Source organism: Rhinoderma darwinii, chromosome 2 (assembly GCF_050947455.1).
Source record: "Rhinoderma darwinii isolate aRhiDar2 chromosome 2, aRhiDar2.hap1, whole genome shotgun sequence".
NCBI lineage: Eukaryota > Metazoa > Chordata > Amphibia > Anura > Rhinodermatidae > Rhinoderma > Rhinoderma darwinii.
Window position 1 is genome coordinate 117147360 of NC_134688.1, and position 144179 is coordinate 117291538.

General features: G+C 44.0%; 1 protein-coding gene and 1 long non-coding RNA gene across 4 annotated transcripts; one reads left to right on the top strand and one right to left on the bottom strand.

Annotated features, from left to right (window-relative positions):
- Window positions 1-59693: 59693 nt before the first annotated feature.
- DRC2 (dynein regulatory complex subunit 2) lies at window positions 59694-92629 on the bottom strand. 3 transcript variants are annotated; one of them, XM_075852194.1, is made up of 9 exons: window positions 92523-92629; window positions 89075-89226; window positions 83822-83989; window positions 80487-80656; window positions 78133-78271; window positions 77439-77636; window positions 72306-72524; window positions 61714-61866; window positions 59694-60198 (listed from the first exon to the last, which is right to left on the bottom strand). In XM_075852194.1, the coding sequence occupies exons 2-9, from the start codon at window positions 89213-89215 to the stop codon at window positions 59881-59883; spliced, it is 1506 nt and encodes a 501-aa protein (XP_075708309.1). In that variant the 5' UTR covers window positions 89216-89226; window positions 92523-92629; the 3' UTR covers window positions 59694-59880. The 3 variants fall into 3 exon arrangements, with proteins under 3 accessions (XP_075708309.1, XP_075708311.1, XP_075708310.1); XM_075852196.1 differs by lacking the exon at window positions 92523-92629 and adding an exon at window positions 92404-92511; XM_075852195.1 differs by lacking the exon at window positions 92523-92629 and adding an exon at window positions 92352-92511.
- On the top strand, window positions 92598-93686 carry LOC142742450 (uncharacterized). Its single transcript, XR_012881384.1, has 3 exons — window positions 92598-92723; window positions 92814-93067; window positions 93171-93686. It is a non-coding gene; the product is annotated as an uncharacterized LOC142742450 (long non-coding RNA).
- The last annotated feature ends 50493 nt before the right edge of the window (window positions 93687-144179 follow it).

Genomic DNA, 144179 nt, shown 5'->3' on the forward strand with positions numbered 1-144179 from the left:
CCATAGGCTAGTTCCACATCCTGACCAAGATCCTGAATAAAGAAATTTGTTGCAAAGTCGGTGAGTGCCTCGATACTTTCTATCTGTTGATATCAAGTTGTTTATGCTAAACTTGTCGATGAGCACCTCCGGGTCAATTTGACTTCTGTGATCCATTAAAACCACCGAAAAAAGGCCATACTTACAAATGGACACAGCCAGGTCAGAAACGCTGATGAAGGGGAGTGAGCAGGTGCTTTAAATAATAATAGCCACTTCCACTAGTCTTGAGGGGAGTGGCGTGTGGTGCATGGGATGTGCAGTAAAAAATAATAAATGAATAGTGTATGTGCAAGTAATAATAGGGGTGAAATATAGGGGGCAGTAATGAGTAAAGTGCATGAATAAAGATAAATGAATAATGGGGTGCCAGTGTGTGAAACATGGAGGGATAGTGTGTAGGTCATGAGGCGCAGCGTGTATATCCAGGTAGAAGCCTATTTGTGACGCCTTGATAATTCATAGAGCGGGCTACCCTGCTTACTATGCCAAACAACAGCACACCATACTCTCCCAGCGTCAGAGACCCGGCTGTGTCCAAAAGAAGCAAATATAAGTAATAATGAAAAATACCTGGGGTATTGGAAATCATTTTGACCAAAAGGACGCAAGCTCGCAATCCACGACAAGGATCCCCAGTCTTGCAAGTCCCTAACACCCTAAATGGAACTAAATGTTCCTGATACACAAACGAAACAGATAAAAACAAGGGGACATATAACACAAAAACACAGAAAAAAGGCCATACTTACAAATTGACACAGCCAGGTCAGAAACGCTGATGAAGGGGAGTGAGCAGGTGCTTTAAATAATAATAACCACTCCCACTAGTCTTGAGGGGAGTGGCGTGTGGTGCATGGGATGTGTAGTAAAAAATATTAAATGAATAGTGTATGTGCAAGTGATAATAGGGGTGAAATATTAGGGGCAGTAATGAGTAAAGTGCATGAATAAAGATAAATGAATAATGGGGTGCCAGTGTGTGAAACATGGAGGGATAGTGTGTAGGTCATGAGGCGCAGCGTGTATATCCAGGTAGAAGCCTATTTGTGACGCCTTGATAATTCATAGAGCGGGCTACCCTGCTTACTATGCCAAAAACAGCACACCATACTCTCCCAGCATTAAAGACCCGGTTGTGTCCAAAAGAAGCAAATATAAGTAATAATGAAAAATACCTGGGGTATTGGTAATCATTTTGGCCAAAAGGACGCAAGCTCGCAATCCACGACAAGGATCCCCAGTCTTGCGAGTCCCTAACACCCTAAATCAGGGGTCTCAAACTCGGCCGGGTAAGTGGGCCGCATATAGAAAAAATGGGAAGTTGACGGGCCGCATTACTTTCAAATTTGATACAATACAAAATTATTGTTAATCAATTAGTTATTTGAACTACTATAACACTATATTACTATAATAATACTGCTAGGTTTAAAATTTGAGAGATTTCTCCACATGCTTATTTCAACAATCCAGCTTTCCAGTTAAAGTGTCGCTAAATGCAGTCCGGTGGCTCAGTTAGCACACATGTCAAGATTGGGCAGCCCCTTTTTAGATGCCCTCTGTGGATGCTGCCGCAGTGCCCTCTGTGGATGCTGCCGCAGTGCCCTCTGTGGATGCTGCCACTGTGCCCTCTGTGGATTCTGCCACAGTGCCCTCTGTAGATGCTGCCACAGTGCCCTCTGTAGATGCTGCCACAGAGTCCTCTGTAGATGCTGCCACAGTGCCCTCTGTAGATGCTGCCACAGTGCCCTCTTTAGATAATGCAACACACCCCTACATAATGCCACTGTGCCCTCTGTAGATAATGCAACACACCCCTAGATAATGCCACAGTGTCCTTTGTACATACTGCCACAGTGCCCTATGTAGATGCTGCCACAGTGCCCTCTGTAGATGCTGCCACAGTGCCCTCTGTAGATGCTGCCACAGTGCCCTCTGTAGATGCTGCCACAGTGCCCTCTGTAGATGCTGCCACAGTGCCCTCTGTAGATGCTGCCACAGTGCCCTCCGTAGATGTTGCCACAGTGCCCTCCATAGATTCTGCCACAGTGCCCTCCGCAGATGCTACCACAGTGATGTCAGGGGCTTGCCCAGAGCTGGAGTCCCTGAGCAGAGCTGCTTCTAGCACTCTGCCTGGGATTCCAACTGTGCTCCTGACATCACTGTCCATATATGGACAGAGATGTCAGGGGCAACCCCAGAGCTGGAGTCCCGGGCAGAGCGCTAGTAGGCTCTTCCTGGGACTCCAGCTGTGCTCCTGACATCACTGGGACTCCTGCTCTGGGGAAGCCCCTGACATCATTGTCGATGTATGGACAGCGATGTCAGAGGCTTCCCCAGAGTGCCAGAGCAGAGCCTATACTAGCGCTCTGCCCGGGACTCCGCTCTGGTGAAGACCCTGACACACTGTCCATATATGGACAGCATTGTCAGGGAATTCCACAGAGTCCCGGAGCAGAGCCTGTACTAGCGCTCTGCCCGGGACTCCGGCTCTGGGGAAGCCCCAGACATCGTGTGTCCAAACATGGACAGCGATGTCAGAGAATTCGACAGAGTCCCGGAGCAGAGCCTATACTAGCGCTCTGCCCCGGACTCCGCTTTGGGGAAGACCCTGACACACTGTCCATATCACAGAGTCCCGGAGCAGAGCCGATACTAGCACTCTGCCCGGGACTCCGCTCCGGGGAAGACCCTGACACACTGTCCATTTGTTGACAGTGATGTCAGGGAATTCCACAGAATCCCGGAGCAGAGCCTATACTAGCGCTCTGCACGGGACTCCGGCTCTGGGGAAGCCCCAGACATCGCTGTCACTGGCGTAGCTATAGGGGTCGCAGCGGTCGCAATTGCGACCGGGCCCCGAAGCCAGGGGGCCCACGGCCCCCCGCACCATATCAATAAAAAGTTACTATAGTAACTCGGGCCGCGGGCCCATTACTATAGTAACATACTTTACTTACCTTCCTGGTTCCGGATGGCAGCGGAGGTCCTGACGTCAAGCGCTGTGCGCAGCGCATGACGTCACAGCGCTATGCGCCGCGCACAGCATCGAGACGACAGAACTCCCGCCGCGGCCGAAGAGGAAGGTAAGGTTAGCCCTGACTGGCGGGGTCCGACTCCCGGGACCCGCCAATTAGCTGTTTTGAAGGGGCCGCAGCACTCGTACGAGAGCTGCTCCCCTTCATTCCTGTCACTTCATTCCGGTCACACTGTGAATCGGTGTCAGCGATTCACAGTGTGAGCGAGTAGTGAAATGAAGGGGCCGCAGCTCTCGTACGAGTGCTGCGGCCCCTTCAAAACAGCTGATTTGCGGGTCCCGAGAGACACATCAGCTATTGATGGCCTATCCTGAGGATAGGCCATCAATGTTTAGGGACTGTACAACCCCTAAGCCTACGATGTAGCAGGCTTAGGGGGCCCATGAGACAGGATCACAGATTGTGTGATGCTGTCTGCTGGGCCCTGTATCTAAGCCAATCACATGGTAGGCTTAGATACATGGCCCATGCGTGATCCTGTCTGCTGGGCCCTGTATCTAAGCCAATCACATGGTAGGCTTAGATACATGGCCCATGCGTGATCCTGTCTGCTGGGCCCTGTATCTAAGCCAATCACATGGTAGGCTTAGATACATGGCCCATGTGTGATCCGGTCTGATGGGCCCTGTATATAAGCCTACCACACTGTAGGTTTAGATACAGGGCCCCAGCACACAGTAATCTTATACTGTATAAGATTACTGTCTGCTGGACCCTGTATCTAAGCCTACGTTGTGGTAGGCTTAGATACAGGGTCCCACAGACAGTATCACACATGGGCCCTGTATCTAAGCCTAACACACGTGTTACTAATCATTTTTTGTGTGTTTTCTTACAGGTTCGGTCGTTGGACTACGTCGGATTCCAGGACTACTTCGATGACAGCTTTTTTTTTATTATCAATAAAATGGTTAATGAGGGCTGTGTGGGTTTTTTTTTTATTTCAATAAAATATTTTTTCTATGTCTTTGTGGTTTTTTTTAAACTATATTACTACCGCCTTAGTAATGGCCGCCGGCTGATTGACAGCATCCATTGCTAAGGCGGGGCTTAGTGTTAGCCGATGCAGAGGCTAACACTAACGCCCTTTATTACCCCGGTACCCACCGCCACCAGGGGTGCTGGGAAGAGCCGGGTACGATCCAGTACCTGACCATCTGTAGTGATGGTCGGCCATTGGGGTGGCCGCAGGCTGGTATTATCAGGTGGGGAAAGGCCAGATACAGTGGCCTTTCCCATCCTGGTAATACTAGGCTGCTGCTGCTTTATTGTATCTGGCTGGTTATGAAAAATGGGGGGGACCCCACGTCATAAAAAAAATAAAATAAAAAATAATTGGAAAGAACGATGTGGGGTCCCCCCAATTTTCATAACCAGCCAGATACAACACAGCAGCAGCAGGCAGCATTACAAGAGTGGGAAGGGCCACTGTTTTTGGCCTTCCCAAGCCTAATACTACCAGCCTGCGGCCACCCCGGTGCCTGCCCGTCACTACAGATGGTCGGGTACTGGTTCGTACCCGGCTCTTCCCAGTACTCCTGGTGGCGATGGGTACCGGGGTAATAATGGGGGTTAGTGTAGCCTCTGCACCGGCTAACATTAAGCCCCGCCTTAGTAATGGAGGTTGTCAATCAGCCAGCGGCCATTACTAAGGCGGTGATAATAAAGTTTAAAAAGATACAAGCACATAGAAAAAATATTTTATTGAAATAAAGAAACACAACCCTCATTAACCATTTTATTGAGAATAAAAAAAAACGCTGTCATTGAAGTCCTCGAATCCGAAGTCCAACAACCGAACCTGTAAAAAAAACACAACACACAAAAATAATCAGTAACACAAAGAAGCAAAATTATTATTCTTACCTATCCTGGGTCCAGCGCTGGAGACGCAAGGACAGCGAGCTGGGCCCTGTATCTAATCCAATCATGTGTGATATTGTCTGCTGAGCTGTGTATCTAATCCAATCATGTGTGATACTGTCTGCTGGGCCCTGTATCTAATCGTATCTTGTGTGATACTGTCTGCTGGGCCCTATATCTAATCCGATCATGTGTGATACTGTCTGCTGAGCCACTGTATCTAATCCTATCATGTGTGGTACTGTCTACTGAGCCACTGTATCTAATCCTATCATGTGTGGTACTGTCTGCTGAGCCACTGTATCTAATCCTATCATGTGTGATACTGTCTGCTGGGCCACTGTATCTAATCCTATCATGTGTGATACTGCCTTCTGAGCCACTGTATCTAATCCTATCATGTGTGATACTGTCTGCTGAGCCACTGTATCTAATCCTATCCATAGTTTCTAGGGTCGTAGTGCTAATAGATATGCTGTCTCATATACACACTTTTTTTTGGGCGGACACATATGTATTGGGGCTATTTCCCTGACATTTTAAGCCCTGAGGGTAGGTTCACACGGCAGCGTCCATGACCTGCCTAAGTAGAGTCGTGTGTTAACCTTATACCATGCTATCCCACCACCCCCACTTTAGTAAAGACACATGACACCGAGGTTGGATGTGAAATGGCCACAGCAGCCGTTTATTAATTTCACAGTTTTATAAAAACAATTTAAATCCGAAACATTCGGATAACTAGTTAGGAATCCACCAGAGAATTCCTCCTAATAATTCACATGACCCAACATGGGTCAGAATCGTAAATAACAATTTAACGTTAACATTAACCCGAGCAGAGGAAGTCCTTGAAGCCCCTTCAGATAGTCCTTTTTAAAGAACACACCGAATTAGCCATCTGCAAACCACCAATTACCTCCAGCCGTAAACCAGCTCGGAAGCACCGTTCACCTCTGCAGATGGCTCCAACCACTAGAAGTCCACTTCAAGGGGATAACACCCGATGAAGCCCTCAAGTGATATACCGACCACTAGAAGTCCACTTCAAAGGGATAACACCCGATGAAGCCTTCAAGTGATATACCTTCTACCAGAAGACCACTTCAAAGGGATAACACCCGATGAAGTCTTCAACCATGTACCTTTTTTGGGGGACGCATACCCCCGATGCGACCCCCCCACCATTTTGTACTGACTGGCCTCAAGGACTCCCCCCGCACAGCGAAACAGGCCTTGACCACCTTAAGCCTGTGAGTTCCTCCACACCACCACCGCCCTTTCTATGCCTTCTGCTATCGCCAAGCTCCAAAGATCAATGCCAACCTCGGTCAGATGAACCCCGTCACTCCTCCAGAAATTCCCCACTCCTGACTCCAAATCCCTATGCCTCACGCAAATGCCCCCGTTTCTTGCCACAAACGGGACACCGCCCGGTTAACTTTAATGCGAGCCTTATTGACTCTCTCCACAGATCTAGCTAACCGCCAATGCTTCCTTGGGACTATGTCCGACCACACTATCACCAACTTGGGATAAGATACCCACAAACACAACATATCATGTTTGATATCCCGCACCAACTCACGAAAGGGGCGGACTCCTAAGTCATTCCCACCCACGTGCAACACTAAGACCTCCGGAACCCTATCAAGCCGCGCATATGTCTGGAATTCCGCCAACACCCTGCTCCATGACATACCTCTAAAACCCAGCCAATGCACAACCGCGTCCTGTCGCGGAATGCGCAACTGGCGACCATCCGGGCGGACGTCCGCCCTCAAAGCCCCCCAGTGCACGTACGAATGACCCATCAACCACACCAAACACGGAGGCGAATCTGAAACGGAAAACACAGTTAGGCACCACCATATAACATTTGTAAAGCGTAAACAACAAAATTATAACATATGGGGGCGGACATAGGACTTAAACCTTTTAGACTCCCAACGACCAATACGCCTCACCCCCTCATCATCCAACCCCCAGCGCCCCGCTTCCGTTGCTGCGCCAATCCTGAAGGAATGAGATGAATATGAGCCTGCCGCAACACCAACCGCCGTCAAACATTTTTTAAATACAGCTCCAAACTGAAACCTGGACAAAAACGACCCGTCCACATGACGTAACAAAGGCAAATCTGGAGACCCCCTGTTTTTCGTAAAACCCCGCATGCACTCTACTGGGCACATGACCGACCCCGGGAGAGCGAACAAAACTATCAGTTTACCCTTCCCTACTTGGTCAGTTTTAGATCGACGCAACCATACCTCCAGCCGGTCTGCGAATAGGCTCACCTCCCCAGATCTCAGCCCCCCTGCCTGTTTGGTACTTGGCGACACCAACTCACCTATTCTAAATGCTCCAAAGAACGCTAACGAAAAAGCCAACCGAAACAAATCCATTTCGTCTGAAGAACGACAGACCGATGCTAATGAACCGCCCAACGAGCTAAGCAAAGCAAACGACACCGGCCTTCTACTATCCGCCTCCACCCTACCTCGGCGCAACCCCTTCAAAGCCTGCTATACCAGAAATTCCTTCGATACATCCTGAAAGCCCCGCAACTTAAAACCAAACGCCACCGCAGATATGAACCGGTTCACCTTCGCTACTGAAAACCCCGCCTCCCAGGCGTCCCCTAACCAGTACAAAAGTGCCACCAACCTGTCTCTATCCGTATTGACGTCACCCAACTCTCTTACCCACTCCTCCCACTGCCTCCAACAAGCAGCATAAGCACTCCACGTCGTGCGCGCCAAAGACCTTTGTAACAGCTGTTCTATGGGACCGATACCAGATCCCAAAGATGCTCCGGACAAGCCAAACCGAGACGTTCCGCTCCCGGTGCCAATTGCCGAAACCGGTCCCACTGCGAGCGAGAAAGAGCATCAGCGATACAATTCCGTACACCCGGGACATGCACCGCCACCACCCACGCGTTCAACGACAAACACACCAACACTAAATGTCGCAACAATTGAACTACCGGAGGAGAGGACGCCGTGATGTTATTAATGGCAAGCACCACCCCCATGTTGTCGCAGTAAAAATGGACCTTCTTATCCCTGAGCCTGTCCCCCCAAATGGTAGCCGCCACCACGATGGGAAACAGCTCGAGCAGGGCCAGATTCCGCGTGAGTCCACTGGACACCCAGCTAGCCGGCCATTGACCTGCGCACCACGGACCTCCCCCGTAAGCTCCAAAACCACCCGCCCCAGCCGCATCCGTGAATATATTCAAATCACTCGTATCCTGTGCTGGGGCCATCCATAGCGAGCGACCATTGTACTGGCCCAAGAAGTCATCGCAAACCTGAAGATCAGCTCGGTGCTCCTCCTTGAGCCGCACAAAATGATGCGGCGCACGCACTCCCGCCGTTGCCGCCGCCAACCTCCTACCAAACACCCTCCCCATCGGCATAATCCGGCAGGCGAAATTCAACTTCCCCAGCAGCGACTGAAGCTCCCTCAGCGTCATTTTCTTCATTCTACAAGCCCGTCGAACCTCCAGCCTCAAAGCACCCAACTTATCCGCCGGGAGACGACACTCCATTGCCACCGAGTCTATTTCGATTCCCAAAAAACAAATCGTCGCTACCGGGCTCTCCGTTTTTTCCGGCGCCAAAGGAATCCCAAAATCCCTCGCCACCTTCTGTAGAGCATGAAGCAAATTACCGCAAACCGGCGAACCCCCCGGGCCAACGCACAAAAAATCATCTAAGTAATGGATCAACGAGTCGACCCCGGATACTCCCCTCGTTACCCACTCCACGAAGCTACTAAACGCCTCGAAGTATGCACAAGAAAGGGAACACCCCATCGGAAGGCACCGATCCACGTAAAAAGCCCCATTCCAAAAACAACCCAACAGCCGTTGGCTTTCTGGATGGACCGGCAACAACCTGAACGCCGCCTCGATGTCAGTTTTTGCTAGCAGCGCCCCAGGACCCGCAGCCCGCACTAACCCCACCGCCTTATCGAATGAGGTATAAACTACGGAGCACAACTCGTGATCAATCCCGTCATTTACCGACGAACCCTTGGGATACGATAAATGTTGAATCAAACGAAATTTTCCGGGCTCGCGTTTAGGGACAATACCCAACGGGGACACAACTAAATCTTTTACCGGCGACTCAACAAACGGCCCCGACATACGGCCCAACGAAACTTCTTTTAACAACTTTTCCGACACGACTTTTGCATGCAAGTAAGCCGATTTTAAATTCCTCCGCGTAACCGGAACCTCATAAGGAGGCGGAGGAATAACAAAACCAACACGAAACCCTTCATAAAGCAACTTAGCCGCCGCCCTATCCGGATACTCATTTAGATAAGGGGCCATCTTTTCCACCCTCACCGGCGACACCCCCTTGACCAGCCGCGTGCTGGTTACCTGACCTCTTTTTTCGCAGACATTTTGCCGCCCCGTGTGATGCACCATTACACTCGGAACACACGTGCTTGAACTTGCACGTGGCCCCGAACTTGCACTGACCTTCATTAAATTGCCAGCAAAACCCCGCCTTTCCCCCGCCGCTTTGTCCAACCTGACTAGACTGGCCTCCCTGGCCGGCGCTCCCGGGAAAGGACTGCCTAACCGGAGCCGTAACCAGAGAGCAATATCCTTCTGGTCCCACCGAATCGCCGGCCGAACCGCCTTCCGCTGACGGAATTGCTCATCGTATCGCAGCCACGCTTGACCCCCATACGCCCTATGAGCCTCCCCAATGGCATCAAAATAACAAAACAACGCCGAACAATTTTCCGGCGCCTTTTCCCCTATCACACTAGCCAATATGGCGAACGCCTGCGACCAATTAACGAACGTCTGCGGGATAAGCCTATACCGCCGCCGTTCCTCCTCGTCCTTTTTACTCTCATCCCGCTTGCTCTTATCCAAATTAAATTTAGCGAGCGGCAAGAGAGAAAAAATTTCAACATACTCGTCCTTCCAGATCCGCTCGCGCACCTCCTGCTTTAAATGCGCCCCCAACGGACCTTCAAAACAAATGTACACCTCCCCCCGAGCACGATCATCAATACGCACTCGATCGCCATCCTTTTGTGCCTCGGTCTGTACCGACACCGCGACCGCCTCTCTAACCGCCATCACGGGACGCTGTAACGATCCCACGTCCCTGGGGCCTTCCCAAACTACCGCAGGGGACACTTCCGTTACTACCGGCGCCGCGGCCCTATCTAGGCGCCCCACCAGCTCCCGTAAGCAACCCGCCAAACCCGCTCTGTCGCGTCCGCCCGCGCCACTACCGGCCCCCGATGCAATGCTAGCAGCCCCCCCCGCCGACACCCGACATAAAAATCGCTGGATAAGACAATGATGGAGTTATACACTCACCGGGCTGCACAGGCGCTGTGTTCCCGTCAGCCGGACCATCCTGACCTCGACGATACACGTCCAGTTCACCTTCCTCCAGCTCTTCTCTCGCCGACGACTGTCCATCCCAACGACATCTGTGGAACGGGGATGAGGACGCGCTGACCGATGGGCCGGCAACCTGCCGCCCGACCGCCGGGACCCAGACTTCCGACCGGACCTGTTGCCTCGACGTCGCTGCAGATCTAGGCGTCCGTCTAGACGATCCTGACGAAGCCTGCCCCCTGGCCGGAACATCACCAGGCGGGGCGGCCGTACCTTGTCCTCCAAATCTTCCATCTGATGGGGGAGGGGTGACAGGGAGCCCAGCCTGCGACTCCCTGCTTACCGCCGGACCCCGTCGCGGCCTGGGATTCCTGCCAGGACCCAGGGCCTGAGAAGGGGCGGTCCTCCCAGCTGCCTGGCCTGCAGCGTCCGGGATCGGGCTCCCTCTGCGACGCCGTGTCCGCGGAACTGCCTCCGGACTGAGGCGCTCTGGAGGTCGGGACCGCCGAGAGGGACGGGTCAACCCGGCCTGCGTCGCCGTCACCCCCGGCAACGCTCTCTGCCTGCTCTGCGCAGGAGCGGTTGTTGCCGACTCCCCCCCCGCCGCCATAACCATGCTTGTAAGGGGGCCGGGGGAGGGGAGCCTGTCCTGTGCAACAGACCCCGAACGCCGGGCCCGACGTGGCGAAACGGCGTCCGGGATCTTAGTTATTGCAGCCACGGTCTCCTCTAGCCATCCGGGACCGTGGTGCACAGCAGCGGCACGCAGCCGCTCTAACATTAAAGACTCTGCCATCCTGAGAAGCACGGGCAACGGGGAGCTTACTGTTTTTGTGTTACTCCTCCCGCTGCTTCCGGCTCAATGCCGAGAAACAGCGGGAAGCTCAGTAACGGCCCCCCGTCCCCCTTAACTCCTCCCCGTCCCCCCTCCAACTCCCTCCAACTCTCCCTCACCTAATTAACCCTTTCCCTACCAGGACGGTCATGTCGGCTTCCCTTAATCCCTGCAGGCTGCGTCCAGCCTCTTCTTTACGGCTGAAATTACGGTGCTGTTTTCAGGAGAAAACAGCACCGTACTTTCAGCCGTAATGGCATGTGCAGGCGTCTTTCGCTGCGTCCATTACGGACGTAATTGGAGCTGTTTTTCTATGGAGTCCATGGAAAACGGCTCCATTTACGTCTGAAGAAGTGACAGGCACTTCTTTGACGCGGGCGTCTTTTTTACGCGCCGCCTTTTGACAGCGGCGCGTAAAAAAAAATGACCGTCGGCACAGAACATCGTAAGACCCATTCAAATGAATGGGCAGATGTTTGCCAACACTTTTGAGCAGCATTTTCGGACGTAATTCAATGCTAAAACGCCCGAATTACGTCCGTAAATAGGGTGTGTGAACCCAGCCTTAGTGACGCCGCGGCTGCTAGTACTGCATTGTTGGGTCACTTAGGAGACCCAGCGATGCAGCTGAAAGCTGCGGACCGTCGGCCATGAGAAGTTTGCGGGGGGGGGGCAGTAAGAATTTTTGCATCGGGGCCCATGAGCCTTTAGCTACGCCCCTGATCGCTGTTCATATGTGGACAGCGATGTCAGGGAATTCCACAGAGTCCCGGAGCAGAGCCTATACTAGTGCTCTGCCCGGGACTCCGCTCTGGTAAAGACCCTGACACACTGTCCATATATGGACAGCGATGTCAGGGAATTCCACAGAGTCCCGGAGCAGAGCCTGTACTAGCGCTCTGCACGGGACTCCGGCTCTGGGGATGCCCCAGACATCGCTGTTCATATGTGGACAGCGATGTCAGGGAATTCCAGAAAGATGTGAAAGGATGAGCCTCCTATTTTATTTTGTATTAAAAAATTTTTTTATTTTGTTTCAAAATTCTAGTGGCCGTTCCTGCTCTGGTGTGCACCACCTATTGAATTCATAAATGTTGTGGGTATGGGAAGAGAGGGAAATAGAGCAGGACTGGTCAAAGTCGCCTTCAATTATTTTGTTATTGATACCGACTGTTGTAGGGAAAGGATTTAATTGTGCAAAGTCCCCTTTTCCTTGATTGCACAATCACTATTTGAATTAATTTTATTTTGTTTTTTATGGTATTTTTAAATGTTATTATTTTATGTGCTTATTATTGCTTTATGTATAGCAGGTATTATTTACTTTGTTCAAATCCCTTTGACAATTTTGGTCAATGGGAAAAAGAAGGGAGTGCTGGGCTTAATATTATAACTGTGACTTAGTTCATGATTTACACAACATAAGGCCTCATTTACACGAGCGTAATATACGCGCGTGCTTTTCACGCGTGTCGTACGCACCTATATTACTCTATGGGGCAGTGCAGACGATGCGTGAATTTTGCACAGCGCGAGTGCGTTGCGTAAAACTCACGACATGTTCTATAATCGTGCGTTTTTCGCGCATCACGCACCCATTGAAGTCAATGGGTGCGTGAAAACCACGAAGGTCGCACGGAAGCACTTCCGTGCGAACTGCGTGATTCGCACAAGAGCTGTCAAACTGAATGTAAACAGAAAAGCACCACGTGCTTTTCTGTTTACAAACATCCGAACGGAGTGTCTTAGACATGAGCGAACCGAACTTTACTGGGTTCGGCCGAACTCGTTTTGACCGAACCCGGCAGGAGACAGTCACTGTGCAGGGTGCTGAAAGAGTTTAAACTGGTTCAGCACCCTGGACAGTGACTTCCGATTCCAATATACGTGAACGTGTAAAAAATAAAAAAAGTTCTGACTTACCGATAACTCCCGGCTTCTTCCTCCAGTCTGACCTCCCGGGATGACAATTCAGTCCAAGTGACAGCTGCAGCCAATCACAAGCCAAGCACAGGCTGCAGCGGTCACATGGACTGCCGCGTCATCCAGGGAGGTGGGGCCAGATGTCAAGAGAGGCGCGTCACCAAGGACGCGTCACCAAGGCAACGGCCGGGAAGTTCTCGGTAAGTACGAACCTCTTTTTTTTTAAACAGGTTACTCGATATGGTGATCGGAATGCACTGTCGAGGGTGCTGAAAGAGTTACTGCCGATCAGTTAACTCTTTCAGCACCATGGACAGTGACTGACATCAACTAGCCTCATCTCTATGATGGCGGCTGCGCGAAAATCACGCAGCCGCGCATCATACACGGATGACACACGGAGCTGTCAAGTGCCTTTTGCGCACGCAAAACGCTGCGTTTTTTGCGCGCGCAAAACGCACACGCTCGTGTAAATGAGGCCTTATACTGCAACTGCAGCCAGTATTAAGCAGTCAGCTGATACACCTGGAGAGAGTAAGTCTCCTGGTCTATGGCCGTGTAAATCACGATCTTTTGTAGCTGTTAGCACTGCAGACAGTATCAGGCAATCAGCTGATATGCCTGGAGAGAGTAAGTCTCCTGGTCTATGACAGTGTAAATCTCGATCTTTTGTAGCTGTTTGCCTGATACTGTCTGCAGTGCTATCAGCTGATACACCAGGAGAAAGTAAGTCTCCTGGTCTATGGCCGTGTAAATCACGATCCTTAATAGCTTTTAACACTGCAGAAGGAGATTCAATGTCAGTATACCAGGAGAGGTAGTTGTGTGTGTCCGAACTTTGTGTGTTTAAAATCCCAGCATCATCGCTGCAGGACCTGTCAGTTGAGCAGCGAGACCGGGATTGTAGCTGTCACTGTGCTTAGGCAGGAACAGCTACCAGTTCGCAGGCACACACCACCGAACGGAGGGATCGCGAGCACAAGCTGTATTGTGCCCGCAGTATTCCGAACATAAATCTCAAAGTGTCAGCCTCGTGTGCCATGAAGTCATCGGCACTCGACCGCGCGGCTTAAGCAAACAGTATCGCCGCTCACTCTCTCTGTCCAGATTTGAGCCCAGTAGTCTGGTATTTTAACCCCTTCCCCCTGCATGCATTCTGGGCCTTAAAGGGGTTTTCCAATCCTTTTTTTTTTTTTTTAAATCAATGCAATGTTCCTCTATTAATATATTAGTGCACTCTGACTAGCTTTTTCTTGATAATAAATGGTTTTAGTAACATTACTCCCTATTGTTTACCTTGAGAGGTTTGTTTTGCTCAGTAAGTTCATTCCTCTTCTCTTCCTGTGTTTCTCCTCCCTGCATGCACTGCTCTAGTCCCAGCATGCAATGTGCATGCAGCAGTGCACTTGCTCCGCCTACTACACCCAGCTCTACTAACTTCTGCAATCTCAGTCTTCATTTTGGTGCTCTCATTCTATTACTGATAGCACAAGCTGAAATCACTGGATATCTGCGTTTTTAACCTCTTAACGCTGAAGGGCGGATATATCAGTCCTCTGCAGCTGCTAGTTCGCGCAGGAGGAGGGATATATCCGTCCTGTGATGGCGCGGGTACTGCCAGTGTACCCACACGATCAGCGGCAGGAGCACGGCTGTTATACACAGCCTGGCTCCTGCTGCAACTGCCGGAATCGAAGCGCGCTCCGATTCCGGCAGTTTAACCCATTAAATGCCGCTGTCAATAGTGACAGCGGCATCTAATGTGTTTGACAGAGGGAGGGAGCTCCCTCTGTTTTATACTGACAGGCAATAATGCTTTGGTATACGAAGTATACCAAAGCATTATATATGCGATCGGCACATTGCATAGTGAAGTCCCATGGTGGGACTAAAAAAAAAATTTCAATCCGTTAAATAAAGTTGGTGAAAAAACAAAAAAAAAATTACAGTGAAAATCAAATAAAACTACTTTTTTTGCCCAAAAAGTGGTTTTTTTAAAGTAAAAGTGTCAAAACAAATCACACATACACATATATGGTATCCCCGCGATCGTAACCACTTGAACAATAAAATTAACACATTAATTAAACCGCTGGATGAACGGCGTCCAAAAAAACAACGGAAAAATTCGTTCTTTTCTCCCATTCCCACCATAAAAAATTTAATAAAAATTAATCTAAGTCCTATGTACCCCAAAATAGTACTAATGAAAACTACACATTGTCCCGCAAAAATCAAGCCCACGTACGGCCACATAGACGGAAAAATAAAACCGTTACGGCTCTTGGAATGCGGCGATGCAAAAACAAGTAATTTTTTTCTAAAAGGGTTTTTATTGTGCAAACGTAGGAAAACATATAAAACCTTTACATATTTGGTATCCCCGTAACCGTGCCGAGCCATAGAATAAAGTTAACATGTTATTTACGCTGCATAGTAAACGGCGTAAATTTATAACGTGAAAATCAATGCTGGAATAGCTGCTTATTTTCAATTCTCTCCTAAAATAAAGTTAATAAAAGTTAATCAACATATTAAAAGCATCTAAAAATGGTGGAATTACAAAATAAAACTCGTCCCGCAAAAAACAAGCCCTTATACGGCTATGTCGACGGAATAAAAAAAAAGTTACAACTCTTGGAATGTGACCGTGAAAAAAACAAAAATTATCCTTGGTCATTAACGTGCAAAATGGCCCGGTCATTAAGGGGTTAAACGGTTTGAAGAGGTCTTCTGGTACCAAAACAGTGGAAACCCCCAAAAGGTGCCCCCATTTTGGAAACTAGACCCCTTGAGGAATCCATTGTAGTTTTCTTGGGGTGCATGCGGCTTTTTGATCAGTTTTTATTCTATTTTTAAGTGGCGTGGTGACTAAAAAAACAGCAATTCTACTATTGTTTTTTTATTCTATTTTTGTTACAGCGTCACCGTGCGCTATAAATGACATATTCACTTTATTCTGCGGGGCGATACGATTAGGGCTCATTTACACGAGCGTGTCATACATCCGTGCAACGCGCGTCGCAGGGACCTATGTTAGTCTATGGGGCCGTGCAGACAGGTGCGTGATTTTCACGCAGTGTATGTGCGCTCCGTGAAACGCACGACGTCCTATATTTGTGCGCTGTTCGCACATCACGCACCCATTGAAGTCAATGGGTGGGTGAAAACCACGCATGTCGCATGGAAGCAATTCCGTGGGACGCGCGTGATTCGCGCAACAGCACTGTAAAGGATGAATGAAAACAGAAAAGCCCCACGTTCTTTTCTGTTTACAAACATCCAAACGGAGTGTCATAATGATGGCGGCTGCGCGAAAACCAGGCAGCCGCGCATCATAAAGGGCTGACACACGGAGCTGTTAATTGCCTTTTGCGCACGCAAAACGCAGCGCTTTTTGCTTGCACAAAGTGCACACGCTCGTGTAAACTCGGCCTTACGGTGACACCAGATGTTTATAGTTCTTTTGTCTTATGGCGTTTGCACAATAAAATACGTTTTGTAAACAATCATTCACTTTTTGTGTTCCTTATTCTAAGAGCCAGAACTTTATAATTTTTCCATCAATAAAGCCGTGCGAGGACTTATTTTTTGCGTAACGAACTGTAGTTTCGATCAGCACCATTTTTCGGTACATGCGACTTTTTGATCTATTTTTAATACATTTTTTGGGAGGTGAAGTGACCAAACAATTGTGATTTTGGTACGGTTTATTATTATTTTCTTTTACGGCGTTCACCGTGCGGGATAAATAACAAAATAATTTTGTAGTTCAGGCCGTTACGGACGCGGCGATACCAATTATGTATATTTTATTTATTTATATATTTTTATTCATAAAAAAGGACTGATAAGGGAAAAAAAGGGGATTTTTTTAAACTTTTATTTTCTTATTTTTACACATCTTTTTTTTTTACTTTATTACTTTGTCCCACAAGGGGACTTGAGGGCAGGAGGCCCTGATCGCAATTCTAATACTCTGCACTACATGCGTAGTGCAGTGTATTAGAACTGTCAGCTATTCACTGACAGCAAGCATAGTGGGTCCTGACTTTGTCAGGACCCATTAGGCTTCCGTCGATGGCATAGCCGGACGCCATTGTTTGGTGTCCGGTTGCCATAGTAACCATCGCCGGCCGCTATCGTGTAGCAGGCCGGCGATGGTAACTTAACCCCTAAAAAGCCGCGATCTCTATTGAACGCGGCTTTTAAGGGGTTAGACAGCGGGGACACAGCGATCGGTCCCCGCTGTAGGAGCTGCGGCAGCTGCTGTACGAGACAGCAGCTGTCACAGCTCCTGCACCTGTCGGGAAGATGGCCGAAACGGCCGTTATTCCCGCAACTTCGTATTCCGTCGGTAATTTATAAGGGGTTATAATTTCACAGAGCATGCGCGGTGGAGTGTGTTAACCACGCATGCTCTGAGATAAAGAAGCACGTGGTACGGTTACGTCATTTGTGACGTAACCGTACAGTGTGAAAGCCGGAAACCGGAAGCAAGGCAGAAGACTAAATGGACGGGTCTGCACAGGAAGTGCAGATTTTGCTTCACTAAGGGGGCGGTGACGGAGGAGGATATACGACGCTACAGCCATCTGATGAAACGTAAGTACATTGTAAAGTTATATCATTTTCATTGTTTTATTTAAATAAATGTAATTTTTTAGTTCCGGAATACCCCTTTAATGACCAAAGCAAAATTAGCAGTTTCACTAGGTCTTTATTTAATTGGTTATAACGTTGTAGGAATCAAATGTATCCCTACAAATTTGGTATGGTTTTTTTCAGCAGAAACAGGGCTTTCTTTTGGTGGTTTATACTATAGGTTTTCTTCTTTGTTTTTTTTTTTAAATTTTACAAAAATGCAAAAAAATGTAGACAGAAAATATGTTTTCTTCAATTTATTGTGTGAAATTTTTTAAATAAATAATGTTTTTACTTTTGCATGCCTCTAGATTTATTTCTGAGTTTGTTCTGATTGCTTGGATACCAAATATGTTGGTGTTTGTTATCTCACGGGCACTTGGCAAGGCCTCAAACTAAAGGTGTCCAATTTGGCCTAAGGATGACTGTTTCCAAAGCTGATTTTTAGGCACCAGAGAGTCTTTGCAGAGGCCCTGTGGTGTCGGAAAATAAAAATACACTTAAAAATTACCCAATCTGGGAAAGAAGACCCCACAGATATAAAGACCCCCCCACCCAGAATTATCATTGACAGTTTCACTTTCGCATAAGGAATCCCTCCCTATTTTGGCTTTTGGTAATTCAGTAATGTGCTACTGTATGGTAGGTCTCAAAGCATGGGTAATTACACAGTCCTGGTTTTGAAGGGCAAAAGGGGCAATAAAAACGTGAATCTCTTCTTCGGCCATGTTTTCGGCAAACTTTGCATCTCTTCTGCCGATATTTTTGCGTCTCAGTGGCAGGGATAGGATGTAAGAAGTGACACTCCGTGAGTCTCTTGACATCTTCTGATTCATGGTGTCCTACTTCCCCTCCTTCAAATAAAAGATGTTCAATAATTTTTTCTTGGAATTCCAGATATGTCATGGTTCCCTGGGCCTTTTTGAATATTATATAGGAATTGAAAGTAGAAACCTGCATCAGATAAATTGCCACTTTCTTGTACCAGGCTCTAGTTTTCCTTTTGATCAAATAAGGTTGGAGAGCCTGGTCTGAAAGGTCGACGCCACCCATGTACTTGTTGTACTCTGTAATACAGAGCGGTTTCTGTCTGTTCGCAGTAGCGCCTCTCTCTCTGACAGTGACCTTGGTGTCAGTGTGTATAGTGCTCAGCATAAAAACCTCTCTCCGATCATTGCACTTAAGTGCAAGAAGTTCATCACTTGCGAAAGCAATGGATTCCCCCTTTGCCAGGCGCATTGAGAGAAGTTGTGGTGGCAATCCTTTGCGGTTTCTGCGAACCGTCCCACAGGCCCCTGTTTTGTCAGCGTGAAGACTTTTGAAAAGTGGCACACTAGAATAAAAATTGTCCGTGTATACTCTGTAGCCTTTTTGAAGGAACGGCTGCATAAGGTCATAGACGATTTTTCCACTGACACCAAGGTTTTGTGGGCATCCTGGGGGATTTATTTCACGGTCCCTGCCCTCATATATATTGAAGCCACATGTGTAACCGGTCTTACTCTTGCATATTTTATATAGCTTTACGCCATATCTCGCTCTCTTTGATGGTATGTATTGCCTGAAACACAATCTCCCCTTAAAATTTACTAGGGATTCATCCACACTCAAGTTCATGTCAGGAGTGTAGGATTTTAGGAATTAGTCTTTTAGAGCAGTAATAAAGGGCCTCAGCTTGTGAAGGCGATCGTGCCCGGGATCACTTCTTGGGAGGCTTTCTAAATTGTTACTAAAATGCAGGAAACGCATTAATACCTCATACCTGCTCCGGGACATTATTGATGAAAAAACTGGGGTTACATGAATAGGACTTGCTGCCCAGTAAGAACGGGTGGACGGTTTTTTTACAATGCCCATATTCAGAATGAGCCCTAAAAAAATTTTTTATCTCGCGGACATTGGTAGGAACCACATGCAGGCTTTTCCGTCAAAAACTGCCTTGCAAAAAGGTTCGTCTGGTCCACAATTAATTGTAACAGCTCATCCGTAAAAAAAATATGAAAAAAATTGTGTGGGGCAAAATTCGTGGTGTCAAGGTTTATGCCCGTAGTTGACATAAATTGGGGCACCTGAGGGATAAAGTTTGCTGCAGGATCCCAAAAAATTTGCGGTACTATTGGATTACTAGTTCCCGCAGTTCCGCCTGTGGATTCGGCAACAGCGGCATCTTCCATAGGGGGAGTTGTTGCGGAAGCATCCGAAGCAGTACTTGTAGTTTCATCATAGCATATTTCCCCTTCTGATGCGGTTCCTGTGTCACTGCCTGAATCAGGGCACAAAATAGCATAAGCTTGCTCTGCGCTATAAAGTTTGCGCGTCATTCTAATAGGTTTCCTCTCTAATAGTAACAGTTTTTTTGTAACAAAATATATATTTTTTTTCTATAATTATAATATTTATTTTTTTTGCTTTTTATGAGTTTTACTATAAAAATTTAAATAAAAGTAACTAAAAAAACAGGGGGGGGAGTTGTTACAATATAATGTAATGTTTCTTCACTGTAACGATTTGTTCGTTTCGATTTCACAGGTCTCTGTCTCTCCTGTCACAAAACCACAACTGAGAGGAGAGACGGAGAGCAGAGGAGAGAGCCCGCTGTTTACACTAACAGCGGGTGGTGATCGCTGTGATAGGCTGTTCAGAGCGGTCACCTCCTCCTATCAGAGGTTCCCCTAACATTGTCTCCAAGCGTCCGCTGTCAGCTAACAGCTGAGGCTTGGAGATATACGCGCTGATTGCAGCGCGATCTCATTCTAAAGCGCCGACGTAGTTTGACATGCTGTGCACAGGCCACATGGGTAGAAGCCTGGATATTTGTGAGGTTTCTTTTTTATACAATCCTTGGAGAAGTGACTTTTAATAATATGCTGTTCTATGGTGTTGGTCTTTCTGTATCCTGAGGAGATTGTTGTACCTAGATGTTTTCTCAAGTCCTCATCCAATAATAATACCTGCCAATGTTGTTTCATGATATTATTCATTTCCTGCCACTTGCCGTGCAGTGTGGTGATAAACCTTATTGTATCATCACTTTCCACTTTATCTTTCACTACCAATAATGTGTCTCTATCCGTCCGGAGGGCTACGTTATATGCCTGTTTAATTTGATGCCCTGAGTAGTGTCTTTCCTTCAGGCGTTGTTTTAAATCTACAGCTCCCTCTTTGAAACTTTCAAAGGTGGAGCAGTTTCTCCTTAGTCTTAGGAATTCACCTTTTGGAATTCCTCTTATGGTTCTATAAAGATGGGCACTATTTGCATCTAGGAGACTGTTAGTAGCTGTCTCTTTTCTATACAATTTTGTGACAATTTCATGGTTCTGATTAATCCCAATTTTAACATCCAGGAATGTTACTTCCTGTTTGCTATAATTCATGGTAAATTTTAGGTTCAATTCGTTGATATTGAGTTTATCAACGAAGATGTGTAATTCATCTTCAGAGCCTCTCCAGATGAATATGATGTCATCAATATATCTTCTCCATATTGTGATTTTATGACATGCATCTAGAAACGCTCACCGAAACCAAACTCTTCCTCCCACCATCCAAGGAACAGATTGGCGAAAGTTGGTGCACACGCCGTTCCCATTGCTGTTCCTTGGATTAGTAGGAAGAAGCGAGAGTCAAATATGAAGTAATTCCTGTTTAGGATGAACCTCAATATTTTATTAACAAAGACCCTTCTATTGGGATTATAGTTGTGCTCGCGACCCAAAAAGAAATCCACAGCTCTACACCCCAAATCATGTTTGATGTTGGTATAGAGACTCTCGACATCCAGGGTTACTAGAATTTCTCCCTCTTCTAGATTGGCATTATTAAGCTCCTGGAGTATCTGCATCGTATCTCGAGTATAAGAAGGCAGTTGGTATACAAAGTTGCGTAACTCCAGATCTAGCCATTGACTACATCTCTCAGTCAGACATCCCTGGCCAGACACTATAGGTCTGCCTGGTGGTTGCTCCATATTCTTGTGGATTTTGGGCAACATATAGAAGGTTGCCACCTTGGGATGTCCGACTGAGAGATATTTGGCCTCACTCATTGAGATAGCTCTCTCTTCAAGACCTGAGTTGATAAGTCTCTCATATTCCTGTTGGAATTGTAGGGTGGGATCTCCCCATAGGGATTTGTAGCAATCTCTATTGTTAAGTTGTTTTTTCGCTTCCCTAATATAGAGGTCTTTGGGCAAAATTACCACATTCCCACCCTTATCCGATGGTTTAAAAACGACATCAGTCCAGGCCTTGAATTCCTCCAAAGCTTGATATTCCTCCTTTGTAATATCATTATTTTTGAGTGGCATTTCACTCAAATGGTTAAGATCCCGTGTAACCAGGTCTACAAATATCCTAACCTGGGGGCATAGATCCAGGGAGGGCATCTTCTTGGATTTTGGTTTTAGTTTTGGATGGGTGGAGATTGATCCCTCTAATTCGGTGGTCACTGTTTCCAAATCTCTTTCCTCATACAATGTTTCCCCTTCATTAGCTAATTCTTCTAGGATCCTTAATGTTGCACTTTCTTGTGTGTTAAAACTCATGTGCAAGGGATCCATTTCCCTGTTTCTTTGACTAAAGATTTTTTTATAAATCAACTTGCGGCCGAACAGATGTAGGTCTTTGATGACCTCAAATTTGTTCAGCCTAGGTGTTATGCAAAAATTGTAGCCTCTTTTTAGAATCTTGATTTGTGCATTTGTAAGTACATGTTGTGAGAGATTTATCATTTGCATAGCGCTATCTTTATGGGATGATGTTATTGTCGGTATCAATAACAATATAATTGAAGGCGACTTTGACCAGTCCTGCTCTATTTCCCTCTCAGGGAATTCCAGAGTCTCGGAGCAGAGCCGATACTACCGGGTCTGTGTCCCGCGGGCCGCAGATGACAGCCCCAGGGGCAGCATGCGGACCGCGGGCCGCGTGCTTGAGACCCCTGCCCTAAATGGAACTAAATGTTCCTGATACACAAACAAAATAGATAAAAACAAGGGGACATATAACACAAAAACACAGAAAAAAGGCCATACTTACAAATGGACACAGCCAGGTCAGAAACGCTGATGAAGGGGAGTGAGCAGGTGCTTTAAATAATGATAACAACAACCACTCCCACTAGTCTTGAGGGGAGTGGCGTGTAGTGCATGGGATGTGTAGTAAAAAATAATAAATGAATAGTGTATGTGCAAGTGATAATAGGGGTGAAATATAGGGGGCAGTAATGAGTAAAGTGCATGAATAAAGATAAATGAATAATGGGGTGCCAGTGTGTGAAACATGGAGGGATAGTGTGTAGGTCATGAGGCGCAGCGTGTATATCCAGGTAGAGTTAACCCGTTAGTGACCGCCAATACGCCTTTTAACGGCGGCCACTAACGGGCTTTATTCTGATGCATGTGCCTTTTTACGGCACTGCATCAGCATAAAGTAAACAGAGCAGGGAGTGTCAAATCTCCCTGCTCTCGGCTGCTAGAGGCAGCTGAGGGCTGGGGGCGTCCCTGCTCTGCCGGGTGAGATCGATATTAGTATTGATCTCACCCGTTTAACCCTTCAGATGCGGTGCGCAATAGCGTGCACCGCATCTGAGTGGTTTTGGAGAGAGGGAGGGAGCTCCCTCTCTCCCCCACCGACACCCGGCGATACGATCGCCGAGTGTCTGTGTCTCTAATTGGCAGCCGGGGGCCTAATAAAGGCCCCCAGGTCTGCCTAGAGCGACTGCCTGCTAGATCATGCCGGAGGCATGACCTAGCAGATGCCTGGCCGTTTTAAACGGACAGGCAGTAATACACTGCAATACAAAAGTATTGCAGTGTATTACAATAGCGATCGGAGAATCGCATATTATAGTCCCCCAATGGGACTACGGTAGTAAAAAAGTAAAAAAAAGTTTAATAAAGTTAATGAAAAAAAAAATGTGAAAAAAAATGAAAAACCCAGCTTTTCCCCTTACAAAATGCTTTACTATTAAAAAACCAAAATAAAGTAAAAAAGTTACACGTATTTGGTATCGCCGCGTCCGTAACGACCCCGAATATAAATATATAACATTATTTAACCCGCACGGTGAACGCCGTAAAAAATGTAATAAAAAACTATGGAAAAATTGCTGTTTTCTGTGAATCCTGACTTTAAAAAAATGTTATAAAAAGTGATCAAAAAGTCGCATCTACTCAAAAATGATACCAATAAAAACTACAAGTCTTCCCACAAAAAAAAAGCCCTAAGACAACTGCATCGGCGAAAAAATGAAAACGTTACGGCTCTTCAAATATGGAGACACAAAAACAAATCATTTTGAAAAAAAAGCGTTTTTACTGTGTAAAAGTAGTAAAACATACAAAAACTATACAAATTTGGTATCGTTGCAATCGTAACAACCCGCTGAATAAAGTTATGGTGTTATTTATATCACACGGTAAACGCCAGTGATATAAGACGCGAAAAAGAGTGGCGAAATTTCAGGTTTTTTTCTATTCCCCCCCAAAAAAAAGTTAATAAAAGTTAATCAATAAATAATATGTCCCCCAAAATGGTGCTATTAAAAAGTACAACTTGTCCCGCAAAAAACAAGACCTGATACAGCTATGTCGACGCAAAAATAAAAGAGTTATAGCTCTTGGAATGCGACGATGAAAAACGTAAAAAATGGCTTGGTCATTAAGGTCTAAAATAGGCTGGTCATTAAGGGGTTAAATACAAAAATTGCCTGCCGGCAAAGAAAAGCCCTGTTTACCAACTATCATTGAACAAAATAACAAAATCTTTATTAAATTTGCAACAAGAAACAGACTACACAAAGGTTAAAAGTTAAAGTTAAAAAAAGTTAAAGTCCATTGCTGACATGAATCAGCATAGTGCAAGATATGAGGACTCTATCGTGGGAATATTGAGTGCCAACGGCTGCAGAACGCAGCACCCAACCCACAGTTAAATTCTAAAGAGTCAGCAGGACATATATTAAAATTCAGATAGAAGCCCCCCCCCCCCCCCCCCGACATGTAGCGTCTTCAGGGGTATCGGGGCCAATGACAACGCGTGGCGGAATACCCCTAACTATATACACACTGAGAAGTGGCTACACATGTTACCTCAATCAGTCAGCAGCCAATCATAGATGGGATAGAGGACCGTGCCTCCTCCCCGTAGATAGACAGGCAGTGCCGCAAATCATGGACTTCACACAAGCCACCAATGATGACTATGTTGCTATGGCCCACAGATTATTGGATGACACTACAACCTACATGATCCTTGATAAAAATCCCACTGATCTGTTTCTTAATGAACTGTATACGCTACTTGACGAAGCCAAGACGCAGAGTATTCTTAGCAACGAGGAATTCAAACGGATCTACAACCCTACTCCTACACTAGCGACTTTTTACGCTCTGCCTAAAATCCATAAGATATCTCGCCCAATACCAGGCAGGCCCATCGTGTCTGGTAATGACAGCCTTACCCAAGGCATTAGTATGTATAGTGGCGGATTAAGTGTACCATGGGCCCTGGGCTGTTGATACAACTTGGGCCCCCTCACACGCAATCCAACCCCCCCAACCTGCTGACACTGTACCCGTCAGTGCCACTGATCTGACAGATACAGGTTTTTGCACTAGATACAGCTGCTCTGTATTCAGGATATAAAGCAGCTTTATCTCAAAAAGTAAAAATAATTTTTAATAAAAAGTATTTAGAAAGTTGCACCAGACACTCATACACCGTTTTATTAAAGAAAAAGTAATACATAATAACAATAATAATTAAAAAAAATTAACACCTCTTTTTAAAGTGTAACTAAACGTTTACAATTTTTTGGACATGTCATACTGATATGTCAGAATTTTTAATCGGATGGTGTTCCGAGCACTGAGAACCCCACCGATCGCTAAAGTGAAGCGGCAGAAGCGCACGATTGAATGCTGCACCACTGATCGGCATTCCTAGGAGTGGTGTACGTCCATACACCGCTTGCTCGGCTTTCCGAGAAAAGCAGATCAGAAAGGAAGCGGCTCAGCAGTCATCTGAGCGCTTCTGCGACTTTGTTTTAGCGAACCATGGGGGTCTCAGTGCTCGGACCCCCACCGAGCAAAACTTCTGACATTTCACTATGACCTGTCAGAAGTTTTTTTAGAAGTTTAGTTTCACTTTAAAGGTGTTTTCCCGTGAGGGAAATTTATGACATATCCTGTGGATCCTGTCAGATAGATGTGAGTGCCACCTCTGGGACCCGCACCTATCTCTAGAACCGGGTCCCCTAAACCCTGTTCTACCTCTTTCTGCTATCGCTGCCTCCCGGCCACCTCCTGACTTCATGGACTTTCCGTAACTTTCATTCAGTTCTTTGGGACTTACGGAAACAGCGTAGCTCAGCAAGCTACGCTGTTTCCGTAACTCCCAACCATGTAATCAGGATGGGGCCGGGAGGCAGCGAGAGCAGAAACACGTAGTAAGGGGATTAGGGGGCCCCGTTCTAGAGATAGGTGCGGATCCCAGAGGTGGGGCCTACATCTAGCTGACATTTATGACAAATTATGTGGTCCTGTGGATATGTCATAAATTTCTCTCATGGGAAAACTGGAGGCTGTATGGGGGGATTATATTGCAAGGGGAAGTAAGGTTGTCTGACTGACTGCTGGGGGCTCTAAGTGTCTGATTCTGACATCTCTGTGGGGGGGGGGTAGCCCCCCCATGGAGCCCCCCCCCAGACCCCCCTATACAGCCCCCAGAAGTTAGTCGCTCAGACAATCTGACTTACCCTTGTAATATATTAGTAACTAGTGAGGGCTCTATGGGAAGGGGGGATTATACTAAATGGGGGGGTGGTGTCTAACCATCTAAGTGACTCCAGAGGACTCCATGAAGGGGGGAATAATCCCCCATAGAGCCCTCAGTATTTTAGTATTTATTATACTGCAGGGGGGGGGGGGGTTGAGCATGTAACTGACTGCTGAGTGTCTATGGGGGGAAATTATTGTCCCCCCATAGAGTCCTCTGCGGTGAGTTACACGCTCAACCCTCCCTGCTGTATAATAAATACTGAAATACTGAGGGCTCTATGGGGGATGGGATGGGGGATTATTCCCCCCTTCATGGAGTCCTCTGGAGTCACGTAGATGGAAATGAAGATGGAGACGAACATGAACACTAATCTCTCCTCGTCGCTCGACCGCCCTTCTCGTCTGTTCCTCACTGGCGGTACGTGAAGTGTCAGAGGGGCGTGTTCTACCACGACTAGCAGACACACGTCTGCTAGTCCTATCCAGCAATTGCTATTCATCCCCCTCCTCCTCATCAGCACTAAGCTGGCGGCTGAATTCTGTTGCAGTCCGCCCGCCCCTCCCTCTCAACGGCCATTAACGGCGCTACTTTTCAACGGCCATTAGCGGCGCTACTTTTCAACGGCCATTAGCGGCGCTTCCTCTGAAACGGCCATTAGTGAGTCCTTAATAAAAATGATGTGCGGTTCGGGCTACGATGGGCCCCCTGGGAGCCTTGGGCCCCGGGCGGCCGCCCGAAACGCCCATATGATAATCCGCCACTGAGTATGTACCTGGACGAAATTCTTTCGCCCTTTGTCACCTCCTTGCCCTCATTCTTAAGGGATACCAAGGATACCATCAACAGGATCCAGGAGATCCATGTCACCCCCTCCACATTCATTGCCAGTATTGATGTGGAGTCACTTTACACCAACATTCAGCACAAATTTGGCCTCACAGCAGTTGCACATTTTTTGGGTACCAAGGGAATTCAATTTCATGCACACAATAAATTTCTATTGTCACTACTTCGTTTTCTTCTTACTCATAATTATTTTTTATTCGATCAAAAATTCTATCAGCAGATTAAAGGAACAGCTATGGGTACTGTCTGTGCACCTACATATGCAAATTTATTTTTGGGATGGTGGGAGGACACTTTGGTCTTCACGGACACTTTGGCTTCTTACACCTGCCACAACTTGTTCTGGGGGCGATATATTGATGACATTCTCCTCCTGTGGGACGGTGACTTAAATACTTTTCATGATTTTATGGATACGCTCAATACTAACCATGTGGGTATGAAATTTACCCACATGATACATGAAAAGGAGATTACCTTTTTGGATCTTAAAATCTCCTTGGACCCTGTTGGTGGTATCCATACTGACATTTCACGAAAATCTACATCTACCAATAGCCTGTTACACTAGGATAGCTACCACCCTCCTGCCCTTAAGAAGGGAATTCCCATTGGACAATACCTTCGTGCCAAAAGGAACTGCTCCGATGAGCAGTCCTTCGAATTGGAATGTAATGGCCTTTTCTCTAAATTTATAGCACGAGGTTACCCCAGAAAATGGCTACACAAAGCGTATGCCAGAGCGAGGGCCACGGATAGAAAAGAGCTACTATGCGAACGGAAATCTATGACGGACCAACAATCAGCGATTACCACCAAGCCTGGTGGACTGACTAATGTCAGATGCATTGGTACTTTCGATACCGGTTCTCAACAGGTTCGCGAGATTCTATGTCGACACTGGCCAATTCTTCTGGCTGACCCTGATCTTCAGGGTGTTGTCCCCCCTACTCCGAATATTACCTATCGTAGAGGTAGGAATCTGCGTGACTACTTGGTGCATAGTCATCATTCTGGATCTACCACTATGTCTAAAAATTGGCTGAAGACGTCGGTTATTGGTTCCTATCCGTGTGGCCGATGTTCCTTTTGCTATTTGATGCCCACTATCAAACAATTTACCAACCCACTTGATAATAGATCCTACCAGGTCAGAAAATTTATCAACTGCTAGAGTAAGGGGGTTATCTATGTAGCTAGGTGTCCTTGTCCCAAGTTGTATGTGGGCAAGACCATACAAGAATTAAGGAGGAGAATTTCAAAACATCTGAGCACTATAAATCATAAAGAGGACACGCCGCTATCTAGGCATGTGCACTCTGTACATGGTGGGGGTGTTCGCTCATTACAATTTTGGGGTATCACGCAGATTAAACTTGGTCCAAGAGCAGGTAATTTGGACCGTAGATTATTACAAGAGGAGGCACGCTGGATCCATCGCCTGGGATCTCTTAGTCCAGGAGGCCTTAATGAGGGATTCACCTTTGCTGCGTTTCTGTGAACCTTGATGGAGATATTACACTGTCATATATGATGGCGGTATGCCATTATTAGTATACTGAAGCTACATTTACGTGCACCTGTAGTTTAGTATGTCACTTTGGAGGATACTTTAAGATTAAAGTTACACTGACTGATTGATCTGCCTTACCACTTTTTTCGAAACATACTTGTTATAAATTGTACCTATTATTTGCGTTGTGTACTTGTTCAGACTACTGTTTGATGACTAACGCGGCGGTTTTTGTTATCACCCCAGCTAATTAAAACCTACTGTTCCCTATTTATTATTATTATCAACGCCATCCTGTTGGTGGCGCAGTAAATATTCTTAGGGTCCCTATGGAGCCTGATCTATACAGTGGTTTTTCTATTATTATTTATTCACTTATGTCACTTCTGTTACGTCCTAATGTAGCTGGTTCATGTGACTGTCACCCAGCGTATATACTGAGCTCTATTGATGTTTCTACTTGCTGCGATGCGCATGCGCCACTGTTCACATCCCTGAACGCAGTGAATTATTTCTATCTCCTTGATTCACCCTACTGCGCCTGCGCGCTTTGGTGTGCGCTCATTGGTGGCTTGTGTGAAGTCCATGATTTGCGGCACTGCCTGTCTATCTACGGGGAGGAGGCACGGTCCTCTATCCCGTCTATGATTGGCTGCTGACTGATTGAGGTAACATGTGTAGCCACTTCTCAGTGTGTATATAGTTAGGGGTATTCCGCCACGCGTTGTCATTGGCCCCGATACCCCTGAAGACGCTACATGTCGGGGGGGGGGGGGGCTTCTATCTGAATTTTAATATATGTCCTGCTGACTCTTTAGAATTTAACTGTGGGTTGGGTGCTGCGTTCTGCAGCCGTTGGCACTCAATATTCCCACGATAGAGTCCTCATATCTTGCACTATGCTGATTCATGTCAGCAATGGACTTTAACTTTTTTTAACTTTAACTTTTAACCTTTGTGTAGTCTGTTTCTTGTTGCAAATAGGGGAATAAGCTCTTTTTTTTTTTTTTTTTTTTTTTTTTTTTTTTTCTCATAACTTGAAACACGAAGTAACCTAAAATGTATCCGGGATGAGGATCTGACATATTTGCATGTCGAGATTCTTCATATGACGGTATTCCCTTGATTGATTCATTTGGGGGATACCTTGTCTTTTGGGTTTTAATAAAACTTCATTGTGATGTTATTTACTATCTTTATCTACCTACATTCTTACCACATATTTTGTGAATACTGATGTGATATATATCTCTCCGTGCAGGGTTCTTTTTCAGCCATTGCTGCGCATACATCCCGAGAATGGTATCGCATTACTGGCAAGTTTTCCAGTTTTCACTATGGCGTGGCTAAAGCGTTTTATCGCATTGCGCCTGCGCGGGACTGCGGCCCCTCTATGATGTTGTAATCAGACTGCGATGTACAGGGTCATAGTGCTTTGTTTTGCACGTGTTGGCAGCAGCCAATAGACGGTGTGAGTTGGGGCATGCGCAATATGGCGATTATGGCGCCGGAATTCTTTTTCTTTTTTCTTTTTTCACTGACTTCTCGTGGACAGATGGTCCTTGTTTACCTAGATTGGTGAGTGCCAGCTTCTGTGTATCATACTGTGATTGTTGATTAATCTGTAATTAATATGTTTTCACTATTATATGCACATACATGTCACTTAATACAGTTGTGATTATCTACATCTAAATGTCAGTGATTGACTCATATGTTTCTGCACTATACTTTTTGCTACACTTTTATAATATATCGTATTTTTTGATACATTGTATAACTACTACGATTCATTACACCTGTTAATTGGGCTGTGGCTCTGTCTATATATGTCAATGTGTGGTTTTCATTCATTGCTTGAAAATGCTTCCATGGAGGAAGTGAAACGTTGCTGTGTTGGGTGAATAAATTCACATTTTTTTTGCTGAGTGCTGCTTCCAGTCTCTTTTTCTTGGATATATGCATGAGGAGCTCGTCACTCCTTGATATTTTGAAGCTAGCACCAACCGTTTCTGGCTATTGACACAGTGCTGCTCCTATGTTTGGATCTTCTATATGATTGAGGTAACATGTGTAGCCACTTCTCAGTGTGTATATAGTTAGGGGTATTCCGCGGCGCGTTGTCATTGGCCCCGATACCCCTGAAGACGCTACATCGTAGCGAAACATGTCGGGGGGGCTTCTATCTGAATTTTAATATATGTCCTGCTGACTCTTTAGAATTTAACTGTGGGTTGGGTGCTGCGTTCTGCAGCCGTTGGCACTCAATATTCCCACGATAGAGTCCTCATATCTTGCACTATGCTGATTCATGTCAGCAATGGACTTTAACTTTTAACCTTTGTGTAGTCTGTTTCTTGTTGCAAATTTAATAAAGATTTTGTTATTTTGTTCAATGATAGTTGGTAAACAGGGCTTTTCTTTGCCGGCAGGCAATTTTTGTATTTAACTGTATTGTGCCCACCAACTATTGGGGTCCTTTCCCTTGGTTCCTACTTATATCCAGGTAGAAGCCTATTTGTGACGCCTTGATAATTCATAGAGCGGGCTACCCAGTTTACTATGCCAAACAAGAGCACACCATACTCTCCCAGCGCCTCCCTCTTGTTGGAGGGCCTTGAAAGAGCGTGTACGCACGCGAAACGGCCATAGGCTAATTCCACGTCCTGACCAAGATCCTGAATAAAGAAATTTGTTGCAAAGTCGGTGAGTGCCTCGATACTTTCTATCTGTTGATATCAAGTTGTTTATGCTATACTTGTCGATGAGCACCTCCGGGGCAATTTGACTGCTGTGATCCATTAGTAAAGGCCATTTGAAACACTCCAATTAAAATATTTTCTGGTTCAACGGTGCCAGCCTCTTCCTTCTTCCTTCTACATATAGATAAATGTGATGCTAGAAGCCCGACTCCCTGAACTGCGGTCGGTCCGGGAAATATGGCCGATATGGTCCGTATATCACAGACTGAACATGGACGTCTGAATAAGGCCACTTACTTATCTCCTATTTTTGGTGCGGATTGCGCACTGAAAATTCACTACAAATGACAATATAAGGCGATATTCAGACCAACGTGTGTGAAATCAGACGTGAAGAACGGACGCTTTTCACGGCTGATTTGCACCCATGCGGGACCCGTTTTCACAGATCCCTCATGGACTTGAGTCTATTGAGGGATCCGTGAAAACGCACAAAAATAGGCTATTTTTTTTACAAGACCTTTACACGGTCCGTTAAAACAACAACCATGTGAATAACCCCATAGAAATACATGCAGCCGTGTGATGGCCATTAAAAAAAACGTCCTTCACACGGACGATTAACACGTTAGTCTGAATAAGCGCTGACTCATGTGATTGGGGTTTGTCAAAACCTCATGCACATGCAGCAGAAAAAAAATCTGCATGGAATTTCGGACGTGCTGCTGATTATAACCCCTTAACGCGATATCACGTAACTGTACGGGATAAGGGTTAGGTATGTATGGGAAGTATGGAGCGAGCTCACGGGCTGAGCTCGCTCCTTACACAGCGGGTGACGACTGTGTTACGCAGCCAACACCTCACTGCAACGGGCTCCACCCCTTTAACACCTTTAATGCCGCGGTCAATCGCAACCGCGGCATTTAAAGTGTTAGAATCAGGGGGCGCCCCTTGGAACATGTCATCGCGCCAAAATATGCCGTAATCGCTGTTTTTTGCCCATTTCACCCCACAAATAATTTTTTTACAGCTCCCCAGTATATTATGCGGTACAATAAATGGTGCCATGAAAAACTACAACTTGTCCCGCAAAAAACAAGCCCTCATATGGCTATATAGACGGAAAAAAAATAAAAAAATAGCTTTTGGAAGGTGGAGAGGAAAAAACAAACGTGAAAATCCGAAAAAAGGGAGGGAAGGGGTTAAATCAGCTGCATGCCTATTAGCACGCTTAGCAAAAACCGTTTGAAAATACAGAGCCGTTTTCAAGGGAAAACAGCTCCTGATTTTCAGAAGTTTTTTAAGCAAATTCGCGTTTTTCTCTCCGTTTTTTACGGCCGTTTTTGGAGCTGTTTTTCTATAGAGTCAATGAAAAACGGCTCCAGAAACGTCTGAAGAAGTGACATGCACTTCTTTTTCGCGGCCGTTTTTTTTACGCGCCCGTTTTTAAAAACAGCCCTGTAAAAAAACGGCCCGTCAGAACAAAGCGCCGTTTTTTCCCATTGAAATCAATGGGCAGATGTTTGGAGGCGTTCTGCTTCTGATGTTTCGGCCATTTACGGCCCGAAGAACGTGTGAACATGCCCTAATGTTGCAGAATTGTAACGTATTACATCCTTTACAATGTAAAGGGTTAATTTGCTGTAAATCCCTAGCAAATTCTGTAACGCACACATTGCGGAATCTGGTGCACAAAATCTGCATCAAAACCGCAGGTAATGCCGCAGGTAAAATCTGCACGTAAGGCGAAATTCACACGAACGTGTGCGTTTTGCGCGGGCAAAAAATGCAGCGTTTTTTGCACTTCAACGTGTGTCATCAGTGTTTGGTGCGTGGCTGCGTGATTTTCGCGCATATGCCATCCTTATGAGACGCGGTTTTGAGGTTCAGAAAAAGAAATGAAGGAGGTTTTTTTATTTTTCCCTTCATTTCTTGATCTACTGTTGCGTGAATCATGCACAGCACATGGAAGTGCGTCCGTGTGCTGCGCGTGATTTTCACGCACCCATTGACTTCAATGGGTGCGTGATGCGCAAAAAACGCTCAAGTATAGGACATGTCGTGAGTTTCACGCAGCGGACACACGCTGTGTGAAAAACACGGAATGTCTAAATGTCCCCATTGCCTTACATAGGTCCGTGCGACGCGCGCGATTTTCATGTGCGTATCACGAACGTTAACTACGCTCGTGTAAATAAGGCCTTATAGTGTGGTTTTTTATACTTTTTTAGGTGCGGTTTTTACATTTTGATCCTGAAATAGGTGCAGGTTTTATGCTTCAGATTTTTTTATTTTTTTTAAACTAGTCAGAAACAATTCGCAAGCGGAAACGCAAGATAAAGTGACATGTAGCATATTTTCAAATACGCACCACAGGTAAATTTTTGTGCAGAAAATGCGACATGTAGATGACTTGGTAAGACGTTTCGGCCGACCCTCGGCCTTTGTCACTGTGCCGTACCAGCGATATTGACGCACAGCGACAGTGACAAAGGCCGAGGGTCGGCCGAAACGTCTTACCAAGTCGCTTACTACCTCAACTTTACCAACTTTTGTTGCAATAAAACTTAAATTTGTTTGCATCTGGATCTCTTGTGTACCTCTGTGTGTGCTGGGGTTATATACTGTATTTCCAATATTGTGGGATTCTCGTCCCTACCTTACTAGCACCACGCTCAGTGGCGGACACAGACTGCAAAAGGCCCCTGTGCAGATAATGTGCCAGGGCCCCCCCCCCCCACCCCGCAAACTTCTCATGGCCGACGGTCCGCTTTCAGCTGCATCGCTGGGTCTCCTAAGTGACCCAACAATGCAGCACTAGCAGCCGGGGCGTCACTAAGGCTGGGTTCACACACACACTATTTACGGACGTAATTTGGGCGTTTTAGCATTGAATTACATCCGAAAATGCGGCTCAAAAGCGTCGGAAAACATCTGCCCATTCATTTGAATGGGTCTTACGATGTTCTGTGCCGATGGTCATTTTTTTTTACGCGCCGCTGTCGAAAGGCGGCGCGTAAAAAACTGCCTGTCACTTCTTCAGATGTAAATGGAGCCGTTTTCCATGGACTCCATGGAAAACCAGCTTCAATTACTTCCGTAGTGGACGCAGCAAAAGACGCCTGCACATGCCATTACGGCTGAAATTACGGTGCTGTTTTCTCCTGAAAACAGCACAGTAATTTCAGCCGTAACAGACGCTGCCGTGTGAACATACCCTCAGGGCTTAAAATGTCCGGGAAATAGCCCCAATACATATGTGTCCGCCCCAAAAAAAAGTGTGTGTATAGGAGACAGCATAGCATATCTATAGCACTACGACCCTATAAACTATGGATAGGATTAGATACAGTGGCTGAGCAGACAGTATCACACATGATAGGATTAGATACAGTGGCTCAGAAGGCAGTATCACACATGATAGGATTAGATACACAGCTCAGCAGACAGTATCACACATGATAGGATTAGATACAGTGGCCCAGCAGACAGTATCACACATGATAGGATTAGATACAGTGGCTCAGCAGACAGTACCACACATGATAGGATTAGATACAGTGGCTCAGCAGACAGTACCACACATGATAGGATTAGATACAGTGGCTCAGCAGACAGTATCACACATGATAGGATTAGATACAGTGGCTCAGCAGACAGTACCACACATTATAGGATTAGATACAGTGGCTCAGCAGACAGTATCACACATGATAGGATTAGATACAGTGGCTCAGCAGACAGTATCACACATGATCGGATTAGATATAGGGCCCAGCACAGTATCATACATGATTGGATTAGATACACAGCTCAGCAGACTGTATCACACATGATAGGATTAGATACAGGGCCCAGCTCGCTGACATTGCGGCTCCAGCGCTGGACCCAGGAAAGGTAAGAATAATAATTTTGCTTCTTTATGTGTTACTGATTATTTTTGTGTGTTTGTGTTTTTTTTACAGGTTCGGTTGTTGGACTTCGGATACGAGGACTTCAATGACGGCGTTTTTTTTATTCTCAATAAAATGGTTAATGAGGGTTGTGTTTTTATTTCAATAAAAAAAATTTCTATGTGCTTGTATCTTTTTAAACTTTATTATCACCGCCTTAGTAATGGCCGCTGGCTGATTGACAACCTCCATTACTAAGGCGAGGCTTAATGTTAGCCGGTGCAGAGTCTACACTAACCCCCATTATTACCCCGGTACCCACCGCCACCAGGGGTACTGGGAAGAGCCGGGTACAAACCAGTACCCGACCAGCTGTAGTGACGGGCAGGCACCGGGGTGGCCGCAGGCTGGTAGTATTAGGCTGGGGAAGGCCAAAAACAGTGGCCCTTCCCACCCTTGTAATGCTGCCTGCTGCTGCTGTGTTGTATCTGGCTGGTTATGAAAATTGGGGGGGACCCGACATCGTTCTTTCCAATTATTTTTTAAATGACGTGGCGTCCCCCCCATTTTCATAACCAGCCAGATACAATAAAGCAGCAGCAGCCTAGCATCACCAGGGTAGGAAGGGCCACTGTATCTGGCCTTTCCCCTCCTGATAATACCAGCCTGCGGCCACCCCAGTGGCCGACCATCACTACAGATGGTCAGGTACTGGATCGTACCCGGCTCTTCCCAGCACCCCTGGTGGCGGTGGGTACCGGGGTAATAAAGGGGGTTAGTGTTAGCCTCTGCACCGGCTAACACTAAGCCCTGCCTTAGCAATGGATGCTGTCAATCAGCCGGCGGCTATTACTAAGGCGGTAGTAATATAGTTTAAAAAAAACCACAAAGACATAGAAAAAATATTTTATTGAAATAAAAAAAAAAAACACAACCCTCATTAACCATTTTATTAATAAAAAAAAAAGCTGTCATCGAAGTAGTCCTGGAATCCGCCGTAGTCCAACGACCGAACCTGTAAGAAAACACACAAAAAATGATTAGTAACACATGTGTTAGGGTATGTGCACACACACTAATTACGTCCGGAATTGACGGACGTATTTCGGCCGCAAGTACCGGACCGAACACACTGCAGGGAGCCGGGCTCCTAGCATCATAGTTATGTACGATGCTAGGAGTCCCTGCCTCGCTGCCGGACAACTGTCCGGTACTGAAAACATGATTACAGTACAGGACAGTTGTCCCACAGCGAGGCAGGGACTCCTAGCGTCGTACATAAGTACGACGCTAGGAGCCCGGCTCCCTGCAGTGTGTTCGGTCCGGTACTTGCGGCCGAAATACATCCGTCACTTACGGACGTAATTAGTGTCTGTGCACATACCCTAAGGCTTAGATACAGGGCCCATGTGTGATACTGTCTGTGGGACCCTGTATCTAAGCCTACCACAAGGTAGGCTTAGATACAGGGTCCAGCAGACAGTAATCTTATACAGTATAAGATTACTGTGTGCTGGGGCCCTGTATCTAAACCTACAGTGTGGTAGGCTTAGATACAGGGCCCAGCAGACAGGATCACGCATGGGCCATGTATCTAAGCCTACCATGTGATTGGCTTAGATACAGGGCCCAGCAGACAGCATCACACAATCTGTGATCCTGTCTCATGGGCCCCCTAAGCCTGCTACATCGTAGGCTTAGGGGTTGTGCAGTCCCTAAACATTGATGGCCTATCCTCAGGATAGGCCATCAATAGCTGATGTGTCGCCCGGGACCCGCAAATCAGCTGTTTTGAAGGGGCCGCAGCACTCGTACGAGAGCTGCTTCCCCTTCATTTCACTACTCGCCCACACTGTGAATCGCCGAAACCGATTCACAGTGTGACCGGAATGAAGTGACAGGAATGAAGGGGAGCAGCTCTCGTACGAGTGCTGCGGCCCCTTCAAAACAGCTGATTGGCGGGTCCCAGGAGTCGGACCCCGCCAGTCAGGGCTATCTTACCTTCCTCTTCGGCCGCGGCGGGAGTTCTGTCGTCTCGATGCTGTGCGCGGCGCATAGCGCTGTGACGTCATGTGCTGCGCACAGCGCCTGACGTCAGGACCTCCGCTGCGATCCGGAACCAGGAAGGTAAGTAAAGTATGTTACTATAGTAACAGGGGCCCGCGGCCCGAGTTACTATAGTAACTTTTTATTGATGTGGTGCGGGGGGCCGTGGGCCCCCCTGGCTTCGGGGCCCGGTCGCAATTGCGACCGCTGCGACCCCTATAGCTACGCCAGTGGTCCACGGGCCTCTGTCTCAGTCCTCAGCATCGCGCAGCTGAGAACTGAGTCGGCCAGCAGAGGAACGGGCCCCCTTCCCACGCGGGGCCCTTGTGCAGCTGCACCGGCTGCACATGCGGTATGTCCGCCCCTGACCACGCTAATAGATTGAGGAGTGCATCCCAATATCTATTTTTGATTTTCATATATGTGAAGTGACGTCAGGGGATTCTCCAGGGCCGGAATCCCCGGTCAGAGTGTTGTCGATGCTCCGGCCGTGTACTCAGGCTTTGCAAAGCTTCGGACGTCACTTTACGTATATGGACATCAGGAACGGGTTCAGTGTCAGCGTGTCCTGCGTGTCTCTGATACGCAGGATCCACCTGTAATCTATCACATCTAAATTATGAACTTATATGTGATAGATTACAGGTGGATCCTGTAATCACTGAACCCGGCAGTCCCGCGGACCTGAAGGGAACAGGATTTAGCGCTAGATCCAGCTGCTCTGTATACAGGATACAAAGCAGCTGTATCTCAAAAAGTTGAAATAATGTTGCACCAATCACACTGACTGACCTGTTTATTTAAAAAAAATCCCTATCAAATGTTTACATAGCCTTTAAAGGGCATCTGTGTTAAGGGGCTATGTGATCTGTATAAGGATTGGTTTGAGGACTTTATTTATGGTGTTTGAGGGGTGCCTGGTGAGGGGTCTATATTTATGTTGGGTGTCTGGTCTGGGGTCTGTATTAGTTAAGGGGGTAGGGTGTCTGTATTTTCTAGGTCTGGGATCTGTATTTATTTAGAGGTCTGGTCTGCGGGTCTGTATTTAACCCCTTCCCGACATTTGCCGAAAATATACGTCATGGAAAGCCAGTGCTTCCCGCAAAATGTCGTATATTTACGGCAAATGTTTGGCACCGGCTCAGAAGCTGAGTTGGTGCCATCATCGTCGGATCTCAGCTGTAACGGCGGGGACCGAAATTAGCTTAGATCCCCGCCATTAACCCCTTAAGTGCAGCGCTCAAACGCGATCGCTGCACTTAAGTTGTTTGCAGCTCATCGGAGCCCCAGCAATGAAATTGCCGGGGTTCCGGTGGCTACAATGGCAACCGGAGGCCTAATACTGGCCTCCCGGTCTGCCTAGCACCGAAGCCGGTCAAGATCCGCCCGGCGGCAGAGCCTGATCGGCTTCCGTAGCTGCCGGCAAGATGGCGCCGGGTCAGGAGCTGATCCGGCGTCATCAGCGGTGGAAGTCAGCTGTACTGTACAGCTGACATCCACCTGTAACGGCAGGAACCGGAGCTAGCTCCGATCCCTGCCATTAACCCCTTCGATGCAGCAATCGAAAGCGATTGCTGCATCATAGCGGTTACTAGCAGATCGCCAGCCCTGTCAGGCAGTCAGGACTGGCGACTGCTGTTATGGCAACAGGAGACACAATGGTCTCCTGCTCTGCCATTACGGAAGCCGATTTAGGCCCCGCCGGGAGGCGAAGCCTAATCGGCTTGCTGTCAGTGAATGACTGACAGATCTAATACATTGCACTACATAGGTAGTGCAATGTATTAGAAAAAAAATAAATCTGACCGTTGGACCTTCAAGTCCCCTAGTGGAACTTGAAGAAAAGTGTAAAAAAGGTATAAAAAAGTGTAAAAAAAAGTGCAAAAAATAAAAGTTTGAAAACAATAAAAGTTTCAAGTAATCAAATAAAACACAATCCCCCTTTTACTCTTATCAAGTCCTTTATTATTGAAAAATAATAAACCATATGTATTTGGTATCGCCACGACCGTAACGACCTGAGGTATCAAAATATTATATTATTTATTGCACGCGGTGAACAGAGTTTCTGTTTTTTGATCACTTTGCCCTACAAATATTAGAATAAAAAGTGATCAAAAAGTCGCACGTATCCAAAAATGGTACCTATAAAAACTATAGCTCGTCCCGCAAAAAACAAGCCCTCATACACCTCCGTCGACAAAAAAATTAAAAAGTTATGGTTCTCACAACTTGGCGACAGAAAAAATACATTCTTTTTACAAAAGTAATTTTATTGTGCAAAAAGTTGTAAAACATAAAAAAATGCTATAAATTAGGTATCGCCGGAATCGTACTGACCCGCAGAATAAAGTTAACATGTAATTTATAACGCATGGTGAACGCTGTATAAAAAAAAAACGAAAAAAGCTGTGCCAGAATTGCGTTTTTTTGTTTACCTGGCATCCCAAAAAATAGGATAAAAGTTGATCAAAAAGTCACATGTACCCCAAAATGGTACCAATAATAACTACAGCTCGTCCCGCAGCAAACCAGCCCTCATACCGCTACGTCTATGAAAAATAAAATTAGTTATGGCTCCAATAAGTCAGGAAACAAAAAAATATGCAGTTGTGCCCGAGGGGAACATTTCTTCTGTTTCAAGAGGCGATTTATCAAGGACCTAAAATTAGGGAACCAGGAAGGGAAGAGCCCAAACATATCCGCTGGAAGCGACGGTGCCCGTATTATACCAGGACAACACTTTCCCAGCAAAATTCCCCAAACTACAAAAGGTGCGGAGTGTGGACCAAAAGGGGGATAAGAAATGACACCATTTATCAGTGCGACACTGGCCTGTGCGGAAAGGATTGCTTCACAGCGTAACACACATCTATGGATTATTATTTTTTTTTATATACCACCTGACTATGCCCCTTATATACTCCGCCCCGCTTACATGTACCCCCACATTATAAATGGAAGCAATACTCAAACAAATATAGTACCAAGCAAAATCTGCTCTCCAAAAGCCAAATGGTGCTCCCTCGGCTCTGAACCCTACAGTGTGCCCAAACAGCAATTTCCTTCAACATATATGGCATCGTCATACCCGGGAGAACCCTTTTAACAATTTTTGGGGTGTGTGTCTCCAGCGTCATAAGCTTGGCATGACCTATTTGCCACTGAATGGCATATCTAGGGAAAAATATAAATTTTTAATTTGCACCATCCGCAGTGCATTAATTTATGGAAAAGACCTGTGGGGTGAAAATGCTCACTACACCCCTTAATAAATGCCTTGAGGGGTGCAGTTTCCATAATGGGGTCACTTCTCAGGGGTTTCTTTTTATTATTTCACATCTGAGCCTCTGCAGTTGTGAACCAATACTTTGTAAATCGCCAAATTAGGCCTCCACTCCGCATGGTACTTTTCACTCCTGAGCCCTGTCATATGTCCAGGCAAAAGATTAGGGCCACATGTAGGTTGTTTCTAAAACCGGGAAACACTGCATAATAATTAGAGGGCTGTCTTGTTATGGTGGCACAAGCCGGGCACCACATATTGGCATATCTATGGAAAAAAATCCCATTTTCACTCTGCAACATCGAGTGAACACTAATTTCTACAAAACACCTGCAGGGTTAAAATGCTTACTACACCCCTTGGTAAATGCATTGAGGGGTGTAGTTTCCAAAATGGGGTCACTTCTGGGGGGTTTCCACTGTTTTGGGCCCACAGGCGCCCAGAAACCAATCCAGCAACATCCGCACTCCAAATGGCGGTCCTTCCCTTCTGAGCCCTGCCGTTTGCCCAAACAGCCGTTTATGACCACATATGGGGTATTGCCGTACTCGGGAGAAATTGCTTTACAAATGTTGGGTTCTTTTTTTCCTTTATTTGTTGAGAAAATGAAAAAATTAGCGCTAAAGCTACGTCTTATTGAAAAAAAAGGACTGTTTATATTTTCACTGCCTAATGCTAATAAATTCTATGAAACATCTGTGGGGTCAAAATGCTTACTACACCCCTAGATGAATTCCTCAAGAGGTGTAGTTTCCTAAATGGAGTCCCTTTTTGGGCGTTTTCATTGTTTTGTCCCCTCAGGGGCTTTGCAAATGTGACCTGGCCTCCGCAAACCATTCCTGCTAAATGTGATCTCAAAAAGCCAAATAGTGCTCTTTCCCTTCTAAGCCCTGCCGTGTGTCCAAACAGCCGTTTATTACCACATGTGGGGTATTGTTTTACTCGGGATAAATTGCTTTACAAATTTTGTGGTGCTTTTTCTCCTTCAGTCCTTCTGGAAATGAGAAAAAATTAGCTAAACCTACATTTTTTTTGAAAAAATGTAGATTATTATTTTCAGGGCCTACTTCCAATAATTTCTGCAAAAAAACTGTGGGGTCAAATCGCTCACTATACCCCTAGATAATTTCCACAATGGGTGTAGTTTCCAAAATGGGGTCACTTGTGGGGGGTTTCCACTGTTTTGTCCCCTCAGGGGCTTCGCAAATGTGACATGGCCTCCGCTAACCATTCCTGCTAAATGTGGACTCCAAAAGCCAAATGGCACTCCATCCCTTCTAAGCCCTGCCGTGTGTCCAAACATCCGTTTATTACCACATGTGGGGCATTGTTTTACTCGGGAGAAATTGCATTACAAATTTTATGGTGCTTTTTCTCCTTCAGTCCTTGTGGAAATGAGAAAAAATTAGCTAAACCTACATTTTCTTTGAAAAAATTTAGATTATAATTTTCACAGCCTACTTCCAATAATTTATGCAAAAAACCTGTGGTGTCAAAAAGCTCACTATACCCCTAGATAATTTCCTCAATGGGTGTAGTTTCCGAAATGGGGTCACTTGTGCGTGGTTTCCACTGTTTTGTCTCCTCAGGGGCTTTGTAAATGTGACATGGCCTCTCAAACCATTCCTGCTAAATTTGAGCTCCAAAAGCCAAATGGCGCTCTTTCCCTTCTAAGCCCTGCCGTGTGTCCAAATATCCATTTATTACCACATGTGGGGTATTGTTTTACTCGGGAGAAATTGCTCTACAAATGTTGTGGTGCTTTTTCTCCTTTAGTCCTTGTGGAAATGAGAAAAAGAATTGCTAAACCTACATTTTCTTTGAAGAAATGTTGATTTTAATTTTCACGGCCTACTTCAAATAATTTCTGTAAAAAACCTGTGCGGTCAAAATGCTCACTACACCCTTAGATAATTTCCTTGAGGTGTCTAGTTTCCCAGATGGGGTCACTTTTGTTTTTTTTTTACGGTTTTGTCACTGCAAGAGCCCTTCAAACCTGACATGGTGCCTAAAATATATTCTAACAAAAATAAGGCCCCAAAATCCCCTAGGTGTTCCTTTGCTTCTGAGGCCGGTGCTTCATTCCAGTAGCATGCTACGGCCACATGTGGGATATTTCCTAAAACTGCAGAAACTGGTCAACAAATATTGAGTTGCATTTCTCTGGTAAAACCTTCTGTGTTATAAAAAAAATTGTATTAAAAATTTATTTCTGCAAAAAAATATGACATTTGTAAATTTCACCTCTACTTTGCTTTAATTCCTGTGAAATGTGTAAAGAGTTAAGACATTTTCTAAATGCTGTTTTGAATACTTTGAGGGGTGAAGTTTTTAAAATGGGGTGACTTTTTGGGGGTTTCTAATATATAAGGCCCTCAAAACCACTTCACAACTGAACTGGCCCCTGTAAAAATAGCCTTTTGACATTTTCTTGAAAATGTGAGAAATTGCTGCTAAAGTTCTAAGCCTTGTGAGGTCATAGAAAAATAAAAGGATGTTCAAAACACGATGCCAATCTAAAGTAGACATATGGGTGATGTTAATTAGCAACAATTTTGTGTGGTATAACTGCCTGTCTTACAAGCAGATACATTTAAATTGAGAAAAATGATAATTTTTGCAATTTATCGCTGATTTTTTGTGTTTTTCACAATTAAATACTGAACATTTCGAGCAAATTTTGCTAGTAACTTAAAGTGCAATGTGTCACGAGAAAACATTCTCAGAATCGCTTGGATAGGTGAAAGAATTCCGGAGTTATTACCACATAAAGTGACACATGTCAGATTTGAAAAATGAGGCTCTGTCAGGAAGGTCAAAAGTGGCTAAAGAGGGAAGGGGTTAATTACGGATCTGGTCTGAAGCATGTATTTGTTTGGGGCTCTGGTCTGCGGTCTGAATTTATTTGTGCTGCTGCAAAGGCTGGGGATGTCTGCTGAAGTGAGGGGCCAAAGATGTCTGGGCAGCAAACTCTGCAGTTGACAGGAAAAGTCGTCATCGGGGTCTAGACTGGATGGAGAAGAAAAGGAAAGAGAACGTCTACAATCAGAGAAGATGTGACCTGTAAGTCACTGGATTCATAGAGGAGCTGTCACCTCTCCTGACATGAAGAAAGGAAGATGATCACAGCACCAGAGAGAATATTTAATGTGTAATATTGTAACGTCCATGGCCACGGGCCGTCGGGTTTACTCACCCCCCGACGCCCGCAGCCATGGATCCGTGAGCGCTGGTCCCTGTCTCCTTCCTAGGAGACGCCAGCACTCACTTCCGCTCCGTCCTGCTGTGTCCCGTAGGGTGCGCGGCCTTAAAGGGCCAGCGCGCGCACAAATTATATTGTCATCATCATCAACTGCCCTGATTTCCTGGTCTATAAGAAGGCCCCAGGCCTTCTGATCCTTGCCTGAGCGTTGTTAGTCTATCCCAGTCTGTCTCGCAAATGGTCCCTTAGTGTCTCCCGTTCCAGCTGTTACCCGTGCCCTGTTACCGTTCCTGTATTCCGTATTGTTCTAGTTCCTGTGCCTACCAGCATTGGAGTAGTGTCTTCTGCCACGTCCAGTGTCTTCTGCCACGTCCAGTGTCGTCTGCCACGTCCAGTGTCGTCTGCCACGTCCAGTGTCGTCTGCCACGTCCAGTGTCGTCTGCCACGTCCAGTGTCTTCTGCCACGTCCAGCGTCCTCTGCCATGTCCAGTGTCTTCCGCTTCATCGGATACTGCCCGCCACGTCTGGCGCCACCTGCTGCACCAGCCTCGATCCGTGCTGAAGCCACAGCCACCTTCCGGACTATTTCAGGTACCCAAGCTTTACTGTCTGCAATTGACTTTCACATAGACTGTGACTTGGTCAGCTGCCTTCCCGCTACGGCGGAGCGGCCTAGTGGGTCCACATACCCTGTGTCCGTGACAGTACGCTCAGGCCATGGAAGCCGCTGGCCAGCCCAAGACCGCAGTACAGAAGATTCAGACAGAGATGCATGACCTACGCACACGTCAGGATCAACTCCTTGAGGCAGTGAATTCTATCCTGGTCCGCCTGGATCTACTCGCTGTTCCACCTCCAGTTCTTCCTCCTGAAGCTGTTGCTGTGCCACTGCCCGTTGCTCCCCCTGTTTGTTCCGGATCCACAGTTTCTCTGCCTCTTCCTCCTCGCTACGACGGTGACCCCAGAGCATGTAGAGGATTTCTCAATCAATGCACGGTGCATTTTAGGCTACGGCCTCATATCTACCCCTCCGAGGAGGCCAAAGTGGCATTTATTATCTCCCTCCTCGCTGGCAAGGCCCTCGCATGGGCGAACCCAATCTTGGAGCAACAAGGACCTGTGTCCGCGGACCTAGCCTTGTTCCTGCAGTCCTTTCGTGCCGTGTTCGAGGAGCCGGATCGAACATCCTCTGCCACAGCCACTCTGTTGACCATCAAGCAAGAAGGCTCCACAGTAGGGGAGCATGCTATCTCCTTCCGTACCCTAGCAGCCGAGCTGGCATGGAACAATGAGGCACTGGTGGCGACCTTCTGGCAGGGACCTTCTACCTTGGATGCCCTCATCCTGTTAGCCACCCAGGTTGATATGAGAATCCGGGAGCGCTCTCAAGAGGTTCGTCAGGAGAGCCGGGCCCACAGACCAGCACCCTCTGTCCAGAGACCACTATTGTCCACTCCTAGGGCGCTACCTGAAGAACCCATGCAGGTAGACAGAGTCCGGTTATCTGAACAGGAGAAGCAGCGCAGACGCTCCTCTGGACTTTGTATGTATTGTGGCCTGAAGGGTCATTTTGTGCGCCAATGCCCACAGAAACCGGGAAACTCCAGTACCTAGGGTTGATTGGAGAGGCAACTCTAGGTGGAACGTCTCCAAACGTTAAAACCTCTTCCAGATTATCGATATCTGTGGCCATCGTCACCGGAGAGACATCACATCCTTCCTCCGCCTATCTTGACTCTGGAGTGGCTGCTAATTTTATCCAGCAGGATCTAGTGGATCGGTTTCGACTACCCACAGTCCGTCTGGAGAGACCCCTGGCAGTTGCCTCTGTGAATGGTCTACCATTGCCTGATCCGATCATGCTCATCACTGAGCCGTTGACACTACGGGTCGGAGCTCTTCACTCGGAACAGATCACCTTCCTGGTACTACCCAAGGCTATCAACCCTATCCTGCTGGGTCTGCCATGGCTCGGTCTACACGCCCCGACACTTGACTGGAATTCTGGAGAGGTTCTTCAATGGGGTTCCAGATGAAATAGCCATTGCCTGTCACAAGTCCGTCCTGTTGTGCCCCCGCTGCCTCAGTCACTTTCCGGCCTACCATCTCAGTATGCCAGTTTTGCAGATGTCTTTTGCAAACGAGAGGCTGAGACGTTGCCTCCACATCGGAATTATGACTGTCCCATTGAACTGGTTCCCAATGCTTCTCTTCCCCGTGGACGAGTATATCCTCTCTCCTTGCCAGAGACTTTATCGATGTCAGCCTATATCAAGGAGAACTTGGAGAGGGGTTTTATTCGAAAATCTTCCTCCCCGGCCGGGGCAGGCTTCTTCTTCGTTAAAAAGAGAGATGGATCTCTCCGACCCTGCATTGACTACCATGGTCTCAATCAGATCACGGTCAAGAACAAATACCCGTTGCCACTTATTTCCGAGCTCTTCGATCGCATACGAGGAGCCAACATTTTTTCCAAGCTAGATCTGCAGGGGGCCTATAATCTAATCCGGATTCGCCGGGGTGACGAATGGAAGACGGCATTTAACAACCGCGATGGGCACTACGAATACCTAGTGATGCCCTTCAGACTGTGTAACGCTCCCGCAGTATTTCAGGAGTTCGTTAATGATATCTTCCGAGATCTCCTCTATATGTGTGTTGTAGTTTATCTCGATGATATTTTACATTTCTCCCCAGATCTGATGACCCATCGGAGGCATGTTCGTCAAGTTCTTCTGCCAAGTTAGAAAAGTGCACCTTTGAAAAGAGGTCTTTGCCCTTCCTGGGCTACGTCATCTCGGATCAAGGCCTTAAGATGGACCCTGAGAAACTAAAGTCTGTCCTGGAATGGCCACGTCCTCAAGGCCTAAGGGCCATACAACGGTTCCTGGGATTCGCCAATTTCTACCGGCAGTTTATTCCGAACTTTTCTTCTCTGACGGCTCCCATCTCTACCCTTACCAAGAAGGGTGTGAACGCCAAGGTGAGGACTCCAGAGGCAGAGTCCGCATTCATTAGCCTCAAGAAAGCCTTCACTTCAGCTTCAATCCTCCATCACCCTGACGTATCTCGGCAGTTCTCACTAGAAGTGGACGCTTCCTCTGTTGGTGCAGGCGCACTTCTGTTCCAGAGGAGCTCCAAAGGAAAGGCAGTTGTATGTGGCTACTACTCAAGACTGTTTTCTTCTGCTGAGCGCAATTACTCCATTGGAGATCGGGAGCTACTGGCTATCAAATTGGCCCTGGAGGAGTGGAGACATCTTCTAGAAGGCGCAGCTCACCCCATCCTGATCTTCACCGACCACAAGAACCTCACCTACCTTCAGTCCGCTCAAAGACTGAATCCTCGTCAAGCCAGGTGGTCACTGTTCTTCACCCGTTTCCAATTTCTGCTTCACTACCGTCCTGCTGACAAGAATGTGAGGGCCGACGCCCTGTCCAGATCATTTGAGACGGAAGACACGGTGGAGTCCCTTCAGACTATCATAGACCCATCCTGCGTTGTCCCCGCCAATCCTCTGCAGCTTAGAAAAATCCCTCCGGGGAGAACTTTTGTTCGGTTGGCAGACAGAAAAAGAATTATCCGCTGGGGACACAGTTCTAAACTAGCTGGGCATGCTGGTGTCCATAAAACCCAAGACCTGATTGCTCGTCACTTTTGGTGGCCCAAGCTACCTTTGTCTCTGCTTGCACGGTGTGCCTCTAATAAAGTGACTCACTCCAAGCCTACCGGCCTGATTCAACCTCTGCCTGTACCCAGTGCCCCCTGGCAGCACATCGCAATGGACTTCGTCACAGACCTTCCTCTCTCAGCAGGATGCAACACCATCTGGGTGGTGGTGGACCGGTTCTCTAAGATGGCACATTTTATCCCGCTGACCGGCCTACCTTCTGCTCCCTGACTGGCGAGTCTCTTCATTCAGCACATCTTTCGCTTGCATCGCTTGCCTCTTCACATTGTGTCCGACCGGGGGGTTCAGTTTACCTCTAAATTCTGGAGAGCCCTCTGTAAACTCCTGGATGTGAGTTTGGACTTTTCCTCTGCCTATCACCCCCAATCCAATGGGCAAGTTGAGAGGATCAACCAGATCATGGAAAATTATCTCCGCCACTTCATCTCTTCACAGCACGATGACTGGGTACAGCTTCTTCCATTGGCCGAGTTTTCATACAAGAACCACACAAGTGAGTCCACCACTTCCACTCCGTTTCACATCGTGTACAGTCAACATCCCAGAGTTCCTCTTCCTGTGTCGACTTCATCTCAGGTTCCTGCTGCTGACTCTGCATATGGGGACTTCCTGCAAATCTGGCAACAGACCCGGTCCTCTATTTTGCTGGCAGTAGATCGCATGAAGCGAGAGGCAGATACTAAGAGAAGAGAGCCGCCTCAGTTTCTTCCGGGGACTAAAGTCTGGCTGTCCTCTCGGAACATTCGCTTGAAGGTGCCCTCATACAAGTTCGCTCCCAGGTTCCTTGGTCCTTTCGAGATTCTGCTACAGATCAACCTTATCTCCTATAAACTGCGGCTGCCTCCTACCCTCAGAATCCCTAACTCCTTCCATGTGTCCCTCCTGAAACCAGTGGTCCTGAACAGCTACAGCAAGACTTCTAGTTCCACAGTTGCTCCCAGCGGTCCTTCTGATGAATTCGAGGTAAAGGAGATCCTGGACCGCAAGAGGGTAGGAGGAAGGACTTTCTATTTGGTGGACTGGAGAGGGTTTGGTCCTGAGGAGAGGTCCTGGGAGGCAGAAGAGAACCTCAGTGCGCCTGCTCTCATTAAAAAGTTCCTCTCTCGCTCTGGCCCCAAGAAGAGGGGGCGTAAGAGGGGGGATACTGTAACGTCCATGGCCGCGGGCCGTCAGGTTTACTCACCCCCCGACGCCCGCAGCCATGGATCCGTGAGCGCTGGTCCCTGTCTCCTTCCTAGGAGACGCCAGCGCTCACTTCCGCTCCGTCCTGCTGTGTCCCATAGGGTGCGTGCGCTCGCGCACGGCCTTAAAGGGCCAGCTCGCGCACAAATTATTTCGTCATCATCATCAACTGCCCTGATTTCCTGGTCTATAAGAAGGCCCCAGGCCTTCTTATCCTTGCCTGAGCGTTGTTAGTCTATCCCAGTCTGTCTCGCAAATGGTCCCTTAGTGTCTCCCGTTCCAGCTGTTACCCGTGCCCTGTTACCGTTCCTGTATTCCGTATTGTTCTTGTTCCTGTGCCTACCAGCGTTGGAGTAGTGTCTTCTGCCACGTCCAGTGTCTTCTGCCACGTCCAGTGTCATCTGCCACGTCAAGTGTCGTCTGCCACGTCCAGTGTCTTCTGCCACGTCCAGTGTCTTCTGCCACGTCCAGCGTCCTCTGCCACGTCCAGTGTCTTCCGCTTCATCGGATACTGCCCGCCACGTCTGGCGCCACCTGCCGCACCAGCCTCCATCCGTGCTGAAGCCACAGCCACCTTCTGGACTATTTCAGGTACCCAAGCTTTACTGTCTGCCATTGACTTTCGCATAGACTGTGACCTGGTCAGCTGCCCCCCTGCTACGGCGGAGCGGCCTAGTGGGTCCACATACCCTGTGTCCATGACAAATATGATGGGTGCAAGCTTTTATAGGAACCTGATCCAAGGTTCCACAAATGGAAACAACAATTTTCAAGGAACAAGGCAGCACATCCAAAAATAGGAATTTTATGTACCCACAAATGCATATTTGAGAAAGGTCCTGCTGGACTGAATCGTCACATTTGTGGGTAAATAAAATTCCTATTTTTGGATGTGCTGCCTTGTTCCTTGAAAATTGTTACCTCTCCTGACATGTCTGTTATAGAAAATCCTTCTCTTCCGCAAAAAGTTTCTGTGTAGCCTAGGAATAATAGATGAAATGACCAGCAGGTTTGTGGACTCACTGGGCTACTCCACCTGATTGGTTTAGGGCCACGCAACAGCAGACAGGATACAGACTGGTAACGGACAACTGGATACAGGCTGATAACTGGTAGCAATAGCAAGAAAAGTATTCGGCACACTCTTGGAAAGTGAAAAAGATTATTTTGATTTTCTATTTTTGCCAGTAGCTTACGTGCAACGTTTCGATCGCAAGACCTTCGTCAGGCACTGAGGAGATATATACAGATAATATAACCACATATAAGTATATATACAGAGATACCATATACATAATAGGGATGTATAGCGTACAAAAATTACAGTTATATACATTATATACAGTAGACATTATTGTATACACAAAGGATTTTAAAATAGGAACAATGAGGAGTATCAGCTTGACAAAGTGTCAATTAATGAAGAATAACATTTTATATCATATAGAGTACAGAGTGATGAGTGACACAATTCTTTTATTTATACAATACTTTTCTTGTATATCTCAACTGGGTTGGGACCCTATCTCGAGCACCTAAGAAGACTAGTGCTATCTGAAACATCTCCATATGGTAGCAATAGCAGACAGTATCAGGTACACTGGCGTAGCTATAGGGGTCGCAGCGGTCGCAATTGCGACCGGGCCCCGAAGCCAGGGGGGCCCACGGCCCCCCGCACCACATCAATAAAAAGTTACTATAGTAACTCGGGCCGTGGGCCCCTGTTACTATAGTAACATACTTTACTTACCTTCCTGGTTCCGGATCGCAGCGGAGGTCCTGACGTCAAGCGCTGTGCGCAGCGCATGACGTCACAGCGCTATGCGCCGCGCACAGCATCGAGGCGACAGAACTCCCGCCGCGGCCGAAGAGGAAGGTAAGGTTAGCCCTGACTGGCGGGGTCCGACTCCCGGGACCCGCCAATCAGCTGTTTTGAAGGGGCCGCAGCACTCGTACGAGAGCTGCTCCCCTTCATTCCGGTCACTTCATTCCGGTCACACTGTGAATCCGTGTCAGCGATTCACAGTGTGGGCGAGTAGTGAAATGAAGGGGAAGCAGCTCTCGTACGAGTGCTGCGGCCCCTTCAAAACAGCTGATTTGCGGGTCCCGAGAGACACATCAGCTATTGATGGCCTATCCTGAGAATAGGCCATCAATGTTTAGGGACTGCACAACCCCTAAGCCTACGATGTAGCAGGCTTAGGGGGCACATGAGACAGGATCACAGATTGTGTGATCCTGTCGGCTGGGCCCTGTATCTAAGCCAATCACATGGTAGGCTTAGATACATGGCCCATGCGTGATCCTGTCTGCTGGGCCCTGTATCTAAGCCAATAACATGGTAGGCTTAGATACATGGCCCATGCGTGATCCTGTCTGCTGGGCCCTGTATCTAAGCCAATCACATGGTAGGCTTAGATACATGGCCCATGTGTGATCCTATCTACTGGGCCCTGTATATAAGCCTACTACACTGTAGGTTTAGATACAGGGCCCCAGCACACAGTAATCTTATACTGTATAAGATTACTGTCTGCTGGACCCTCTATCTAAGCCTACGTTGTGGTAGGCTTAGATACAGGGTCCCACAGACAGTATCACACATGGGCCCTGTATCTAAGCCTAACACACGTGTTACTAATCATTTTTTGTGTGTTTTCTTACAGGTTCGGTCGTTGGACTACGTCGGATTCCAGGACTACTTCGATGACAGCTTTTTTTTTTATTATCAATAAAATGGTTAATGAGGGCTGTGTGGGTTTTTTTTTTATTTCAATAAAATATTTTTTCTATGTCTTTGTGTTTTTTTTTAAACTATATTACTACCGCCTTAGTAATGGCCGCCGGCTGATTGACAGCATCCATTGCTAAGGCGGGGCTTAGTGTTAGCCGATGCAGAGGCTAACATTAACCCCCTTTATTACCCCGGTACCCACCGCCACCAGGGGTGCTGGGAAGAGCCGGGTACGATCCAGTACCTGACCATCTGTAGTGATGGTCGGCCACTGGGGTGACCGCAGGCTGGTATTATCAGGAGGGGAAAGGCCAAAAACAGTGGCCCTTCCTACCCTGGTGATGCTAGGCTGCTGCTGCTTTATTGTATCTGGCTGGTTATGAAAAATGGGGGGGACCCCACGTCATTTTAAATAAAATAAAAAATAATTGGAAAGAACGATGTGCGGTCCCCCCCCCCAATTTTCATAACCAGCCAGATACAACACCGCAGCAGCAGGCAGCATTACAAGGGTGGGAAGGGCCAGTTTTTGGCCTTCCCCAGCCTAATACTACCAGCCTGCGGCCACCCCGGTGCCTGCCCGTCACTACAGATGGTCGGGTACTGGTTCGTACCCGGCTCTTCCCAGTACTCCTGGTGGCGGTGGGTACCGGGGTAATAATGGGGGTTAGTGTAGCCTCTGCACCGGCTAACATTAAGCCTCGCCTTAGTAATGGAGGTTGTCAATCAGCCAGCGGCCATTACTAAGGCGGTGATAATAAAGTTTAAAAAGATACAAGCACATAGAAAAAATATTTTATTGAAATAAAAAAACACAACCCTCATTAACCATTTTATTGAGAATTAAAAAAACGCCGTCATTGAAGTCCTCGAATCCGAAGTCCAACAACCGAACCTGTAAAAAAAACACAAACACACAAAAATAATCAGTAACACATAAAGAAGCAAAATTATTATTCTTACCTATCCTGGGTCCAGCGCTGGAGACGCAATGTCAGCGAGCTGGGCCCTGTATCTAATCCAATCATGTGTGATACTGTCTGCTGGGCCCTGTATCTAATCGTATCTTGTGTGATACTGTCTGCTGGGCCCTATATCTAATCCGATCATGTGTGATACTGTCTGCTGAGCCACTGTATCTAATCCTATCATGTGTGGTACTGTCTGCTGAGCCACTGTATCTAATCCTATCATGTGTGATACTGTCTGCTGGGCCACTGTATCTAATCCTATCATGTGTGATACTGACTTCTGAGCCACTGTATCTAATCCTATCATGTGTGATACTGTCTGCTGAGCCACTGTATCTAATCCTATCCATAGTTTATAGGGTCGTAGTGCTATAGATATGCTATGCTGTCTCATATACACACTTTTTTTTGGGCGGACACATATGTATTGGGGCTATTTTCCCTGACATTTTAAGCCCTGAGGGTATGTTCACACGGCAGCGTCTGTTACGGCTGAAATTACGTTGCTGTTTTCAGGAGAAAACAGCACCGTAATTTCAGCCGTAATGGCATGTGCAGGCGTCTTTCGCTGCGTCCATTACGGAGCATGGAAAACGGCTCCATTTACGTCTGAAGAAGTGACAGGCACTTCTTTGACGCGGGCGTCTTTTTTACGCGCCGCCTTTTGACAGCGGCGCGTAAAAAAAAATGACCGTCGGCACAGAACATCGTAAGACCCGTTCAAATGAATGGGCAGATGTTTGCCAACGCTTTTGAGCCGCATTTTCGGACGTAATTCAATGCTAAAACGCCCGAATTACGTCCGTAAATAGGGTGTGTGAACCCAGCCTTAGTGACGCCCCCGGCTGCTAGTGCTGCATTGTTGGGTCACTTAGGAGACCCAGCGATGCAGCTGAAAGCTGCGGACCGTCGGCCATGAGAAGTTTGCGGGGGGGGGCCCAGTAAGAATTTTTGCATCGGGGCCCATGAGCCTTTAGCTACGCCCCTGATCAGGTACATACAGGAACCTTCGCAGGATTACTCTAGGTATTTACAATGTTGCTCAGGCACCTGGGAGATGGTGAAGGTGCATTAAATTGTCCTGGGGAGCAGCAGGGATGATTGATTGATTTATACATTTTGCGCGCGCTGCCACTTTAAGAGAAGGCTGGGGTGCGCGCAATAGGAACAGAGCGGCTGCGGGCAGGAGAAGATAGAGACATTGGCGGACCTTGTGGGAGGATAGGCCGCCGAGGAAGGTACAGGACCCGGCAGAGACCCCTTGTAGGAGCGGGACCTGCCGCAGGCGTTACAATAGACAAATAAGCGTTACATTCCCCATGTCAGGAAGATGTGTCCCTACACAATGTGGTACTGTCAGTGATAATTGGAGACTGTCAGTATGTAGGGACGCAGCCCTTTGACAACGGGAATGGTAAAACCCAGCTGTCAATGATCGCACAGAAAGGTGGTGCTCACTATAGACACGGCGTAACAGGGCTGTGGTGGGGAAGGTGTGTAAAGTTAGTTAAACAGCCCAGGGTCTATGGTCTACTGTTGATATCATATGTAAAGTGACTGTAAACGGTCTTGACAAACTATTAATAAGCTCAGATCAAAGTGTAAAATCACTGTGTTAAGCCACGCCCATAATCCACGCCAGTATTTTCAAGTAAAAAAGGTATATTACATGGCTCTACTCCATTTTACTAATTAGGAAATTTTTCACAGAGTTTCACTTTCAATCTAAAGCTTCCTAAGCAAGATAGACAGGGTAGACTTGTCTTGAACTTACTTCAATTATGGATAGATCGGCCTCATTCATCAAAACTTTCTAATAGTAAAACTGGCCTTGTGGGCAGTAGCAACAAATCAGAACTCAGCTTTCATTTCCTAAACTGCTTTGGAAAAATGAAAGGTGTACTGTGATTGGTTACTATGGGCAACAAGTACAGTTTTGATACATGAGGCATTCTCTTTAGAAATGGTTTATTCAATAATAGAAAATATCTATGTACTGGATCAGAAACACCATCACACTACCACAGCCTTGATGTTCGTGCTAGGGAAGGCAAAGGGTCAGTCCACACTGAGTTTTTTTTAGACGTTTTTTGATGTGGAAACCGCGTCGTAAAACGCGCCAAGAAACGGACAAAAATGCCTCCCATTGATTTCAATGAGAGGCGGAGGCGTTTTTTGCCCGCAAGCAGAGAAACCGTCTCTCGAGAAAAAGAAGCGACATGCCTTATGCGTTTACGTCTCTGACCTCCCATTGAGGCAGAGAAAGCCTATTTCGCGTTTTTTTGCCTGCGGCGCTCAATGGCCACTGGCAAAAAAACGCTGCGAAAATCGACGTGCAGGCAGAGTATAATCTGCCTCAAAATTCCAAACAGCCACGAAATACGCTTTCTCTGCCTCCCATTGAAAGGTTTCTGGTCCAGCCCATGCTTCCATTTTTTTAACCTCATCCAGGTTTGTTTAACCCCTTAACGACCGGCGTATAGAGTTTTTACGTCGGCCGTTTGGGGTAGTTCTTCTGAAGCGCCGCCTTTGCACTTCAGAAGAACTTTTCCCACATCGTTGCTAACAGCCTCGGGCTTCAGGGCAACGATCGGAGACCACTAGCAGTGGTCTCCGATCATATTTAACCCCTAAGATGCGGTGCTTAATAGCGAGCGCCGCATCTGAGTGATTTTAGAGGGAGGGAGCTCCCTCTCTCACCCCACTGGCATCCCGCGTGCATCGCAGGGTGCCAATGGTTTCTATGGCAGCCTGGGGGACTAACAAAGGGCCACAGGTCTGCCTTTAGTGATTGCCTGTTAGGCCATGCCAGTTTTACACTGACAGGCAACAATACATTGCAATACAGAAGTATTGAAGTGTATTATAAAAGTGATCAAGAGATCGTACAGTAAAGTTAAAAAAAAGTTAAATAAAGTTTTAAATAAATAACTAAATGTCCCAAGTAAAAAAAAAAAAAATTCTACTTTTTCCCCTTACAAAATACTTTATTATGAAAAAAAGTAAAAAGTTACTCATATTTGGTATCGCTGCGTCCGTAACGAACCCAACTATAAAACGGTTCCATTATCTAACCCGCACGGTGAACGCCGTAAAAATAAAATACAAAGCAACGGCAGAATTGCCGCTTTCTGTTCATTCTACCTTAACAAAAATTTGAGAAAAAGTGATCAAACAGTCGCATCTACTCCAAAATGGTACCAATAAAAACTACAAGTCGTCCCGCAAAAAAAAGCCCTCATACAGCTGCATCAGTCAAAAAATAAAAAAGTTATGGCTTTTAAAATATGGCGACACAAAAACAAATAATTTTGAAAAAAAAAGTATTTTTACTGTGTAAAAGTAGGAAAATATAAAAAAAACTCTATAAATTTGTTATCACTGAATAAAGTTATTATGTTATTTATACCACACGGTAAACGGCGTAAAATTAAGACGCAAAGAAAATGGCGACATTTCTGTTTTTTGCCCAGTACCCCACTAAAAAAAGTTAATAAAAAGTTAATCAATAAATTATTTGCACCCCAAAATGGTGCTATTATAAAATACAACTTGTCCCGCAAAAAAAAGTCCTTATACAGCTAGGTCGACGGAAAAATGAAAAAGTTATAGCTCTTTGAATGCGACGATGGAAAAACCTCAAAAATTGCTCATCATTAAAGTTTAAAATACCTTCGGTATTAAGGGGTTCATGTAATTTCTTGAAAGAAAAAGTTTGCAGCATGACTTTAATAAAAGCAGTAAGATGACGTGTGTAATGGACAAAACTTTCTTTAGAGTGTCCTTAATATTTTGTTTTCCGACATGATCAGAATGACAGGGACACTTTGAGGAAGACACATACGTAATTTACTATGTGCAGGATTTTCTTTTTCACTTTTAACCCTAGGGTTTCCATGGTGACATGACATTGCAGTGAAATCGCAGGATCACCATGAATATAACTTCAATATTTCCCTATGGACAATCTTACAACGTCCAACCATTTTTTACTGAAGGAATACATTGAGGTTGTGTTAATCCCATTATTTTACCACGACTCAGGGTCAACACTTTTGGGACCTGGTGAAATCGGGAGACCAGTGAAGACTATGAACTGTAATTAGGTGATACATTTTTTAATTAAGTGCCGAGGCAAACTTATTAAATGTATTTGTTTGAGCAAATTAACCCTTTAATAAAAATGGCATCGCATGACCTGCACCATGCACACATTTGAATGCGTTTACTGACTTCTATGTGGAAAAAAATGGGTTATAACATTTGAATAACGCAGAAACAATGATAAAACTGCTAGGTACATTCCATACACCGTCATGGAAAAAAAGAATTCTCCATTCTGTGTTTTTATTCATCAGGGCCTAAATAACAATTGTGTTCTAACTTCTATAAACAAATCACCTCCGTTGGCAACAAAAAACACAACAGATTTCAATAATTGGTCATTTTTTCCAGAAAGTTAACAAACATTCAAAACCAGGCGGGAAGAAATAAGTACAATTTTGTAAGATGAGGAACGGCTTTTAGGAACAATAACTTGATGTAAAAGTTTTCTGTGGGAGATTATCAGTTTCTCACATTGTTTTAGAGAAATTTTGTCCGACTCTTCTTTACAATATTGCTGTGGTTTATGTGGCCATTTGTTTATTGCTCGGTGAAGATCCTGCGACAGCATCTCAGTGGTTTGAGGTCTGGCATTTGACTTGGCCATTCCAACGCCCTGATTCTTTTTCTTCCTTAGCCATTCAGATGACAATTTGCTCGTGTGCTTGGGATCATTGTCCGGTTATGAACAAGCTTTGGCCCAGTTTAAGCTGCTGCACAGATGGACTCACATTTGTCTCAATTACATTCGAAAAAATATAAAAAAATATAAAAAAAAATAAAAACCAGGAAAATTCTAAAATAAATTATAAATACTAGAGTGTGATGGTATTAACCATTTAAATCTCATCCTTGTCCTATCTGAACTTATTACATATATCAATGTAAAGTGCGCAAGCGCTAGTGAACGAACTTTATGGATACAATTGTATCACTATCTTAAATTGCTAAAAAGAGAAATAAATCTCACATTAAAGGTTAGGCTCTAACCAAAAAAATTCCCATTGGTAGTCATCCAGTGAAACACATATATTACTCAAGGGAAAAACCACGTATATTTACTATTGCACAGTGAATAAAATGGTGATAGATCCGGTGCAAATGGTTTCCGTTTATCACCGTTGTTTAAGGGTTCCGTCGTTTTGATGGAATGAATAGCACAGTCGACTATGGTATTGATTCAGCCAAAACGATGGAACCCTTAAACAACGGTGACAAACGGAAACCATTGAAATAAACGGTGATGCAAACGGAAACCTATGGTTTACGTTTGTTTCGGTCAGGGTTCCGTTCATGGGTTCCCCTGATGGAAAGATCAGACGGAACCCATGAACGGAGCCCTGACGAAGATGTGAACAAAGCCTAATGCCTCATGCACATGACCATTGTGCCACTCGGGCTGTTTTTGACGGCATCCGAGTGGCACCCGATAGTCTTCATGGACCCATTCACTTTAGCGGGTGATCCGAGTCTCAGATCCGACATGTTCTATCTTTTCTTGGATCACTGACGGGACTCGGACGGCGCACACGGCCGTGTGCCTGAGGCGTAACCCTTCTAGATTGATAAGCAGCAACAATTGCTGCTCTGAGTTCTTGGGTGATGTAATTTCTTCTTGGCATGATGTATATACACACCTGAGTGCTCCAGAACAGTGTTTCTCAACCTTTCCAAGCCAAGTCCCCCCTAGAGACAAGGAATTCCAAACCGAGTACCCCAAGGAAACGAACAGTTATAAATATACAATATGGTTGGTGGCTGTCTCATGTATTCCCCCGTACACAGTACACAATGCCGTGAAAGGACATGTCTCAAATTTATGAGTTAAAGAATACTTGCCAATATTTAAAAAAGTGTGTTAGTGAGATCGGGGCTGCGCCGCGCACCGTACATTTTTTTTTTTACATAAACCATGCCCCTTTTCTACAGGTCACACCCCTTTAAAACACCCCCCTTGCACACTAATGTTCTTGAATCATGAGCAGCACATATGAACTGTTCAGACCCCAGATAACCCACAAATCCTGTTCAGACCACTTGCACTGAAGAGACCCCTACTGTAAAGGATCTGCCAGGCACAGCTTCGGGGTTAACTCCCATAATTAATCAGTCAGCACCTGAATCTACATCCCTGAGACTGACTCCAGCTTCCACCACTCAGGCTGGCAGGCTTAGGAGTGGGAGAGCCTATCTCAACCTGGCCAGACTCAGCTAGCTCCCGCCCTCGGTCTATTTAAGCCTGCCCTTCCTGTCCCTCGGTGCTTGTGATTCTTTTCGTGTGGTTTCCTGGCCCAGCTACAGCTCCTTCTATTTTGATCCTGCTCCATACAGACCCTGGCTTGCTGACTACTCTTCTGCTCTTCGTTTGGTACCTCGCACACTCCTGGCTTGACTCGGCTCATTCACCACTCTGGTTGCTCACGGTCTTGCCGTGGGCAACTGCCCCTTTCCCTTTCTTGTATTCCCTTGTATGTTTGTCGTGCACTTACTGAGCGCAGGGACCGCCGCCCAGTTGTACCCCGTCGCTTAGGGCGGGTCGTTGCAAGTAAGCAGGGACAGAGTGGCGTGTAGATTAGGGCTCACTTGTCCGTTTCCCTACCCCCCGTCATTACACCTACAATGGTTTTTTTTCTAGACTCAAACCACACACACTGAAGAGACCCACACTACCTGCACACAAGTATTATTACTATTATTAGTACTCCCCCACATTTCATATAGTAGTCGGACATTTCATTTAATCCCCCATATATATACCATATTGTGGTCGAGCATGTCAGCCACCACGCTCGCATAACAGTTTCATCCAATAGTGCCATCCAGAGTGATCCCATAGCTGTGTTATCTACAATGCCCCCATGTACAGTCAACCACAGCGCACAATAAGAAGAAATACTTTCCATCCCCTGGGTAACTCACTGTTATCCTCCTCTCCACTTCAGCCAAGGTTGACACAAGAGGAGATATGTCCAGAAGACACCATCAGAAAACACCATTACAGCTTCCAAGGAGATTTTCATTGTTTTTATTTTCCGCCATTTTTGTGGAGAGTCACAATATATCTGGAATATGTACCGCTTTACAGACCTATTATCAATCACACAGTCCTAAAAGTGAACATGAGTGCATATATATATATAAAATCTCAATTTCAAGTGCCCCAGAATACAAAGCTACCTGTAGAGCACAAACCTGGTCACAGTGTACGGCTGACCACATGAGCAGCTTCGATAATGTTATGGACAGGACGCTGGACCCTCTTATCGGTAACAGGAACTTGTGGGGTAACTTTCTGGTACAAGTTACTGCGATTGTTTAGAATTAGTAGGGGGTTGTGTTGAGTGAGGACCTCATTGCTTACAGAGATGCCATCCAGGTATTGCTTCAGCAAAATGCGCAGTTTCTGGTTATCTTGAGAAAGGACAGTTTTTTCACGATCAAGTGCCCAGCGTTCAAGAAGAACCTTGTTGTACCGTTTCCAAAACTGGTCCAGTGCAGTGTAGTCCAGCATCAACTGAAGGAGCAATCAAAGCATATTTAGTACCAAAGTCAGGTCATAGCTTCATGGGTCCAGTAAAAATACTGGGAAAAAAATCTGACCCATTCATTTCTACCGATTATGTTACTTAATTAATATTTCTATAACAATTTCATTAAAATCTATTATATTTTATAATATATGAAACTTCAGCTTCATTACTACCATGTTTAAGCTCTAAAATAGATCCCTAATTGTACAGAAGGTTCTTAAGGGTATGTTCACACGGATATGTTCCAAGCATGTGCCTCAAAATTCCTTCAGGCTTTTTTCTGTCGTGAGCAGTCAAAAACTGCCTGAGTAGAAAAAAGCCTCTACCTGCCATCAAAATTAATAAAGGGAGATTTTTTTATGCGGCTTTTGTGTCAAAATCAGCAACAAAAACGCTGTGTGAACTGGGCCTAAAGGAGTATTCTGGTTTTAATTTGTTTATTTCTTTATAGAATAGGTAACCATACAATCTTCTTAAATACATGAATTTGAAATTTTGCTCACATACTATCTGGCCAAAAGTATGTGGACACCCGACCATCATACTTATATGAGCTTGTTGGACATCTCATTTTGAAACCATGGGTTAATATGGAGTTGGGCCCCCTTGTGAGGCTATAACAGCCTTCACTCATATGGTAAGCCTTACCACAAGATTTTGGTCTATGTCTGTGCATTATCCTGTTAGTACCTGAATGAAAGGAGTACATTACACAGGACTGATCCTTCGGCTATACCATGCTAGTGTGCAGAGACGGGTATACTGCACTGGTATAAGAAAGGTATGAGAGCAGAATTTGAAATACACATACTGTATTTTAGAAAATGTTATGATTTCCTATTCTTTTACTAAATAAAAAAAACTGGAAAACCCCGTTAACCTACATCCGCGTTGTTGATATAATTACGTAACAGAAATTAAAAGTTTTTCCACAGCAGCCTACTCAGTTTTATACGTATTGTTTCAAGTCCATACACGAGGTGGCAGTGATCAGACGCCAACTGTGGGTAATGGCTTTAATACGTATGAGTACTTAGGAACATTGAAGATGTACAGGACAAAGGTCTATTCTAGTGCTCACACTACAAACTTTCTGTATAAAATTGCTTCTTAGGGAGGCTTCTTTTCGACTATGGGGTTAGGAAGAGGCAGTGGCTCTGAATATATGTTCACGGTTGGAAAGATGGAGCTGCTTACATTAGAAATCAATGTAAACAGTTCTGTCATCCGAGCAACAAGTATGGACCCAGTTATTTACAGGGTCAGCAGGAAGTGCTCCCACTATTTAGCCCTCTTGATGTTCGTTGAGAACCTCTCTAGCACTGCTGTAAAGTGGACGTGCAATCATCTACAGCTTCTTAGTGAGCACAAGCCTCGATAAATGCTCATTTGTTATGGAGGTAGGGAGGGTTCTTTTAGCTTAGCATACATTGTGTTAATATTCCCTAAATATAAAGAAATGGTAATCTCTGTAAAGTGTGGTTCCCATTTATACTCACCTGTGCCAGCTGCTCAGAAGGCTTCTCCATGCTGGCTCTATCAGCCTCCTCCCTCTCTGCATCACTGAGGGAAGAAGAGTAGAATGGCAACACTTTCTCTTCTTCAGTTTCCAGTTTACGACACATTTCTGCCAGGCGGAGTATCTGCTCTCCCTGCATAGAACAAACACAAACATCCTATTTTATTGACAAGCGTTCAGCAGGAAAGCTGAGAAGGGGACGTACGTCTTGTTATTTCCTGATGTTACAGGTACAGGGCCTGCAGTTGCTGTATTTCTCAAGACAACAATTTCTGCTGTTGGCTGGTTCAGACTTATCATAGGGATAATGTGGATCCAAATCACCATCACATTAGTGTCCATAAATACAACTGCCACTTTTCAAGCCAGGATGTGGACATTGATGTGAATAGTGATTTGGATCCACAAAACTTCCCTATGACAACACTGCATCAATAGAAGACGAACAGGAAGTGTTACTATGAGGACATTTTTATGTACACTAAAGGGCCTTTCATATACTTCTTCTGCTAGTTTTCCTTGTAGTGTTTTTCATCAATGTATCTGATGAAAAGATCAGAAAAACCAACAAATGCATTGTCTCCTATCTTCCTAATATGTGTTCTTTTTCATTGATTAAAGTTGAGTTACTATCCTTCATTCAATTCATATCACATCATATCCTATAAAAAACGATTGCTATACTTTTCTGCTTCTCATATTCTCCCCTACCATCATACGTATACAGTGAAGGAAATAAGTATTTGATCCCTTGCCGATTTTGTAAGTTTGCCCACTGTCAAAGACATGAACAGTCTAGAATTTTTAGGCTAGGTTAATTTTACCAGTGACAGATTATATAAAAAAAGAAAAAGAAAATCACATAGTCAAAATTATATATATTTATTTGCATTGTGCACAGAGAAATAAGTATTTGATCCCCTACCAACCATTAAGAGTTCAGCCTCCTCCAGACCAGTTACACGCTCCAAATCAACTTGGTGCCTGCATTAAAGACAGCTGTCTTACATGGTCACCTGTATAAAAGACTCCTGTCCACAGACTCAATTAATCAGTCTGACTCTAACCTCTACAACATGGGCAAGACCAAAGAGCTTTCTAAAGATGTCAGGGACAAGATCATAGACCTGCACAAGGCTGGAATGGGCTACAAAACCATAAGTAAGACGCTGGGTGAGAAGGAGACAACTGTTGGTGCAATAGTAAGAAAATGGAAGACATACAAAATGACTGTCAATCGACATCGATCTGGGGCTCCATGCAAAATCTCACTTCGTGGGGTATCCTTTATCCTGAGGAAGGTGAGAGCTCAGCAGAAAACTACACGGGGGGAACTTGTTAATGATCTCAAGGCAGCTGGGACCACAGTCACCAAGAAAACTATTGGTGACACATTACGCCGTAATGGATTAAAATCCTGCAGTGCCCGCAAGGTCCCCCTGCTCAAGAAGGCACATGTACAGGCCGGTCTGAAGTTTGCAAATGAACATCTGGATTATTCTGAGAGTGATTGGGAGAAGGTGCTGTGGTCAGATGAGACTAAAATTGAGCTCCTTGGCATTAACTCAACTCGCCGTGTTTGGAGGAAGAGAAATGCTGCCTATAACCCAAAGAACACCGTCCCCACTGTCAAGCATGGAGGTGGAAACATTATGTTTTGGGGGTGTTTCTCTGCTAAGGGCACAGGACTACTTCACCGCATCAATGGGAGAATGGATGGAGCCATGTACCGTCAAACCCTGAGTGACAACCTCCTTCCCTCCACAAGGACATTAAAAATGGCTCGTGGCTGGGTCTTCCAGCACGACAATGACCCGAAACATACAGCCAAGGCAACAAAGGAGTGGCTCAAAAAGAAGCACATTAAGGTCATGGAGTGGCCTAGCCAGTCTCCAGACCTTAATCCCATCGAAAACTTATGGAGGCAGCTGAAGATCCGAGTTGCCAAGTGACAGCCTCGAAACCTTAATGATTTACAGATGATCTGCAGAGGAGTGGGCCAAAATTCCATCTAACGTGTGCAAACCTCATCATCAGCTACAAAAAATGTCTGACTGCTGTGCTTGCCAACAAGGGTTTTGCCACCAAGTATTAAGTCTTGTTTGCCAAAGGGATCAAATACTTATTTCTCTGTGCACAATGCAAATAAATATATATCATTTTGACAATGTGATTTTCTTTTTTTTTTTTTATATAATCTATCTCTCACTGGTAAAATTAACCTAGCCTAAAAATTCTAGACTGTTCATGTCTTTGACAGTGGGCAAACTTACAAAATCAGCAAGGGATCAAATACTTATTTCCTTCACTGTACGTATTTTCTCACTAGTTTATTGATCTTGACTTGTTTTCATTAATTGTTGTTTAGTTTATTTACTGCTTCCCCTCATTGTAAAGTGTTGCTGAATATGTTGGCACTATGTAAATAAGGCTAGATACACATCACGTTTTTGCATCCTGTTAAATAAAGATAGAACAGGATGCTCTTAAAAAGCAATTGTACTTTTTTTTGTTGGTATCGTTGGGATCTGTTGTATTGGTTTCCAAAACTACTTTTTTGGGCACTGCTTCTGTTTATCAGCAGGGATTATGGGTTGTGGCTTCTAGGTCTGTACACTACAGTTAGAAAATAGCTGCTTCTAGACGGGACTGCCCCCTGGTGAGAGGGGTGAGAGAATTTTATATGTTTGGCAATCCTGTTGCATCCTGCTATCATAGACTTTTATTGTAAAAAGAAAACGGATACGTCGGGATCAGGCAAATATAGACTCTCTCTATTTGTCTGTCCTGTTAAAAAGCAGGATCCAGATGGTAACCTGTAAAGTGGGGGCCAGCAGAAAACTTTTTAAAGCAGACGGAGGCCCCTCAGAAACCAGTGGATCTTGTACAGGATCCGTTTAAAGAAAGAAATCAAACAGAAGTTTCAACTGGATACACTAACTGTTTTGTTTAACCCCTTAATGACCGCCGATACGTCTTTTTACGGCGGTCATTAGTGGGCTTTATTCTAGAGCGCCGCCAAACTACGTCGCTGCTGTAGAATAAAGTAAACAGAGCAGGGAGCCGTGAAATCTCCCTGCTCTCAGCTGCCAGAAGCAGCTGAGGGCTGGGGGCGTCCCTGCTCTGCCGGGTGAGATCGATATTAGTATTGATCTCACCTGTTTAACCCTTCAGATGCGATGCACAATAGCGAGCAGCGCATCTAAATGGTTTTGGAGAGAGGGAGGGAGCTCCCTCTCATCCCACCGACACCCGGCGATAAAATCGCCGAGTGTCTGTGTCTTCTATGGCAGCCGGGGGTCTAATAAAGACCCCCAGGTCTGCCTGCAGCGAATGCCTGCTAGATCATGCCGCAGGCATGACCTAGCAGATGCCTGTCCGTTTTAAACGGACAGGCAGTAATACACTGCAATACAAAAGTATTGCAGTGTATTATAATAGCGATCGGAGGATAGTGAAGTCCCCTAGTGGGACTAGTAAAAAAGTAAAAAAAGTTTAATAAAGTTAATAAAAAAAAAAAAGTGAAAAAAAATAAATGAAAAACCCAGCTTTTCCCCTTACAAAATGCTTTACTATTAACCGGTTAAGGACTAGGCTGTTTTACAGCTAAATGACCAGAGCAAATTTCACAATTTTGCTATGCGCTTCTTTAGATGACTATAACTCAGCAGGTGAATAAAGTTCATCTTTGAATTTTACACTCTTTTTAAAGGACAGATAGGGCTTTGTTTTAGTGCCATTTGTCAGTATATATCATTTTTTTTTTTTCTCTAAAGTGGGCAAAATTGGAAAAAAATGCAAGAATTTAACAATTGCGTCGGTTTATGCTAGCATTTTTCACACACGGTATGAACCACGGCCAAAATTAATCTCCTTTCACATTCTTCCACTTCTCCCGTGCATGGGGATACCAAATATGTGTGCCTTATTCACTGTGCGGGCATGTGCCAGGGCTTGGCATAAAAGGAGGCTTTTTGGCCTTTTCGGTCCAGGAATTTTGCATTTGATTTTATAGCCGTATAAAGTTTTATGGGGGGCCTAATGCTGCTGAAACATTAGAAACACCCCATAAATGACTTCATTCACACAAGTAGACCCCACAAGGTTTCCTTCAAGGGGTTTATCATATTTTTAGCAAGTCCAGTTTTCTTCTGAAAGTTTCTTGAATAAGATGGAACAAAATAAAATCAGCACTTTTTTAGCAAATGCGTCAGTTTAGGCTAGTATTTTTCACACACGGTATAGACCACGGCCAAAATTCATCTCCTTTCACGTTCTTCCACTTCTCCCGTGCATGGGGATACCAAATATGTGTGCCTTATTCGCTGTGCGGGCATGTGCCAGGGCTTGGCATAAAAGGAGGCTTTTTGGCCTTTTCGGTCCAGGAATTTTGCATTTGATTTTAGAGCCGCATACTGTTTTCTGGGGGGCCTAATGCTGCTGAAACATTAGAAACACCCCATAAATGACTTCATTCACACAAGTAGACCCCACAAGGTTTCCTTCAAGGGGTTTATCATATTTTTAGCAAGTCCAGTTTTCTTCTGAAAGTTTCTTGAATAAGATGGAACAAAATAAAATCAGCACTTTTTTAGCAAATGCGTCAGTTTAGGCTAGTATTTTTCACACACGGTATAGACCACGGCCAAAATTCATCTCCTTTCACGTTCTTCCACTTCTCCCGTGCATGGGGATACCAAATATGTGTGCCTTATTCGCTGTGCGGGCATGTGCCAGGGCTTGGCATAAAAGGAGGCTTTTTGGCCTTTTCGGTCCAGGAATTCTGCACTTGATTTTATAGCAGCATACTGTTTTCTGGGGGGTGTAATGCTGCTGAAACATTAGAATCACCCCATAAATGACTTCATTCACACAAGTAGACCCCACAAGGTTTCCTTCAAGGGGTTTATCATATTTTTAGACAGTCCAGTTTTCTTCTGAAAGTTTCTTGAATAAGATGGATCAAAATAAAATTAGCAATTTTTTAGCAAATGCGTCAGTTTATACCAGCATTTTTCACACACAGCATAGACCACGGTCAAAATTAATCTCCGTTCACATTCTGCCACTTCTCCCGTGCACGGGGATACCAAATATGTGGCCTTATTTATCACATTGAGATGTAGGAGGGCGGAGGATAGAAGAAGATTATTTCACAAATCGCTTTTTTTCAAAGCTGGTTTTACAAAACTCAACAGAGTTTCTATAACACTTCCAAAATATCTGCTCTTGAAGCAGAAATCCCAAAATATTCATCTAGGGGTATAATGGGAATTTATTTTTTGGGGTTTTCTAAAATAAGAAATTTCAGGTTAATGCAAATGGAGCTCTCCAGCAGATGAACTTTAGAAAACATCAAACAAGACATCCACCCCCCACCCACCCACCCATTCCCTCCCTCACCCTTGGAGTAAAATCAGGGGAAAAATAAAAACGTAATGTAGGGCAAATATATTTTCAACAAATTAACTAAAATCGAATAATTCAGAACAGTGTGGTATTTTTTAAAACATGGCTCAATGCACAGGCCTGGTTGCGAGGGACATGAGGGACAGAAATATCGGGAATCTTTGCGGTGCCCGTCTTTTCTGCAGACGCGGCACTTTTTCTGTGGGTTGCTTCTGGTTGCTGTTGGGGGAATCCGACTGACGAAGTGTCTTTCAGTCAGTCACGTGACATCCTCAGACTGGGGGCATTCTCGGGTGTCCTGAACATCAAAAATGAGGCCTTCAATAATTTTTTCCTGGAAATCCAGGTATGTGTCTCTGCCTCTGTTTTTTTTGTAGAGCACAAATGAGTTGTGGATGGCCACCTGTAACAAATAAATGGCCACCTTTTTGTACCAGGTTTTAGTTTTGCGTTTTACTAAATAGGGCTGTAAAACCTGGTCGCTTAAATCCACCCCCCCCATGTACTTGTTATATTCGGACACGCTCACTGGTTTGTGCTTGTCCGATGTTGCCCCTCTTTCCCTCACTGCCACTGTTCCTGCGGTATGAATCGTGCTTAGCACATACACGTCTTTGCGATCCCTGAACTTGACCGCCAGCAATTCCTCAGATGCATAAGCAGAGGAGTCCCCCTTTACCATGCGCTTCCCCACTAATTGCTGTGGAAAACCAATTCGGTTTTTGCGCATGGTACCACATGCCCCAGTCCTTGCAGCATGCAAATGCCTAAACAGGGGCACACTCGAATAAAAATTATCACAGTACAGGTGGTACCCCTTGTGAAGCAGAGGCTGCATTATCTCCCACACAATCTTACTGCTGGTGGAAAGATCAGGGGGGCATCCAGGAACATTTATTGTGCGGTCCCGCCCTTCATAAATCCTGAAGGCGGTGGTATATCCTGACCCGCTTTCACACAATTTGTAGAGCTTAACGCCATATCTTGCCCTTTTTGAAGGTAGATATTGGCGAAAGCTAAGTCTGCCATGAAAGTTGAGGAGGGATTCGTCCACACTTACATTCTGCTCAGGGGTGTAGAGTTGCAGAAATAAATTATTCAGGGAATTTATTAGCGGTCTTATTTTGAACAACCGATCCCGGTTTGCATCGGTACTTGGGGGGGCCTGTGCGTTGTCATTGAAGTGGAGGAACCTCATTATTGTCTCATAACGAGACCTGGGCATTACTGCAGAATATACTGGGGTGGCTTGGGCGGGTCTTGTTGACCAGTAAGACCTAATGGAGGGCTTTTTGACAATACCCATATTTAGGGTGAGCCCCAAAAAATTTTTTAATTCCTGCAAATTGGTGGGCGTCCAATCTCTGGCATGGGTGGATGAAGGTTTCTGCCTTATATATTGCGTGGCATATAAATTTGTTTCGTGGACAATCTGATTTAGGATGTCGTCCGTTATAAATAAATGGAAGTAATCCATTTGGACAAAATTTGTATTGTCCACGGTTATGCCAGGAGTGGCCGTAAATCTGTGGATTCTAGGCCCAAAAGATGGGGCAGGTGCCCATACAAGAGCCTGGACTGGAGGGACCAGGCTGTCCCGTGCTACAGCGCTACTTGGCCCTGCGCTTTCATGTTCTGCAGTTTCGACTGCATCAGGGACAACGTCCCCTGAAGATGAACCTGAAGTGACGCTGTCATCGTCACTACCTAAAACAGGTTCCATCTCGGACGCCATCTCTGATGCGGTCTCCGACTCAGACCACAGCATGGCGTATGCCTCCTCGGCGCTAAACAACTTCCTCGCCATAACGTAACTAACACAACAAATTTTTTTTTTTTTTTTTTTTATAAAACACACAAACTAACTGCTATATATATCTACACTACCGCTAACAAAAAAATAAACCGCTATTGCTATATATATTATATATATGTGGATATATATATAATTATATACTCCCTACCTGCCTATTCTAATAGAATAAAAGAAAGAAAGGTAGATAGATAGAAAAAAAGATAGATGGATAGATAGATTGTATAGATAGATAGAAATCTATCTATACAGAGAGTGTAACTGTATTTTTTGTGTAACTGTAACTGTAATCTTCTGGCAGCAATTCTCCCGAGTCTCTTCTTCTCCTCAAACTGAAACAATGTTTGAGGAGAAGAAAAGAGGCAGGAGATTTACTGCCAGAAAAGTCTAAATAAAACAAATGTGGTCGCTGTGATAGGTTTTCACAGCGACCACATGATCAGGGACCATCAGATTGGTCCCTGATACTCTGCCCAGTGCCCAGAGCTGTTGGTAACAGCGAGGGCACAGGGCTGTGTGCACGCGATCGCGTGCACACTGTTTTCTATGCAGAAATGCATGTGATCGCTGTGATTGGTTGTCACAGCGATCACATGTTCAGGGGCCAAAAGATTGACCCCTGACATTCTGCCCAGTGCCCATGGCTGTTAGCAACAGCCAGGGCATAGAGCTGTGTGCACGCGATCGCGCGTGCACAGTCTCTGAAGTGCGGCCGTATATATACTATACGCCGGACTTTAGAGACCCTGACCGCTGGCCGTATAAATACGGCCAGCGGTCGGGAACCTGTTAAAAAAAAACTACAATAAAGCAAAAAAGTTACACATATTTGGTATCGCCGCGTCCGTAACGACCCCGACTATAAAGCTGTTACATTATTTAACCCGCACTGTGAACGCCGTAAAAAATAAAATAAAAAACAATGGAAAAATTGCTGTTTTCTGTTAATCCTGACTTTAAAAAAATGTGATAGAAAGTGATCAAAAAGTCGCATCTACTCTCAAATGGTACCAATAAAAACTGCAAGTCGTCCCGCAAAAAACAAGACCTTATACAGCTATGCCGACGCAAAAATAAAAAAGTTACAGCTCTTCGAATGTGACAATGGAAAAATCTAAAAAATGGCTTGGACATTAGGGCCCAGAATGCCAGCAGGGGGAAGGGGTTAATACAGATACAGTACAATGTAATATATTTTTGTGCATGATAGATAACTGTATTTTTGTTTTATTATCTGTATTATCACAATTAATTCTATATAAGCTTGCTATACAAAAGACCTGCATGTCAGGATCAGCTAAACCTCTCTACTTGAGAGAACTACAAATCATTGTAAACTACAAAATTTGTAAAACACTAGAGATGATATCAACATTGAGGTTTCATAGTGGCCAGAAATGCCTACAATGGAATTTTACTCTGTGCTTAAAAGAGACTCTGTCACCACATTATAAGTGCCCTGTCTCCTACATAAGGAGATGGGCGCTGTAATGTAGGTGACAGTAATGCTTTTTATTTAAAAAGACGATCTTTTTTCACAACGTTAGGAGCGATTTTGGTTTATGCTAATGAGCTTTCTTAATGCCCAAGTGGGCGTACTTTTACTTTCGACCAAGTGGGCGTTGTACAGAGGAGTGTATGATGCTGACCAATCGGCATCATGCACTCCTCTCCATTCATTTACACTGCACATAGCGATATAGGTATATCGCTATGTGCAGCTACATAGACAAGCCCTAACATTACTACAGTGTCCTGATAATGAATACACATGACCATCCAGCCTGGACGTCATGTGTACTCAGAATCCTGACACTTTTGACTTTTTTTTGTGAGATTCCAGCAACGGATACGAAATCTCGCGAGATTACAGAGCTAAACGAGATTTGGTTTCACTCGCCGGAATCTCACAAAAAAAAGATTCAGAAGTGTCAGGATTCTGAGTACACATGACGTCCAGGCTGGATGGTCATGTGTATTCATTATCAGGACACTGTAGTAATGTTAGGGCTTGTGTATGAGGCTGCACATAGTGATATATCTATATCGCTAGTGCAGTGTAAATGAATGGAGAGGAGTGCATGATGCCGATTGGTCAGCGTCATGCACTCCTCTGTACAACGCCCACTTGGTCGAAAGTAAAAGTACGCCCACTTGGGCATTAAGAAAGCTCATTAGCATAAACCAAAATCGCTCCTAACGTTGTGAAAAAAGATCGTTTTTCTAAATAAAAAGCATTACTGTCACCTACATTACAGCGCCCATCTCCTTATATAGGAGACAGGGCACTTATAATGTGGTGACAGAGTCTCTTTAAGGCTACATTCACACGAGCGTGTCTCTTTTGCGCACGTAAAAAACGCAGCGTTTTTACTACATTTTATGTCTGTGTGCCATCAATCTGTGCTGCATTTGGCATCGGCGTGCTTTGCATGTGGCATGTGTTTTTCACGTCCGCGCAAGTACTTCTTTTTATTTCTTTTTTTATTTCCCTGCATTTCTTTGTAACTGCTGCATGAAACACGGACAGCAAATGGATGTCGTCCGTGTGCTGTCCGTGGTTTTCACGCACCCATGGTCTTCAATTGGCGACTAGGTGCGCAAAAACGCACCAATATAGGACATGCAGTGAATTTCACACAATGGACACTCGCTGCGTGAAAACTCATGCATGTCTGAATAGCCCCATTGACATGAATGGGTCCGTGTGCTGTGAGTTATTTCAACGCACAGCACCCGTTCGAGGAATACACTCGTCTGAATGAGCCTTAAGAAGCTATTGGGTTCCCAACTGCTCTGTATATGAGAGCTGGTCTCTTCCGATTGTCATTTTTTTCTGAAAGATCGTCAGTAAGAAAAAAAAAAAAAGAACACCCCTGACTGGGGTCCACAAAGCATACAAAGAAATCTAGCAGTATAACCTGACCTTTACTTCATGTTGTCTGTTGTATAAAGCAGAACTACCAGAAGATTTATATTAAATACCATTGGGTGTTCTTTATAAATATGACAAAACGTATATTTTTTCCTGTCTTGAATTATCAAAGGTTGAATTCAGGTAAATCAGTGTCTGTGTTTGTGTCCCACATTCTGGAAGCTCACTGTTATTGTAGTTTTATTTTAAGTGAGTATATATGTGTTTTTTGGCTCATAGATCAAATTTTATAAACTTTTTAATATCGGTTCCATCTGACACACACACACATATATATATATATATATATATATATATATATATATATATATATATATACATATATATATATATATATATACTGTATATATTTGTAAATGTACAGATGATAAAAATATGAATTTTAGAATCTATCTGCTTTTGAATGTGGCAATACCTTCTCTGTAACTCTACTCAGTTGCTTGTGCGCTGCATTGCTTTGCACAGTCAGGGTGGTGAGGCGACTATGGTCTGCAGCTCTTGCTTCGTTCATCTGGCTTTTCAGCTTCTGGAACTGCTTGTGCACCACTTCCTTATCCTCTCGTAGTTGCCTGTTCTGCTGATCACTTTCACGAGCATGAGTGGCAATTTTATTCCTTAATGTTGTTATGGTTTCCTACGTGAAAGAAGAAGTGATCAGTACCTTAATCACTCAGCTATATCCCTGATATTAAATATTATTCTATTTTAGTAATCAAATGTAAATAAATCAGATTATTATTTTCCGAGTAATGTAGTACGCTATCAGAAAGAGAAAAAATATTTCAGACGGTCTTTTTCTGACTTCTTGTTAATCGTTGGTCTGTGAAGGTTATCGTTTTGGACGACAATGCCATAAGTTATAATGACAAATCGTCAATCGATCTCTACCGTGATCTGTTGTCTGGTCTGGGTTTATATGGATGGGATGCAAATCTGTTTGGCATGAACAAATCCTTTAGTGATCACCAATACACCTTTTCACGGCAGTCACTAAGGGGCCTTAGGCTAGGCCGTCGCCTTTTCACGGCAGCCTACATGGATGACCCGTGCATTGCTGGAGCTCGAACGGTAGTGATCAAAGTTTACTTTGATCGCGGCCGTTTAACCCCATAAATGCTGCGGTCAATAGTGACCACGGCATTTAAGTTGTTTACAGAGGGAGGGAAGTCGTTCTCTCACCCATCGGCGACCCACAAATGAGATTGCGGGCCTCCGATGGGGTGCCATGGCAGCCGGGGGCTATATGGCTGCCTGCCCTGGCTATATGCCTAATAGATTGCCTGTCAGTTTCACACTTTTAGGGTCAGTTCAAACATTGTGTAAATACCGCAGATTTTCCACAATGGAATTTGTTGCAGAAAATCCACAGGATAAAACAGAAGCAGCAAAGTGGATGAGATAAAACAAATCTCATCCACACGCTGCGTAAATAGTAAGCGGAAGAACCACTCAGAAATTGACATGTGGTGCAGAGTTTTATTCTGCAGCCTGTCAATTGTATTTGTGTAATCGCTGCTTATTTGTTGTAGGTTTTCCCCATTGAATTCAATGGGAGGTAAAACCCAGGGCCGGCTCCAGGTTTATGTGGGCCATTGGGCAACACAGACTTAGTGGGCCCCTTTGCAGGGGAATCACGGCGGCAGTAAAATAGCAGAAAACGTCACTTTGTGCCCCCATATATACGTTAGGCCCTGTTTATGCCCCCATACAGAAGTTAGGCCCCCAGTTTGTACCTTAATAAATTTAATGCCCTCTGTAGATAGTGCCACACAGCCCCCCTCCCAGGTAGTGCCACACAGCCCCCTCCTCCCAGGTAGTGCCACACAGCCCCCTCCTCCAAGGTAATGCCACACAGCCCTCTCCTCCAAGGTAGTGCCACACAGCCCCCTCCCCCAGCTAGTGCCACACAGCCCATCTCCCTGGTAGTGCCACACAGCCCCCTTCCCTGGTACCTTTCCACTCTAGGAGTGGAATCCCCAACCAGAGAACTGCCGACGCTCTGGCTGGGGATTCCGCTTCAGGAGAAGCTCCTGACGTCACTGTCCATATATTACTACCACAATTACATTTTTTTTTGTATTGCCCTCCAAAAATGTAATAATAAAAGTTAATCAATAAGTTCTATGTACCCCCAAGAAGTACCAATGAAAACGACATCTCGTCCCGCCAAAAACAAGCCCAAATATCACTCATTTGACATAAAATAAAAAAGTTATGGCTCTTGGAAAGTGACGATGCAAAAACAAATAATTTTAGTTTATAAGTGTTTTTATTGTGCAAAAGTAGTAAAACATAACAAACTATACATCTCTGGTATCGTCATAATCGTACTGACTCATAGCATAAAGATAACATGTTATTTACGCCGCACAGTGAACGGCGAAATTTAAAATGCATTGAACATTGGCGAATGTAAAGGGAAGTGTGACCTAATATATATGTATGTATATATGTGTGTATATATAGATAGTGTATGTAATGTCTCATGAGCATAGAGACACAGCCCTGGTCATGAGCAACATCTTCACAACAAAGCAGGACAATTAGTTATTGTCCTGCTTTGCTTGGAAGCGATGGAGACAGGAGATACTGCTTTGATCTCCTGTCTCCATTTTAAATTTCCTACGTGTACGGGCGTTCTCGCGCACAGCAGCGCTCTTGGGTCGGCCGGTGACGTCATATCACCGCGCCGACTCATGTTAGCTGGGGATGAGCGCCATTCGCCCCCGCTACAAGCATACTGACAGGGTTTAAATAGCCCTGCGTCGGTGCGCTCAGTAGCTGGGACCTGCCCTCACCACTCCACTCCACCAACACCGGCTCACCACTCCTGCTCCTCACCGCTCCACCAACAGATGTCTGCTGCTCCCCGGCTCCTGCTCCACCAACGTCTAAGGCTGGGTTCACACGAGCATGTTACGTCCGTAATTGACGGACGTATTTCGGCCGCAAGTCCTGGACCGAACACACTGCAGGGAACCGGGCTCCTAGTATCATAGTTATGTATGACGCTAGGAGTCCCTGCCTCGCTGCAGGACAACTGTCCCGTACTGTAATCATGTTTTCAGTAATGGACGTAATTGGAGCTGTTTTTCAATGGAGTCAAAAACGTCCAAAGAAGTGACATGCACTTCTTTGATGCGGGTGTCTTTTTAAGCGCCGTCTTTTGACAGCGACGTGTAAAATGACACCTCGTGTGAACAGAACATCGTAAAACCCATTGCAAGCAATGGGCAGATGTTTGCAGGCGTAATGGAGCCGTCTATTCAGGTGTAATTCGAGGCTTAAAACGCCCGAATTACGTATGAAAATAGGCCGTGTGAACATACCCTTACTCTCCCCTGGTTTAACCCTTCCAACCCTCACATTACCTGCACATCCCCTGGTTAAACCTTGCTGACCTGCATTTCCCCGGAGTGCATCCCTAGTTAACCCTTTCCCACCTGCCTATACATTACCTGCATATCCCCTGTTCCCATTGATATCCCCTGGTATACGTTTAACCCTTCCCATTGTTCCCCCTTAGTGTACAGGGACAGTTATATATAGGAGGGGGACAGAAGCAGTGAGCGTGAATGTATTGTAATGTAACTTATATGTATGTATAGATATGTGGGTGGTGGTATAGATTAGGATTGTGATACCTTGTTTATCATGTGCCACGTGTAGTGTTAGTGTATACAATACATATTAAGTTATTATGTGTATTTGGATACACTGATAATATATTGTGATTATTTACTGTGTGTTTGGTGTATTTTATATCTAAGTGTAATTACTGTTGTATTAATAAATATTACCTTAATTTACTTACAATCGTATTCCCTTACTTAGTAGTAGGGGAACTAGGCATAACCCTAGTGACTCTGATTATAAAGAAGGTAGTAATAGTGGGTGACACGAGCTAGTGAACCCCGTTATTACTCCACCTTCTTCTACAGCGAAACTGCTTTTTTTTTTCTATTCCCCCAAAAATCATTAATAAAAGTTAATAAATAAATTATAAGTACCCCAAAATGGTAGCATTAAAAAATACAACTGATCCTGAAAAAAAAAGTCCTCATGCAGCTATGACGACGGAAAAAATAAAAAAGATATAGCTCTTTAAATGTGACGATGGAAAAACAAAAAAAAATTGCTTGGTCATTAAGGCCTAAAATAGGCTGGTCACTAAGGGGTTAAAAGACTGCACCCGACAACAACGGAAAAATCCAACCTGACAGATCAACTTTTCCACAGATATCAGTCATCGATCAGCATATGTCACGCTTGATCGTGTCCTGCAAAGCCGCGAGTAGTAGGCAGGAGATGGTCTAGATCAGCCTTTTCAGCTGTCTAAAATATCTAGCGTATGCAAAGTCTAAAATGCACACTACTTACGGTGAATCTCTAATAAATTATACATGGCACTTTGGTCAAAAGTCTGCAATATATATATATATATATATATATATATATACATACATACACCATTAGTCAGATTTTTTTTTTTAACTTAGTCTTAATCTTGGTTATCATGATACAACCCTGCAATGGTGACATCAACTCAGCAGGACAAAAGTATGTCTGGATTAATGCTAAATTAAAAGAGCAAAAAAAAAACTAGCAGAATCTGCTGTTTTTTTTTTATTAAAGTCTAAAAAAAATTGTATGCTTTCACTAGACATCTGCCTGGGTATGGATTATCTCACTATCAAGAAAGAAAGGCAGCTAAACTACTTTTAGTTTGTGTAACGGTCTAATATTCGGCAGATTATATACATGTGGACAGGCACAGAGAAATCCAATCAACAATGATCGGATATATTATAGACACGTGTAAGAAGATCACATTGGTTAAGTCTGTGATCTTGCACCACCAATGACTTCCAGAATGAAAGGCTTTGTAAAGGGCTCAAACTCCCTTGGCACTGCACAGAGCTTTCTCTCAGGGTATGTTCACATGTAGTCAACAAAAACGTCTGAAAATCCAGAGCTGTTTTCAAGGGAAAACAGACCCTGCTTTTCAGACGTTTTTTTACCAACTCGCATTTTTCGCGGCGTTTTCGCGGCGTTTTCAAAGCGTTTTTTACGTCCGTTTTTGGAGCTGTTTTCATTGGAGTCTATGAGAAAACAGCTCCAAAAACGTCCAAAGAAGTGTCCTGCACTTCTTTTGACGAGGCTGTATTTTTACGCGTCGTCGTTTGACAGCTGTCAAACGACGACACGTAAATAACAGGTCGTCGGCACAGTACGTCGGCAAACCCATTCAAATGAATGGGCAGATGTTTGCCGACGTATTGGAGCCGTATTTTCAGACGTGAAACGAGGCATAATACGCCTCGTATACGTCTGAAATTTGGCCGTGTGAACATACCCTCACTGGGAATCAGACCCATCATTTGAAGCAAAAGGGCAATCCATTGAATGACTGTGTGCTTAAAATATTGTGTCAGATTTTCATGAAGAGAAATCGCTGAGCATTGCTAATAAGGTTTAATACAACGCTGATACATTAGGTAGGTATTTGACATATAAGATGAGTATAATGAATACTGTATTACGTTACCTGAATCTTCTGAAGCTTTTTCATCTGATAAGCGATTTCTTCAGAGCTTTTTTCGTCTTTTGCTTTTAACGTCTCGAATGCAATTTTGCGGTCCTCTGTGGCATTTGTGTAGTTCTTCAAGGCTTGTTGGAACTGTTTCCACAGGTCCTCTACTGTCCCCTCCAGAATTACACGAAGAGAATGTTTCTCCTCTAAACTCTGTCAAATTCAGAATAAGCAGGAGTTTTAATGATATAACATGACGCCTAAATATATTTATCGAAGGGTGGAATGCAAAAGGTATCACTTCTGAGACCAGATAGACAGAGTCAAGATAGAGCTGTACAGTCAATAAAACACGGACATTAGAATCTCTAGATGCCGACGCTAGAAACCCGAAGTCAGGTTGGATTTTCCCCATCCAAATCTATTGCTTCTCCAACGGCGCTGGAAGGGTTTAGAAACCCACTCCCCTCCCACCCTCCAAAGAATTATTAAGCACATTCTGCTTAGGCTGGGTTTGCCGCAGTTTTTTATGTGTTTTATTTATCAATTCCAATAAAATATTTTACTATAAATTTTACAAAAAAAGTTTTAAAAACAAAGGCAAAAATGGCACGTGTGACCCAGCCTTAGACTTCTTATTTTCATCTGATAATTACAGCGTGTCAATAGTCAATATCGTCCAGTAAATACATTGAAATGCGGCAATGACCTTGTTTTTAATCTCATCTCTCGTACTCTGAAATTCTTGTTTAGCTTCATTCTCACTTTCGAGAGTATTCTGTCCCATAGCCAGCATCACGTTCTGTAGATACGACATCTCCGTCTCTTTCTGCTCAATGATCATCTTCCTGTGTAAGAGAATTACTTATAGTAAGAAGTGACAACCACATTCAGCACATTTCAGGTTTATAGCTGTAATCCCAATCTCAATTCTCAAATCCCAATCCCCTTTACACGAGGGGATACTGCAGATATTTTTAAAATGCTATAATAGCTTTACTACGAGGTAGGGGTTACTAAGTTAAATTGCTACTATTAGGCCTCAGAAAATACTGACTAAAATATGCATTTTGTGAATGGATAGTTCCACTTTTGGATGGGAAAACTTACTAAATAGCTTATAATTTCCATTGTTTTATTTTTGTTTGTTCTTTGCAATGCTCACAATAAGTGCTGTTAAAGTTCTTTGTAGTGCCTATAATAACAAAGCAAAAACCTATTCTGCCCTAGGCCATGTAATAAACTTAATATCAACCCTATATTCTGTTCCGGTCATCATGCGCCTAATACTAATCATTAGAAGTTAAGATTCAGTTGGAAAATTAATACCTAAAATATAGGGATGTGTGCTATATAAATACCCAATGTAGTGAAAATGTCCCCACAACTTTTATATAGAGAGCAAATACATTTAGATGGCAGTAACAGCTGCCCTTCGCTATCAGAAGCAGCAATGCTGAAAATAAAAACATTGTCTTACCACTAGGTGTCAGCACTTACCCAAACTTTGGTATTGGCTTTTCATTGAAAATGACTACATGACATTAGAAAAAAAATATATGAAAGCAGTTTCGTCTTGAACAACAATCAATATATAATGTAAAGTATGTAAATGCTTTAAGAAAATGTCATTATTCAGAGATCACAAATGACTTTTGTTGTCCTATTGCAGGAAATGCACCAGCAGTTCAATATTTACAAAGATCCTTCCCGATATAAAAGAATCAATATTGCAGAACAGTCTTCAGCCCATCTTTGTATACACTCCCTAAACTCTAGCAAGCTATATCATCACATTTCTAGGAAGCGGAGTGAACGCAAATACAGACTATAGAACGTGCAAACAGTATGAAAAAGTGCACGGTAGATGGGTATATGTTCTAGGTCATTTCTGAAAGATGCCCTTTGGGTTGGACTAACATAAATCTATGATCAAGAAAGCAATTTAGATTTGGAACACTAACAACACTAGTCTCAGGGGTACAGGAATGACATGAGTCCTGAAATAAGTACAATAGCAACCCCCCTTATTCACATGAGAACGCATCACTATGACAGAGCTCTTTAAATTAGACTGTTGTCAGTGTTATGCTTTAATAAAGTTATTGTAATTGCATCCATTAAACAGCCGCCAAAGTTGGTGGCTGAAAAAAAAGCGCTGGTTCTGTCAAATCACATGGTATATCACATGACTCCTCACAGCAAGTCAGAAACTCTGAAATGAAAGTCATCTTTGAACCCCACACCCTGTAGAGCTCTCCTGCCCGGAGGAAAATAAGAGTTCTGCATTGAACCTTGTTGGTTTTTCTTTGGATTCTGCACGCTACACACGCAATAAGGAACAATAAATTATAACCTGGGGCGTAACTATAGCGGATGTAGAGGTTGCGGTCGAATCCGGGCCCTGAAGCCTGAGGAGGCCTAAATAGTTTCTGCCCCATATGAGTGGCCAGTACTATGAATTGGATTTGAAAGTACTGTTGTATTTTGCATTGGGGTCCAGGAGCCTCACGATGCGCCTCTGATTATAAGACAGATATTTGCAATGGCAGACAGCATGCCTCAGGGGATATAACCACTACGCCTGTCAATACTTTAGCCCCAAAGAAAGGTATCTCTAAGGGATTGTTCACACGCACTATTTACGGACGTAATTCAGGCGTTTTACACCTGGAATTACGGCCGAAAATACTGCTTGAAAGCGTCGGCACACATCTGCCCATTCATTTGAATGGGTTTTACGATGTACTGCGCAGACGGTAATTTTTTTTACGCGCCGCTGTCAAAAGACGGCGCGTAAAAAAGACACCCGCATCAAAGAAGTGCCTGTCACTTCTTGGGACGTAATTACAGCCGTTTTCCATTGACTCCATAGAAAAACAGCTCCAATTACGTCCGTAATGGACGCTGCGAAAAACGCCTGCACATGCCATTACGTCTGAAATGCCGGAGCTGTTTTCTCCTGAAACCAGCTCCGTAATTTCAGCCGTAACGGACGTGCACGTGTGAACATACCCTAAGGGTTTTCCAGTACATCTAAAAGATAAAAATCACTATACAAACCTCTCTGTATCAAATTCTGTCTGTACCGTGACCAGCTCCTGTTGATACTCCTCCTGCAGCAGATCGAGGCGCTCTCTCTGCAGCTCTAATAACTGGTCAATGTTCTGGAGGTGACTGCGCAGAGCATGTGTGTACTGCTCCTCTGCTTCATCTATGTCTTTTATAAGAGACTGAAAGCACAGAATGAATCAATTATTATTATCCACTATTAATAGACACCAACGAGTACATTTATAGCGGCCCCAGCGCTACGTGGAGCCCATACATTCAATTTGATATGTAGCCAGGTAACGTAATAGTGTGTTTTAGCTGTGTGGGAGAATACTGGAGTACCTGGTAGAAACCTATAGTATTACATGAGAACATATAGAATACATATAGTTATTGCCCTGATTTGATCATTTGCATACCAGTATTTAATACATTTAAGTGATCGATCCTTGAGGCTCTGGCCAGCCAAAGTACATTTCCCGTTTAATGGTACTGACACTAAAAATATTTCTGTACCTGGATGAATATCACCCATGTATGTGGCATGTACAGCTAAGGGGGATATACATCTAAAATTTAAAGAGGCTCTGTCACCACATTATAAGTGTCCTATGTCCTACATAAGGAGATCGGCGCTATAATGTAGATAACGGCAGTGGTTTTTATTTTTAAAAACTATAATTTTTGAGCAAGTTATGAGCAATTTTAGATTTATGCTAATTAGCTTCTTAATAGACAACTGGGCGTGTTTTTACCAACTGGGCGTTGAACAGAGGAGTGTATGATGCTGACCAATCAGTGACCAACCAGTGACCAATCAGCAGCATACACTTCTCATTGTTCCAGCCCATTGTTCCAGCGTGATTGTGCAGTGAAAGTAGCTGGGCTGGAACAATGAGAAGTGTATGACGCTGATTAGTCACTGATTGGTCAGCGTCATACACTCCCCTGTACAACACCCAGTTGGTAAAAAGTAAAAATACGCCCAGTTGTCAATTAAGAAACTAATTAGCATAAATCTAAAATTGCTCATAACTTGCTAAAAAATGATAGTTTTTCAAAATAAAAAACACTGTTGTTATCTACATTACAGCGCCGATCAGATTATGTAGGAGATACGGCATTTATTATCTGGTGACAGAGCCTCTTTAAACGGGGTCTTTGCTCTCTGTGCGATAATGATGTCATATGTTAGACAGTGTACATATATTTGATGTATATGGGATAAATACTATTGATTGAACAAACTTCTTTAGGATAAAATCTACAAAAAATTGTTTCTGATCATATTTCTTTTGTAAAAAAACGACATAATGAAAAGATATCAGCTCCAGTTTGGAACAATAAGAAAGTCCTGCAAAAAAAAAAAAAAAAAAAAAAGATAAGGAAAAATAAATCTTGGTGGGCCAAGGATAAAAAAAATTAAAAAATTGCCGTAAGAATCCAGCTTATATGATCAATTATGTCCGCCACTCCGTTTCTTAGTAGTAGTTGCCAGTGAAAGACCCAATGGGGTCCAATAATGCTTCAAAGAATTCTACGGCACTCAGTATTGCTATTCAACAATGTGTCCAGACAGATATCAGACAGTGAGAACATTCACGACACGACGACGACAAACTTCCCATTAGTTACACATATGGTTACGAGCTATGACCATGAAAGCGTTATGACATGGATGGAAGCTTGTACCTATGTACGTACGTACATACACGCTTCCATCCAGGTCATGACGTTTCCATGCAGGTCATAGCTCGTCCACTAAGGGTATGTTCACACGCCCTATTTACGTTTTACGCCTGGAATTACGGCCGAAAAAACGGCTCCAAACCGCTGAAAAGACGGCCGTTTCAAAGAAGTGCATGTCACTTCTTGGGACGTAATTGGAGCAGTTTTTCATTCACTCCATTGAAAAACTGCTCCAATTACGTCCGTAATGGACGCCGCGAAAAACGCGTGCACTTCCAAAAACGTCTGAAATTCAGGAGCTGTTTTCACCTGAAAACAGCTCCATAACTTCAGACGTATTTTGCGTTTGCGTGTGAACACACCCTAACAGATACCGTAGACTGTTGGGAAACGTCCGGTATGCTTGTCACGGTACTACCATTATACTGACCTTCAAGTGGACTAACCATTTGTTTAACTTATGGAAAATCTGTCTTTGTGTTGTAAATGTTTTTACTGTTTGACATCTATTCAATAAGAAAGTCTTGCACATAATATTGAGTAGAATTGTGCCGTGAAATTCTTTGCAGCATTTGCTCTGGACATCATGGCCAAAAACACCCACAGTCATTGGAGGGTTAAAGTAAGAAAGACCCTCACCCTAAGGCCTTATTCACATGAAAGTATCCGTTTTGCGCGCGTAAAAAACGCAGCGTTTTTCTTGTGTTGCAGTTCCGCGTGACATCCGTGTACGATGCGTGTCTGCTATTTTACACGCGTATGTCCTCCATATGTCACGCGTTTTTCACATCAGCAAAAAAAACTGAAGGACGTGTTTTTCTTTTTTTTAACATTTACTGTTGCATGAATCACGCACAGCACACGTATGACATCCGTGTGCCGTCCATGATTTTCACGCACCCATTGACTTCAATGGGTGCGTGATACGCAAAAACCGCAGAAGTGTAAGACATGCAGTGAGTTTCACGCAGCGGACACACACTGCGTGAAAAACACTGCATGTCTGAATCGACCCAATGAATTACACAGGTCCATGTGACGTCCGTTGTTTAAACGCGCGTAACACGGACATGAAATACGCTCGTGTGAATAAGGCCTCAGTGTAGCGAAAACTGTACACCTAATATCAGGTATGTAAGGAAAATAAAGTAAATAACAGCATTTTCTAGAGTAATTATTCATTAATAAGCTTTTCAGATGACCTAATAAATCATTTCTGAGCCATGCTGTTTACAAATCAGCTCAAATAAGTTTGGGCTGCTGCCTGGTAACATAAGATGTGAAAATGCCTTGCTGTAAGCTCTAGTCGAGATCATCATTGAGAAGTGATGGTAATGGGTGCTCATACACGCCACCAGTACTTGTGGTACCAGCTTGGTAGAGGAGGCTGGCAGCTGGGACCCAGCACTGGATTATGGATTACCAGATTAGCATCTATTTTTTTTTTCCCGTTTTTGCACGAATAAGAGAGGGCCAGACGGAGGACCTTTCCTGCATTATCTAAGAGAGATTGGATCTGGCCAATTCTCTGTGAATGTGTGGGTACTTGGATGTTACCTGGCAAGCTTCAGCCTATAGAATTACAGCATGAAGAAACGACCTGTGCATGGAGCCATGATCATTAATGTTAACACAACATCGAATGTCATTATCACCTTGATGACATTGTCCTTGCAGTCCACAACTCTTTCAAATGTCTGATGGAGAATCTCTAGATCTTTGCAGAGCTCCTTGGCCTTCACCTCCCGCAGTACCGCACGCCACTGGACATTCAACTTGTTCAAACTCATTTTGCTGCTTTGTTCTTCTCTCGCAAGTTTGTCCTATACAAGGGAAATATTGTATATCTTGAAATATTACGTAAAAACAGATAGTGTGAATAAACCACATAAAGGAAAAACATGGAGGAAAAGCTATTTATTAATATTACATTTAATATATTATTATTAATGTACAGTAATTCATTGAAGACTTCCTCCTTTATACCCACTTTATGGAGTACAAAGAAAATGTCAATGGATTACATTGATCTGATATTCATAGCTATTTCTGCTTCCTATTTTATAGTCAGACATATAGACTTTCATAGAGCCGCAATAGTCTGCAGGCAGGATGGAGGCCAAGTGATTTGCACAGCACTAACAGATGGCAGCGGTGATGGATTCATGTTGCAGAGCTCAACATCATGCATCAATCATCTGATCTGAAACCCGATTATAAGGAAAATGACATCATCCAGTGGTTATAATGCTCTCAAACATGGAAAACCTCTGGAATAGGCGATTGAGGGGCTTTCATATTGATTCTCTCATATAGCGCTAATAACTGAATCATTTACTCATGCAATGAAAACATACTGTAGACTCCTACTCTGCATGCTTTACTCTATTGGCCTTAAAGGGGTATTCCCATCACATCCATAGTATATGCCATAAATATCTGATAGGCGCATATTCCAGAGCTAGAACCCGGATCTAACTCATGATTGAGGGTCCCCAGTCCCTGCCTAGTGAGTTGGCAACTGGCACTGAACTGTGCTGCAGACCTTGATCATTAATGGGGCTTTGCGAGTTTTTGATATTGATGGCCTATCCTTAAGGGCGTATTTTACACGAACGTGATTTTCGTCCGTGCAGCCCGCGTGGTTTTCACGCGGGTCGCACGGACCTATACAAGTCTATGGGGCAGTGCAGACTGTCCGTGAGTTTTGCGCAGCGTGAGTCTGCTGCGTAAAACTCACGACATGTTCTATATTTAGGCGGTTTTCGCGCATCACGCACCCATTGAAGTCAATGGGTGCGTGAAAATCACGCGCACCCCACGGAAGCCCTTCCGTGGGACGCGCGCTTTATTCGCGCAACAACAGTAAAAGAATGAATGTAAACAGAAAAGCCCCACGTGCTTTTCTGTTTACAAACATCCAAACGGAGTGTCATAAAGATGGCAGCTGCGCAGCCGCGCATCCATATGAACAGGACATACGGAGCTGTCACACTGCTGCCACGCGCGCAAAACGCATGCGTTTTGTGCGGGCGCAAAACGCTCACATTCGTCTGAATCCGCCCTACGATAGGCCATCAATATCAGATCAGTGGAGGTCTGACTCCCAGAAACCTTACCGATCAGCTAACTGGTTAGCTCACTTGATTGGGACTGAGCTGCAGTACATAGCACAGCCGCTATAAAATGTACGGCACTGTGCCTGGTACACAATAAGGCCTTATTTACACGAACGTGTTTTACGTCCGTGATACGCACGTGAAAATCACGCGGGTCGCACGGACCTATATTAGTCAATGGGGCCGTTCAGCTAAAACTCACGACATGTCCTATACTTGGGCGTTTTTCGCGCATCACGAACCCATTGAAGTCAATGGGTGCGTGAAAATCACGCGCAGCACACGGAAGCACTTCTGTGTGTCGCGCGTGATTCGCGCAACAGTAGATAAAGAAATGAAGGAAAAAATAAAAGCACTTCCTTCATTTCTTTTTCTAAACATCAAAACCGCGTGTCATAATAATGGCATATGCGTGAAAATCACGCAGCCACGCAGGAAACAGTGATGACACACGGAAATGCAACGCGAGCAAAATTCTGCGTGTTTTGCGCGTGCAAAACGCACACGCTCGTGTGAATCCGGCAAAAAGGAGGAGCAGTGCTGACCACAGCACCGAGGCCCTTCTTTACTCAGCTGAATTATGGGGGTGCCGATAGTTGGACTCCCACCAATCCAATACAGATAGTCTATCCCAAGGATAGGTCTTCAATATCAAAGTCCCAGAAAACCCAATTAACAGCCTATATTAAGCCACATAACATTTATAAAGAAGTAGACTAAGGGTATGTTCACACAGGGCGGATACACTGAGTAAAAGAAAACAGCGTGGTGCCGTCTTTTGGCCGGAATGTCCGAGGTGGAAAACTACACCTAAAAAGAAAAAAACATTCATACTCCGCCATCCTGCAGCCCGGGCTCCTGGGGTGACGTTTCATCGCACGTGACCACTGCGACCTGTGATAGGCTGCAGCAGTCACATGGGATAAAACGTCATCCCAGGAGGCCGGCCTGGACGAGGAAACACAGAATTCAGGGTAAGTATAAGAGTTGCAACTTCTGCTATTTGTTGTGGGTTTTAACTCCCCATTAAATTCAATTGGGAAAACTCAAAACAAATATGCAGCATTTACGCAAATGTAATTGACATGCTACGGATTAAAAAAATGCACTGCAGGTCAATTTCTGAGTGTTTTTCTCCGCTCAGAATTTACGCAGCGCGCGGATAAGTTTTTTTAAATTAGTATTATGCTGCAGTTTTTCAGTTACAAATTCCATTGCGGAAAATTCGCAGTATTTACGCTACGTCTGAACTTACACTAAGGCCCTGTTCACACAAAATCTGCCTGTAAAAATCAGCTCCGGTTTTTTTTAAGTGGTTTTGCACCACAGGCGTTTTTTGCTGTGTAATTTGCCGCGTTTTTTGCCACGTTATATTCACCTCTGTCTTCAACAGGCATTGGAAAAAAACCGATTGGTTTTTGCCATGAAACGCGTCCAAAAAAAAGTCTAAAAACGCCGTGGCAGTTCGCAGCATTTTTTTCCATCTCCCATTGATTTCAATAGGGTTTTTGACGCGCAAAATGCCTCAAGATAGAGCATGTTGCCTCTTTTTCCCATGAGCGTTTTTTTCCGCTTGCGGGAAAAAAAACGACTCCACCTCCCATTGAAATCAATGGGAGGCAATTTCGGCCGTTTTTGCAGCGATTTCCGCGGCAAAAAACGCATAAAAAAACTCTGTGTGAACAGGACCTAAGGATGCTGTGTACCCTAGGACCACTTAACTAACCACATATCTATAAATATATATCTTACAGTGCAGCTAGGTCGTAGGTGGATTCTGTTCTTTCATTTATGTCTAATGAAATGTTAAAATGAAGGGTTCTTTAATAGTACACAAACACACATCTATCACCAGTTAAAGAGGCTCTGTCACCACATTATAAGCACCCTATCTTGTACATAATGTGATCGGCGCTGTAATGTAGATTACAGCAGTGGTTTTTATTTAGAAAACCGATCATTTTTGACGGAGTTATGACCTATATTAGCTTTATGCTAATGAGTTTCTTAATGGACAGCTGGGCGTGTTTTACTATATGACCAAGTGGGCGTTGTGGAGAGCAGTGTATGACGCTGACCAATCAGTGACCAATCAGCGTCACACATTTCTCTCCATTCATTTACTCTGCAGATAGCGATATAGCTATATCGCTACGTGCAGCCACATACACATACACACACTATAACGTTACTGAAGTGTCCTGACAATGAATATACATTACCTCCAGCCAGGACGTGATGTGTATTCAGAATCATGACCACTTCTGTAGCGCGTCTGTGATTTACAGCACAGCACAGAGAGATCTCGCTGTAAATGATAGTTTACAGCGTAATCTCGCGAGACTGCACCTGCTATGCTGTAAATCACAGAGACGCTACAGAAGTGGTCAGGATCCTGAATACACATCACGTCCTGGCTGGAGGTAATGTATATTCATTATCAGGAGACTACAGTAACGTTACAGTGTGTTTATGTGACTGCACATAGCGATATAGCTATATCGCTATCTGCAGAGTAAATGAATGGAGAGAATTGTATGACGCTGATTGGTCACTGATTGGTCAGCGTCATACACTGCTCTCCACAACGCCCACTTGGTCATATAGTAAAACACGCCCAGTTGTCCATTGAGAAACTCATTAGCATAACGCTAATATAGGTCATAACTCTGTCAAAAATGATCGTTTTTCTAAATAAAAAGCACTGTTGTAATCTACATTACAGCGCCGATCACATCATGTACAAGATAGGCCACTTATAATGTGGTGACAGAGCCTCTTTAAATTACATGAAATAGTAATAGTGTTAAAAACCACAATGGAAAGTATTGATGTGCCCCCTGTCAATCCCAGACAAACCCCTAAATAGAGAAAGAAAACAGTACTTAGATAGTAATCCACAGGGAACAGCCAATCATCTTGTTATCTTTGTCTAGGATGTCCGGTGATGGTGGAATATAACAATACATGCCATAGGTTCTTTCTTACTATAGCAGTGACATATCTGAATCACCACAGGAGATCTGGTTTTGTCAGCCGCAGTTTGTAGACTAAGGGCCCATGCACACGAACGTGCTTTTGCGGCCGCAATTCCCCCGAAAATCCACGGGAGAATTGCGGCCCCATTCATTCCTATGGGGCCATGCACACGACCGTGGTTTCCATGGTCCGTGCATGGCCCCGGAGCCCGGACCGCAGAAAGAACAGGCAAGCCTTATTACGGCCGTGTTCTGGGCTCAGTGCAAATAATGGCCGCGGCCATGTGCACAGCCCGCGATTTGCGGGCTTCTCGCGGCTGACACTCCGTGGCCAGCCGACCCGAAAATCACGGTCATGCACATGTCTATGGCCTAAGGCCTCATGCACATGACCGCAATTCATCCGCAAAAATTCGGATGAATTGCAGACCCGTTCATTTCTATGGGCCCATGCACACGACCGTGGTTTCAACGGTCCGTGCAATGGCCGGGAGCCCAGACCACAAAAAAAATAGGACAAGTCATTATACGCTCAGTATTTGCGGTCCGGGCTCATTGAAATCAATGTGTGCACAGTCCGTGAATTGCGGTCGGCCCGTGGCTAACACTCCACGGCCGTCCATGCCATAATCACGAGCCGTCCACACGGCTATGGCCAATGCACAGATCGTGGAAACCACAGTCGTGTGCATGGCCCCATAGAAATGAATTGCAGATGAATTGCGGACGCAAAAACACGGTCGTGTGCATGAGGCCAAGCTGCTTCTGAACATTTTTGGACTACGGCTTATGAAATCACTGGGACCATTACCTTTAGGAACTGCATCAACAAGTCTTTTTTCTCTTTATTATGTTCTTCCTCTGCCAACATCTTCTGTTGCATGTAAAGTAACCGCTCCTCTTCATTCATGCGGCTTAACTTGCCAGACTTCTTTCCACCTTTCTTCGGCATTGTGGTGTTATCTGCAAGAAAAAAAATCCCATGTTTTATAGTCTGAAAGAAATGGATAAAAGCAGAATAAATTAGACGGTTTTAGTCCTGTACACCAGTAGGGATGCCCGTGCATGGGCGCTCTCTACTGAAATAAAAGAGAAAGACAGAAAATGCAGAGTGCTATCTAAATATCCTATTCTTAGTATCATTGGGAAAACCCCTTTAGGTCTTGCTCACACAGTGCAGATTTGCTGCAGATTTTGCAAGTCAAAACCGGTATTGGATACAGGAGAGGAGACCTATATATATTTCTTCTATTTAGGTTTAGTTCCTGGTTTTGGCTAAAAAAAAATACATTAAAAATCTTCAGCCAATCTGCACAGTGTGAACAAGGCCTAAATGTGTGAATCTTTTTTTTCTTGGAGAATCGCAAGTTTGTGCTGTAAATAGCTCAAGGGCAACCATTGTATCACTCAAGATGGGACAACATGGTGATGTTTGGATGAATTCCATCCCTGCCAATGCCTAAACTGGAATTACAGGTTTCTACGTAAAAATGTACAAAAAATATTTACCAAAAATAAAACTTTCCAGATGTTCTCTCACTATTAGGATTTATACTTGTCATACATAAAGTAACCACAGCAGTAAAAAAAATCTGTAGAAAGTCTATGAGTCCGTACACCACTTGCTCGGCTTTACGAGGAAAGCCAATCAGAAACTAAGTGGCACAGAGCTCACCCGAGTGCTTCTGCCGTTTCGTTTTAACAATCACTGAAGGTCTCAGTGCTCGGACCCCCACCAATCAAGCCTTCTGACATGTCACTATGACATGTCAAAAGTTTTTTAAAAGTTTAGTTACCCTTTAAAGAAGAAGACCTATTCTTTTCCAGAAAATACTGATAATAGATTCTTATTATGTTAGAAAATATTCCAACATAGTTTATTAGACAATGTCTAGTGTGGATATCACAAATCGCTGTATCCAAAATAAGACAGGGTAGGTAACGGGAAAATTGAAAAAAGGTAGATCGTGGCCTATCGGTGGCTCTGCTAGAGAGGCGCCAATGTGACAGAAGGAATTCTTCACTTGTTGCCCTGGGGTGAGAGTCACCTGGCACCAGGGTTCCCAACCGTCTGTAAATTTACGGACAGTCCGCAAAAATGGGTGCTTTTTTCTGCCATCCGTAGCGTCCGGCAGAAAAAAGCACCGTCTGGGATTTTTCTGCAGTTTCCCGGAACTTTGCACTGCGCATACGCCAAAATGTACATGTGCAGTGCAAAGGAATAGTAGGCCGCGCCCAGGCATATTTTCAGATTCTGAAGTTAAAAATATGCAGGCCGTACGCTGCCAAGTGAGGTCACTGCCAGGAGTGGACCAATCCAGTCACCTGACGTGAGGTCAGGTGACTGGTCCAGTCCTGTGCCGTCACCGACCCCAGTCAAAAGTGATCCTCTGTGGTGCCGCTTCGCTTCATGACCACCTACTCCTCCTGACGGTTAGTGTTGTCAGGCAGAGCAGAGAGTAGTAGCGATAGGCTACTGCTCTCCGCACTAAGTACAAGGGAAGGGGGGAGAAGGCTGTGCGGTGCTACTTACAAGGGAAGGGCGGGCACTATCTACTAGGGGGAGGGTTGTGTGTGGCTATCTACAAGGGGTGGCTGTGTGTGGCTATCTACAAGGGGTGGCTATCTACAAGGGGGGCTGTGTGTGGCGCTATCTACAAGGTGGGCTGTGTGTGGCGCTATCTACAAGGGGGGCTGTATGTGGCGCTATCTACAAGGGGGGCTGTGATTGGTGAGTCACTCCTAGCACCCTGCACAGGCAATGATTTTGTAATGTGTCCGTAAAAATTGTCATCTGTCCGTGAATTTTAGCTCAGTTGCCCAGAAATTTCTTAAGTGGAGGTTGGCAACCCTGCCTGGCACCAGTGAAAACTGCAAGGTATAAAAAGCGCTTCTTGGGGCTGCCTAACAGGGCCAGATCATTAGTGCAGATGAAGCTCCTGCTCCAGGCACTCTTATAAGCCGCATACTGCTGTGAGATCTGCACATCCAGGACCTGAAGAAGGACAGAAGCCTTGAAGACATGGAATAAGAGGCGAGCAGTTCTATGGCCAGCAAGACAAGACCTGAACAAATGGAGCAGAGAAAGACTGCATCCCCCTCTTCCTGCTATACTACAGACTGCAGGATCTGACTAAGGCTGGATTCACACAAGCGTGTGCATTTTGCGCGCGCAAAAGGTCCATAACAGCTCCGTGTGTCAGCAGCATATGATGCGTGGCTGCGTGATTTCTGCGCAGCCGCCATCATTATGACACTCTGTTTGTAAATAGAAAAGCACGTGGTTTTGACTACTGTAGCGCGCATCACCCGGAAGTGCGTCCGTGTGCGGTTTTCACGCACCCATTGACTTCAATGGGTGCGTGATGCGCGAAAAACGAGCAAATATAGGACATGTCGTGAGTTTTAGGCAGCGGACATACGCTGCGTGAAAATCACTGACAGTCTGAACGGCCCCATTGAATAACATAGGTCCGTGTGACGTGCGTGAAAATCACGCTCGTAGCACTGACGTATTATACGTTCGTCTGAATAAGCCCTAACACAGATCCGCATAGGAGCAGTGTACACAAAATGAAAGAACATTGTTTTATTAAGACTATTAACAAAGTTGCTTCATTTTCCGCCAATCAATCCACAGGATAGCCGATACATTATTTTATATTGCTAGGGCCCCAGGGCTGGGACCCCCACAATCACTAATGCGGGGTTCCCGAGTCGCCCATTCCTCCGTACGACCACAGTGAGGAGCAGTTTGCTTGGAGCGGCTTCTTACTGCAGTCTTTCTGGTGAGGTGGAATGGGAGACTCAGGACACCTATACTAGTGAACTGCGGGCGTCCCAAAAATGGGGGCACCAGCAATATAAAATTCATCACCTATGCTGATGAATGTTGATTGGGGGAAAATCCCTGTTATCTGACAGTGACAGAAGCCATACATCCCTCCCCAAGTGTCATATCAGGTTTCTTTTGCATTTTTTTAGCCAGTATTATGTACGGGGCTTTTCAAACAACTGAGAATAAGAGCCCATAAAACGAACTAATAATTGGTCTATTATATGACATCAGGACCAGAGTCGTCCCTTACATGAGGGCTCCCAGTTATGGCTGAAGCATCTTCATACATGAGCAGCACTGACCACAGAAAATAGTACCGCAGTATTATTCCCTTAAAGGGGTTAATAATAATATCACTGCGTGTGTAATCGTCTGACACGAATCCCCGTGACACCGTGTTCCGTCCATTCTCCCCTCATACCTGTCCAAAGCGTTTTCTGTAAAGTTTCCTCCGTCTCCTAGCAACAGGGTGGTCTAACCTCGGAAGGGGCGGGGAATACGTGGGGCGGAGACTGCACGGAGACGCCGCTAGTCACGTCACGTGGTGTTTCTGGTTACTTCGACGCTGCATTTTGTTGACCACGTGGTGCAGGGAGGGCGCTGCTTACAACTTCTATGTGAGGTGAATATTCTCAGGTGAATTATCGGCTCCCTGAGGTGCAAAACATGCGCGCGATCGTTATTTTTACCTGTGTTTTGTTGGTATTTTTAGGTTCGGTAATATTACAGGTTTGCTGGAGCTTACCTTGATATTTCATACCATGAGTGGATAACAGGAAGACGAATGAACATAAGCGGAATTTTGAACGTGTGGTGGAAAAATAAAGGGTTTTCTGGGACAAATGTATAAAATATAACTATTCACTATGGGGACTCTACCCCTGCTCATCTTTAGGTGCTACCTGTCACTGCATGAGGTGCTGTCCTTGCATAGGGACCAGATGGGCTGAGCCAAGGACCATGCAGGTGGGTGGCTAATGTGACCATAAGGACGGTTTGTTACGCCACGTCGTGTGTTGTATTTTGCATTTGGACAATAGCGAAGTAGTTTATTCTTTCGTTTTAATAGAGGTCGGTGTAAAGAAAATATAAAGAAAACTGCTGCAATTGACCCCGTGCAACATTCAAAGGGGTAGTCCAGAAGATCCTTATACCAATTACCCCCTGACCTAACCCCTATTACATCTATGACACAGATATCATCTACTGTAGATAGCAGCCAGCACAGAGACTCCGTGACCTCAGCAGATTCCACAGGATCATAGAGATCTACTGCCATCGCCCAATGTTGCTAAGCAATGGCCCCAAGCGTTCCAGCCTATATTTTAGTTTTAAAAAAAACAACACAGTACAGCCCAGTGGCTTCATGCAACTTGGTCAGATAATATTTCATATAGGAAATTCCGTTTTTACTGGAATTTGCATTTCAGAAAGGTGATAAACAATACCAGCCATCAAATACTCTAACCAAGCCCCAAAAAGCAAACACCGCGCCCAATTGTCCCAAGGAAAAAACATGAGGTACCAACTTCATCCATGACGTGATCATGCAACTATATCTGTTTATGTAAGTATGGAATAAACCAGTGGAATTTGTAGTTTCCCAAAGGTAGTGCGCTGTCTGTTTTTTTTTTTTCTTTCTCCCTTGCTGGAGATCTAGAACATCAAGTACGAGGATTTACACAGCAAGCTGCTGCATTGCTGTGCGGAACCACAAGTACCAGCGAGATACACACACCGGTGGAAATGTGGATCGTTCTTTCTGCATGCTAGCTGGGGGAAGGTCAAACCCTTGATGGACACTTCAGACTTTACATCCGCAACCATCTGAGCGGTAAAAAACGATCCATTTGAAATATATTTGAATGGGGTTTGTAAGAATCACACATACATGCTGCAGAAATCACCCATTCACGACACAGATTTTCAGTCACAGAAATTTCTGCACTGGATCTGCCATATGTGAACATACCTAACAGGTAAATATGATCTGTCTGTTCCCTGCATTTCCCTATGTAAAGATCACAAGTGACAGTGACCTAACATTGGCTGCCCACTCAAGGGATTGGCAAAATATTGTAAATTTTCGTTATCTAGGTGCCAATTTAGCTTATTTTCGCAATAAAAGCCATCATAGAATAAATAGGCGCCATTAACAAATATCTAGCAGCGTTGGCTACCTGGCTCGTAAGGCTGGGAAGATAAAGATTGGGGGGAATTCACCAAGCACTCTATGGCCGGGTTCCCACGGGTCAGAGAGGCTGCGTAAAAACTGCGCAACATATCCGACCTGGAACCCGCAGAACCTTCTGTCAGAAAAATCGCATCACACCGTGGTGTGTTTTTTCGAACTTGATTTCCGCTGTGCAAAAAAGCGCTCATCCTTACGCCCTCCGTCTCCTCTGCGCGTAGTCCGTCCTCCAACGATGACGTTACAGGCCATGTGACAGAGCAGCCTGTGATTGGCTGCAGCGGTCACATGGGTTGAAACGTCATCTCAGGAGGCCGGACTGCAGGAAGAACGAGAGAGTTCTGGGTAAGTATGATTTTTTTTTTCCGGAGTTGCGCTTTTTGCGGTGTAAACGCTGCGATGACGCCGCAAAAGTCGCAACACTTGGCTTTCTGTTACGGGTTTTGCATCCCCATTCAAAACCCGCAACAGGAAAACAACAAAAACGCAGCATAAATTGACATGCTGCGGAATTAATGTTTACGTTCACTATGACATGTCAGAAGTTTTCTGAAAGTTTAAAAGTTTAGTTACCCCTTAAGTAATGGCTACAATCTATTAGACCTGAACTTTACCACTCTATTCCCATGTATTGTATTCATTTACTGCTTCCGGTGTATATATAACAAGAAAGCCGTAAAATAAGACTACATAATAAATGAACAAAAATAAAATTATAAATGTGATTTGAAAATATGTCAAATAAAAGGGTGATCTAAAATAAGGAGATTACTCACCCTATACTCCTGCCAATAGGCAGTACATTGCCGGTGTCTTAACTTAACCCCTTCAGGACCCAGCCTGTTTTGGCCTTCAGGACACAGCCGATTTTTTCAAATCGGACGTGTGTTACTTTATGTGGCAATAATATCGGAATGCTTTTACCTATCCAAGTGATTCTGAGATTTTCTCGTGACATGTTGTACTTTGTTAGTGAAAAAATTTGGTCGATAATTTTGGTATTTATTTCTGAAAAACACCAAAATTTTGCAAAAATTAGCATTTTTCTAAATTTAAACGTATCTGCTTGTAAAACAGATAGTAATATCACACAAAATAGTTACGAGTTAACATTTCCCATATGTTTACTTTATGGTTGCATCGTTTTTTGAACGTCCTTTTATTTTTCAAGGACGTTACAAGGCTTAGAACTTTAGCAGCAATTTCTCATCAAAAGGCTATTTTTTCAGGGACCAGTTCAGTTCTGAAGTGGCTTTGAGGGCCTTCTTTATTAGAAAATCCCCAGAAGTCCCCCCATTTTGAGAACTGCACCCCTCAAGGTATTCAAATCAGCATTCACAGTGTTTTAACCCTTTAGGCGTTTCACAGGAATTAAAGTAGAGGTGAAATGTACACTTTTTTTTTTTTTTTTTTGCGAAATTCATTTCTAATAAAAAAAATTGGTAACACAGAAGGTTTTACCCGAGAAATGCAACTCAATATTTTTTTGCCCAGAATCTGTAGTTTTTAGAAATATCCCACATGTGGCCCTAGTGCGCTAAAGGACTGAAACATAGGCCTCAGAAGCAAAGGAGCACCCAGTGGATTTTGGGCCTCCTTTTTTTTCGAATATATTTTAGGCACCTTGTCAGGTTTGAAGAGCTCTTGTGGTACCAAAACAGTGGAAACCCCCCAAAAGTTACCCCATTTTGGAAACTACACCCCTCAAGGAATTGATCTAGGGGTATAGTTAGCATTTTCACCACACAGGTTTTTCGCTAAATATATTGGAATTAGTCTGTAAAAATGAAAATCTACTTTTTTTCTGAAAAAACATAGAAATTTTTAATATTTACAAGGAATAATGAAGAAATTGCACCCCAACATTTGTAAAGTAATGTCTCCCGATTACGGCAATACCCCATATGTGGTAATAAACTGCTGATTGGATCCACAGCAGGGCTCAGAAGGGAAGGAGCACCATTTGGATTTTGGAGCACGGTTTTTGCTGGATTGGTTTTCGGTGCCATGTCGTGTTTGCAACGCCCTGGAGGGACCAAAACAGTGTAAACCCCCCAAGTTACCTCATTTTGGATACACCCCTCACGGAATTTTCCTAGGGGTATAGTGAGCATTTAGACCCCATAGGTCTTTTGCAGAATTAATTAGAATTAGGCCGCGAAAATGAATATCACAATTTTTTTTCCCACTAAAATGTTGCATTTTCACAAGGGATAAAGGAGAAAAAAACCACCAATTTTTGTAAAGCAATTTCTCCCGAGTACGGAAATACCCCACATGTGGTCAAAAGTTTTTTTTCATTAGAAATTAATTAACCCTTTCAGGACTGATCCATTTTTTGCTTTCTTATATTCGTTTTTCACTCCCCGCCTTCCAAGAGCCATAACTTTTTTTCTTTTTCCGTCAGTAGAGTGGTGTGAGGGCTTATTTCTTGCAGGAGGAGTTGTAGTTTCTATTGACACCATTTAAAGTGCTATAAAATGTACTGGGAAACTGAAAAAAATTTCTTTGCGGGCTGATATAGGAAAAAAAAATCTGATTCAATTTTTGGGGATTTTCGTTTTTACAGCTTTCGCCGTGCAGTAAAAACGAAAACTTTACTTTATTCTGCGGCTCAATACAATTACGGTGTTACCAAATTTATATAGTTTTTTTTTTATATTATACTACTTTTACAAAGAAAAATCTATTTGTTAAAATAAAAAAAAATTTGTTTCACCACATTCCGAGAGCTGTAACTTTTTTTTATTTTTCGGTTGATTGAGCGGTGGGAGATCTTATTTTTTTGCGGGACGAGCTGTAGTTTTTATTGGTACCATTTTTTGGTACATAAAAAGTGAAAGTTGTATTACATTGTTTTTTGAGAGCTAATGTGACAAAGTTTAAATTATTTAAGTTTTTTACGGTGTTCACTGTGCGAGTTAAATAATGGTATATTGTAATAGTTCGGCCTTTTACGGACGTAGCGATACCAATTTTGTTTATTTTTTTTTTACATTAGTTTAGACGAAAAATGGGAAAAGGGTTTTTTTTTTTTACTTTAAACTTTTTTCTTTCTCACTACTAATGACTTTAATTTTCTACACACTTTATTAGTCCCCTTAGGGGACTTGAACCAGCGATCATTGGATCGCTGGTACAATATACTGTAATACTAATGTATTGCAGTATATTTTTTATTTTTACAGGCTTCTGTAACCGCACGATCGCTGTTCCTGTCCGTTAGTCCTGGGTGTCCGCTGTAATACACTGCCGACACCCGCAGCGTATGGAGCGGGCTCAGCACGTGAGCCCGCTCCATACATCAACCCCCGCACCATGACGTGCTATTAAAGGGGTTTTCCGGAACCAATTAATCCAATCCTGTTAAACTAAACATGTCAAACCAAATCTTTTTGTAATGTACTTGCGTTTGAAAAGATGTTCCTAGCGGCGTATCTCATCTTCTATCACGTGATGCCTCGCTAACCCGAAATCCTAACTTCCGCCTCAGCCCCGTCCATGAGCTCTAACTTCAGTTTTCCGGAAGTCTGAGTGTACGGTCACGTCATAAATGACGTAACTGTACACTGTGTTAAGGGGTTGTACCATGTTCTCTTACTCCTATTCAGAGCATGCGTAGTTGATACACACTGTGTCCAACACGCATGCTCTATTCCAGGGTTCAGCCACCTCCCGCACCCGTGCCACAGCTGGCACGCAGGGCCTAGATCTCTGTCATGCTCTCCCCTTGTTCAGCGCCGTTGTATGCTGCGTCGCTGAAGACAGGGAGAGACTCAGGGGCAGAGCGGATAGCCAAAGGGGCAGAGCGACACAGTGGCAGATCGGGGGGACACACTGGCATTCTCTCCCCGTGTTCAGCACCGTTGTACGCTGTGGCGCTGAACACAGGGAGAGACTCAGGGACAGAGCGGATAGACACGGCCAGAGCGGGGTGGGGAGGGACAGTGGCAGAGCGGGGAGACACACTGCCATGCTATCTCCGTGTTCAGCACCATTTTATGCTGTGGCGCTGAACACAGGGAGAGACTCGGGCAGAGCGGATACACAAAGCGCCAGAACAGGGAGACACAGTGGCAGAGCGGGAGAGACAGGCGCAGAGCAAGGAGAGACACAGTGGCAGAGCGGGGAGACACACTGGCATGCTATCCCCTTGTTCAGTGTCGTATGCTGCGGCGCTGAAAACAGGGTGAGACTAAGGGGCAGAGTGGGGAGAGACAGGGGCAGAGTGGCGAGACACGGGCGGAGACACAGGATCTGCGTGGGGAGAAAATACTAGGGGAGGAAACATCGGCGCTTTGATTCATGGGATTTGTAGTCTTTATTCACAACAGGAAACGGCCGGTCACAGAAAAATAGCGATGTAAACAAACTGGAAAATAACCTCAGGGAGTGTAGAATGAAGAAATTTAGTCATAAAAACAGGTGGGGAACATAGGTTGAACAGAAATAACAGATATAAATGTTTATTAAATTAAAAAAACTATGTTGGAAAACCCCTTTAAGTCATAGTGCGCAAGGGGTTAAGGCACAGCGCATGGTGTGAATATTGTAATTTTCCACTGAAATGCCATTGCAGTGCGTAATATGTTGTGCCCAGTTTGTGCCACTGAAGACAAATACCTCATAAAACGTTAAGCGGGTTCTCTCGGGTAAGGCGATGCCATATATGTTGGCGCAAACTGCTGTTTAACCCCTTAAGGACACGGCCAATTTTAGCCTTGAGGACAGAGCAATTTTTTTTAAAATTCCCTCTTTGCATCCCGACGCTCATAACGCTTTTATTTTTTGTACGACGTAGTTGTATGAGACTTTGTTTTTTGCGGGACGAGTTGTACTTTATGTACGTACCATTTTTTTGGTACAAATACATTATCGTTTAATTTCTATACATTTTTAATTAGATTAAAATGCAGAAAAAAAGCAGTTGCGCAGCAATTTTAATATTTTTTTTTTTACACCATACACCGATCATAATAAATAATGGTATACATTTGTTGTACAGGTTGTTACGGTCGTGGCGATACCAAATAGGTCTGTATTATTTCATGTTTTGGGACTTATATTTTAAAAAGTTTATTTATTATAAAAAATGTGTGTTTCTGTGTATTTTATTTATTTTTTATTTATTTATTTACCATTATTTTTTTTTACATTCATTTAACTTTTTTTTTTAATCCCATAAAGGGATTTATCATTTTGATTTTTATTTTGCAACTGTAATGTACTGGCATAGATCTATATGCCAGTACATTAGCCTGTTACTGATTGTACACAGGCAGTTGTTAGGGCAGACCTCAGTATGCCCTAACAACAGGAAATATGTTCAGACAGCCCTGGGGTCCTTCACTGGACCCTGGGCTGTCTGGCCATACGAGTTGTGGGCTTTGATCGCGTCACAGTTATTTTCAGTGACGCGATCAATGTGCAGTCCCCTCTCTTTGAACGCCGCGATCAGCTGTCATCGCGGCGTTGAAATGGTTAACAGCGGAGAGAAGGTGTTTCTCTTCTCTCCGCTGTCAGAGCGGGGCCGTGGCTGTGGCTGTGTATTACAGCCGTTGCCCCGCTCTCGATCGCACGCACAGACGCGCGCAGGGACGGCTGTCACACCGGACGAGTATGCTCGTCCTAATGCGCGAAGTGCTCGCCGCTCAGGACGAGCATACTCGTCCTGTGTCGGCAACCAGTTAAGCACGCTGCAGGGCTCAGAAGGAAGGGATGCCATTTTGCTTTTGGAGCGCAGATTTTGCTTGGTAACAGTTGTTTGGGGTATTGCTGGTATTTCAGTTTATGATGTGGGGGCACATGTAAGCTGTGCGGGGTACATCAGGGCATAATAAGAGGGTATAATAATGCGGTAAATAAATAATGATTCATAGATGTGTGGCCGGTGTCGCACTGATAAATGGCGCCCGATCTTCTTCGATTTTGGAACATACTGCACATTTTGCATAGTCATATTCTGAGAGCCAGAACTATTTTATTTTTTCACCACCGGAGCTGTGTTGGGGCTTATTTGTTGCGGGACAATCTGTACTTTTCATTGGTACCATTTTGGGATGCATGCAATATTTTGATCACTTTTTGTTCCATTTTTTTGCAAGCCGGCTGACCAAAAACAAGCAATTCTGACAATGTTTTTTAGTTTATTTTTTGCGGCGTTCACCATGTGCTATGAATGACAGTTTTACCTTATTCTGTGGGTCGGTACGATTACAGCGATACCATATGTATATAGTTTTTTTTATGTTTTGCAGCGTTTGCACAATAAAATCACTTTTTTCTAAAATAATTTATTTTCTCTGTCACAATATTCTGAGAGCCGTAACTTTTTGATTTTTTTAGTCCAAAAAAGCTGTTGTCGTTTTTATTGGTACTATTTTCGAGTACATGCAACTTTTTGATCACTTTTTATTCTCTATTTTGGGAGGGGTGGTGACCAAAAAATAGTGATACTGGTGTAGTTTTTTGTTGATTTCTTTTGGGGTGTTCATCGTGCGGGAAAAATAACATTATAGTTGTGGTCGTTACGAACGCGGTGATACCAGATATGTGTACTTTTTTTAACGTGTTCATTTTTTTCCTATAATGAAAGTCTTATAGGAAAAAAAGCATTTTTTGTTTGTATAACTTATAACTTCTATTTTTACACTTTTTTTAAAAACATTATCACTTTTTTTTACTTGTCCCACTAGGGGACATTTAAACTTGCAGCTTTGATCGCTGCTAGAGTACGTTACATTACCTACGTAGTGTAATGTGTTCCAACTGTCATTGTGACAGTGACACTGACAGCAAGCCTCCGAGGACCGGCCGGAGGCTTCTCATCTGAGCCTTCCGTACATGGCAACCCGGAGGTCATTGTCTGGCCTCCGATTGCCACGACAAGCATCTGCAGCCCCCACAATCACTTAGTGGAGGCTGCCGATGTGCTTCAAAACCCTTATATGTGGCGATCGCAATCGGTCGTCGCATTTATGGGGTTAATTGCCTAAATCAGCGGCGATGGTCCGCTGACCGGCAAGACTGGAGTGTCAGCTGTCGGGGACAGCTGACCTCCCGGTTTCCGGACACTGTCCATTAAGACCGCAACTGTACGTCCTGGTGCGGGACGGAAGCCCTCTGCAGGACATACAGTTGTGGCGCAGCACGTGAAGAGGTTAATAAAGAGATTTACTGTTTTAGGTAAAACTTTTGACTTCATTTTCCTTTCTATACCCTTTTTACTGTTACATATACAGGTCCTACTCAATGTATTAGAATATCATCAAAAAGTAAATTTTTTCAGTAATTAAAGAGGCTCTATCACCACATTATAAGTGGCCTATCTTGTACATGATGTGATCGGCGCTGTAATGTAGATTATAGCCGTGTTTTTTATTTAGAAAAACGATCATTTTTGACGGAGTTATGACCTATTTTAGCTTTATGCTAATGAGTTTCTTAATGGACAACTGGGCGTGTTTTTTACTTTTTGACCATGTGGGCGTTGTGGAGAGAAGTGTATGACGCTGACCAATCAGTGACCAATCAGCATCATACACTTCTCTCCATTCATTTACACAGCACATAGCGATATAACAGCACTGTCCAGAAGACAGTCATTGACACCCTCCACCATGAGGGGAAGCCACAAAAGGACATTGCTAAAGAAGCTGGCTGTTCACAGAGTGCTGTATCCAAGCATATTAATGGAAGGTTGAGCGGAAGAAAAATGTGAGGTAGAAAAGGGTGCTCAAGCAACAGGGATAACCGCTTCCTTGAAAGGATTGTCAAGAAAAGGCCATTCAAGAATCCAGGCGAAATTCACAAGGAGTGGACTGAGGCTGGAGACACTGCTTCAAGAGACACCACTCACAGACGTATCCAGGACATGGGCTACAACTGTCTCATTCCTTGTGTCAAGTCACTCATGACCCAGAGACAACGTTAGGAGCGTCTTACGTGGGCTAAGGAGAAAAAGGACTGGTCTGTTGCTCAGTGGTCCAAAGTCACGTTTTCAGATGAAAGTAAATTTTGCATTTCATTGGGAAATCTCGGTCCCAGAGTCTGGAGGATGAGTGGAGAGGCATCAATCCAAGTTGCTTGCGGTCCAGTGTGAAGTTTCCACAGTCAGTGATGGTTTGGAGAGTCATGTCATCTGCTGGTGTTGGTCCACTGCGTTATATCAAGTCCAGAGTCAACACAGCCGTCCACCAGGAATTTTTAGAGCATTTCATGCTTCCCTCTGCTGACAAGCTTTATGGAGATGCTGATTTCGTTCTCCAGCAGGACTTGGCACCTGCCCACACTGCCAAAAGTACCAATACCTGGTTTAACAACCACAGTATCACTGCGCTTGACTGGCCAGCAAACTCACCTGACCTAAACCCCACAGAGAATCTATTGGGAATTGTCAAGAGGAAGATGAGACACCAGACCCAACAATGCAGACGAGCTGAAAGCCGCTATCAAAGCAACCTGGGCTTCCATAACACCTCAGCAGTGCCACAGGCTGATCGCCCCCATGCCACGCCGCATTGATGCAGTAATTCATGCAGAGTCGGAGCCCCGACCAAGTATTGCGTGCATATACTGTACACACTTTTCAGTAGGCCAACATTTCGGTATTAAAAATAATTTTTGAAATTGGGCTTATATAATAAAATTTTCTGAGACACTAAATTTGTTTTTTTTATTAACGGTTAGCCATAATTATCAACATTAAAATAAAAAACTGCTGGAAACCGATCACTGTGTGTAATGAATCTATATAATATATGAGTTTCACTTTTTGAATTGAATTACTGAAATAAATGTACTCTTTGATGATTTTCTAATTCATTGAGAAGGACCTGTGGTTTGCTATTGGTGGTGTACATTATAGCAGAATAAAAGTTAAAAGACCCCAAGAGAAGAAGCTTTTTCTTTAAACATAAGACACCTTCTGTGGCTTTCCAAGTTCTACAGCCTTGTGTTTTTCTCCTGTCATGGGATTCTTCTGTGACTACTACTACTTTTCTTTGTTACTATAGGTGGTACTTTAACCCCTTCCCGACATTTGCCGTACATGTACGTCATGGAAAGCATTGACTTCCCGCAAAATGCCGTACATGTACGTCAAATGTTTGGCACCGGCTCAGAAACTGAGTCGGTGCCATCATCACCGGATCTCAGCTGTATCTTACAGCTGACATCCGACTGTAACGGCAGGGACCGAAATTAGCTTAGATCCCCGCCATTAACCCCTTAAGTGCAGCGCTCAAACGCGATCGCTGCACTTAAGGTGTTTGCAGCTCATCGGAGCCCCAGCAATGAAATTGCCGGGGTTCCGGTGGCTGCAATGGCAACCGGAGGCCTAATACTGGCCTCCCGGTCTGCCTAGCACCGAAGCCGGTCAAGATCCGCCCGGCGGCGGAGCCTGATCGGCTTCCGTAGCTGCCGGCAAGATGGCGCCGGGTCAGGAGCTGATCCGGCGTCATCAGCGGTGGAAGTCAGCTGTACTGTACAGCTGACATCCACCTGTAACGGCAGGAACCGGAGCTAGCTCCGATCCCTGCCATTAACCCCTTCGATGCAGCAATCGAAAGCGATTGCTGCATCGTAGCGGTTACTAGCAGATCGCCAGCCCTGACAGGCAATCGGGACTGGCGACTGCTGTTATGGCAACAGGAGACACAATGGTCTCCTGCTCTGCCATTACGGAAGCCGATTTAGGCCCCGCAGGGAGGCGAAGCCTAATCGGCTTGCTGTCAGTGAATGACTGACAGATCTAATACATTGCACTACATAGGTAGTGCAATGTATTAGAAAAAAAAAAATCTGACCGTTGGACCTTCAAGTCCCCTAGTGGGACTTGAAGAAAAGTGTAAAAAAAGTATAAAAAAGTGCAAAAAATAAAAGTTTGAAAACAATAAAAGTTTCAAGTAATCAAATAAAACACAATCCCCCTTTTACTCTTATCAAGTCCTTTATTATTGAAAAATAATAATAAACCATATGTATTTGGAATCGCCACGACCGTAACGACCTGAGGTATCAAAATATTGTATTATTTATTGCACGCGGTGAACAGCATAAAAAAAACCGTAAAAAACGTTACCAGAGTTTCTGTTTTTTAGTCACTTTGCCCTACAAATATTAGAATAAAAAGTGATCAAAAAGTCGCACGTATCCAAAAATGGTACCTATAAAAACTATAGCTCGTCCCGCAAAAAACAAGCCCTCATACACCTCCGTCGACAAAAAAATTAAAACGTTATGGTTCTCACAACTTGGCGACAGAAAAAAAATACATTCTTTTTACAAAAGTAATTTTATTGTGAAAAAAGTTGTAAAACATAAAAAAATGCTATAAATTAGGTATCGCCAGAATCGTACTGACCCGCAGAATAAAGTTAACATGTAACATGCATGGTGAACGCTGTATAAAAAAAACGAAAAAAGCTGTGCCAGAATTGCATTTTTTTGTTTACCTGGCATCCCAAAAAATAGGATAAAAGGTGATCAAAAGTCACATGTACTCCAAAATGGTACCAATAATAACTACAGCTCGTCCCGCAACAAACCAGCCCTCATACCGCTACGTCTATGAAAAATAAAATTAGTTATGGCTCTAATAAGTCAGGAAATAAAAAAATATGCAGTTGTGCCCGAGGGGAACATTTCTTCAGTTTGAAGAGGCGATTTATCAAGGACCTAAAATTAGGGAACCAGGAAAGGGAGGGCCCAAACATATCCGCTGGAAGCGACGGTGCCCGTATTATACCAGGACAACACTTTCCCAGCAAAATTCCTCAAACTACAAAGGTGCAGAGTGTGGACCAAAAGGGGGATAAGAAATTACACCATTTATCAGTGCGACACTGGCCTGTGCGGAAAGGATTGCTTCACAGCGTAACACACATCTATGGATTATTTTATTTTTTTCATACCACCTGACTATGCCCATTATATACTCCGCCCCGCTTACATGTACCCCCACATTATAAAACACCAGCAATACTCAAACAAATTTAGTACCAAGCAAAATCCGCTCTCCAAAACCCAAATGGTGCTCCCTCGGCTCTGAACCCTACAGCGTGCCCAAACAGCAGTTTCCTTCAACATATATGGCATCGTCATACCCGGGAGAACCCTTTTAACAATTTTTGGGGTGTGTGTCTCCAGTGTCATAAGCTTTGCATGACATATTTGCCACTGAATGGCATATCTAGGGAAAAATATAAATTTTTAATTTGCACCATCCGCAGTGCATTCATTTATGGAAAAGACCTGTGGGGTGAAAATGCTCACTACACCTCTTAATAAATGCCTTGAGGGGTGCAGTTTCCATAATGGGGTCACTTCTCAGGGGTTTCTTTTTATTATTTCACATCTGAGCCTCTGCAGTTGTGAACCAATACTTTGTAAATCGCCAAATTAGGCCTCCACTCCGCATGGTACTCTTCACTCCTGAGCCCTGTCATATGTCCAGGCAAAAGATTAGGGCCACATGTGGGGTGTTTCTAAAACCGGGAAACACCGCATAATAATTAGAGGGCTGTCTTGTTATGGTGGCACAAGCCGGGCACCACATATTGGCATATCTATGGAAGAAAATCCCATTTTCACTCTGCAACATCGAGTGAACACTAATTTCTACAAAACACCTGCAGGGTTAAAATGCTTACTACACCCCTTGGTAAATGCATTGAGGGGTGTAGTTTCCAAAATGGGGTCACTTCTGGGGGGTTTCCACTGTTTTGGGCCCACAGGCGCCCAGAAACCAATCCAGCAACATCTGCACTCCAAATGGCGGTCCTTTCCTTCTGAGCCCTGCCGTTTGCCCAAACAGCAGTTTATGACCACATACGGGGTATTGCCGTACTCGGGAGAAATTGCTTTACAAATTTTGGGTTCTTTTTTTCCTTTATTTGTTGAGAAAATGAAAAAATTTGCGCTAAAGCTACGTCTTATTGAAGAAAAAGGACTGTTTTTATTTTCACTGCCTAATTCTAATAAATTCTATGAAACATCTGTGGGGTCAAAATGCTTACTACACCCCTAGATGAATTCCTCAAGAGGTGTAGTTTCCTAAATGGAGTCCCTTTTTGGGCATTTTCATTGTTTTGTCCCCTCAGGGGCTTTGCAAATGTGACCTGGTCTCCGCAAACCATTCCTGCTAAATGTGATCTCAAAAAGCCAAATAGTGCTCTTTCCCTTCTAAGCCCTGCCGTGTGTCCAAACAGCCGTTTATTACCACATGTGGGGTATTGTTTTACTCGGGAGAAATTGCTTTACAAATTTTGTGGTGCTTTTTCTCCTTCAGTCCTTCTGGAAATGAGAAAAAATTAGCTAAACCTAGATTTTTTTTGAAAAAATGTAGATTATTATTTTCAGGGCCTACTTCCAATATTTTCTGCAAAAAAACTGTGGGGTCAAATCGCTCACTATACCCCTAGATAATTTCCTCAATGGGTGTAGTCTTCAAAATGGGGTCACTTGTGGGGGGTTTCCACTGTTTTGTCACCTCAGGGGCTTCGTAAATGTCACATGGCCTCCGCAAACCATTCCTGCTAAATGTGGACTCCAAAAGCCAAATGGCGCTCTTTCCCTTCTAAGCCCTGCCGTGTGTCCAAACAGCCGTTTATTACCACATGTGGGGTATTGTTTTACTCGGGAGAAATTGCTTTACAAATTTTACGGTGCTTTTTCTCCTTCAGTCCTTGTGGAAATGAGAATAAATTAGCTAAACCTACATTTTCTTTGAAAGAATTTAGATCATCATTTTCACAGCCTACTTCCAATAATTTATGCAGAAAACCTGTGGGGTCAAAACGCTCACTATACCCCTAGATAATTTCCTCAATGGGTGTAGTTTCCGAAATGGGGTCACTTGTGGGGGGTTTCCACTGTTTTGTCCCCTCAGGGGCTTTGTAAATGTGACATGGCCTCTCAAACCATTCCTGCTAAATGTGGACTCCAAAAGCCAAACGGCGCTCTTTCCCTTCTAAGCCCTGCCGTGTGTCCAAATATCCATTTATTACCACATGTGGGGTAGTGTTTTACTCGGGAGAAATTGCTTTACAAATTTTGCGATGCTTTTTCTCCTTTAGTCCTTGTGGAAATGAGAAAAAAAATCGCTAAACCTACATTTTCTTTGAAGAAATGTTGATTTTAATTTTCACGGCCTACTTCCAATAATTTCTGTAAAAAACCTGTGCGGTTAAAATGCTCACTACACCGCTAGATAATTTCCTTGAGGTGTCTAGTTTCCCAGATGGGGTCACTTTTGGGGGATTTTCACTGTTTTGGCACCGCAAGAGCCCTTCAAACCTGACATGGTGCCTAAAATATATTCTAACAAAAATAAGGCCCCAAAATCCACTAGGTGCTCCTTTGCCTCTGAGGCCGGTGCTTCAGTCCAGTAGTACGCTACGGCCACATGTGGGATATTTCCTAAAACTGCAGAAACTGGGCAACAAATATTGAGTTGCATTTCTATGGTAAAACCTTCTGTGTTATAAAAAAAATTGTATTAAAAATTTATTTCTACAAAAAAATATGAAATTTGTAAATTTCACCTCTACTTTGCTTTAATTCCTGTGAAATGTGTAAAGAGTTAAGACATTTTCTAAATGCTGTTTTGAATACTTTGAGGGGTGAAGTTTTTAAAATGGGGTGACTTTTTGGGGGTTTCTAATATATAAGGCCCTCAAATCCACTTCACAACTGAACTGGCCCCTGTAAAATTAGCCTTTTGAAATTTTCTTGAAAATGTGAGAAATTGCTGCTAAAGTTCTAAGCCTTGTGAGGTCACAGAAAAATAAAAGGATGTTCAAAAAACGATGCCAATCTAAAGTAGACATATGGGGGATGTTAATTAGCAACAATTTTGTGTGGTATAACTGCCTGTCTTACAAGCAGATACATTTAAATTGAGAAAAATGCTAATTTTTGCAATTTTTCACTATATTTTCGTTTTTTTCACAATTAAATACTGAATGTATCGACCAAATTTTACCACTATCTTAAAGTCCAATGTGTCACAAGAAAACAATCTCAGAATCGCCCGGATAGGTGAAAGCATTTCAACGTTATTACCACATAAAGTGAAACATGTCAGATTTGAAAAATGAGGCTCTGTCAGGAAGGTCAAAAGTGGCTAAAGAGGGAAGGGGTTAATGCATATATACTTGTGTACAGTTCTTACTGTATACGTTTCTAGAATTTGTCAAGGTATTCCCTGTTTTTGCACAAGAATTATGGTATATTTTAATTTGCTCGTTAAAAACCTAGAAAAAAAAGAAATGATCTCTCCCATAGAAGACATCAGAAAGGACAGTTCCTAATTGTAATCCGGTGTCTCGGTTTTGCGTGCTGTACATTGTTTGCTGTTCAATAGTTAAAGTATTTGCAGGCATCTTTGATTCATACAAAGTAAGGATTGTCACAATTAATTATATGGCAGCCACATAAATTACCCAAAGTCTGCACCCTAAAGAATCTGAACTCATGGGAGTTCGTAATTAGACATATGTAAATGATGTGTAATTATTAGATTTACAGGGTTTCAGTGGCATCAATTTTGCTCATTTAATTTAATTGCTGTGATTATTATGTTAGGGATTTGGGAAAGGCTGCCCTTTATAAGCCTTACAATTCCATCCTGATAAAGTCTGCTAGATCTGATATCAAGTGAAAGTGCTGCTAACAGGCTGTAAGGCCCTCGTTCACACACACATTTTTTTCCGGCAATTTAAACGGCATAAAAAAACTTCTCAAAACGCTAGCCTTAATAAAATATAACACGCGTTTTTATATGGTGTTTTTCATTTAGAGACATGTTGAGCATGCTTTTTTTCTGATGTTTTTGAAGTCCTATAGAGAAGGCTGTGGGAAAAGCCTGAAAAAACGTCATACCCAGAACATGCTGCATTTGGAAAAAACCGCCAATGACCACAAAATGGCCTCAAAAAGCAGTTCTATGTAGTGCATTTCATATTTTACTATAGACTTTAACCTCTTCAAGACACAGCCTGTTTTGGCCTTCAGGACACAGCCAATTTTTTCAAATCTGACATGTTTCACTTTATGTGGTAATAACTCCGGAATGCTTTTACCTATCCAAGCGATTCTGAGATTGTTTTCTCGTGACACATTGGACTTTATGTTACTGGCAAAATTTGCTCGATACATTAAGTATTTAATTGTGAAAAACACCAAAATGTAGCGAAAAATTGCAAAAATTTGCATTTTTCTAAATTTATATGTATCAGCTTGTAAGACAGATGGTAATACCACACAAAATTGTTGCTAATTAACATCACCCATATGTCTACTTTAGATTTGCATCGTTTTTTGAACATCCTTTTATTTTTCTATGACATCAAAAGGCTTAGAACTTTAGCAGCAATTTCTCACATTTTCAAGAAAATTTCAAAAAGCTATTTTTACAGGGGCCAGTTCAGATGTGAAGTGGATTTTAGGGCCTTATATATTAGAAACCCTCGATAAGTCACCCCATTTTAAAAACTTCACCCCTCAAAGTATTCAAAACAGCATTTAGAAAGTTTCTTAACCCTTTAGATGTTTCACAGGAATTAAGGCAAAGTAGATGTGAAATGTTCAAATTTCTTCTTTTTTTTGCAGAAATTCATTTTTCATCTATTTTTTTTTGTAACACAGAAGTTTTTACCAGAGAAACAAAACTCAATATCTATTGCCCAGATTCTGCAGTTTTTAGAAATACCCCACATGTGGCCCTAGTGCGGTAATGGACTGAAGCACCGGCCTCAGAAGCAAAGGAGCACCTAGAGGATTTTGGGGCCTCCTTTTTATTAGAAAATATTTTAGGCTCCATGTTGGGTCTGAAAGGCTCTTGCGGCACCGAAACAGTGGAAATCCCACAAAAGTGACACCATTTTGGAAACTATACCCCTTGAGGAAATTATCTAGGGGTATAGTGAGCATTTTGACCCCACAGGTTTTTTGCAGAAATTATTGGAAGTAGGCCGTGAAAATGAAAATCTACATTCTTTCAAAGAAAATGTAGGTTTAGCTAATTTTTTCTAATTTCCACAAGGACTAAAAGGAGAAAATGCACCACTACTTTTGTAAAGCAATTTCTCCCGAGTAAAACAATACCCCGCATGTGGTCATAAACGGCTTTTTGGACACACGGCGGAGCTTAGAAGGGAAAGAGCGCCATTTGGCTTTTGGAGCTCAAATTTAGCAGGAATGGTTTGCGGAGACCACGTCGCATTTGCAAAGCCCCTAAGGGACCAAAACGGTGAAAACACCAAAAAAGTGACTCCATTTAGGAAACTACACCCCTTGAAGAATCCATCTAGGGGTGTAGTGAGCATTTTGAACCCACAGGGGTTTCATAGATTTTATTAGAATTGGGCAGTGAAGATAAAAAAAATCCTTTTTTTCCAATAAGACGTAGCTTTAGCTAAACATTTTTCATTTTCTCAACAAATAAAGGAATAAAAGAACCCCAACATTTGTAAAGCAACTTCTCTGGAGTACGGCAATACCCAATTTGTGGTCATAAACGGCTGTTTGGGCATACGGCAAGGATCAGAAGAGAAGGAGCGCCATTTGGCATTTGGAGCACAGATTTTGCTGGATTGGTTTCTTGACACATGTCACTTTTGCAAAGCTCCTAAGGTACCAGTACAGTGGAAACTCCCCAAAAGTGACTCGATTCACGAAACTACACCCCTTGAGGAATCCATCTAGGGGTGTAGTGAGCATTTTTTTTTTTTTTTTTTTTAAACATTCAATTTTTATTGAAGATTTTCCGTCATTAGACAACATTTGACATAGTATACAATAACATATATCCTGTACATCAACATTGTCGTTTACATTGCTTCATCTTGTTCTTTAAACTTTTCTAAAAAAACTGTAAACAGGGGGGGAAGAAATCAGGGGACTTGGGGAGGTGAGGGAAAAATTGCAGATATCTGTGTCACTTCTAGTGCTACTTTATGGTACCATATCCAAGGATTCCAGAAGGCCATATATGATTCGATTCTATTCTGTTTAAGATAAAAAAACGTTCGTATACGCAATGCGTTGACACTCTCGACACCACCTCTTCACATGTGGGGGGAGTTGGAGACTTCCAGGACCTGGCTATCAGTAATTTAGCGGTGAGCAGAACGTGGCACACTAGGCGTCGAGAAACCGGTGGGATCTTTCCTATCCCTAAAGACAGTATAGCCAGCCCCGGATCTTGGGGAATGGGAAACTCCATCACATCTGATAATAACCTAAAAATTTTGGACCAATAGTTTGTCAGGTGCGGACATTCCCAAAATATGTGATATAACGACCCTTCGTGTCCACAATTACGCCAACATAAGCTAGAAGTATGAGGGTATATCCTTGCTAATTTGGACGGCGTGAAGTACCATCTCAATAGAACCTTATGGAAGACTTCCAAGAGATTCACACAAACTGAAGCTTTCAGAGTCCAATTGATTGCCACTTCCCATTGTTCCATAGTGAAGGACCTACCCAAGTCCCTCTCCCAATTTAGAAAGTGTACACGCCTGGAAGTCTCCACATCCCCATTCAAGGTATCGTATATTCTAGCCGTAAGATTCCCCCCTCCCCAACCCGCCCCAGAGAGCAGAGCTTTAATCGACGGGGAAAACTGAGGATCTGTCATAGGTGAAGCTTTCCAGTAAGACTTGATCTGAGTGTATTTATACATATCCCTATCTGGAACCTGGAATTGCTTCTGTATATCCCCAAAGGATTTGATATTCGCTCCGGAAAGTAAATCTGAAATGTAGTGGATACCTGCCCGAGGCCAATGATTGATTCCCAGATTGGGAATTAGTACCTCCAGCACCCCTATTGGGATCTGTATTCCACTTCTCCCAGGTAGTCTAGAGGGCCCCGCTATAAAGTGAAGCCAACTTTGTACAGCCGCTCTAACTGTAGGCACATTGGGAAGGGGGAGCTCAGGTCTCAAGGCATATGCCCATAGAACATGCGAAAGAGGTCGGTCCCCTATTAAATAGCTTTCAATTGTGGGCCAGCTAACCCCGGAAGGGGCACTAAACCATTTTTCCGATTGTTTAATTATTAATGCTCTGTGGTAGGTTATTAAATTAGGCACCCCCAGCCCTCCTCTGTGTTTCCTTTTCATCAAGAGGGATGCTGCAATTCGAGGTTTCTTTCCTCCCCACAGGAAATTTTGGAGTTGCTTCTGGAATTTCGACAACCATGAGATCGGTATAGGGATTGGTAGCGTTCGCAGGTAATATAATATTTTGGGCAATATGAACATCTTGTAACACACATTACGGCCTAGCCATGAGGGTTCATGTGAAGCTATTTGATCCAATTCTTTCTGTATAGAAGTCAGGAGTGGGACAAAATTGATTTTGGGAAGTCGGGACAATGGGTATCCAATTTGTATTCCCAGATAGGGAATGGAGGACTCTTCCCATTGATATGGGAACTCAGTTGTTATGGATTTTTTCAGGCTGGGGGAAATAAATAACCCCAGAATTTGTGATTTGGATGCATTCACTTTATAGTAAGATACCAATCCAAACTTCACAATAATTTGTGAGATTTCTCTCAGAGAAGACAAAGGATCAGTAATAGTCAGAATAATATCATCCGCGAATAAGCCAATTTTATGTTGGCGGAGTCCCACTGGAATACCTCGGATTTGGAGGTTAGAACGTATAGACTCTGCCAATGGCTCCATAACCAGTGTAAACAACAAGGGGGATAATGGGCATCCCTGTCTAGTGCCATTGGTAATATGGAAGGGGGTGGACAGGAACCCATTCGAAAGGACTTTAGCTGTAGGTTTGGTATATAGCGCTTGTATAGCTTTAAATATGTTCCCTGCAAATCCAAACTTTGTCAAGGTCGAAAATGCAAACCCCCAATGTATTCTATCGAACGCCTTCTCTGCGTCCAGGGTAAGGAGGAGAGAAGGCGTCCGAGATTGTCCCACCCTAGTTATGAGATTAATTATCCTTCTAGTACCGTCAGGAGCTTGCCTCCCTTTTGTGAACCCCACTTGATCCGAATGTACTAGTGTGGGCAGGATATCTATTAATCTGGTGGCTAAGAGTTTAGCATATAGCTTAGTATCACAGTTAAGAAGGGAGATGGGTCTAAAGTTGGCCGGTGTTGTAGGAGACTTCCCTGGTTTCGGGATCGTCACTATCGTGGCTTCTAACATTTCCTGGGGCATACTTCCCTCTGTCATTGCTTTGTTGAAAACTTCGGTTAGATGAGGAGTCAAAATATGCCCAAAAGTTCTGTAGTATTCGTTAGAAAACCCGTCTGGGCCAGGGGATTTATTGGATTTAGATAAATGTATTATTTTGGATACCTCTATAGGAGATATAGGGGCATTTAAACTTGATAGTTGTTCTTGAGACAAGGAAGGTAGTTGAACCGAGTCTAAAAAAGCTTGGATATTCTTCTCTAGTGGTTGCTTAGTGTGGGAATCTGACCTCAAATTATATAATTTAGAGTAATAGTCGCTAAATTGATCCGCTATTGTTTGGGGGTTGATAATTTTTGATCCGTCAACCAATGAATCTAGATGCGTAGTTTTAGTTTTGAGTTGACGCTGTTTCATTCTTCTCGCCATTAGTTTACTAGTTTTATTATAGGACGTATAATAATTCAACTTTAGGGCTGCAGTTTTTTTGTCAAATTCGTCTATGAGGAGAGCTTTCAAATTTCGTCTAAGAGTCATGAGTTTGTCATGTAGGGCGGATGTCTTATTTTGTTGGAGTTCCATTTCCACAGAGCGCATTTCCTCCAGCAGAGATGTCAAAGCTGCTGCTTTCAATTTTTTATATCTTGCCCCTTGTATCAAGAACCCCCTCATAACCGCTTTATGTGCGTTCCATAGTGAGAATGGACTTAGGTCTGGGGCTCCGTTTAAGGAGAAGTATTCCCGCAATTGGGAGGAAATGTTCTCTCTGTACTTAGGAAGGTTAATAAGAAAATTGTTTATCCGCCATGAATATCTAGGAGAGAGAGCAGAACTTAAAGAGAGAAGGAGATATGTGGGAGCGTGATCTGACCATGTTATTTGTCCTATCTCAGAAGTTTTAATTTCCGATATAGAAGATCTATCCACTAAAAATAGGTCTATTCTGGAGAAAGACCGATGTCTTGTGGAATAGAAGGTGAATTCTCTAGAGGAGGAGTTCATACAACGAAACGTGTCGTATAAATCCTCTTTGAGTAACCATGGTGAAAGAGTCAGGGGAGAACTTCTACCTTGATTAGTTGAGTCCCATTCAGCATTCGGGATTAGGTTGAAATCTCCACAAATTATAAGCTTCCCTTTCATTACCTTCCTGATTTTACGCATAGTTTTGTTGAGGAAGCGTATTTGGGATGAGTTTGGTGCATATATGCTAGCAATGGTGACTTGGCAATTGTTGAGCAGACCCACCAAAATTAAAGATCTCCCCCGTTCATCAACAACCGAGGATTGCAGTTGAAAGGACACTGTATCTTTAAAGGTTATCAGCACTCCCGCCTTTTTTTTTGTCAGCATTGGATGTATATGTTATCGGGAATCTATGGTGGGTGAATTTGGGACTATGGTCCTTGGCAAAATGCGTTTCTTGTAAGCATACAATGTCGGTATTAGAAGCTAAAACATCTCTCCATACTGAAGCTCTCTTAAAGGGAGAGTTAAGCCCTCTGGCATTCAATGACATAAATTTAACAGCCATAATCTGTACATATACATTCCTCTCTATAAATCCAAAACAGTATTAGATATTTGCCGTTACATACCCACATCATGTTGGACACACATAACAGTATTCTTGTATAAGCAATTTCAAGGGAAAAGGACAGGGAAAGGAAGGTGAAACTGAAAAACTGTAAAACGAATAACATTATTTAGTGAGAAAGGTGACTCCGCCAGACAACTTGGCTGCGAGTCGCCTAAGACCAATGGGGGAAAGAGTCTCTTGGACACCATCTCGATCTCCATTTTAGCTCGAATACTCCGGAAAGACATCAGGTTCGAGAATTCTCAAACCATTCCTGCGGAAGTCTCTTTGGGGACCTCCTAGCAGGGACCACAGCAGGAGAAATAGGTGTAAGTCCCCATTTGCGAAGTAGGGCTGATCCTCCATCTACATCCACCATGGTGTGCAGGACGCCATTCTTGTACACTAGTAATTTGGTAGGAAATCCCCATCTGTATCCCACGTCGTTCTTCCTCAGGGCCAGCGTAATAGGTAGAAATTTCCTCCTCGCTTGTAATGTCATTTGGGACAAGTCCGCGTAAACATGAATCTTCTCATAGGGAGTAGGTAGAGCAGGTAGTCGTCTGGTGGCGGACATCAGGGAATCTTTAGTATGGAAAAAATGAATCCTTGCTATCACATCTCTCGGCAGATCATTAGGAATAGATTTAGGTTTCGGGAGCCTATGAGCTCTATCAATAATGAGATCCTCTGGTTTGGAGGAAGGTATCACTTCTTTTATAAGTTGCTGCAAATATGCAGTGAGGTCGTTAGGTTGTACAGACTCAGGAATTCCTCTAAATTTAACATTATTTCTTCTATTGCGATCTTCCAAGTCTGCCAATTTGTGTTTCAGACTTTGCATTTCTTCTTCCAGGGATACGTGAGCATCTACCACTTCATTATGAGCATTAGTGAGTTCACTCATTTTAACCTCCACGTGATCTACCCTCTCTCCCAAGCCGTCAATGGCGTTAGAGAGCTTTGTGGAGAATCCTAAAAGATCACTCTGAAAGGACCCCCTCAGGGCTAATATCACATTTTTAATAAAGGCCTCTGAAGCAGCTTGGTTAGAGGAAGGAATATCTTCTATAGCTCCAGGTTGTGCAAATAAATCTTCTGTCCCCAGGCTGTGGGCTGCTATGAGACCTGCAGGGCTGGGGAGGGGAGATCCCCCTGAGGCACGAGGGGCGGACGCCATTTTAGGTATGGGAATGGCTGATGTTACAGCAGAGCGTCTCTTCCCTATAACCGCTATGGCTGGCGATTCTTCTTCTCCTTCCCCCCGGGGCATGCACTCACCCTCCTGTGATGTCCTGGGCACCTCTTCCTCCCCTTCTCCCTCAGGCAAGGAGGGACAGACAAGCGGGATCCCAGCAGAGGCAGTCGCGTCGCCGCCATTTTTGTTCTCCCTTGCGGAGAAGAAGTCCGTGAGGCGCTTTGGTCCCGTTTTTAAAGATTTTGTCAGGGTCATCATGATGCTTCCTTTCCGAGGATAGCAATCTGGTGTTCCGGTAAGTATGCCTTGTCGCTATGGTCGTCGCTTGGAGATCTCAGCGCGGAGCTCAAGGAGATGCGACCGCTCTGTTCGGCATCCAAGCCACGCCCCCGTGTAGTGAGCATTTTGACCCCACAGGTGTTTCATAGATTTAATTAGAATTGGGCAGTGAAAATAAAAAAAATCCTTTTTCTTCAATAAGACGTAGTTTTAGCTGAAAATGTTTCATATTCTCAACAAATAAATGTAAAAGAGCACCCCAACACTTGTAAAGCAACTTCTCCTGTGTATGACAATACCACATATGTGGTCATAAACTGCTGTTTAGGCACAGAGTAGGGCACAGAAGGGAAGGAGCGCCATTTGGCTTTTGGAGTACAGATTTTGCTGGATTGGTTTCTGGGCGCTATGGCGCATTTGCAAAGTCCCTGTGGGACCAAAACAGTGGATCCCCCCCAGAAGTGACCCCATTTTGGAAACTACACCCCTCAAGGTATTCACCTAGGGGTGTAGTGAGCATATTAACCCCACAGGTGATTGGCAGAAATTGGTGTGCACGTGATATTGCAGAGTGAAAATGGTTTTTCAATAGATATGCCAATATGTGGCGCCCAGCTTGTGCCACTGGAGACACACACCCCAAAAATTGTTAAAAGGGTTCTCCCGGGTATGGCGATGCCATATATGTGGAAGTAAACTGCTGTTTGGGCACACTGTAGGGTTCAGAAGGGAGGTAGAGCCATTTGGCTTTTGGAGCGTGGATTTTGCTTGTAGTAGTTTTGTTTGGAGTCTTACTGGTGTTTCCGTTTATAATGTGGGGGTACATGTAAGGCTGGCGGAGTATATAAGGGGCATAGTCAGGTGGTATAGTGGGGTAAAAAAAAAACAATAAAATAATCCATAGATGTGTGTTATGCTGTGACACAATCCTTTCTGCACAGGCCGGTGTTGCACTAATAAATGGTCTTTACTTATCCCCCTTTTGGTCCACACTCGGCACCTTTGAAGTTTGGGGAATTTTGCTGGGAAAGTGTTGTCCTGGTATAATATGGGCACCCTCACTTCCAGCAGATATGTTTGGGCCCTCCCCTTCCTGGATCCCTAATTTTAGGGGCCTTGATAATTCGCCACTTGAAACAGAAGAAACGTTCCCCTCGGGCCGGCACAACTGCATATTTTTATTTCCTGGCTTATTGGTGCCTTGACTAATTTTATTTTTTCATAGACGTAGTGGTATGAGGGCTGTTTTTTTTTTGTGTGATGAGCTGTAGTTTTTATTGGTACCATTTTGGGGTACACGCGACTTTTTGATCACTTGTTATCCTTTTTTTTGGGAGGCAAGGTGACCAAAAAACAGCAATTCTGGCATATTTTTTTAGTTCTTTTTATACAGCGTTCGCCACGTGTTATAAATTACATGTTAGCTTTATTCTGCGGGTCAGTCCGATTCCGGTGATACCTAATTTATAGCACTTTTTATGTTTTACAACTTTTTGCACAATAAAATAACTTTTGTAAAGAGAATGGATTTTTTCTGTCGCCAAGTTGTGAGAGCCATAACAGTTTTAAATTTTTCGTCGACGGAGCTGTATGAGGGCTTGTTTTTAGCGAGACGAGTTATAGTTTTTATAGGTACCATTTTTGGATACATGCGACTTTTTGATCACTTTTTATTTCAATTTTTGGAAGACAAAGTGACCAAAAAATAGCAATTATGTCAGTATTTTTTAGTTATTTTTTTTACGGCGTTCACTGTGCGGAATAAATAACAATATTTTTATAGTTCAGGTCGTTACGGTCGCAGCGATACCAAATATGTATGGCTTTATTGTTTTTTTCAATAATAAATGACTTGATAAGGGAAAAAGGGCGATTGTGTTTTGTGTTATTATTTGAAAGTTTTATTGTATTTTTTACAACTTTTATTTTTACTTTTTTGACACTTTTCTTTTGTCCCACTAGGGAACTTGAAGGTCCAACAGTTTGTTTGATGTTCTAATACATTGCACTACCTATGTAGTGCAATGTATTAGAACTGTCAGTTGTTCACTGACAGCAAGCCGATCAGGCTCCGCCTCTGGGCGGGGCCTAATCAGCTTACGTAATGCCAGACAGGAGTCCATTGTTAGGGCTCCTGTTGCCATGGTAGCAGTCGCCAGCCTTGCCATCGCGTGGCAAGGCTGCCGATTTGCTACAAACCTCTAGGATGCAGCGATCACAATGGATCGCTGCATCGAAGGGGTTAATGCCAGGAATCGGAGCTAGCTCCGGTTACTGGCGATAGATCGGGGTGTCCGCTGTAACATGCAGCGGACACCCACTGCTGATGACGCCGGCTCAGCTTCTGAGCCGGAAGCTGAGCCGGCGCCATCTTGCCGATGGTACCGGAAGCCTCCTGGGCCCCGCCGACGACGGGGCATAGGAGGATTCCGTTGCTGGCGGACCGGGAGGTAAGCATTAGCCCTCCGATCGCCTTTGCAGCCACCGGCAACCCAGCGATCACGTTGCTGGGGCGCCGGTGGCTATAAACTCCTCACATGCTGCGATCGCTATTCAACGCAACATGTGAGGGGTTAATCGGTCGGATCGGAGGCTAGCTCCGGTCCTGGCCGATACCTCAGGGTGCCAGCTGTAACATACAGCTGTCACCCGGCGGTGATGTCGCTGGCTCAGCTCCTGAGCCAGCTTCATCTCCATGACGTACAGTTACGTCGAGATGCGGGAACAGTCCATCTCCCATGACGTAACTGTACGTGATTTTGCGGGAAGGGGTTAAAGTAACATTGTGCTGTACTAAAAATGCATTAAAAAAAACGCCATGAAAAACGCAGCAAAACTAAGTATGTGAATCCAACCTAAAGATGATCATTTGGCTATCTGCCCAACAAACCTATAAATATGCACATTCTGCCAGCCCTTGCATATTTTTTCATGGGGCAGAGAAATAATGTTGTCATCTTGGCCTTTTGTGGTGCTTATATTGGGAGAAACAATAGAATTGTACAGGTTTGTATTCAGCCTGTAATATCCTTGTTACTAATTGGTTATGTGAGAGAAACATTGTGCAATCGCCATAGAAATTAGATTGTTCCGATACCTTCGAAATGATTGGGTTCTGCCAAGTCTCTGGACGCAATGCCACTGATTTCTAGTCAATTCACGGGCCCTTAATGGGACTAGCATGGCGGGATAGGAGCATAATTTTGGCGGTAATGATACTACAATTATACAATTTTTTTTTTTTTTTACAGGTCTGACTTATTTGGGTGATTTGCACAGCGCCCTTGAGGTTAATGGCATTATAAAATAATAATTTGTCATGCAGTTCTTTTGTACAGTTACACGGGAGTGGATAGAAAACTTCCTTTATACTTTTTCTTTCTTATTGTATCTACTCTTGGCTTTGGCTAAAAAACTTTGGTGTCTCCTTTTTGGCGTGAGGACGTCATGGGTCTGATGGAAACCACAGATTTATTTATTTTTTAATATGTATAATTTAAATTATTGCTGAGCATCTTTACAATGTATATAGTGAACATGTTGCTCTGTTTATCTATATACAGATAATGCTGTGTATTTATACTGTTGCGGCCGACATGTGAGGTTCTCATCGCTGTCAAACAGTATACAATGAGAATGACATCATAGGTGGTTTCATGATGTCATAGGTGTGGCTAACCCAAGACCTCATGCAGACAACAAAGCCAAGTGCTGAGCCTATAAGGAGCAATGCTTCTATGGGATAATACCTCCGTAATATAGTATCCAATGAAACATAGCTCAATTTTTTACCATTGTTCCGTATGAATCGGAGGGCAAAAACTTATGTAAGCCTCTATATAAAAACAGAAGCATACGGAGGTACAGTAGAACCCAAAGACTTCTATGGGTGCAGTATTACGGCTCCATACAACTTGGAACTTGTATAAAGCCGTTTTACAGCTATGTGTATAAGGGATTATTTTTAGCCAAAGCCTGGGGTGTATCCTAAAGTTAGGAAACTATGAGGCTATGTTCATATACTGCAGATTTCTTCAATAACAATACAATTGGTGAAATGCTACAGGTTTAAAAATCCATCGCAAACCCAGAAATCGACACAGATTTTTCTACAGTTTTTGTATGAGATTTTGTAAAACTCTGTTCACATGCTTTGTACTGTACTTTGTCTCAGATTTTCACTGTGGAATCTGCGTCAAACATCCGCAGAAAATACACTACATATGCACGTGGACTATACAAAAAAACTTGTATCCTCTCCTCGACATGGCCAAAAGATGCATCAAAAGTTTTACTGTGTGAACCTAACTCAATAGTGGCTATGGATGACATCCAGTTCTCATATATAATCCTCATTGTTTGTCATTTTAAATTGTATGAAAGACTGATTGTTCATTTTATTTTAAATAAGCTATTTAGTGCCCCCTAATAGCGCCAATGGAGTGCCCCCAATACACAATAGTCAGATAGAGTGAAGTGTTATAATCTGTGATGGTCTAAGGCAACAAAGGGTTTAAAAGTTACATCCCAAATAGTTTAGGGTAGTGAAGTGCTTTTTGTCACCTGTCGTTTTGTTTGATTTATTTATTTAACCCCTTAACGACCAAGGACGAAAATGAACATCATGGTCGGCTGCTAGTTCCCGCACCATGACGTTCATTTTCGTCCGCATTTCAAACTGTCACTCTGTGTAAACACAGAGTGACAGACCCGCGCTGACAGTTGTCCCCGACAACTGAGACATCAGTCTTGCCGGTCAGCGGACCATCGCCGCTGATTTCGGCAGTTAACCCCTTAAGTGCGGCGACGGATTGCCGTCGCCGCATTTAAGTGGTTTGAAGCACATCAGCAGCCCCCACGAAGTGATCGTGGGGGCTACCGATGCTTGTCACGGCAATCGGAGGTCAGATAATGACCTCCGGGTTGCCATGTACGGAAGCCTCGGCGGAACAGCCTCCGGCCGTTCCTCCTCTGCTTCCTGTCAGTGTGACAGTCACGTCACAATGACAGTTAGAACACATTACACTACGTGTGTAGTGTAATGTATTCCAGCAGCGATCAAAGCTGCAAGACTAAGTGTCCTCTAGTGGGACAAGTTAAAAAAGTAATAAAAATGTTTTAAAAAAAGTGTAAAAATAAAAGTTATAAGTTCTATAAACACTAAATGCTTTTTTTCCCTATAATAAGACTTTTATTATAGAAAAAAAATGAACACGTTAAAAAAGTACACATATGTGGTATCACCGCGTTCGTAACGAACCCAACTATAAAACTATAATGTTATTTTTCCCGCACGATGAACACCCCAAAAAAAATCAATAAAAAACTACGACAGAATCGCAATTTTTTTGGTCACCACCGCTCCCTAAATAAAGAATAAAAAGTGATCAAAAAGTCGCATGTACCCGAAAATAGTACCAATAAAAACTTCTATCCGTCCCGCAAAAAACAAGCTCTTACACAGCTTTTTTGACTAAAAAATTACGGCGCTCAGAATATGGTGACACAGAATTTTTTTTTTTATAAATAAGTCATTTTATTGCGCAAACGCTAAAAAAAAGGACCAAACCTATATACATCTGGTATCGCCGTAACCCGCAGAATAAAGTAAAAATGTCACCTATAGCGTACGGTGAGCGCCGCAAAAAGAAAACCTAAAAAACGGTGTCAGAATTCCTGTTTTTTGCTCAGGATTGCAAAATAATTGAATAAAAAGTGATCAAAAAAAATCGCATGTACCCCAAAATGGTACCAATCAGAACTACAGATTGTCCCGCAACAAATAAGCCCTCACACGGCTCCGGTGGTGAAAAAATAAAAAAGTTCTGGCTCTCAGAATATGGCGATGCAAAATGTGCAGTGTCCAAAAGTGGATAAGATCGGGCGCCATTTATCAGTGCGACACCGGCCACATATCTGCGAATTATTATTTATTTACCCCATTATTATACCCTCTTATTATGCCCTGATGTTCTCCGCACAGATTACACATACCCCCAAATTATAAACTGAAATACCAGCGAAACCCAAAACAGAAACCTACCAAGCAAAATCTGCGCTCCAAAAGCAAAATGGAGCTCCCTCCCTTCTGAGGTCTGCATCGTGCCCAAGCAGCAGTTTGCGCCCACACATATGGCGTCGCCATACCTGAGAGAACCCGCTTAACGTTTTATGAGGTATTTGTCTTCTGTGGCACAAACTGGGCACAACATATGCACTAAAATGGCGTATCAGTGGAATATTGCAATTTTCACTTTGAACCATCCGCTGCGCATTAACCCCTTTGCGCACTATGACTTAAATGCCCATCATGATGTGGCGGTTGATGTATGGAGCCGGCTCACGTGCTGTGCCCGCTCCATACGCTGCGGGTGTCGGCTGTGTATTACAGCAGGCCCCCTCGGTACTAACGGACAGGTACAGCGATCGCTCTGTTACAGAAGCCTGTAAGAATAACAATATACTGCAATACATTAGTATTGCAGTATATTGTACCAGTGATCCAATGATCGCTGGATCAAGTCCCCTAAGGGGATTGAATAATAAAATGTGTAGAAGAATTATAGTTATTAGTAGTGAGAATTTATTTTTTTTAAGTTAAAAAAACAAAACACCTTTTCGCATTTTTCTTCTAAAGTAATGTAAAAAAATGAACAAAATTGGTATCGCTACGTCCGTAAAAGTCCAAACTATTACAATATAGCAATATTTAATTTGTACAGTGAACACCTTAAAAAAATGTAATAATTGAAACCGCCAAAATCGCAATTTTTTTTTTTGTCACCTTCGCTCTAAAAAAAATTGTAGTACAACTTTTGAATCCCTTTTTATGTACCAAAAAATGGTACCAATAAAAACTGCAGCTCCTCCCGCAAGAAATAAGCCCTCACACCGCTCTATTGATGGAAAAATAAAGAAGTTATGGCTCTTGGAAAGCGGGGAGTGAAAATCTAAAATATGAAAGCAAAAAATGGATCAGTCCTGAAAGGGTTAATTCATTTCTAATGAAAAAACGTATGACCACATGTGGGGTATTTCCGTACTCGGGAGAAATTGCTTTATAAAAAAATTGTTGTTTTTTTCCTCCTTTATCCCTTGTGAAAATGAGAAAATGCTTTTTAGTGGAAAAAATGTTGATATTAATTTTCGTGCCCTAATTCTAATAAACTCTGCAAAAGACTCGTGGGGTGTAAATGCTCACTATACCCCTAGAAAAATTCCTTGAAGGTTTTTCCAAAATGGGGTCACTTTTGGTGGGTTTCCACTGTTTTGGTCCCTCCAGTGCATTGCAAATGCGACATGGCACCGAAAACCATTCCAGCAAAATCATAAATCCAAATGGCGCTCCTTCCCTTCTGAGCCCTGCTGTGGGTCCAAACAGCAGTTTATTACCACATATGGGGTATTGTCGTAATCGGGAGACATTGCTTTACAAATGTTGGGGTGCATTTTCTTCGTTATTCCTTGTAAATAATAAAAATTTCTATGTTGTTTCAGAAAAAAAGTACATTTTAATTTTTACAGACTAATTCCAATATATTTAGCGAAAAACCTGTGTGGTCAAAATGCTAACTATACCCCTAGATAAATACCTTAAGGGGTCTAGTTTTCGAAATGGGGTCGTTTATGGGGCGTTTCTATCGTTCTGGCAGCTCAAAGCTTCTCCAAATGTACAGTGGAGCCTAAAACATTTTCAAGCAAAATATGAGTCCTGAAAGCCTCTGGGTGTTCCCTTCCTTTGGGGCCCTGCCGTGTGTCCAAACAACGCATTAGATATAAAGCAAAACAAATGGGTATGTATAAGGCAACGGGTATAACTTTCAAAGAATAACCATATGAGTATACAAAATAACCGTTTATTGAATACCAAAACACTACATAGAAGTTAAAAACATTTAAAATAGCATATGATATGCCATATACAAATCACTGAAGGAGGAATACCACCCTGATAAGTGGCTAGCAAATAGCTACCTCCTTACACTCACCTAAACCCCCAGAGCAGACATGCAATGCATTAATCTTGAAAAGAGTGTGTAAAAATGTTGCATCAGTTAGGCATCAGATCAGCATGTCCTATATCTCAGGCTTTATGGGGGAAAATAGGGGAAAGAAACCCCACGCGTATCGCCACAAAGTGGCTTCCTCAGGGGTAAGTTTGCATGTGAACATTTAGTGTCTTTATGTAGAACAGCAAATGGAAAAAGTAATCAAAAGTGCAATGGCCTGCACCTGTGGACACACCTACCCCAACCTCCACGAGTGAGCTGGTGAGATAACCCAGCTGCCCTATTGCCGTGACGCTCTGCGCATGCGCCGAAGCCGCCACCATGTGCACCTGATGACGGACCCGGCGCACGCGCAGTACACCCAGCAGGACTGCAATCGCCATGTAAACCTTGATTTACATGGCGATTGCAGTCCTGCTGGGTGTACTGCGCGTGCGCCGGGTCCGTCATCAGGTGCACATGGTGGCGGCTTCGGCGCATGCGCAGAGCGTCACGGCAATAGGGCAGCTGGGTTATCTCACCAGCTCACTCGTGGAGGTTGGGGTAGGTGTGTCCACAGGTGCAGGCCATTGCACTTTTGATTACTTTTTCCATTTGCTGTTCTACATAAAGACACTAAATGTTCACATGCAAACTTACCCCTGAGGAAGCCACTTTGTGGCGATACGCGTGGGGTTTCTTTCCCCTATTTTCCCCCATATAGCCTGAGATATAGGACATGCTGATCTGATGCCTAACTGATGCAACATTTTTACACACTCTTTTCAAGATTAATGCATTGCATGTCTGCTCTGGGGGTTTAGGTGAGTGTAAGGAGGTAGCTATTTGCTAGCCACTTATCAGGGTGGTATTCCTCCTTCAGTGATTTGTATATGGCATATCATATGCTATTTTAAATGTTTTTAACTTCTATGTAGTGTTTTGGTATTCAATAAACGGTTATTTTGTATACTCATATGGTTATTCTTTGAAAGTTATACCCGTTGCCTTATACATACCCATTTGTTTTGCTTTATATATATAGTGGTTTGTAGGGTATGTGGCATGATATATGCAGTGCCTGCCAGTGATATACACAAACAACGCATTAGGGCCACAATGTGGGTATTTTTGAAAACGGGAGAAAGAGGGTGATAGATTTTGGGGTGTGTTTCTTAATTTTCATGGTCGCTTTACAAAGAAATCGGTCTTCAAACAAATACTTTTATGAAAAAAGTGAATTTTTTTTTTTTTCACCTGATATGCATTAAATTTAGCAAAGAACTGTGGGGTCAAAATAATTACTATACCCCTAAATAAATACCTTATGGGGTCTAGTTTTCTAAATGGGGTCGTTTATGGGGAGTTTCTATTGTTCTGGCAGCTCAAAGCCTCTCCAAATGTACAGTGGGGCCTAAAACATTTTCAAGCAAAATATTAGTCCTGAAAGCCTCCGGGTGCTGCCTTCCTTTTGGGTCCTGCCGTGTGTCCAGGCAGCGCATTAGGGCCACAATGTTGGTATTTTTGAAAACAGGAGAAACAGGGTGATAGATTTTGTGGTGTGTTTCTTCATTCTCATGGTCGCTTTACAAAGAAATTGGTCTTCAAACTGATACTTTTATGAAAAAAAGTGAAATTATTTTTTTTTTCACCTGCTATGTATTAAATTTAGCAAAAAACTGTGGGGTCAAAATACTTACTATACACTTAGGTAAATACCTTAAGGGGTCTAGTTTTCTAAATGGGGTCATTTGTGGGGGTTTCCATCACTCTGACACCTATGAGCCTCTGAAAACCTGGCTTGGTGCAGGAAAACAAAATGTACTTCAAAATTTATAAAATTATTATTCAATTTGTAAGTCCTCTAAATTGCTGAAAATTTATTTTATTTTTTCAAAAGTGCTGCCAAAATGGAGTAAAGAGATAGAAATATATATTTAATTAAAAAAATTGTACAGTATGTATGTACATATGTGACATATTGCAGTTAAAAATAGGGGAAAATGGTAATTTTTACAAAATTTCTTCCATTTTTCTATTTTTTAATTAATTTCCGCAAATCGTATCAGTCTACTTTTACCACTAAAATAAAGTACAACAGGTGACGAAAAAACAATGTCAGAATTACTTGGATATTCAAAACTTTCACAGAGTTATTCTCTGATAAAGTCAGACATACCAGATTTGACAAATCTGGCTTGGTCATTAAGGTACAAACATGCCCGGTCATTAAGGGGTTAAATATATCCAAAATGCACTGTGATGATTTACCATGACTTGTCGGTGACACTGGCATCCTAGCTTTATACAGCATGTCTGACAGCCGCGACTAGGGGGAGCTCACTGTTGACGTCAATGCGAGCTATATTAATACACATGCCGTCAGCTCCCCCTAGTTGCAGCTGCCGGAGGACATGCTGTATAAGGGTATGTTCACACGGCAAACCAAAAACGGCCGTAACACACAGAGCTGTTTTCAAGCGAAAACAGACCCTGATTTTCAGCTGTTTTTTGCGGCGTTTTGTAGCTGTTTTTCTATTGAGTCAAAAAACGGCTACAAAAACGGCTCAAGAAATGACATGCACTTCTTCTACGGGGTGTCTTTTTTTTAGGCGTCGTTTTTTTTACAAATGAGGCATAAAGAAACGCCCCATCGTAATAGAGGACCTGCGCCGTACAATTATGGCTCTCTAAATGTGTGGGCACTGTCTGAGTGTTTATTAGTACCCAGGCTAATGCACTTGCATATATATGTAGATATGAAGTTATTTAATATGTGGAAACATTAAGGGCTTGTCCACACACAACGGAATTGCTGCAGAAAATTTCTGCAGCAATTTCGTTAAAAAAACACAGACATTCCGCTACAGCAAATACGCACCATTTCCTGCGTTTTTTTTGCGGCAGAAAATGGTGCGTAAATTGCTGCGTTTTTGCCAATGCAAGGAGATGCTGACAATTCCTCTGAAAAACGCAGCAATTCTATCCACATTCCGCAGCAGGAATTGACATGCTGCGGACCGAAAAATACGCACCGCAGGTCAATTTCTGCTCTGAATTTTTACGCAGACATGTTAAATAGTTTATTACGCAAAAAAAATAACTCCTCACACGGATTTCTTGATGGAAAAATAAAAAAGTTCTGGCTCCATACGGCAACACAAAAAAGAAATGATTTGTTATAAAAAGTATTTTATTGTACAAACGCCATAAAACAAAAGAAAACCATAAACATATGGTATCGCCGTAATCTTATCGCCCCGCAGAATAAAGTGAATGTCATTTATAGCGCAGGGTGAACGCTGTAAAAGAAAAAAGGAATAAAAACAATAGTAGAATTGCTGTTTTTTAGTCACCACGACTCTTAAAAAATAGAATAAAAACTGATCAAAAAGTCGCATGCACCCCATGAAAACTACAATGAATTCCTCAAGGGGCATTGTTTCCAAAATGGGGTCACTTTTAAGGGGTTTCCCCTGTACTAGTAACTCTGAAGCTCTGCAAATGCGACATGGCGCCCAGAAACGAATCCAGCAAAATCTACATGCCAAATAGCACTCCGGCCTTTCTGAGCCCTGCCGTTTGTCCAACCAGAAGTTTATGTCCACATGTGGGGTTTTGCCGTAATCAGGAGAAATTGCTTTACAAATGTTGGGGTGTTTTTTCTCCTTTATTCCTTGTAAAAAATAAAAATGTTTACTTTTTATCGGAAAAATTTGATTTTCAATTGCACAGCCAAATTCCATAAAACGTAACAAAAATCCTGTGGTGTATAAATGCCCACTATACCCCATGATAAGTTTCTTCAGGGGTGTAGTTTGCCAAATAGGGTCACTTTTGGGGGATTTCCACTGTTTTAGCACCACAAGACCTCTTCAAACCGGACATGGTGCCTAATAAAAAGGAGGCCTCAAAATCCACTGGGTGCTCCTTTGCTTTGGAGGCCGGTGCTTCTGTCCATTACCGCACTAGGGCCACATGTGGGATATTTCTAAAATCTGCAGAATCTGGGCAATAAGTATTGAGTTGCGTTTCTCTGGTAAAACTTTCTGTTTTATAGAATAAAATTATAATAAAAGGGATTTTCTGACAAAAAAAAGAAATTAGTAAATTTCACCTTTACTTTGCTTTAAATTCCTGTGAAACACCTCAAGGGTTAATAAACTTTCTAAATGCTGTTTTAAATACTTTGAGGGGTCTAGTTTTTAAAATGGGGTGTTTTATGTGGGTTTATAATATATAGGCCCCTCAAAGCAGCTTCAGAAATGAACTAGTACCTAAAAAAAAAAAAAGGCTTTTGACATTTTATTCAAAATATGAGAAATTGCTGCTTATATTCTAAGCCTTGTAACGTCCTAGAAAAATAAAAGAATGTTAAAAAAAATGACGACAACATATGGGAAATGTGAACTAGTAACTATTTTGGGTGGTATAGCCATCTGTCTTACAATAAGATACATTTCAGAAAAATTAAATTTTTTTCAAAATTTTCTCAGAATTTTGCTATTTTTCACACAAAAACACTGAATATGTCGACTAAATTTTACCACGAACATAAAGCCCAATATCTCACGAGAAAACAATCTCAGAATCACTTGGATAGGTATAAGCATTCTGAAGTTATTACCACATAAAGTAAAATTTGTCAGATTTGAAAAATGTGCTCTGAGACTTAAGGCCAAAACTAGGCTGCGTCCTTCAGGGTTAAGGCCTAAGGCTACACTCACACGAGCGCATCAGATTCACTCTCGTGAATCTGGTCCGTTATGCATCAGAGTGCTTTGCGAGTGGCATGCGTTATTCACGCATTCGCAAAGCACATCTTTTTTTTATTTTTTATTATTTTCAATTGACTTGATGCGCAAATCATGTACCGTGCACCCATTGACTTCATCGGGCGATGGGTGCGTGAAAAACGCACCAATATAGGACATGCAGTGAGTTTTACGCAACGGACACACGCTGAGTGAAAACTCCTGCATGTGTGAACAGCCCCATTGAAATCGATGTGTCCGTGTGCTGTGCGTGATTTCCCTGCGCAGCACACGACGACGTTATTCCGCAGCGGATTACAGTACATGGCAAGTACATTATATTTTACAAATCTCATCCACATGCTGCAGATATTTTACGCTGCAGATTTTCATATTTTTGAAATGCCGTTAAATAAATACCTTGGGGGAGGGGTCTAATTTCCTAAAAACAGTCATTTTGAGGGTTTTTGACTCTTATAGCACTTCACAACATCTGTAATGGTCATATGTGACCATTACAAGCGGATTTAAACAAACTGAGTGTTTGGGCGTCCACTTGGCAAATGAAGTTTAATGTAGATAAATGTCAAGTTATGCACTTGGGTATGAACAACCTGCATGCATCATATGTCCTAGGGGGAGCTACACTGGCGGATTCACTTGTTGAGAAGGATCTGGGTGTACTTGTAAATCATAAACTAAATAACAGCATGCAGTGTCAATCAGCTGCTTCAAAGGCCAGCAAGATATTGTCGTGTATTAAAAGAGGCAGGGATGTAATATTACTACTTTACAAAGCATTAGTGAGGCCTCATCTAGAATATCAGTTCAGTTCTGGGCTCCAGATCATAGAAAGAATGCCCTGGAGTTGGAAAAAATACAAAGAAGAGCAACGAAGCTAATAAGGGGCATGGAGAATCTAAGTTGTGAGGAAAGATTAAAAGAACTAAACCTATTTAGCCTTGAAAAAAGACGACTAAGGGGGGACATGATGAACTTATATAAATATATGAATGGCACATACAAAAAAAAAGGTGAAATCCTGTTCCATGTAAAACCCCCTCAATAAACAAGGGGGCACTCCCTCCGTCTGGAAAAAGAAAGGCTCAATCTGCAGAAGCGACAAACCTTCTTTACTGTAAGAACTGTGAATCTATGGAATAGTCACCGCAGGAGCTGGTCACAGCAGGGACAGTAGATGGCTAAAAAAAAGGCTTAGATAATTTCCAAGAACAAAAAAATATCAGCTCCTATGTGTAGAAATTTTTACTTCCCCTTTCCCATCCCTTGGTTGAACTTGATGGACATGTCTTTTTTCAACCGTACAAACTGTAACTATGTAATATAGATAGATACAGATCAGCAGCACTGGAAAAACAAATTGGGTGGGTACACACCTCCTGGATCACAGTCCAATGACCCTTCAATATAAAAAAAAAAAAGAAGGAAAGTGAGGCAGCACAAGCAAATAGATGAAAAAGTGATCCTTTTTAATTCCACATAAACCTATTGGTACATGCAGGAAAAGGTCTAGTCAGTGTATATGTAGATAAATTATGTACTATTACCTATATCTCAGACAAGACCTTAGTGAGACCAAGTGAACCTTGGTGTATTGACCCCAAAACAACTAATATACAACCTATAGAATGTAGGGTACAATTAACACAATACAATTTAGAGAAAATATATAAATTTTATTGAAGATAACAACATTAAAAGATGAGTCATGCTGAGCATGAATAAAAACGTCTGTCACTTGCAGAGGACATATATGTAACAATAAATAACAGTACCATGGGTAATATATTGATGTACAACTAGAGCAATCAGTCTATCTAGTAAAATGATTACAGCATCTGTATAGATGATAACATGCAAAATACAATATGTGCATAGAAAAAATGAGATCTATCCTAAAGGACTGAAAAAATGCTCAAGCACAGCATCAAACACCAGCCTGGTGCTGGAGACCGACATATAATATCAAACTGACAATCCAATATAGTCATGGTAAAGATAGTTTAGACGGAGTAGCATGTGGGAAACAAGAGACATAATATACCCATAATAGCCCTCTGCAAGGAGAGAACGTCTGTCCCGACGCGCGTTTCGGCTGAATGCCTTCGTCCGGGGGTGGCGTCTCTCCAGCAGGGGCCTCCCCTTTAAATAAACAGCTGTCCAATCATATCCGAGGAAAGTAGGTCACGTGAAGCAGAAAGTTTGTAGCTGTTGGCATCATGTGCCAGGAATGAGAGGATCCGCCGTAATCCCCCGACCGCGCGTCATCAGGGGGGCGTGGATCAACAGCGACTGACGCCGCAGAGACACGCCCACCCAGATGCAGACTCGCGAATCGAAGGGAAGCTGGACCACTCCCCCCCGACACAAGCGCACGGACAAACACTGCTACGAGGTAAGGAAAAAACCTATGAAGTGTTGGGATATAGAATTGGACAGCTGAATCCGGAGGAATAACTGTTAAAAATTATATATATATCATTATGCCTACTAATAAACTATAATATATTAAGAACACGAAAACGTGATAAGGTGATCAAAAAGCTATTTCGTGGAAGAAAAAAGGCAAGATAAGAAAGTGCAGAGTGAATCTGTATTAAACATGATGCAATGAAAAATTGGTCATAATGGACCTATAACGAACTATATATATATAAAAATAATAGTGAACATGAAGATACATAAATTATAATGAATAAGTGATGACAATGTGTAGATTTAAAAATACATATAAATTAGATATATAAACTAGTTTTTATTGATTATTATATAAATACTAATAAAGTGAAAGAATGTATCTAAAAAATTATGTTAGTGAAACAAATGTGTATTGACATATCACATAATTAATAATTTTTTAATTCCACATACAACGTTTCATCTAGGTGTGAGCCTTTAGCCTCACTTTCCTTTTTTCTGTAATGGTCATATGGTGTCAGTAAATCTGCTTTGGAAAATTTGCATCACCTTGCGCCCACCGTGTAAGAAATGCGCACATATTTGGTATCGCTAAAGTCTACAGAGGTTGCCAAATATGTGTTTACATTTGTCAGTGGCACGTACCATGTGTAAAAAAACACAAAAACTAAATTCACATTTTTTTTCATTCCCTCCATCTATATTTTAAAAAAAAAAGTTAAATATATCACTTTTTATTTTTTTTTTTACACAATATGGAAGCCGAATACATTCTAAGAGAAATAACAGCAAATACATGTAGGTTGGAAGAGTAATACAACAACAGTTTGCTTTTGGATTCACACATGTCTAAAACGTGAAAATTTACCTGGCCTATAATCGGTTGTTCTATAATCGGACAAATCCTAAAACAAAATGAGGGGGCGGAGCTAGCGCCAGAATTGTATGGACGTGTCCCGCTGAGCTCCGTGTTCTACAATAGCTCAATTTTAGCTTATGTTTTCTTGTTTCATCTCACCATGGTCAAGATTAGAGATGAGCGAACCGGGACAACCGAACCCGGTTTCGGTCCGAACATCGGGAAAAGTTCGGTTCGCAGTGAATCCGAACTTCACCGGGTTCGGCCGAACCCGGCGACATTTTGGCGCCTGCCACATGTTAGATGTAAAATGGAGGATTACAAGATCACCTGACATCAGGCTACCCCATAATGCCTTGCAAACGGCTCTCCCAGCCAATCGGGAGGCGGCATAGGGGTGGGCTCAAGCCTGCAATAAAAGTCTATGCACGGAGCTCAGCGGCCATTTTACAGACAGGAGCTGTAGGGATGGCATCTCTGTGCAGTAAGGGAAAACTTTAGGAATCTAAAAGGCAGGAATCCAGCAATCGAAGGGGCTCATCCACTACTCACTACTCAGCCAGTGTGTGAATACGCTTTTATAAGGGGCTCATCCCCGTTGCATCCAACTTGCAATACAGGCAGCCTTTGTAGTAGTACTACAACGCCCAGCATTCCCTGAGTGCACCGCGGCGGGGCTGATAGAAATTCTCATTCATTGCCATTTGCCAAGCCAGTGTCAGTGTGAATACGCTTTTAGAAGGGGCTCATCCCCGGCCGTTAACATAACAAAATAACAATCCAACTTTCAATACAGGCCGCCTAGTAGTACTACAAGGCCCAGCATTCCCTGAGTGCACCGCGGCGTGGCTGATATAAATACTCATTCATTGCCATTTGCCAAGCCAGTGTCAGTGTGAATACGCTTTTAGAAGGGGCTCATCCCCGGCCGTTAACATAAAGAAATAACAATCCAACTTGCAATACAGGCAGCCTAGTAGTACTACAATGCCCAGCATTCCCTGAGTTCACCGCGGCGTGCCTGATAGAAATTCTCATTCATTGCCATTTGCCAAGCCAGTGTCAGTGTGAATACGCTTTTAGAAGGGGCTCATCCCCCGGGTTTTGATTCAACTTGCTGCACACCAGCAGTGAAATGTCTGGTAAAAAAAAGGTTGTGAAAGGTCGGGGTAGAGGAAAAAACACCCAGGCCGTGTCCTCTTCTAGTCCAAATGTTGGATCTGTTGGTGCCAGACCCAGTACCAGCGTTTGTGGCACAAGACATGTGCCCAGTTCCACTAGTAGCAGCAGCCATGTGCCTGTTGGTAGTAGTAGCAGTATCAGCAAGCCAGACTTGTCGGGTTACTTTAGACAATACGGCCATTGTTGGCTGGCTCACAGTCATCTCAGCAGGAAGACTGACGATCTGGCTTCAAGCCAGGTTTCGTTGGATTCCAGATCCTCTACAGTTCCTTGGCACAGTGACCGTAGTAATATAGGTATTTCTAGCGTTTCCATTCCATCATCTATGTCTTCACTCCCCCTTCCTAGCGGGAAGCCATCTTTCCTGAGAGTCCTAAGAGACATCTCCTCGGGTGCGAAGGAAGATACTGAACAACATAATGATGATGATGATTTGTTTTCCACGAGTCAGCCAACGGAGTGTGTTGCGGCGGTGGTGGAGGTGGAAGCGGTGTCCGAGACGCATAGCTGTGGTAGTGGGGGTGTTGGTGGTGGTAGCCGTGGTGGCAGACGCAGTAATGAGGGGGGGCATGGAGCCCGCCATGATGTCACATCACATTCACAACACAGTGACAGAAGTGGCGGGGATCATGAGGAGGGCGATGATGATGTTGTTTTAGACAGGACGTGGGAACCAGGTGACGAGGTGATGACGGCGTCAGAGGAGGAGGGTAGTAGTGGCGGCACTGGCCGTGATAAACAGCCAAGCCGAGGTAGGGGCAGAAGTCAATCTGAAAAACGTTGCAGCGGTAGGGTCAGCTCAGGAGCCGGTGACGTCGACACTGATGCTGGTGTAGGCTCCCGAAAAAAGCCTGCCAGACAAGGGGCAAGCTCGGGTGGTGGTGGTGGACGTGGTGCTACCTCTTTACGATACTCTGCCGTGTGGCAATTTTTCTGTACCTTCCCGGAGGACGAAAACATGGCACAGTGCCGTATCTGCAAGCAGAAAGTAAGGCGTGGGCAGGGCAGCAATGTAGGAACTACCGCTCTACGTAAACACATGGAGCGGCATCACAAGGCCATGTGGGACAATCGACATGCCCCACCATCATCATGTACATCTAATGAAGACACCTCTGCCGCTGCTGCTGCTGCTCCGAGTCCCTGTCATCTAAGTAGTAGCCAGGCCTTATCCACCATGTCGTTGTCATCATCATCATCACTGTCATCTAGTGCTCCTCCTACGTCCCGTCAGTTATCCATTACGGAATCGTTGTCCAATAAGCAACAATATATACCGAGTCATCCACTTGTCGTGCGGCTTAATTCACACCTGGCTAAGTTGTTGGTGGTGCAGTCGCTGCCGTACCACCTGGTCGACTCCGCCGGCTTCAAGCAATTGATGGCGTGCGCTCAGCCTAGGGGGCGAATACCTAGCCGACATTACTTCTCCAAAACAGCTGTCCCTGCCTTGCACAAGCACGTGGAGGAAAAGGTGTGCCAGTCCTTGCAATTATCCGTGTGCAGCAGGGTACATCCCACCGTCGACACGTGGAGCAGCAACTATGTGCAGGGACAGTACATGTCTTTCACGGCCCACTGGGTCAATATTTTGCAGTCCGATGCACCACCGCAGCAATGCCAGGCATTACCACCTCCACGCTTGTATCTTTCTGGTTCAACTCCGGACACCAGGCGCCTACCATCCTCCTACTCCTCCTCCTTGCCCTCCTCAATGGAGGTCTTCCCGTCCCCGACAGGACACAGCGTATCTTCCACTCCTCCTCCCTCCTCTTTTCATAGGTGCAAGGTGAAGCGCCACAACGCTGTCTTACACCTGCTGAGCCTGGGCGAGAAAAGCCACACAGGGCAGGAGCTGCTGCTGTGCATCAAGGAGAAAATCGCACGCTGGCTGTCTCCTTTGAAACTCACACTGGGCAATGTTGTCTCTGATAACGGGAAGAACGTTGTGGCTGCACTGCGTCTAGGTCACCTGACACACGCTCCTTGCATGGCACATGTGATCAATCTAATCATAACACGCTTCTTAAAGTCATATGTTGGTTTGAAGGGTGTGCTGGCCATGTCCAGGAGGGTTTGCGTTCGCTTTAGACGTTCGTATGCATTCAAGCACGCCCTCCTGGACTTGCAGCGTCAAAACAATCTCCCAGAACACAGCCTGATTTGCGACGGTCCAACACGCTGGAATTCCACCCTGCACATGTTGGACCATCTGTACTTACAGCGGAAAGCCGTGAATGATTTCCTGATGCAGCAGACGGGCAGCGTTTGGAGCCAGTGTAATTTCGAGCTCAGGCACTGGCAGCTGGTTAGAGACGCATGTCGCGTTTTGAGGCCCTTTGAAGAGGCCACAAGATTTGTGAGCCGTGACGCTAGCGGAATGAACGATGTTATGCCGCTGATATTCATTATGGAGCAAACGCTCACAGCGATGATTCAGCAAAGGATGGAGGAAGGATCACATCTGGCTATGGATTTTGAGGAGGATGAGGAAACAGGACCTGAAGAGGAGCTGGATTTGGAGATGGAATCACAGGAAGGGATAGGGGACGAGGCAGCCACACAACATGACAGTGATGGTGATGACGAGTCTGACGACGACCTTGATGATGGACAACCATGGCAGTATGGGGCGGAGATGGAACCAACCGGGCCCTCTGAAACGCTGGCCAGGATGGCGAGCTGTATGCTTCGTTACTTGCGCGCTGACTGTCTTGTTAGCATGACGCAAAGAGATGAGTACTGGATAGCCACACTTTTAGACCCTCGGTATAAAGCCAGAATGGGGGAGTTTTTTGCGCCTTCCGAGAGGGAGGCAAAATTGGCTTATTATCGAGAGAAGCTATGCAGCCAGCTTGTCACGGCTTTCAAACGGCAAACACCTGCTGCAAGCATGTCTGACCAGGGAGACACTCTCCGCTCCCCACTGTCTCATCGTTCCACCGCCTCTGGCAAAGCTACCTCTGCAATAGGCGGCGGCAGCAGCAGCAGCAGCCAATTCAGTTTGGAAAATATGATGACAACATTTTTACATCCAATACCCCGACCTGACACACATCGTAGTCACCAAAGGGATGTTCACCATCACCAGGTGCAGCACCTAAACAAAAATTCACTGTATAAATTGATATAAATATAATTGTGCTCCCACAATGTAAGAAAATTAGAAGGTTCACTGAAGTGACAACTGAGTAAAATATACCTTTTAATAGTAACTCGTTTTAAAAACAGGGGTAACACACCACTGTGAAGTAAGCCCCACCGTGAAAATTTAAAAACGTATTAAACAAGAAACACTGAGTCATTATGATAAATATATCTCAGTGTTTGTAACAATGTTTCACTGGAACCAGCATTTATCCTGGGCACAACAGTAGTACAATCCCCAAAATGCACCAGTGTCCGTAAACAAACACCGGATCTCCTAGCGCTGGGTGTAACACAATGCTACTGTCCCCTATGCAGACATTCCATGTACAATGAACGACCCTACGCGTTTCAGATACTCATCCTCAGGGGTCCGTATCTTGGTCACTCTGGCCTCATCACCAGCGATAATAATATTCAACAGCAGATATTCTGCTGTGCGTCACGGGAAGATGCTCGTATCGATGTCAACGGCATACTTCATTGCAGGCGCTGGGTTACTATAAGCACCAAAACTCCACCCCTCGTATTTGGCGGCGTTACATGAACTGACCAATCACAGCACCCTCTCGATTCGTGACACCTGCCCATGTGACCCCCCGCCGTCAGCTGACAGCCAGGGGTCATCATCGACCACTTTAGAGAAAAAACAAAATATTGTTCTAAAGGCATCTGATAAAGGTGGGAACATCGTGGTCATGAGCAGAGATGACTATAAAAAAATGTGTGAGGACATTTTACTCAATCCTGATTGTTACACCATTTTAAAGGACAACCCCACAGCACTGTTCAAGAAAGAGTTGCTGGGCATTCTGAGTGATGCAAAGAGCAGATCTTTGATCAGTGCAAGCGAGTTTGGGTTCCTGTTCCCAAAATTTCCCATCATGGCGTGTTTTTATAGCCTGCCCAAAATCCACAAAGGGTATCCCCCCTTACGTGGCAGACCTATTGTTTCAGGCATTAATAATCTAACTCAAAATGTGAGTACATATGTTGATCAGGTGTTGCGCCCTTTTGTCTTGAGTCTCACATCATATGTACGTGACACTATGGATGTTCTGAAACAGATTGACGGTATCACTTTGGAGAAAGACACACTGTTGGCTAGCCTGGATGTTGAGGCGTTGTATTCATCCATACCTCACAAATTGGGTTATAAGGCGATCGAGTACTTCCTTGGATCAAGGGGCACTCAGTTTGCAGCCCATAACCAATTTGTTTTGCAGTTATTACAATTTGTTCTTGAAAAAAATATATTTATCTTTGAAGACAAGATCTTTCATCAGCAATGTGGCACTGCAATGGGGAGTCCTGCCGCTCCCACCTATGCAAATTTATTTATTGGCTGGTGGGAGGAGACAATTGTTTTTGGGGACAATTTTGCTAAATGGACTTCGTCCGTTGGACTATGGATTAGATATATTGATGACGTGCTGCTTCTTTGGAACTCTACAGCAGAGGAGTTCCATAGTTTTGTAGCAGCCCTCAATACAAATGATATAGGGCTAAGGTTCACATGTGAGATCAGTGAAAAAGAATTGTCTTTTCTGGATTTGAAAATTATAAAAACAGGAGAAGGCACAATTCGTACCAAGGTACACCGGAAAGAAACAGCAACCAATAGTTTCTTGCAATGGAATAGTTGTCATCCTTATCCCCTCAAACGTGGCATTCCAAAAGGCCAATTTATGAGAGTACGCAGGAATTGTAGCTCCATGGGTGATTTTGAGTGTCAGGCTCAGGAACTCAAGACAAGATTGAAGGATAGAGGTTTCCCCAAGGGTGTAATCAGAAAGGCCTATGAGGGAGCAAGGGACGCAGACAGGCAATGTCTTCTGGTTCCTAAAAAACGTAAAGAAGAACAAGTTACGAGACTCATAGGCACCTATGATTCTAAACAAAATGATATTATGCAAATCCTGAAAAGGTACTGGCGTATTCTCAGTTCTGATACAGATTTGGTTGATCAGATCACACAGTGGCCCTCTGTCACGTATCGGAGAGGGAAAAACATCAGGGACAGAGTCATGCACAGTTGTTTTGACCCCATTTTACCTAGGGGTACGTGGCTGGATAGACAAATACCAGGCACTTTTAGATGTGGTAGCTGTAAAGCTTGTGACTTCATTCTCAAAGGGAATAGCTTTACCAGTGTTGCAACACAGGAAAAGTACAACATTCGGGATTTTGTCAATTGCAAAACAGCGGGGGTGGTTTACCTTATTACATGCCCATGCCCCCTAAATTATGTGGGTAAAACGGCACGACAATTTCGGCGCCGGATAAGGGAGCATGTCGGAGACATTATCCATGCTAGGGACACCCCAATATCTAAGCATGTGCATGCTAAACACCAAGGCCATGCAGCATGTTTAAAGTTTCAAGCAATTGAACTCATTAGACCCCCAAAAAGAGGAGGTGACTGGGACAATCTAATTCTACGCAAAGAAGCCCAATGGATCCATAGACTGGCATGCATACAACCAGCGGGTTTAAACGAGCAGACTAATTATACGTGTTTTATCTAATATGCAATACCATTCCTCTTTAGGCGGCCAATATTCACCCTGGGTTGCCTTTTGGGTGGGTGGTTTACTCTGCATAGTGTACTATGTTTGATATGGCCATAGTGGCCAGCCAACATATAAAGAGATCTTTTGTCAGAAATTCTAAATGGGAGGGATTCCGTAATCTTGTCCACCTAATATGTGTTTATAAACTAGAGAGTTGCTTTTTGAGGTAGTCCACTTGCGGTGGGTAACTGTCCCGCAAGACATACTTACAAACAAAATATCGTTTTGCTCTTACCTTCCTCTTACTTGGCAGTCCGGGCGATACGTCCTTGGCTTCTACTGCGCCTGCGCGTTCGGCTTGATGCGGTCGATGATGACCCCTGGCTGTCAGCTGACGGTGGGGGGTCACATGGGCAGGTGTCACGAATCGAGAGGGTGCTGTGATTGGTCAGTTCATGTAACGCCGCCAAATACGAGGGGTGGAGTTTTGGTGCTTATAGTAACCCAGCGCCTGCAATGAAGTATGCCGTTGACATCGATACGAGCATCTTCCCGTGACGCACAGCAGAATATCTGCTGTTGAATATTATTATCGCTGGTGATGAGGCCAGAGTGACCAAGATACGGACCCCTGAGGATGAGTATCTGAAACGCGTAGGGTCGTTCATTGTACATGGAATGTCTGCATAGGGGACAGTAGCATTGTGTTACACCCAGCGCTAGGAGATCCGGTGTTTGTTTACGGACACTGGTGCATTTTGGGGATTGTACTACTGTTGTGCCCAGGATAAATGCTGGTTCCAGTGAAACATTGTTACAAACACTGAGATATATTTATCATAATGACTCAGTGTTTCTTGTTTAATACGTTTTTACATTTTCACGGTGGGGCTTACTTCACAGTGGTGTGCAGCACCTAAACAACCAGGTTCACTCGTACCTGGACTGTGCCCTTTCTCCGTCAGAAATGCTGATCCCAGACCCCATGGACTTCTGGGTCAGCAGATTGGATCATTTGCAAGAACTGGCCCAGTTTGCCATGGGTGTACTGTCTTGTCCACCCTCCAGTGTAGCGTCAGAGAGGGTATTCAGCGCGGCAGGGGGCTTCGTCACCCCTAAGCGAACAAGATTGTCCGCCAACAGCTTGGAAAATCTCACGTTTCTGAAAATGAATCAAACGTGGATCGGTGAGGATTTTAAAACCCCTGTGCCTGATGCCACTGATTAGATCTGACATGGCTGCTGCTGCTGCCGCCTGCTACTGCCGCCTGCTACTACGGGATTCTGTCCTGTCCACTCTTTTTTTAATGTGCCGCTGTTGGTGCTGCTACTAGCTACTACTTCTACCACCAATCCACCCCCAGTGCCGTCTGCTACAAGCAGGCCTGCCCCACCACAGGGCTTTGTCCTGTGACTGTCCAGTCTCTTTTAATGTGCTGCTACTACTACTACAACTATTACTACTACTACTACTACTACTACTACTACTACTACTACTACTACTACTACTACCACCCTTGCTGTCCGTTGGCTACCTCTACTACAACCAATACACCTCCACTGCCGTCTGCTACAAGCAGGCCTGAGGCCTGCCCCACCACAGGGCTTTGTCCTGTGACTGTCCAGTCTCTTTTTTTTAATGTGCTGCTGCTACTACTACTACTACTACTACTACTACCACCCTTGCTGTCTGTGTTGGCTACCTCTACTACCACCAATACACCTCCACTGCCGTCTGCTACAAGCAGGCCTGCCCCACCACAGGGCTTTGTCCTGTGACTGTCCAGTCTCTTTTGATGTGCTGCTACTACTACCACCACCCATGCTGTCCGTTGGCTGCCTCTACTACCACCAATACACCTCCACTGCCGTCTGCTACAAGCAGGCCTGGAGGTCTTGTGAAAAGCCATTGCTTGTTTCTTTTACATCCATGTATGGATGAACCCCGGCAGGCATCTGCCAATAAAAAGGGTACATTTTTGGAGGGCTTGTCAAAAGCCATTGCTTGTTGCTTTTACATTACATCCATGTATGGATGAACCCCGGCAGGCATCTGCCAATAAAAAGGGTACATTTTTGGAGGGCTTGTGAAAAGCCATTGCTTGTTGCTTTTACATCCATATATGGATGAACCCCGGCAGGCATCTGCCACCATAAAGGGTAAATTTTTTGAGGGCTTGTCAAAAGCCATTGCTGCTTCTTTTACCACCTTATATGTATGAACCCTGGCAGGCATCTGCCGCCAAAAATGGTTAATTTTTGTACCTTTTTTAACAATGCATTAAGCATACAACATGCACAAGTGCAGTGGTTTCTGTTAGTTATCACCGTGTACCATCCGTTTTCCTATAGCCATACATGTTGGCGTAACTTTGACACTAACTTTGCCTTAAAGACAGCTCAAAAGTACTTGGATACACTCATGGGTGACCTAAGAGTGTTATACTTGGCTTCTAGGGCTTTTAAACAGTGTTATACACGATTTTTAGGGGCTTTCTTGTATTACAGGTTCGGTCAGAACTAGTTCGGTCCGAATCGAACTTTTTCATGAAATTCGGCGAACCAGCCGAACCAAACTTTTCATAAGTTCGCTCATCTCTAGTCAAGATTGGTGGCAGTAAGGTTAGAGAAGATCAGGATACCTCTAAACCTGTTGTGGCACAGGGAGACATGGAGAAATTTGTGAAAAGGAAGCCGGTGGGTGCAGGAGGACATAATGCCAAGATGGCGCCGACTTCATCCCGCTCACATCAGGGAGGGAAATCTGAGGCTTCGGACGGAGAGAGTGATGCAGGGGGAACCTTCACTGAACTGCCTCTTACAAGACCATTCTTCAAAAAGGTACTTAATAGAGCTTTGGAACCTCCTTATTAATCCGCATATCCTGGCTGAAATTAAGCAGGATATGCGGCATATAGGTCAGCGTGTTGAAACACTTGAATCGACTCAGGCTGCCATGTTAGATTTCAATACTGCTGTCACGCAGTGTTTTTCCTCCTGCCAATTGCACCTGAATTCAGCATTTTGAGCTCTGGAGGATCAAGAAAATCGAAACCGCGGGAATAACCTGCGTTTCCGAGGTATACCTGAATCTGTTCCTGCTGAAGCATTGATGGACACGATTAAGGATCTCTGTCACTCTCTTTTAGGCCCTAATGCACATGGTGACTTTATTATTGAGAGGGCCCATAGGGCTTTGCGTACTAAACCTAAAGCTTCCGATCCACCGAGGGATGTAATTTGCCGCTTTTTGAATTACACTGTTAAAGATGCTGTTTTGACAAAGGCAAGAGACTCTGTGTAAAGGATCTGCCAGGCACAGCTTCGGGGTTAACTCCCTTAATTAATCAGTCAGCACCTGAATCTACATCCCTGAGACTGACTCCATCTTCCACCACTCAGGCTGGCAGGCTTAGGAGTGGGAGAGCCTATCGCAGCCTGGCCAGACTCAGCTAGCTCCCGCCCTCTGTCTATTTATACCTGCATTTCCTGTTCCTCCTTGCTTGTTATTCTTTTTCGTGTGGTTTCCTGGCCCAGCTACAGCTCCTTCTATTTTGTTCCTGCTCCATACTGACCCTGGCTTACTGACTACTCTTCTGCTCTTCGTTTGGTACCTCGCACACTCCTGGCTTGACTCGGCTCGTTCACCACTCTGGTTGCTCACGGTGTTGCCGTGGGCAACTGCCCCTTTCCCTTGCTTGTATTCCCTTGTATGTTTGTCGTGTTTGTCGTGCACTTACTGAGTGCAGGGACCGCCGCCCAGTTGTACCCCGTCGCCTAGGGCGGGTCGTTGCAAGTAGGCAGGGACAGAGTGGCGGGTAGATTAGGGCTCACTTGTCCGTTTCCCTACCCCCCGGTCATTACACTCTGCTGCTCTCTCCTTACACGGCTCTGTTATTGCTATTTACCAGGATTTCGCGACTAGTACCCTTCAAAAACGCCGTCTTCTTAAGCCACTTACCGATTATTTGAGGAATAAAAACATCTTGTATCGTAGGATGCTCGCTGCTTGTTCATCTCTTCAGTTACTGATTTGGAAAATATTCCGGCACCAAAACAACAACGAAGCAGGAAAAAATCGGGACGCTTGACTCCACGCAGATTATTGGGAGAGCGTGCTAACCATCCCTAAATTGCTAAGACTGTCGTGTCTCTGATATTGTTCTATATCCTTTTTTTACACTGGGTGGGATGTTATGGGCTTATTGTTGTTATATCTTATGGTTAACCTACCAAACTCCCCCTTTTTGAAGGTTCTGTATGAACCGATACTGTTTGTGTTTTCTGTTTTGGGGTATTGCTCCCCATCTCTATTACCCCTGTTTGTTCTCTTCCTTTCCCCTTCGTTGTTGGTACTCTGTTATGTCCTTTGTCTTTTTTTTTTTAAATTGTGGGGGAATGACTTTCTCATATTCTTATTTTGCATACTACAGGTGGGCGCTATTTAGTCGTAACTATCTGGGATCTAAGTTGGGGAAATATATTGTACTGCTGTCATTATATTGCTTGTTTTTCTCTGATTTATGATATGGCTTCATTGAAAATAGTGTCATATAATGTGAAGGGCCTTAATTCCCCTTCAAAATAGATCATTATCCGAACCTTTCTTTCTCTCACTTCCCGGTTTGGTTTCCTTGTGGATGCAATAGTTCTGCCTCCAGAGAGGTGAGTGTGGGTTTGTATGTCTTTCCCTTACTCAAGATCCAGATGGCCTTATTCTGAAAGGTAAAATAGGCACTCAAATTATTACACTTGTAAATTTGTATGCTCCAAAT

Excerpts from the sequence above, each read along its gene's own strand:
- DRC2 (XM_075852194.1), bottom strand. The coding sequence starts at position 89,215 with ATGCCGAAGAAAGGTGGAAAGAAGTCTGGCAAGTTAAGCCGCATGAAT. Across the intron at positions 80,657-83,821 it reads GCAAGGACAATGTCATCAAG|TCTCTTATAAAAGACATAGA; the intron begins GTGATAATGACA and ends CTGTGCTTTCAG. Across the intron at positions 77,637-78,132 it reads GAGATGAGATTAAAAACAAG|AGTTTAGAGGAGAAACATTC; the intron begins GTCATTGCCGCA and ends TGAATTTGACAG.